At 40.4% G+C, this 144,179-nt stretch overlaps 2 protein-coding genes and 2 pseudogenes across 10 annotated transcripts; 3 read left to right on the top strand and 1 right to left on the bottom strand.

The window, feature by feature from the left end:
• Nucleotides 1-23,086: 23,086 nt before the first annotated feature.
• LOC104588015 (inactive glucose-1-phosphate adenylyltransferase small subunit 2, chloroplastic-like) lies at nt 23,087-25,194 on the bottom strand (annotated as a pseudogene).
• A 14,947-nt stretch (nt 25,195-40,141) lies between these two features.
• Nucleotides 40,142-44,657, top strand: LOC109114049 (auxin-responsive protein SAUR23 pseudogene; annotated as a pseudogene). Of its 8 annotated transcripts, none has more exons than XR_002022163.2 (5): nt 40,142-41,455; nt 41,693-41,777; nt 42,308-42,484; nt 42,568-43,142; nt 43,245-44,657. The product of XR_002022163.2 is annotated as an auxin-responsive protein SAUR23 pseudogene, transcript variant X2 (transcript). The 8 variants fall into 8 exon arrangements; XR_016077858.1 differs by having other exon boundaries at nt 41,205-41,455; nt 42,308-43,142; nt 43,245-44,148; nt 44,231-44,657; XR_016077859.1 differs by having other exon boundaries at nt 41,207-41,455; nt 42,308-43,142; nt 43,245-43,839; nt 44,009-44,657.
• A 6,397-nt stretch (nt 44,658-51,054) lies between these two features.
• On the top strand, nt 51,055-55,390 carry LOC148791057 (uncharacterized). The gene is made up of 8 exons (XM_088890382.1): nt 51,055-51,156; nt 52,202-52,309; nt 52,373-52,552; nt 53,170-53,206; nt 53,316-54,003; nt 54,478-55,025; nt 55,113-55,206; nt 55,336-55,390. Exons 1-8 carry the CDS (start codon nt 51,055-51,057, stop codon nt 55,388-55,390), a joined length of 1,812 nt encoding a protein of 603 aa, XP_088746508.1.
• Nucleotides 55,391-59,578: 4,188 nt separating this feature from the next.
• Nucleotides 59,579-60,178, top strand: LOC104587994 (auxin-responsive protein SAUR23-like). The gene has a single exon (XM_019196083.2). It carries the CDS (start codon nt 59,680-59,682, stop codon nt 59,992-59,994), a length of 315 nt encoding a protein of 104 aa, XP_019051628.1. The 5' UTR covers nt 59,579-59,679; the 3' UTR covers nt 59,995-60,178.
• Nucleotides 60,179-144,179: the final 84,001 nt, after the last annotated feature.

A 144,179-nucleotide genomic window follows, 5' to 3' on the forward strand; every position in this document is an offset into this window, starting at 1 on the left:
TAATTAGTAACCAGATCGATGGTCGATCTGGTGTGTCTTGTCTATTTACTTTCGTAATCCAACAACGATGGTCATCTATCTATTCAGATTCTTAACCGAACCAATGCGCATACCTTTTCTGTCTTCTACGTGTAGTTATCTCTCAAAACGCACTGATAAATGTCTGCAATTAAAAGGATCACAGATGGACTCTATAAATATAGTTTCTTGGAAAGTGATTCTGATAGAACAAAAAAGCATCGGAGGAAGAAGAGGTGAGTTTCTTTGCTATTTCCAAACTTTCTCAATTTTAATTTTCAATTTTCGATTCCAGTATAGTGTATATAGTGTGATGAAATTAGGAGTTCCTGAGTTATTTCATTGTAGGCTTCGACATTGTTTCTTCTATTAAAGATCATTTTATTGGTTGGTTCTGTCAAATTTTTTATGGATTTATCAGTTAAATCCCTAGCATATCTGCCTAATCCATTGAAGGTTGGAATTTTTTTCCCTTAAGGGATGGGTGTTTAATCCTTGTGTTTCTTTTCCTATTCCATCTGATATCTGTGGTTGATCCATGTGTTCCAATGGACAAAATCCTCCTGAATTGTGGTCCTACCTCGGAAACAACAGATAGTGATGGGTGAAAATGGATTGGCAATGTTGGGTCCAAGTTCACACCTTAGATGACCAACACATTAACCTCCATTGGTGCCACTGAAGGGCTTTCATAGCAAGGATATTCCGCTCTGTATTACTTACACTTCCCCTGTTCCATCCGACCCCAAATTAATTTTATGTTCCAATTTCATATAACTTTGTGTACTTTATATTTTTTCCTTATTATATCTAAAATAACAAAAACTACCTAAAAGATATATGTATTGAGTCAGTTTTAGTATATGCATGTTTTTTTTTGGTCTGATTTAATTTGATTGCAGAAATAATGGCTGCATCATACGAAGTCAGCATTTCCTTCAAGAACTTGTTGAATGAGTTGAGTAACCGATTGCGAATTCCACCTCCAAGAATGACCATCGAGGATGTTGGTAAAGACTTTAGAAGTGCAGTTATTCTTAGACTTGAAGAAGACAGCTGAGATTTTATGGAAAATTAACACCTACCAAGAAAGAATCAGAACAAGATGCCTGCTTTAAAGCAGTGAAAAAAATAGTTGATTTCTTTAACATAAAAATTTTTTATGTCAACTATGAACAATTAGAAAGCTACCGTTGAAAGTGTATATAATTTCAAAATCATATTGAAGGAATAAGGGCTGAGATTTCAAAGTTAAAAAGTAGGGTTGCTGAACTTGAAATGGAAGTGATTGATTTGGAAGACGATCCCGAGGAAGAAGAATGTTCGGTTGGTGGCAATTCGACCTAGAATTTTAGGAGTGTTGATACAAGTTATTTTCTTAGTGTCATGGTGTCTTATGGACTTAGTTTCAGTTTTCAAAGGAGTTATGTCTTTCTTTGTTTTTAATGGAAGTTGTGTTTCTGAGAGTGGTCTATCTTGTTTTGTAAGTAGTCAGTTTAGTGATTGGTGTGCTAACTTTATTTGTCTTAATGAAAAATCGAAATTTGCAGTGTTCTCATGGACTAGGTCATTTGTAAGACTCTATTTTCCTAAATAATCTTTTTTTTCCTACAAGAAAAAACCTAGAGATCCATTTAACATAAGTGATCTTGGTATCCTAACGAATGTAAAAGAGAACCCATACAAGCTCATATGTTACATCCATGGTACCCAGTCGATTTCTGTAATTGATCTTGATACCCCCCACAAATATGCTCTGTAATTGAATTTAGTAGAACAAAAAGATATGGAGGATAAAGGAGCATGCAATTGCTAATAAAAGGTCTGATAGCTGATTTACTGCTCTTTGTATCCCTTTTCAACTATACCTCTCATTTTTTGTAAAAAACTTTGTTTACTTTAAATATCTCTCAAGTTTTGTAACTACTTTGTATACTGGAACTCCCCCGACTTCTTTTTCCATGTTTCCTTTATAAATTCTTAGAACCATTGTTCTTGGGTCTGTATTGGTTGGAAGATGAAAATCTGAAAGATTTTCAAATTAAAGGACCATTGTTCTTTGACCCAAATTTCGACCATTTGGTGGTGGGTAAGCAAATCAACCAATTTCCATCAGGAATTGGTCAATGCCACTCAGGGCGCGCATGATACCACCCTGGTTTGCATTGGTTCACCCCAAAACAGGGATATCCATCAATGCCACTCTCCTCATCACCATTGCCAGTGCTTGCATTTCTTTCTTCTCCAGTTTGGATGTCTTGGAAAGCTTGTTATCTTTGAGCACACTCTTCATTTTCATGATGATGGAAGTTGCCCTACTTGTGAGGAGATACTATGTGAGAGGGATCAGACCTAGAACAAACCTCTTGAAGCTGGTCATATTTTTGCTGATCATTATTGCTTCCTCAATGGGTACTTCAGCTTGCTGGGGCTTGAGGCCCAATGGTTGGCTTGGTTACACAATCACAGTTCCTTTATGGATTCTTGGGGCATTGGGGATTTCAGTATTTTTACATTAGCAGCGGACTTCTAAAGTCTGGGATGATCCCCTTGTCCCATGGCTGCCATCCTTGTCAATTGCAACAAACCTGTTTCTCATGGGTTCCCTTGGTCCCCAGGATTTTGAGAGGTTTGGCATCTGCACCTTTGTTATGCTTGTTTATTACTTCTTCTTTGGGTTCCATGCAACCTATGACATGGCCCAAAGAAATGCAGAGATGGGATCACCACCAATGCAGAAGGGACTGCATAAATCTGAAATTAGTTGTTGTTGTTTGTCATTGAATGCCAAACTCCATTATAGTTGGCCTTGCTCTCCTCCCTGGAACATAGAGAAATGAACCTTATGATCTACTTCCAATAACTTGTTGTGAACCCCTAATGTTGTATATCCATCAATCCCAATACTTGTTCAGATTTAGAAACCAAGGCTTGCCATTCCTTCCTTCTCTAAAAGGTCCATTGTCTTGGGTCCATTACCATGTGAAGAACAAAATATTTTCCTTTACTATTTATTGCTTCCATTTGATATTACAAGCCTCAGAGCAAAGTTATTTCTCCTATCACAGAAAGTGTTTGAGAAACACGTGGAAAGCATGGGACTCCGGTTAGTACCTGATTAGACCTAAGTGCAAGTGGGAGCTGTTAGACAGTTTTGTATGCCCTTAGCTTCAATCAGAATGATGTACTTTATGAGTTTATTGTAAATGAATAAAGATACATATTTGATTCATGTTCCCTTGGTATGTTTCTGTGTAATACCCTTAAACTGGACACTTAATGAGACTCGTGTTAGTTTAGAATGTTCACAGCCAGTGGGTCGGTCTGGGGAGACCTATCCTGACAAGGCTGACACTATAGTGCCACCAAGTCGGTTGGGGTGGCTTGTCTCAGCTGCCAGGGTGAGACCCTAGGCACATACAGTGTAGGATTAATTGAATCTTTGAACTGGACCAGATTTCCAGTATTGCCCTGGACCTTGGAGATTGATGGGCAAAACTGGAAAGTTACACCCGACCCCTAGACTCGATTATGATACTACACTAGGTGTCGAATTGGGTTGTCTTTGATGTACCAATCAGTGAGATCCTTAGAGGGGGTCAAAACCTGGGTATGTTGGGACAGTCCGAGAATTCATCTGAGTGGGTGATCATAGTGACAGGATCAGCCCCTTTGTCGGACAAAGGTAATGATCGGGGATGCACTCTCACTGATGGAAACCAAGACTGCCGGCAGCCGATTTCAACTGTTGAGATTTGTTTTGCAAAATATATTTTATATAAGATATAAAAGTATATATGTATGGTTTCTAAATTGTTTGCAAGAAGGTTTTAATTCCCGGGATCCATATAAGTGGAGAGTGCAACACTGTTCCTTGCAGCCGAGGGAGAGGTCCTCTCTTGTCGGGCAGTGTATGATCATTATGGGCTGAGAGGTTAAGTGTAAGACCATTGAGGATAATACCTGATGGGCTAATCTTGCATCTGCCCACAGTCCCTGGGTGTTACAAGGTGGCTTGGCCCAGGGACCACTTAGTGTAAGTGTTGGGCCCATAGAGCCCATTTGATGGGTTTCAAGGGGTGCACTGTCATTAACAGTGTATTCGGCTAGGCCTTGTAACAAAGGCTGGGCCGAACCCATGTGGCTGATGTGTAGATCAATGCTTGGGTCCCACGCCATACAAGGAAGCCCAACTGGGCAGCAATTTGGAAGCCTTTTGAGTACATAACCTTAAATGGGCCTTAAGCCCATTTCGAACTGGGCTGATTTGATCAGTCATTTAAAGGGGGCGAATTCTGAAGTGGGTCAGCTAAAAGGATTGGGCTTAGACCCTATCCACTCAGAGAGTCCATGATCTAAATAAGATTTAGATCTGGAAACCTCCTAATTAGATTAGGAGACAGCTGATCTTATCTGCAGATAAGATAAGGGTTATCCCTTATCACTAAGGGACTTCTAACCCAAATATGATTTGGATTAGCAGCTCCTAATCTGATTAGGAGCTAATCCCTTTTGAGATTATAAAAGGGGAAGGGGGCGGCAGCCTACTACACAACAACATCCATAGCATTCTTCTCTTTGAAGAAAGAGAGATTGAGAGATTTCCTGCATACTGCGAATTCTCTCCTGCCGCCACCTTCCTGCTTTTGCCATTCCTTCAGTTCGATCTCCAGTTCTTGGGAGCAATCAAGATTGGATCTTGATTTCAATCTTTTGTGAAAAGATTGGTTGGAGCTGTACTCAAGTCGTCCAGTTGATCCTTACGAAGGATCAAGTTCTTTTGAAGAACGTTGCTGATTCTGCTCCACCCTGCACTGCGCCATCTTCAGTGGGAGCAGATTTTGGATTCTTCCTTGGGCGTGAACACCTCCATTGGGAGATAGTATTTCTCCGTATCAGGTATAATCCTCTCCCACTCCTTTTGGTTCAGATCTGGTTCAGTTTATGGTTCAAGATTGATCCTTGAAAATATGATTTTCTAAATAGGGAATACGATTCCCAGTTGAAGGGAGAGATAAAATTTTTGAAATTCGCCCCTTATTCCGCAATCATTGGGCGTCCATGGGATGGATCTCTCATCCCTTCAGTGGTATCAGAGCCATGGTTCAAATCTTGAATCAGTTTGTTTCAGATCTGAACCTGCGCAATTGGGCAGAAGGTGTTCTACCCAATTTGCGCAGATATGGGTTTTGGGAAATTTTGTTCCCAAAATTAATGGGCGAATAATCTGAAATTAATTTTATAAATCTGATTATTATTTAGAATTGTTCTTTATGATTTTCTTGATTTATGGGCTGTTCATACAAGAGGAGATCGAAATATTGGTTTGCGCAGGGAACCTGCAAGATTTGCAGTTTCTTGCTTTATTTATCACATTTGGTCTATAAATAATTTTTTTTATTTTCTAGACTCAATGTATAGGTATTCGATCTGTTGTAATTATTAATAGAAATAGGATTTCTATTTATTTTAATTATGGATCGAAGATGGCGGTGCAGAAAGGGAGATTTCGCAGAGAAGAAGATTTCGCAGATGGGAGAATCGCCATCTGCGATTTGCAGTTTGTGAAACTGCATTCTGTGATCTAACCTTTGTTTTGCAGGATGGATTGTGCGAACAGCCCTGATTTACTGATTGTTGTTTTTCTTTTATCAGTAATTAATTTCAGATTATTTTCTTGAATTAAAGATTTAATTAAAAATCAAACCCTAGACCCATTCGAACCAAGATTGGTTCAAACTATTTGGACCAAATCTAGGGTTTAATCAAGGCTGAAAGTCAGCCCTAATTTTCCCACTAATGGGCCTAAGGATTGATATTTAATTGAATGGTTAATTCGGCCCAACCTGTAAAGGCCCAGTTTTAAACAGTTAAAACTGCTAAAAGCCCACTTAACCCTTAAAGCTATATGGGTTGAACCGTTCGGCCCATATACCTAGATAATGTTAATGGTTAATATTACGGATTTAAAATGGGCTTCAAATGGGCTTTACAGATAATTAATTGATTGGATCAATTTATCCCTGCATGTGATGTATGGATGTGTGATGTGCTACGTACATGGGCCATAAGTACTTGGCCCATGCTCAATCGACAGTTGCTCTTTCGCACACCATGGCTGAATGCACATCATTGCCATGGTGTCCCTTTTGGTCATTGGATGACCTCCCTCAGTGGTGGGCCCCACACCTCATCATGAGGTCTCGTGCGGAACCCTAGCCGATTTAGGCCCACCAAAATCTGGCTTTATGAAAGTCAGTGGGAGCCACTTTGGTTTGACCTAAAGATAAAACTAGGGCGTAATTATCTGTTCCCTTCAGATAATATGAGTTTATGTGATAGGGAGATTCATATGATGAACTCTCTAAAGGCCTTCCATCATTAGCACGAGGATGGGTCCTTCAGTAATGAGGAAACGCACCAGAAAATGGGCTATCCATTTGCTGTTGGGCTTGTCTAAGTGTTTCATAAGATGATAGGGGCGTCATAGACCGATGTGGGAGGGGCTTCACCAGAAAATGGGAACTCTCTCACGGTACCTTGGCGTTCACGAATATGATGGGTAAGCACTCACTGGACAGAAAGGTTTACCTGAAAATGGCTCTGAACCTTGTCTGACAGAGGCCAAAGGGAAAACTCATATGATGAGTGGATATGATCCTTCACAGAAAGGTGGTGGGGTTATGCAGCTGAAACAGTTGGCTTCATGCACCCTATGTGATTTCCCACATTTCCAGAGACAACCCGTAGTCTCCGTCACTGAGAAAGGAGGGAAATCTCAGAGACGAATAAATGGAAATGGATCGTAGATTAAAATCCATATCTATGAAATGAACATGAATCAAATTAGGTCGTGGACTGATGTTTGCTCTTTTATCAGAAAATGGCAAACGGATCATTTGCAAAGCTACTTGATGATAACAAGTTGAAAGGCCCAAACTATGCTAACTGGTACAGGAACCTTATGTTGGTCTTGACCTCTGAGAGATTGGACAAGGTAGCCAAGAATCCTGCCCCGGATCGTCCGGGAGATAGGGCTCCTGAGGCCCGAAGAAGAGAATACCAAGAATGGGAGGAGAAAAACTCCCTTGCCCACTGCTATATCATTGCCTCCTTGGACAATCCAATTCAGAGGCAGTTCGATCAGATCAAACTTGCTAAAGACGTATTGGACAGTCTTAGGACAATGTACGAAGAGCAGAATCGTTCTACTCGGAAGAAGGTCTTGAAACAGTTCATGACCGCGCAGATGACCAAGGGCCAACAAGTTCACGACCATTGTCTCCGGATGATGGGGTATATCAACGAACTAGAGGCTCTTGGATCCGGGCTGAATCTGGTGACTCAGATCGATGCTATTCTCAACTCTCTGCCTCCATCCTTTAATCCATTCATCCTGAACTACAACATGAACAAGCTGAACGTCAGCTTGTAGGAACTCAGCAATATGTTGCAGAGGGCCGAAGAATTGATTAAAAAGGATGAGCCCATTGCCATGCTTGTTGAAACTGGCAAATCGGGCAAGAAAAGGAAGGCAAAGAGAAAGCCCCAGAAAAAGGCTGCCAAACCCAAGAAACAGAGGAAGGACAAGGCATCAGATGCCTGTCATTTTTGCAAGAAGACCGGCCACTGGAAAAGGAATTGTCCTGCCTACCTGGAATCCAAGAAAGGTAACTTCGAAACTTGTGTTATAGAAACCAATTTGTTGGTAGTTTCTGCGTCCTGGTGTATTGACTCCGGGGCTTCAACTCATGCGTGTAACTCACTGCAGGGGTTCAAGGTAAGCAGAAGGCTGAGTGAAGGAGAAGTCACACTCTACTTGGGGACTACTACAACTGTTGCAGCCGCGGCCATAGGAACCATGGAACTATTTTTTAGAGAAGGAATAATTGTACTGAAAGATTGTCTTTACGTACAAAATTTAAGAAGAAATTTGATTTCTGTCTCAAAACTGTGTGCAGATGGTTATTCTGTCTTCTTTAGTAATACGATTACTATTAAAAGAAATAACAGATTCATCGCATACGGGGAACTGGAGAACGGTCTCTATGTTCTACGTCCTTCTCTAGAAACTAACATAACCGAAACTACGTCGGTTGAAAACCCCAAGAAGAGAGCCCGTGATACAGTTAATCCCACGTGTCTGTGGCATTACCGACTTGGCCACATCGGTGTTGACCGAATCACAAGGTTGGTAAAGGATGGTCTTTTGGATTTTCTAGCTGTAGAAGATCTTCCCACCTGTGAGCCTTGCCTACAAGGCAAGATGACGAGACGGCCATTTAGTGGTAAGCCTGAAAGATGTACAGGCACACTTGACCTAATACATACTGATGTATGTGGTCCCCTGAGTGTTAGGACACGAAATCAACACGTGTATTTCATCACCTTCACAGATGATTTTTCACGATATGGTTACGTGTACCTAATGAGACACAAGTCTGAATCCTTTGAAAAGTTCAAAGAGTTTAGACAAGAGGTCGAGAAACAGTTAGGGAGAGAAATTAAAGCCCTTCGATCCGATCGAGGTGGCGAATATCTCTCTGACGAATTCAGGGACTACTTAAGGCAAAATGGGATAGTATCACAATTGGCTCCTGCTGCTACACCACAACTTAACGGTGTTTCAGAGAGGAGGAATAGGACCTTATTAGATATGGTCCGGTCGCTTCTCATACACTCAGAGTTACCCACATCCTTTTGGGGTTACACATTAGAGACTGCGATTTACGTGCTGAATCGGGTTCCAACCAAATCGGTTCCGAATACTCCATATGAACTTTGGACCGGAAAGAAACCAAGTGTCAGACACTTGAAGATTTGGGGTTGTCCAGCACACGTTAAAAGAACGAGTGCAGACAAGTTAGAATCTAAGACCAGCCGTTGCCTATTTATAGGCTACCCAAAAGGCTCTGTAGGTTACCTTTTCTATGACCCAAGTGAGCAGAAAGTGTTCTGCAGTCGAAATGCACAATTCTTGGAAACCGACTATATCCTGGACACCCATCGTCAGGAAGTTGTTCTTGATGAGGAGAGCTCAGGAGCAGTGGGAGATGTCCCACAAGTTCCAGGTAGTGACCAACTTAGAAGATCCACTCGGGCATCCAGGCCACCAGTCCGTTATGGTTATGATCAGGATAGTTACCTGGTGGAAACCTTGACTAGTGAGGAGGATCCCGTGACTTACGCGGAAGCTATGTTGGACATAGATTCCCAGAAGTGGGTGGAGGCCATGAGGGCAGAGATGGACTCAATGGAGACCAATGGAGTCTGGACTCTAGTAGATCCGCCCTCCGGGGTAAAGGCAATCGGTTGCAAATGGATTTACAAGAGGAAGAAGGGCCCCGATGGTAAAGTTGAGACCTTCAAGGCTCGTCTGGTGGCGAAAGGGTACACTCAGAAAGAGGGCATCGATTATGAGGAAACCTTTTCGCCTGTGGCCATGCTTAAATCCATTAGGATCCTTGTAGCTGTAGCAGCATACCATGATTATGAGATTTGGCAGATGGATGTCAAAACTGCATTCCTGAATGGAGATCTTACTGAAGATATCTATATGCAGCAGCCGCAAGGCTTCATTGCTGCAGGTCAGGAAAACATGGTATGTAAACTTAACAGATCCATTTATGGGCTTAAGCAAGCTTCTAGAAGTTGGAACATCCATTTTAACTCTGCTGTCAAATCGTTTGACTTCGAGCAGAATCCGGATGAACCCTGTGTCTACAGGAAGTACAGTGGGGATAAGATTACCTTCTTGGTTCTGTATGTAGATGACATTCTACTCATTGGGAATGATGTGGGAATGTTAACTATGGTGAAAGTATGGCTTTCGCAGCAATTCTCCATGAAAGATCTTGGAGAAGCCTCCTATATATTGGGTCTTCGACTCTATAGAGATAGATCGAAGCGGATAATAGGATTATCCCAATCTGCTTACATTGACAAAATAGTCAAAAAATACAGCATGGAAAACTCCAAGAAAGGAAATGTTCCTTTCAGGCACGGAGTCACTCTCTCCAAGAAGATGTCTCCCAAGACGTCTGAGGAGATTGATGGCATGAAAGACGTTCCTTATGCCTCAGCCGTAGGGAGCATCATGTATGCCATGCTGTGCACTCGTCCTGACATAGCTCAGGCAGTGAGTGTAGTAAGCAGATTTCAGGCCAACCCAGGGCAGGAGCATTGGACTGCTGTGAAAAACATACTTAAGTACCTTCGAAGGACAAAAGAGTTTTGTCTAGTATTCGACGGTAGCTCATTACAGATCCAAGGGTTTACAGATGCCGATTTCCAGTCAGACCCAGATGATAGAAAGTCTACATCTGGATATGTTTTCACGATAGGATCGTGTGCTGTTTGCTGGAAAAGCAGCAAACAGGGGTCCACTGCAGACTCCACGACCGAGGCCGAGTACATTGCCGCAAGTGAGGCTGCCAAAGAAGCCGTGTGGATGAAGAAGTTCGTTCACGAGTTGGGAGTAGTTCCGTCCAGCACATCACCCATCCCATTGTTGTGTGACAACAATGGAGCCATTGCTCAGGCTAAGGAGCCACGAGCCCACTCGAAGTCGAAGCACATCGAGAAGAAGTACCACGTACTGCGGGAGATTGTTGGTAGAGGGGACGTCCTGATTCAGAAGGAGCGTCAGCGGAAAATGTAGCAGACCCATTGACAAAGCCACTATCACAGAAAGTGTTTGAGAAACACGTGGAAAGCATGGGACTCCGGCTAGTACCTGATTGGACCGAAGTGCAAGTGGGAGCTGCTAGACAGTTTTGTATGCCCTTAGCTTCAATCAGAATGATGTACTTTATGAGTTTATTGTAAATGAATAAAGATACATATTTGATTCATGTTCCCTTGGTATGTTTCTGTGTAATACCCTTAAACTGGACACTTAATGAGACTCGTGTTAGTTTAGAATGTTCACAGCCAGTGGGTCGGTCTGGGGAGACCTATCCTGACAAGGCTGACACTGTAGTGCCACCAAGTCGGTTGGGGTGGCTTGTCTCAGCTACCAGGGTGAGACCCTAGGCACATACAGTGTAGGATTAATTGAATCGTTGAACTAGACCAGATTTCCAGTATTGCCCTGGACCTTGGAGATTGATGGGCAAAACTGGAAAGTTACACCCGACCCCACGACTCGATTATGATACTACACTAGGTGTCGAATTGGGTTGTCTTTGATGTACCAATCAGTGAGATCCTTAGAGGGGGTCAAAACCTGGGTATGTTGGGACAGTCCGAGAATTCATCTGAGTGGGTGATCATAGTGACAGGATCAGCCCCTTTGTCGGACAAAGGTAATGATCGGGGATGCACTCTCACTGATGGAAACCAAGACTGCCGGCAGCCGATTTCAACCGTTGAGATTTGTTTTGCAAAATATATTTTATATAAGATATAAAAGTATATATGTATGGTTTCTAAATTGTTTGCAAGAAGGTTTTAATTCCCGGGATCCATATAAGTGGAGAGTGCAACACTGTTCCTTGCAGCCGAGGGAGAGGTCCTCTCTTGTCAGGCAGTGTATGATCATTATGGGCTGAGAGGTTAAGTGTAAGACCATTGAGGATAATACCTGATGGGCTAATCTTGCATCTACCCACAGTCCCTGGGTGTTACAAGGTGGCTTGGCCCAGGGACCACTTAGTGTAAGTGTTGGGCCCATAGAGCCCATTTGATGGGTTTCAAGGGGTGCACTGTCATTAACAGTGTATTCGGCCAGGCCTTGTAACAAAGGCTGGGCCGAACCCATGTGGCTGATGTGTAGATCAATGCTTGGGTCCCACGCCATACAAGGAAGCCCAACTGGGCAGCAATTTGGAAGCCTTTTGAGTACATAACCTTAAATGGGCCTTAAGCCCATTTCGAACTGGGCTGATTTGATCAGTCATTTAAAGGGGGCGAATTCTGAAGTGGGTCAGCTAAAAGGATTGGGCTTAGACCCTATCCACTCAGAGAGTCCATGATCTAAATAAGATTTAGATCTGGAAACCTCCTAATTAGATTAGGAGACAGCTGATCTTATCTGCAGATAAGATAAGGGTTATCCCTTATCACTAAGGGACTTCTAACCCAAATATGATTTGGATTAGCAGCTCCTAATCTGATTAGGAGCTGATCCCTTTTGAGATTATAAAAGGGGAAGGGGGCGGCAGCCTACTACACAACAACATCCATAGCATTCTTCTCTTTGAAGAAAGAGAGATTGAGAGATTTCCTGCATACTGCGAATTCTCTCCTGCCGCCACCTTCCTGCTTTTGCCATTCCTTCAGTTCGATCTCCAGTTCTTGGGAGCAATCAAGATTGGATCTTGATTTCAATCTTTTGTGAAAAGATTGGTTGGAGCTGTACTCAAGTCGTCCAGTTGATCCTTACGAAGGATCAAGTTCTTTTGAAGAACGTTGCTGATTCTGCTCCACCCTGCACTGCGCCATCTTCAGTGGGAGCAGATTTTGGATTCTTCCTTGGGTGTGAACACCTCCATTGGGAGATAGTATTTCTCCGTATCAGGTATAATCCTCTCCCACTCCTTTTGGTTCAGATCTGGTTCAGTTTATGGTTCAAGATTGATCCTTGAAAATATGATTTTCTAAATAGGGAATACGATTCCCAGTTGAAGGGAGAGATAAAATTTTTGAAATTCGCCCCTTATTCCGCAATCATTGGACGTCCATGGGATGGATCTCTCATCCCTTCACCATTACCATGTGACGAACAAAATATTTTCCTTAACTATTTATTGCTTCCATTTGATATTACAAGCCTCAGAGCAAAGTTATTTCTCCTATACCCGGCAGTCACTATTTTTTGTTTATCAGTATATTAATTCCTTCTTACCAAAATATATTAGAAAAAAGTATATTAATACCTTCCTTCTCAATTGTCTCAGGACAGTGTCATATAATTGAATTTGGTGGGACAAAAAGATATGGGGGATAAAGGAGCATGCAATTGCTAATAAAATGTCTAATAGTTGATTTACTACTCTTTGTATCCCTTTTAACCTATATCTCTCAAGTTTTGTAAAAAACTTTGTATACTGTAAGTATCTCTCAAGTTTTGTAACAACTTTGTAGACTGGAACTCCCCTGACTTCTTTTTCCATGTTTCCTTTATAAATTCTTAGAACCATTGTTCTTGGGTCTGCATTAGTTGGAAGATGAAAATCTGAAAGATTTTCAGATTAAAGCACCATTGTTCTTTGACCCAAATTTCAACCATTTAGTGGTGAGTAAGCAATTCAACCAATTTCCATCAGGAATTGGTCAGTGCCACTCAAGGCGCACATGATACTTACTACCCTGGTTTGCATTGGTTCACCCCAAAACAGGGACACCCATCAACGCCACTCTCCTCATCACCATTGCTAGTGCCTACATTGCTTTCTTCTCCAGTTTGGATGTCTTGCCAAGCTTGTTATCTGTGAGCACACTCTTCATTTTCATGATGATGGCAGTTGCCCTACTTGTGAAGAGATACTATATGAGAGGGATCAGTCCCAGAACAAACCTCTTGAAGCTGGTCATATTTCTGCTGATAATTATTGCTTCCTCAATGGGTACTTCAGCTTGCTGGGGCTTGAGGCCCAATCTTTGGCTTGGTTACACAATCACTATTCCTTTATGGATTCTGGGGACATTGGGGATTTCAGTATTTTTACCTTAACAGCGGATTCCTAAAGTCTGGGGTGTTCCCCTTCTCCCATCCCAAAACAAACCTCTTGAAGCTGGTCATATTTCTGCTGATAATTATTGCTTCCTCAATGGGTACTTCAGCTTGCTGGGGCTTGAGGCCCAATCTTTGGCTTGGTTACACAATCACTATTCCTTTATGGATTCTGGGGACATTGGGGATTTCAGTATTTTTACCTTAACAGCGGATTCCTAAAGTCTGGGGTGTTCCCCTTCTCCCATGGCTGCCATCCTTTGCAACAAACCTGTTTCTCATGGCTTCCCTTGGTCCCCAGGCTTTTGACAGGTTTGGCATCTGCACCTTTGTTATACTTGTTTATTACTTCTTCTTTGGGGTCCATGGAACCTATGACATGGCCCAGAGAAATGCAAAGATGGGATCACCATCAATGCATAAGGAACAACATAAATCTGAAGTTAGTTGTTGTTGTTAGTCATTGAATGCCAAATTCCATAGTAGTTGGCCTTGCTCTCCTCCCTGGAACATAGAGAAATGAACCTTATGATCTACTTCCAATAGCTTGTTGTGAACCCCTAATGTTGTATATCCATCAATTCCACTACTTGTTCAGATTCAGAAACTAGGTCTTGCCATTCCTTCTCTAAAAGGTCCAATGTCTAAAGTTGAATGATGTAAGTAATGTTGGCATGTCTAAGGTTTAGAAAACATGGTAAAGCACACCTGATGGCACTGTCTCTATGTTGTCTTTTCAAATCTATTACTCAAGGATCACAATTGTACCATTGCAACTTACAGACTTCCATGCTTAAGAATCTTTAGATTAGGGAAATAAATATAAATGTTGCTATAATAAGGAGAACAAGAATTAAATATAATTTTGCCTTTGGCTTTATGTTGATTGGTGTTAATGCAAAATCTGCTTGGGATGGCTGGAAATTGGGTGGTTTGGTAACTTCAAATGGGTGAGATACGGATTGAAGAGCAACCCAAATCATTATGTTGACAAGTAATGAGAAAACTTATTAATTAATCAACAAAGGAAATAGAGTATACAATGAAGCTTCCCAATAAGGGCAACTAGTTGCAGCCATTACCCAAGGAGTAAAAACCAATGCAGAAAGGAGGAAGAGTGTGGTGAGGCTTGGGGTTTGAGAAATTCTCATATAAAAAGTCTTTGTAGGAGTCTTTTTGGATATAAAACATATATTAGATTGGAAGGCTTGAAATAACTATTTTTCTTTTGGAAATAACTATGTTGGAACAGTATAATTTAATCCAAAAGAGAGATAACATGTCTTGAAAATTTCCATCCTGGGTAGGTTTGTGAGAACAGAATGTTATGCCATGATTCAGGTTGGATTTGCTAGAAGGATTCAGTTAGGTGAAATCATTATTTTTTGTTCAACTAATGTTTATTGGAGCTTTATCCACGATGCATTGCTTTATATTAGAGGTGAAATCGTGGATGCAGGTACAAAGACTTATTTTTGGTGTTAACTGTAAACATGGTTTCCACATGGTTGAATTGGGAATTGAAGTCATAGATGGATGTCATGTACCAAGAAGCTTGTTGTTTTTTAAGTTCAGCTTGAACAGAAATTGAGGGAAAAGGATAGATGGTTTTATGTCAGTCAAGTTCAATGAGTGATAGCTATTCCAGAAGTATAATGGTGGGTTTGTGGTAACTTTGGCACAATACTTGTTTAATTGAGAAAAGGGTAAAGGAATGAAGTTCCACTTTTCATGGGTTTCTCTTGCCCACAAGCCTGTGTTTTCTAGTCCTTTTTTTTCTTTTTGGTGCTTTTGGAAAGCTTTTATTTTTTGAGTGTGAGATAGTTGAAGGAGATCAATTCATCAAAGTATTTTTTGGATGGTATAGAAAGAAACCAAAGGTCAATGCTTTTTTCTCTGACAAGGGTTTCTTTAGTGTCATGCAACCCTATGAAGGATTTCCTTTTCTTCTTTTCTTTTGTTGATAACAACATCAAGCAGAACTTACTTACATTGAAGAGTACAGTAGCATGGCCCTGAAGGTCTTCAATAAGGGTGTACCTTAGGACGAAACAGTTGTCCTCACTAATCTGTAGGTCTTCTTTACTTTCTCAACATCTATTAGCAATGAGTTCGACCAACTTGGTTCTCCTCTCTGTTTTGATGACTGGATCTAATTAGATTATTGATATTTCTTGCAATCTTCCTTCCCACCCATCTTCTATGATAGAGGCAATCCAACACTACCTGTTGCTGCACTAGATGGATGCACCGCATCAAATGATTTAAGTGTCAATGTGAACAAAAAAAAAAACTTTTGGTAACTCCTATCTCAAACACATTTTGCCACCATTAAACATAAGAAAATTGTTGCCCTGGATTTAAGTAGTAGTATGATTTCTGATATAGAGCTTGAATGAGGACAACCCGGCTTTGAATCCAAATCCTTTCAGCCGCTACTAGTATGGGCATTTCATTATTGACCTCTGAAACAACAGCAATCTCAATCTGGGGGATACAAAAGAAAACTGCAAAGATGGTCACAGGTTAATGTTTCAATCCTGCAATTTCATAGTGGTTGAATGTTAATGCCCAAAACTTGAGGTGATTTGTTATCATCCCACCTACTGACTTCTAGACTTTGATATCAGCTAGAGGGACAACAGGGGGTCTCTTAATCCTTTGGAATTCTTCAAAATGAAAACTGATTTCTTCTCATGTTGGGGAGTTTTCAGTCTCAGTCTGTTAGAGTATCTCAATAGTTATGATAAACTTGTAACTGGGATTGCTATCCTAGATAACTGGTCACCTTATCTCATTATCATGTAATTTCCTAGATATACTCTAACTCTGTAATTGTTATCTTCTGTACATAGTTATCCTCTTGTAAACTTCTCTATTTAAGTGATTCAAGAGACCAATCATTACTGACTAAGTCATTCCATTCTCATTGTTTTTAGTATTGCTTTTATATGGTATCAGAGCCATTTTGACAAACGTCATGGCTTCAGAAACAAGCACCACTGCTCATGCCGTCCAGAGACAAATGCAGCCTAGATCGACAGATGGTCGAACCATTATGGTGGTCTCTCTTTCCAGTTTTATGAATGTAGTCTCAGTAAAACTGATCGTACTAACTTCCTGCTTTGGAGTTCTCAAACTACACCAACTCTCAGAGGGCATCGTTTATATGGCTATGTGGACGGATCTTTTCCTTGTCCTCCACTCTTCTTGGAAGATGGCAGTAGCCGAGGATCCAGCCACAGTAACCCAGATCATGCAGCATGGATCGAACAATACCAGTTGATCATAAGCTGGTTATTATCTTCATTAACAGAGCCAATTCTGGCTCAAGTAATTGGCTGTAAGACATCCAGAGAGGTATAGGATTGACTTCATTTTCTCTTTTCTTCTACCAGTAAAACTCGAATCCATGATTTGAAATTAGAATTAGCCTATCTGAAAAAGGGTACTCTCACTGTCGCTGATTATGTTCAGAAAATTAAAAGTTTATCTAAAGCTTTAGCTGCTTCTGGACACTTTCTCATTGTTGCTGATCAAATTCATTATCTTCTTGGTGGTTTACCTGCTGAATATGATACCTTTGTGCTCTCTGTGACTACTAGACTAGATAGTCTTTCTTTTGTTGAAATTCAAAGTCTGTTACTTACCTTTGAAAAGCGCTTAGAGTGTCACTCTTCATAATCTGTATTGGATTCTCCTTCTGCTAATTTGGCCAATAAGAAGAAAACTTTCAATCGCAATCAATCCTCTTCTTATAAGCCTCAACAATTTAATAATGATGGTGGTTCTGACAACTCCAAGAATACTTCCTATAATAACATTAATCGTGGCAAATCCAATTCCAAGAGCGCCACTGTAGTTTGCCAACTCTGTGGGTATCCTAACCATACAGAAGCTACTTGCTGCCATTATCTGGAACTCACTGCCAATAAGCCTACCAAGCAAGCTCATACAGCCTCATCTTCACAATCTGCTCGTGATGAAAATTGGTATCCTGATTCTAGAGCAACCAATCATATGACTTCAGATCTTGGGAATCTCTCTCTTCACGATAAGTATCATTGAACAGATCATATCCTGGTCGGCAATGGTATGGGTCTAGACATTTCTCATATTGGCTCTTCTGTTTTGAATACTGATTTTGGGTCCATTGTCTTGAAAAATATTCCCAGAGTTCCTAATATATCTAAGAACTTGCTCTCTATCAGCCAGTTTTGTAAGGATAATAATGCAACTTTTATTTTTGACGCTACTGGCTTCTTTGTTAAGGACAAAGCGACTGGGAAAACACTCCTCAAGGGCCGATTAAGGGAGGGCTCTATCAACTAAAGACAAATTGCACATCTACAGCTCCATCGACGTTCATTGGTGAGAAAGCATCGTTTTCAGTATGGCATCAGTGGCTAGGACATCCTAGCAAGCGAGTAGCTGCCCACATCTTATCTTCATTTCAGCTTCCAGTTTCAAATAAGGACATCTCTTTTTGTCCATCCTGTCCACTAGGCAAGGACATCTTACCTTGTCGTTTTCTAGTAGTACTTTTGTTGCAAAGTATCCATTAGAACTTTTATTTTCGAATGTTTGGGGACCAGCCCCTGTCTCTACAAGACATGGTTTTCACTATTATTTGATTTTTGTTGATGCTTACAACAAGTATATATGGATTTTTCCTATGACCTCTAAAACTCAGGTTGTTTCTATTTTTGTTGTTTTTAAGAAGAATGTGGAGAATTTATTGAACACCTCTATCAAAACTCCGCAAACAGATGGAGGTATAGAATGCAAACCACTTCTCCCTATTCTCTCTGATTCAGGCATTACTCGTCGTCTCTCATGTCCTCATATTCATGAATAAAATGGGGCTGTAGAACGACGCCATCGCCATATTGTTGAAATGGGTCTCACCCTCCTGGCTACGGCTTCAATGCCCAAACATTATTGGTACGATGCCTTTGAGACTGCAGTTTTTTTAATTAACCGGCTCTCTTCTCCAATACTGAACATGACTTCTCCCTTAGAGTGTCTCTTTGGCACTAAACCTGATTACACTATGTTGCGCACTTTCGGATGTGCTTGCTATCCGCAACTCAGACCCTATAACCATTCTAAGCTGGACTATTGATCCAAGCGTTGTTTATTTCTGGGTTACAATTTACATCACAAAGGGTACAAATGCTTGGACTTAACATCTAGACGTCTATATATCCATGCACTTCTGGCAGCCCAACTCCACTTCCCAAATCGGCTACCGACACTGTGGTTGGCCCTCCTATCGTTACATATCCGGCTACTGACACTGTGGTTGGCCCTCTTATCGTTACATATCCGTGCCCTCCTATCGTTATATCTACTAGTGTTAGTTCTGCCGAATTGCTACCATCATCATCAACCACATCAGATACGCCCTCTTGCTCCACTCGACCCCACTTAATGCTCACCCCATGATGACGAGCAAGAGTGCCATTTGCAAGCCAAACCCTCGATATGCTTTGAAAGCCTCTGTTGACCCCGATGTTGAACCCTCTTGCTACACTATTGCCAAGAAAGATTCCCATTGGGTACTCGCCATGGAAGATGAGTACAAAGCATTGTTGCGCAATGATACTTGGGATCTTGTACCTCCACCTCCTCATAAGAACATTGTGGGCAATAGATGGGTTTATAAGATTAAGAGATGTCCGGATGGGTCCATTGAAAGATACAAGGCACGATTGGTGGCACAAGGATTTATTCAACAAGCCGGTATTGACTTTGCTGAGACTTTTAGTTCGGTGGTTAAACCAACCACTATTCGGTTAATAATATCTCTTGCAGTTCACTATGGCTGGAATCTTAGACAACTTGATGTGAGCAATGCCTTCCTTCATGGCTATCTCAGTGAAGAAGTATTTATGAAACAACCCATGGGTTTCGTTGATCCAATACGGCCACATTTTGTATGTCGTCTTAAACGTTCCCTTTATGGTTTGAAACAAGCCCCGTGGGCCTAGTTTACTTGATTAAGGGATCATTTGGTTCACCTTGGTTTTTTGGAATCCCAAGCAGATAGTTATTTATTCATGCGGCGGACTGGCACTGATGTCATTTTTCTTCTTGTATATGTGGATGACTTATTGATCACTGGATCTTCTACTTCTACACTTATTCAACTCATCTCTCATCTCTCTACCACTTTTTCTCTTCGAGATCTTGGGGAAGCTCATTACTTTCTGGGTTTGGAACTGCACCACAGTTCAGATGGGGTGAACGTAAATATATTCATGATCTTCTCGTCAGGACCAAGATGCATGAGGCTAAACCCGTTAATACACCGATGGCGGCATCTACCAGACTTGATGTGAGCAATGGTTCTCCTCTTCCAGATGCCACCGAATATCGCAGTGTGGTGGGGGCACTACAATATGTTACCCTTACTCAGCCAGACATCAGCTTCTCAGTTAACAAAGTTTGCCAGTTTATGAGAGAACCCACTGATGTTCATTGGAGTGCAGTCAAGCGGATCCTCCGTTATCTCAAGTCCACAATTGATCATGCCATTACTTTTCGTACTTCTCCAGAATTGGCTCTCGAAGCCTTTTTTGATGCTGGCTGGGCTAGTTGCCCTATTGATCGTCGCTCCCAAGGCGGTTTCTGTGTTTACCTGGGTCGTAATCTGATTTCATGGAGTTCTCATAAACAGTCCACGGTTTCTCGCCCCAGCACAGAATCAGAATACCATAGTCTTGCCTCTACTGCCGCTGAAATTCTTTGTCTCCAGATGTTACTCACGGAGCTTGGAGAAGCTCCCTCGCCCACCTGTCATCTGGTGCGACAATTTGAGTGCCAAGTATCTCTTCTCCAATCCTGTCCATCATTCTCGCACCAAGCACATAGAATTGGAGGTTCACTTTATACGGGAAAAAGTTACGGCCGGCCTTCTACTGATAAATCACATTCCCAGCCATGATCAGATTGCAGACATTCTTACTAAACCGCTGCCTTCAACATGGTTTCATGACCTTACAGACAAGCTTACCGTCTCCAAGAGACCGCTAAGCTTGCAGGGGAGATGTTAGAGTATCTCAATAGTTATGATAGACTTGTAACTGGGATAGCTATCCTAGATAACTGATCACCTTATCTCATTATCATGTAATTTCCTAGATACACTACTCTATAATTGTTATCTTCTGTACATAGTTATCCTCTTGTAAACAAGAGACCAGTCATTACTGACTGAGTCATTCCATTCTCATTGTTTTTAGTATTGCTCTTATACAGTCGTTCTGGAGTTTGAGGGGCCAGGGGGCTTCCAGGAGCAGCTCACAAATGTCTATGGTCCAACTGTAAATTCAGAGAGAGAGAGAGATTGTGGGAGGATCTGGCTGAAGCCAGAGGTGGTACCTCTTTACCTTGGGTGATGAAAAATAAATTTGACAAAAGGATTTACGGTCTTCTGCACAGCCTCATTGGTCACCCTTGGAGAAGCTTTTCTTGAAGCCTGAGCAGCAGCATTGTCGAAGAAGATTGTCTGAACATAAAGTGACAAAAAAGTGAGAAACCAAGGTAACCTGTACGTCAAAACATAAAGAACGCTGATAATATTTTCTTGAGTCTTTTATCAAGTTTGATCAACCAAGAAGACCCAATTTTTCTTTGATACACTCCAAAACCATTACATTGACCATTCCATATTATGTATTAAACTATATATGGCTATATCTCATTTGAAGAGACAGAGTAGCTCCAATAGGTCGCAGAATGAGGGTAAGTAGACTCAGATGGTTGGTCACATGCAGAATTCCATTATCATTATCATTGCATCATGTATCATTGGCATACATGAATGAGATCTTGTCTATTTAAGTAGAATGAGAAGAGCTGGTATCTTTGAATTGAACCACTGAAATGCTCTAATTGTGTGAGTGGATGAAAGTATAAGAATTTAAAATTAATTCGGGGTAGCCCACAACCTTCATTAGTCTCTCTTGAGCAGAATTTGATCATACAGAAACAAACAAAATATATTAGTTGCATTGTTATATATGAAGTAGAAAGTTTGATTATACCAGACTACAGAGTCTGTGTTATATGTTTGTTTTATGTGTAGTATGTTTAATTAATCCTGACTCTTTTGTAAAGAAAATACCAAGGGAACGAGTAGAGTAGAGTTGCCACTTGTTACTTTCTGGGTCAGCCTTTATTATTATATTCAACCATGTTAATTAAACATTTGTTTAATTTCTTCTTTTGGCCAGTCCGATTTCCTTGACAAAGTAAAATTTTATTAATGAAACAGAAAACGCATTTACAACTTGTACATTTCTTTTTTTATCAATAACTTCCAAATTTTATTAATCATCAAAGAATGTAAACATATATATAGATTTTCTTTGGTCGATGAAGCCTTTTATCTCCTACCAACTCACTTTATTTTCATTTACAACTGTGTCCAAAACATTGGATCTCTCCCCACTCCTTGTTTTGTTAGTGACTCACCCATGCTGTTAGCCTCCCTTTTTACCCAGTGAAATCTCACTTCCATGTCATTCTCCTTCAATGATCATTTTATTCACATTTATACCCTTTGCACACCCTCCATAATAGCCATTATTTCCGCCCTCAATGAATCTCAAATACCAATCGATCCCAAGAATAGCGCAATGATGTGACAAGATTCATTTCTGAAAATGCCTCCCACTCCTGTTTCCTCAAGGCCCAGGGTTTCCCCTACTACTTCCATTCAAACATAGAAAAAAGACTAACTGTGAAATTTGACTAATTCTTGATCAACAGTAATGAAAACAAGGCAAAGGTCAGGATCTTTAAGGCAAGAATTTGATAATGTTACCTTGAACTTCTTCAACCTCGACTTGTTCTGTGCACACCAATCGAGAGCAGGGCTTACCTCCTTGTTCTGAAGAGCATCAATAACCTTTCTCGCTTCATGGAACACATCAATGTCAACAAGATCCTGCCACACAAAAATTTATATGATTAACTTTCATAATTCTAGAACCAAAAAAATTATCGATCTCTTGGAACATAAAACAAACACTATCTTAAATGATTGATCGCTTCATACATACATAATGTTGCTTTTTTCATTTCATTAAAAAAGCAACCATACTGCTCAAAAAGAAAGCAGTAGCCAGTAGACCACCAAGTACATCTTAGCTCTTCAGTTACAGCCTTTCCCTGGGCACTCCCATTCTAAAACTTCTCTCTTCACTCCTCTAACTCACATCACACAGCTAGAATGATTAATAACCTTGATATTTCTACTTGAAACAGAAATTTCACATTTCTACAAACAGCCCCCCACACATGTATTTTTAATAGTATATATATGTAGTGTAATTATGTAATATGTATGGAATATATTATATATAATTATGTAAACCTTATAGATCATAAACCCTGATAGAATGATTTGATGTTACACATATCCTCCCAATATCCATCAAATAAATAAGACCGAACCTGATCCAATCCAAGAGAAGAATATGTCAATGAACTTATTTTAGAAAGTAAAGGCACCAAAGGAATACCTATATCTTAAGATACTCCCTATGAGCTAGGCTTATTAAACCCAGAAAGCTGACCTTCATTCCCATGGAAATTGCTCCTGGCATTATTTCAGTTGTGAAGTCATTAGCCTTTGGGAAGCACTATTTTAGTAGCTTTGTCATTACTTCCCTCTTAATCACATAGATGCCCATACTGCCCAAATCACAAGTAGAACCATCCTCAGATTTTCTTGAGCTATCCACCTGATGAATAAGTTTTAGCCATGTATATCTACGTTAGAGTTTTCTTTCTTTCTTGAAGCAATAGAAACAAAAGCGTACTGAAGCAAAGCAACACTTACTGCAATGAAATCCACTGGCTCCCTCTCTGGCCTCTCTTTGACTTCAACAACTTCATTTTCTGAGTTTATATTCAGAAAGACAAAACCTGGATCATGATTCCCAATACTAGTAGAAGAAACAGCATTTGTTATATCAGCATTTCTGCTCCTGTGGGCCTTTATTAGTCTCTGGTAATTCATGTTGTAGAGATGGTGACCAGGGAGGATCAGAAACTCATCTACTGGATATTCTTCCAACACCCACAAGCATCTTCTAACAGCATCAGCAGTTCCCTGAATTAGAAAAGAAGTTTCAAATCCATAAATCATACAAAAATAATGAAACAGTAGGCTGGAGAAGATAAGATGAAAACCCAATAAAATAGATCAAAAGTATGACTAAATTGAATGGAGAAAACTGTTTTCTCATTGTCATAGGTGCAAATTAACCTGAAAGCAGTCTTTTTCTTCGGGGCTCTGATATACGCAACTATAACTTCAACAAACCCATCTTTCCCCAGACCAACTCCAGAATAAGGTCTGGAGAGGTGAGAATTAAGTGAGGTGGAGTTGAATTGCGTGAGAGAATATATCTTGGTTATATTGCTGTTTATGCAGTTGCTCATAACCACTTCAATGAGCCTGTAATTTGCTGCTATGGGAATAGCCCCTTTGGATCTCCTCTTTGTCAATGGGTAGAACCTTGACTCTGATTCATTTCCAAACACAATGGCTGCAACACTCTGCGATATGAGTTAATACATTAACCAGTTGAGTTCAGAAATACCCAGAACCAAATTCCTCCAAAACCAAGAAAAAATTAAACTAAAATGCTTAAAATAAATAACATGTATTGCATTCGTTCTGTATGAATAATTCAATGTACCTGATTTAATGAAGTGTACTGTGTAGTGGGATATTCTGAGTCCTGTGAACTGGATACATACATACTTGAACGAGCAGTGCAAGGGAACTTCAATGGAGGCTTCTTGTGTCCATGAACCAACCCAAGAACAGGGAGTGCTGTTGTAAAACTTGCAGAATTAAGGATCCATTTGATTCATTTGCACATAACGCATCTCTATGGGACACTGAGCATGAGATATTTTAATTTGTAAACTGTGAAAAGCCCATGGTTTCTTTTAACTAAGTGTCTGTGTATATGTTTATATTTATTTGGTTTTCTCTTCTTTTGATTTGATTCTAAGTTTCCACGACAAAGCCAATGTTTTGTTTTAACTGTCCTACTTGTGTCTATATATTTATTTTGTTTCCTAGATCTTTGTTTGCTTTGATTCTAAGCTTCTGCAACTCTTTCTTCTTTACGTGACGCACATTCTCACTTTGTGTACCGATGGCACACTCAGTTTCCAGCCAGGACCTAACCATTATAATTCCTATTCCCAAAGGACCTGATCTTGTGCCTTCATCCATAGGATAATAGTTAGCAATCTACTTCCATTTCCACATTCCCCATTCCTTGCATCACCAACAGCTTTAATCCTTTAACTAAAGCCTGTAACTTAGCCATCAAAGAGTTACCCTGATCAAGCAGTTCTGAGTAGCTGAGAAATAAATTGCCGCAGTGATCCCATACCACTCCCCCCACACCCGGAGCCCCTGGATTAACCAAGGCAACATCCATCAAAGTTGAGTATAGCCATCCCATCTGCAGGAGAGATCCATTCTACCACTCTTTGAATATTGTCAGATTGGAATACAGCTACTATATTCCACCCCTTAAGTGGATCATTAAGGGTAACACCTCTGAATTCTTCACAATTTATAACCCAGTGGGATGCCCTTATCCTTATGAGTTCAAATAGCTCCCCCACCTGTTTATATTTCTCTTCAAAATCCCTGTATTTTTCGTATGCCACAAACCCCATAAAACTGCACCACACACATTGCCACAAAATCTTGTGCATCTGAGTGCAACCCCCTAAAAAATCATTTTTAAACAAATCAACCACTTCAGGTGGAGCCACCAAAGTTTTTCCCAAACAATGAAAAGAAAATCTCCCACAATACAGAAGCATAAGAGCAGTGCACAAGGAGATGGTTGGTAATTTAATTTCCCCACTCTTGAAGCAAAGGACAAACACATGAGGTGAGAGAACCCAGTCATTCCACTTCCTTTGGAGTCTTTCATAGGTGTAAATGATTTGGTTGACAGTCTCCCAACAAAAACTCTTGACTTCTGAAGGAGTAGGACTATAACATACCTCTTTGACCGGGAAAGGGCGACTCTTATTAGAGGGATAAAAAGGTATTGAAATAGGAAGCACAAGTAAAATTGCCCTTAACAAAGGGAGCCCAAACTCTATCATCATTCACCAATGGAGACAAGTTTACATCTTGAATATTCAACTTGTACTAACAAATATTTGGTTTAGCTAACATTTTCCAACATCTTGGCTCTCTAGGGAAGAGTTACAAGTTTCTAGCAGGTATCTGTCTGACAAGTGGAAGCGTGTTGAGAGGCCTGAATCCAATAATTGAAACTTATTTAGTGGAATTCGCAAGGTACTATTATTTCCTCGTTCATCTAAGGGTCCATTTGGTTTACAGTCGGAATTGGAATTGAAATCGGAATCAAAATTCTTTAGAATCGGAATTAAAAGGGTCTATTTCCATAGTCTATTTGGTTAGACAATAACGAGAATGAGAATTAAAGTCAGTAGGAACGAGATTTCCTAAGGGAAGGGGAATGAATGGCAAGTCCTCTCTCTTGAAATTGCTTCTTTTGCTCTTACCCTGCAGGGTGTTTTGGTATGTATCAGAAATTTGAGTGTGCCTGGGCGTGTGTATAAGATTGCCTCCAAAGAATATGTTTTTCGTTAATTAGTACAGATAGTTTAGGGGCTGACATGACATGTTGTTTATTGCCCTCTTTCCATTCACATTGAGAGAAAACAATATGATAGTTCAACATTAATTAGGCCATGTTTTCCTTAAAGAGATTTCAATTAGGCCATGATAGTTCAACATTATCTCTCCTTTTTTTTCGTTCAATGCTTAGCTTTAATCTGAATTTCTTGTTGAATTACTTATCTGAATATTCAACTTGTACTCACAAATATTTGGTTTAGCCAACGTTTTCTAACATCTTGGTTGTCCAGGGAAGAGTTACAAGTTTCTAGCAGGTATCTCACTAACAAGTGGAAGCGTGTTGAGAGGCCTGAATCCAATAAATGAAACCTAATTCGTGGAATTCACAAGGTACTATTATTTCCTCATTCATCTAAAAAATCAAAATTTACATTACTTAGGGTCCATTTGGTTCACATTCGGAATTGGAATTTTAATCGGAATCGAAATTCTTTAGAATTAGAATCAAAAGGGTGTATTTTCATAGTCTGTTTGATTCAGACAATAATGAATAACAAACAATGCTTTACATATAACTGCAATATAGATAAAATATGGTTAAAGATTTTTTAATTAGTGCAACAGTCAAATTTTGGCAAAAATGGACAGATAGATGATGGCACAATGGTTGCAAAAATGTACAAACTGCAGAGAGGGCCAAAGGGGGCATGTATAACTAACAGCACTAAAAGAGAGTTAACTTGCTCTGCATCTTTGGTAACCATTTAAAACTAATTCTTCACAGTACAGATAGAAATTCTGCACCTTGCACTGGCAAAGCACTATGGAGTACGGACTTTGTTCAAACCATTTTTTTGAAGATATTTTAGATTGAGTTGAGCACATCTAGATGGTTAGCAATGAAGGTTGTTTGCCTCAGCTTTGACAAAAAAGGTAGTGAAAAGTGACGAGTTTGTCGAAGCCCTCAAAATTAGTACTAGTCCCACAATAAAATATTTGTAGTAAAAGTGGTACTAGGTCGAATCCCACAGGGAGCAAATCAGTAATCTCTTAGCCGAATGGGTAAAGTAATTGTGTGGGAAAATTAAATAACTAAAATTAAAAGAATAACAAACTAAACAAACAAGAGAAAATCAGTCTTACCGAATTTTGGTTCAAGGGTTCGGGTTGAATCGATTGACCATCGATCCTAGGTACACATCAGCATTCTCACAATTCAAGCATTTAACCTTAGATTTATTAGGATAGCCATAATAAACCTTGTGTTTTCCTAATTCAGTTGACCAAACCCAGCATTCGATCAACACTTATCACCACTCAACTGGGTACGATAGCATTCCATGTTAAACAGTGATAGCATTAAGATTTGTGAAAACAGTTAAACCAAAATAACAATAATTGAGATAGCTGCAATTACTAAATCTTGTTCCATCGATTCCTTTAGATTGAATCATGTTAAAACATTGGTCAAAGGCTGTCACGAACAATTGACCCCAAAAGATATCAACCTAATTGCTACTTGCACCATTATTCGTGACAATTACGGATCACCGAAATCATGGATAGTAGTAGGAAAATCAACATTAATTCAGTTTGTCAAACTAATTAACATCAACATCCAATAAAAATATGCACAAGAATCAATGAATACTTGAATTAAAAAGCAAGAAAATAAATTAACTACAGAACCTCACAATGACACAATCGAACCTCCCCCCTTGAACCAGAAAAAGAAGCTTAGCTACTCATGATCTGCACAATCTCCATGCCTTTCTTCTCCATAGCCGAACTGCTTTCTTGAGCTTCTTGGCCTCTTGATGATCTCTTGGATCTTGGAATGAGTGATGCTAGAGCTGGTTCGCCCCCCTCTTTATATAGTCAAAGGAGATGACTATTTTCCAACTCCTTCTAGGATATCATCTTATCTTTAGGGAGTCTTGATCTTCTTTGAACTAATCCTATCCTATCTCTTATCTAATCCCCAACCTTCTTATCCTTATAGGATTACATTCAAAGTTTAGATCTAATAAGACTCTCTCCCTCTTGGGAGATTACATTTGAATTAGGACTCTAGACTCTTGCATCCGAGTTGGGCTTCTCTGCTACTTGGACTGCTTCTAGGTTCTCCTGCGAGTTGGGCTTCAGCTGTTAAATGGGCCTGGCTACGAATTTGCTCCGACTTCGGGCCCGGTTTCGTACTTGATGAGGACCGAACCAATCAATACCCAAAACATAAAAGTTGTGAGCCTTTCTTTCTTCTTTCTAATTCTTCTTGAATTGCCTAATTTGGAGTCCGGAATTGTGAGTTAGGCCCTAATCACTGACTATCGCCGAAACTGTGCAAAATCACCCGAATTGGCATGTTTCCTTCCAATTGCCTTCTTTATTGCCCTGAATCGAAATACAAGAGTAATGAGTGCATTTAAGTGTTAAAATAATGTAAAAAGATGAAGGTTGTTTGCCTCAGCTTTGACAAAAAAGGTAGTGGAAAGCTATATTAATGGCACAAATGCATGAATAATGATGACAAATTTTTCAGATGATCTTATCAGATGATAAGGCCTAGTTCTTTTTCACAATTTATGAAACACTATAATTAGACATCACACTCTTATTTGTCATTATTTTGTAGGGACAATTTTTTCAGGGTTTCACTAATAAGAACCAAGATAATCAGCATACAAGGTACTCTATACAAAAATAGTCCAAGTAAGTACTACAACTCTTTCTTTATAAATTTCCAAAAATTATACAATCACATTTACCATTATTTTTTAACTATGGTTTTAACTGAAGGTTATTTAAACCAGTCTTTACCCCTACTTATAATTTATACCTGTTACTACATACCAAAATAGAGTAACTCATTAAAAGTGATTTTCAGAAGAGAAGCATGCAAGAAAAAATGAATATGAAAGAAGAAGGTATGGAAGACCATCTCAGGAAAGAAGGAACCAACATATCCAGAATGTTATTAAAAATACTAGAAAGAGGAACATAAGAGATGTTGCCGAGTCTTCAAATGCCTCTAAAGGAAACATTAAGAGACATCAAAAGCAATTGCTTGCTGAAATAGTAGGGGACAACGAACAACAAGAATCAATTGATGGTCTTAACTTAATAAATGTATCGTTACATTATATTTACTTGTTGCTTTTATAAATACAATATAAATTAAACAAAATTATAAATGGTATGTAGGTGAACTTCCTCCTACCCAAAGTACTTTTAGCACTCATGAGCTAAAGAAGGTTTCACCATGTAAATTCTGTAGAGCAAAAAGGTTTGAATATAAGCCTCAAACTTTTTGTTGTTATAATGGACAAATTCTCTTACCTTCAACTCCAATTCTAGAGGAATTATACAAGTTGTATACCTCTGAAATTGAAGACACAATTGAATTTAGAGCAAATATCAGAGCTTACAATAGCATCTTCTCATTCACATCATTTGGAGTCAAACTAGATAATGACTTGGCCAACTCAAGTAAGGGTATTTACACATTTCGGCTCAATGACAGATATACTATGACCTTCCATCAATCTCACTTGGTGAGAATGGGCCATGCTTTCTGTAGTTGTATTTCTATGACACAGAGAATGAAATTCAAAATAAAATGAGCAAAGTTGGTGACAAGCAGTTGAATCCAAGAACTGTAGAGAATTTAATTCAAATCCTTTTAAATAATTCATACTCCTTTCGAAGTCTTAGATACTTGCAACTTTTGGAAAACTATGAGATATGCATTAGAAGTGATGTCAAATTGGACCAATGGGTTTATAATGGACCAACAGCAAATCAAATTGTAGCAATATGGATTAAGAGAAATAATCCAACTAGTTAACAAGAAAGAGATATTATTGTCCATACACATTCAGGAAGAATATATAGAGTCAAGCATTATTATGAATGACTGTTCCATAATCTTGTTAGCAAAAAGGTTGTTGCATCAATCTGTGGTAGATATGTATATAAAACTTGAAAACACACGGTTGGATTATTATCGTCAAAAGCAATCAAATATTCGTGCAGATTTGTATCAAGGAATAATGGATAGCGTGCTAGCAGATGAGACCAATGGATGTAGTATTGGCAAAAGAATTGTTTTACCTACATCATTTATTGGGGGTCCTCGTGACATGCATTGCAGATATCTTGATTCAATGGAATTAGTTAGGTAGTTTGGGAAACCAGATTTCTTTATTACAATGACATGTAATCCAGAATGGAAGGAGATTCAAGATGAATTGCTTATTGGACAGTTGCCACAAGATAGAGTAGATTTAACTACAAGAGTATTTAGGGATAAATTAAGGACTTAAAAAACCAACATTTTAAGAAACAAATTTTTGGTAAAGTCATTGCACATGTTCATGTTATAGAATTCCAAAAGAGATGACTTTCATATGCACATTTGCTAATTATTTTGAAATCAGGTTATAAAGTTACAAATCCAAATCAGAATGATAAGTTTGTTTGTGCAGAGATACCTGATGTAGAAAAATGCCCAAAACTTCATGAATTAGTGAAGAAACATATGATGCATGGACCTTGTGGAGAATATAACATGAAAAATTCTTGCATGGCTAACAATCAATGTGAATATCATTATCCTAGAAATTTTTGTAGTACTATCATGCAAGGAAAAGATTTGTACCTCATCTACAGAAGAAAAAATAATGGGCATAAGGTGTTTGTTAGAAATTAATATTTAGACAATCGAAGGGTCATTCCTTATAACCCTTATTTATTAGCAAGATATAATTGTCATATCAATGTCGAAATATGCTCTGGTATTAAAGCAGTGAAATATTTGTACAAGTACATATACAAAGGACATGATCGAGTTGCTATTTTCATTGCACATAATGATGGAGATAATGTGATAGATGAAATTCAACAATTTCAAGATGCAAGATAGGTTTCAGCTCAAGAAGCACTTTGGAGAATTTTTGAATTTGAGCTTAATGAAATTTACCCATCAGTCATAAATATGCACTTACACCTTCCAAATAAACATTTTGTATGTTATTAGGAGAGCCAAAACTTGAACTATGTTATCAATTCAAATGGGGCTTCCAAAACAATATTGACAAAGTATTTCACAACATGCTTAATTGATGAAAATGCAAGAAAATACTTATATAGAGAATTTCTAGAACATTATGTATGGAATAAACAAGCAAAAATGTGGATACCAAGGAAAAAAAGAGAAGTTATTCGGCATGTAGTAGGTGTAAACCCTTCTGAAGGAGAGAGGTATTATTTGAGGCTCTTACTCAACAACATACCAAGCCTAACATCTTTTGATGACTTATTATGTGTAGATGGAGTTAAGTATTCAACATTTAAGGAATTGGCTAAGAGGCAAAAATCACTTGAATCAGACCAAAGATTATCAATTGAAACATTAGATAAAACTCTTAAAGACATCATGAACAACCAATTACTTTTTGGAGGAAAAGTCATCATTTTTAGAGGAAATTTTTGACAGGTTCTTCCAATGGTAAGACGAGCAACTAGAGCAGAAATAGTTAATGCAAATCTGATACAATCTTATCTTTGGTCGAAATTAAAGTGCTTTAACTTGACCATCAATATAAAAGTCATTTCTAATATTTTCTTTAGTGACTTCATCATGAGAGTTGGAAATGGACTAGAACCAATTTTTTAAGGAGATATGATAACAATACCAGAAGACATGATCATCCAATATGAAAATGATAAAAAGTCACAAAAGATGCTCATTGATCAAATATTTGATTCATTGGACAACAATGAAACATTGGCAAATTATATTACAAAACGTGCAATCTTAGCTACAAAAAAATGTTGATATTGATAAATTAAATGAGAGGTTAATTATGAGACTTTTAAGAAAGCCATGGATATATTACAGTTATGATTTTGCCATTGATGATACACATAACTATTATCCAATAGAGTTTTTAAACTCTTTTACACCAAATGGCCTTCCACTACATAAGCTTACTTTGAAAGTGAATTTTCCTATCATCTTACTTTGAAATCTGGATCCATCAAACGGACTATGCAATGGAACAAGAGGGTTTTGACAATAACATCATCCATGCAAAAATCACTATAGGACAACATGCTGGAAAGCAAGTACTACTCCCAAAAATACCATTATCACCATCAAAAGATGAATGATTTCCATTTCATTTCAAGCGAAAGCAATTTCCTATTCATCTAAGCTTTGAAATGACAACAAATAAAGCCCATGGTCAAACTATTCCATATGTAGGCATATATCTACTTGAGTATGCCTTTTCACATGGTCAACTTTATTTGGCTTTATCTAGAGGATTCTCTACTTCAATAACAATATTACTCATTAAAGCAGAGCAATCAACTAGAAAGAAATGAACTTTTACTAAAAATATTGTTTATATGGAAGTACTATCACCAAATACCTTGTAACAATTTATGAAATTATAAATAACAAAACTTTTGTATACTCTTATGCTTTCTATTGTTTCTATACAATTACAGTCATAATAATATCTAACTTTTATTGTTATAACCTAACCTTATTATTTATGTTACTTTTATTATTTCTTTTACTCTTTACTACTTTTAATAATTAAAAAATAGTATATATCATGATTTTTAATAGCTATTTTTACTGTTTACCATGGAGGAATAACCATAATGCATATCAATAAATTCATTGACACTAGAAGAAACAAATTGGACCATTAAAACATTGGTCTTACACAAAGGGGTAATGAAGGTTTACACTAATCACAAAGGTAGTGGGAAAATGTTCAAGATGATATTATTGAATAATGAGGTATGCACCTACAACATCTATTTACTTCAATTACAAAGTTATATATAATAACTTATAACTAACTTTCAATGCAGGGAATACAAATACAGGCGATATTGTTCAATACAATAGCAGAGAAATTTCTAAATACATTATTTCCTTAGAAGACATATTACATCACTAATGGCCAATTGAAGAATATTAATCCATTATACAAAAATGTCCATAAAGACTATAAAATTTGCATTACTGATTTGACACCAATCATAGAAGCTGGAGAATGAGTTAGTTCTACCAAGATAAATTATAAATTTATTTAACTCTGTGACATCAAAAAATATACTACAAGTAAAAAATTGATTGGTAATTAAAAATCATTATAATGACAAATTTATTATCTATCTTCAATTTATAAAATAATAATATATTTAACAAAAAATAATTGAATTATTTGTAGATGTGGTTGCAATAGTGACTAAAATTGGTAAGACACATCAATTCAAATACAAAGATGGAATCTCAATGAAACGAAATATCACTATATCTGATTCGAAGTACTTATGCTAAACTATAAACTATTGAATTCTTTTTATTAGTGACATTGTACTCATTGCAATTTCTCTAATAATTAACATAAAATAATTGAATTATTTGTAGATGTGATTGCAATAGTGACTGAAATTGGTAAGACACATCAATTCAAGTACAAAGATGGAATCTCAATGAAATGAGATATCATTATATCTGATTCGAAGTACTTATGCTAAACTATAAACTATTGAATTCTTTTTGTCAGTGACATTGTACTCATTTTAATTTCTCTAATAATTGATATAGTTCAAAGTCTGTTTTATTAACACTATGGGGACAATATGCAAAAGAAGAAGGTGCATTATTATTAAAAATTTTACCACACAGCCAATAGTTGCATTCACATCTTTAATTGCTACAATATATGGAGGTAATAATCTTTTCTATTATAATTTAAATAAAAATGAAATACAAATATATACACTTAACTCTTTCTTCTATATTACAGGTGGTTTTTTTCTACAACATCTATGACAACAATGCAAGTTAATCAAAGCATTCCTAAAGTAGAAAGTATACGAGAACTGTAAGTATATAAACAAATTCTAGCACACTATTTTATGTAGCTCTAAAAAGATAAACATCTATATATGCAGGTGTAAAACAATATGTCTTCAAAAAAATAATATTTTATTGACTACAAAAATGTCTTTGCTCAAGCAATTAGAAGAAGTTAAAATAAAAGACTTCATAGAACGTCAGACATTTCAAGTAACTTGACAATTGTAGAAAAGCTTACTCATTTATACTTTTTATTTAAATAACACAGTATTAAATTAAGGGTAAAATACAAAAACCTCCCCTGAAGTTTCTAACAATCATAAAAATCTCCTTTATAGTATCATTTTAGCAAAAACCTCCCCTCTATTTTTGACAAAATTAACAAATACCTCCCTTCCGTCAATGACCAAGACAAAAAATGTTAAAGAGATGATTTTTTTCAAAATACCTATTTTACCCTTTCTCGAACACTATTCATCTTCTTCCCCATTTGAACCCAGAAGCAGAGGTATAGGCAGCACCCCTCTAAATCTGATCTCTTCGTCTTCTCTAATCTCTCATCTTCATCGGCTTCTTGTTCTTCCCCTTTTTCCCTTTCTCTATTCCATTTCCTCCGCTTCAACCAATTGCAGCGTTGGCCATGTTCTGTTGGCCACTTGTTCGAATGTAGTATATGCGTGGAAATGATGAAGGACCCTGTCGTCGCCTGTTGTGGCCACTTGTTCTGTTGACCATGTCTCTATCTGTGGCTGCATGTTTACTCCAATGAAAACGAATGCCCAGTCTACAAAGGAAAGGTCCATGATGTCAATGTTATATTGATTTATGGACATGGGTACAGTTCCGGCAGCGAGGACCAAACGATGAGGAAAGCATCAGAATCGGGAGTGAGGATCCCTCCTAGGCCCCATGGACATCATTTCGAATCAGCGAGGCAGAGGTCTGATAGGGAGATATCAATGTTTGAGATCCAGCAAATGTTCAAAGTAATTGGCCATGAATCTGCTCCATTGCGTTCTCCCTTTGGCCGCGACGGCCAAGACTCGGTAAGACCAAAACTGAATTGAAAGTCCCTTTCTTTTTTTCAACTGTGAATTTGATGAAGAGGAGAGGGGAAGCATGGGTCGTAGCTCTGACAAATTTGTAGCAACTAACATGATCAAAGTAGATAACTCAACAACAACATGGATAGAATACATCAACTCATTCAAGGACAAAAAATTGAAAATGATCAAGATTGAAAAAGAATGAAGAAGATTGGCAACCTTCAAAAGTTAAGCAGTATTGCAAATAAGTTGAGAAATGTTATCATAGAAGACATTGCACTTATTTTCTTTTTAGTTCTATGTAATTTGCATAGAAATATGAAATATAACCATTGAAACTTTATTTTTCTTCATATTATTATTTTTCTTAATTTTCAAAATTTATTTTAAATATGATACATTGAAAATTCAATAAATTAAGATCAAGAGGATCAAGAGCATTTCCTTACATGCAACGCACGTGCTTCATTACTAGTATATATATATATATATATATATATATATACACACACACTAGTAAAAGTGTATGTGTGTTGCACGTGACAATATCAAATGATGATGATGATGATAATAATCAACAACCAAAAGACCTTACCTATTGAACCATTAACCTATTTAACCAAGAAAATGGACTATGATTAAGACATTAATTCATTGTTATCTTTATATTTAAGCCATTTCTATCTTTACTAACAATAATTCTTATTTTTCAAACATATTTTTATTTAATATGAAGAATATGTAATGTTAATGCTTGTTCAAAATTTTCTATAAAATATATAAAAAATTCTATATATTTATTTTTAATTATTTAATTTATGAGATAATAAAAATTACTTATTACCAAGAGGAAATGCAATTCCAATATATTGTTTGAATATTGGTTTTAAATATTGTGGTCAAATTAATTATTTATATATAATATATGTTGTTTATTATTTATTTATAAATATGTTATTTATATTACATTTTTCTAAACTTCTTATATGATGAAAATAGTTCAAATAAATACTTATATTTTTTGTTTTTCTTTATTTCAACTATTATATTTTCTTTTCCTTTTAATAATTTATTATTTTTTTAAATTAAATTGGATCGTATCATATTTGGATATCCAACATCTTGATTAGATTCAGATTTGAATCAATATTTATGAAATCCAATTAGATCTTTGAATTGAACCGAATTCGAATATACCTTGATTGAACCATTTGACATGGTTAGTGGGGTCATGTGTTAGACATTAATGCTCTTTATTTTTATACAAATTTTTATCCCATTTCTATTATTAATGAAAATAATTCGCATTAAACACACTTTTTTTATATGATGAATAAATAATATTATAGAATGTACCCAAAATTATCTACCAACTCCATTTTCTAGAATTTTATGTATTTTATTATGTAATAATAACATCATGTGTCGATCCATTTGACATGGATAGTTGAACCACTAACCCACCACTTGGATGAAAAACCAAATTTTCCTTTTTTCGGTTGATTTTAAATCCTGTATCACATTTTCATCATCAATAAAAGTAATTCTTACTTTCACATTTATTTTTGCATGTGGCAGTATCAAATGATGATGATGATGATAATAATCAATAACCAAATGACCTTATTGGTTAAATTGTTAACCTATTTAACCAAGAAAATGGACTATGACTAAACATTAATTATTTTTTTTTTCTTTGTATTTTAGCCATTTCTATATTTATTAACAATAATTCTCATTTTTTTCAAACATAATTTTGTTTTAGTATGAAGAATATATAATATTCATGTATGTTCAATTTTTTTATAAAATTTATAAAAAATTCTATATTTTTATATTTTATTATTGAATTTATGAGATACTAAAAGTTACTTATTTACCAAGAGAAATGCAATTCCAATATATTGTTTGAACATTGGTTTTTAATATTGTGGTAAAATCAATTATTTATATATAATATTTATGCAAATATTATTTATATATAATATACATGTTATTTATTATTTATTTACAAATATGTTATTTATATTGCATTTTTGCAAACTTTTTAATATTGGAAATAGTTGAAAAAATACTTATATTTTTTGTTTTTTATTTCAACTATTATATTTTCTTTTTCTTTTAATAATTTATTTTTTTAAAATTAAATCGGATCGTATCAGATTCAAATATCTAACATCTTGATCAGATTTAGATGAATCAATATTTATGAGATCGGGTCAAATCTTTGGATCGAATTAGATTTGAATATACCTTGATTCAAATATGATCTGATCTGTTTGCATCCCTACAAAACCACTTGCCTACGATGACCTAGCTAATTAAATTATTGAACCATTTGACATGGTTAGTCGGGTCATGTGTTAGACATTAATGCTCTTTATTTTTTTATCCTAATTTTTATCTCATTTCTATCGTTAATGAGAATAGTTCTCATTAATCACACTTTTTTATATAATAAATATATAATATTATAGAATGTACCCAAAATTATCGATAATTTTTTACAATTTTAGAATTTTATGTATTTTATTATTTTAATAACATCATGTGTTGATCCATTTGACATGGATATTTTAACTACTAACCCACTACTTGGATGGAAAACCATTTTGTTTTTCCACTTGATTTTAAATCATGTATTTCATTTTCATCATTGATAAAAGTAATTCATATTTTCACATTTATTTTTGTTTAATATGGTGAATATATAACAATAGAACTATATCAAAATGCTTTATACAAAGCTTACATTTTTCTTTGAGTTTATATATATATATAATATTCGTTAATTAATACTTAGTTATGACATCATAGATTGGTCCATTTTCATCATCGATAAAAGTAATTCTTATTTTCATATTTATTTTTGTTTAATATGGTGAATATATAACAATAGAACTATATCAAAATGCTTTATACAAAGCTTATATTTTTTTTTGAGTTTTTATATATATATATATTTAATATTCGTTACTTAGTTATGATATCATTGATTGACCCATTTGACCTTGAATGTTAAACCATTGACCTACCTACCATCTAGCTATGGAATTGGTTTCATGTCCAAACTGGTTTTAATTTTTGCATTTCATTTATATCATTGATAAAATAATTATTGCTTATCATACTTGTTTTTTCTTATATTATTAGTCTATAATATTATAGATGTGCCCAAAATTGTTTCATTTTTTTTGTACTATTCTATTTTAAAATTATTTTTAATTCATGGGTTAACCTATTTGACCTGAAAGGTTGAACCATTAACCCACACCCTAGATAGGAAGATGGTTAAATTTCCCATCGGTTTTAAGTTATATATTTGATGTCCATCATTAATAAAATTATGTCTATTTTATCATACTTATTTTTTTAATATGACAAATATATAAAAATAGAAATATGTCCAATTTTTTTAAATTTTTTTTCTATAATTTTGTATTTTTATATTTCTAAATTTGTATTATTTATTTGACATCATGAAATTATCCATTTGACCTAGATGGAAAATATGAATTCATTTCTAGGTTTATTTTAAAAATATAAAATTTTATTCTGTTAATAATTGTGTATGGATTTATTAGTGGTTTTAATCTTTATCCCCCTCCTCAACGTCAAATGCAATGTCTTTCGTTTCACCAAAAGCTACAAAATTGGTGAGTTTGGATTTTAATGCTGGCCCATCCTCCATTAGCTTTGATTGAAGAATCTTTCTTTTGGATCCAAAGCTGCAGAGCCTTTTGAGCTTATGGGCTGGCTCGTCACTCGTGGACTTGTGGCATAGAATGACAACCGAAGGAGCTTCTATGCATTGATTCATTTTTCCATGGCTGACCTTCCTGAAGATGTTGCGTTACTCTTTCTAACAAGCCATTCAAAAGATGGATGAAAGTGTCTTCTTTACAAGGAATCGTTAGGCCACCCATTGGATGATCAAACCCAAACTCTTCCACGGCCTGACCTAACAATTCTTGAATTGAAGGATGATTCAAGTAGGATACTGGAATAATAAACCTCCTCTTTTCTGCTTCCCCTAGATAGACCGCCAAATGACCCTTGGGGACCACATATCCATATAAGACCTGATAGTCGTACATAGAAAGAATTTGCCTTGAAGTTCGACCCATAAATAGTTTTTGGGTGAATGATGGTTCAGCCTAGTGTTAGAATTCTTAGGCCCAACATACAGTTAGGATAGGTGTCAGCTTAGAATTGATGCCAATTTATAGTTTGGTCTTAATGTATAAGGTGGGGATATTTATCATTTTAAATTATCATAGGTCTGTAGTGGAATTCAGAATTTTGCATACAGCGTACTTTTCCTAAAGATATATACCACAGCACGACCTGTCCCACCAATCTTGATAATTGACTGGGGCGGTAAAGCCATGTGAAACCATGACCCATGTCCCCTCTCGCCCATGTAACCACACGCTTGTCATCAGTTATTAACAAATTTATTTCCCATATAGATATAGATCGATGTATACAGGCCACTGACTTGAGGTTATAGTGGGATTTGGGCAAGGAGCTTACCATGGGTGTAGGTTTCTGCCTATGCAGCTCTATCCACTAGTTTAAACCGACACCAACTTTGGCCAACAAATGGCTTGTCTTTGTCTAGTGATCACTGGTCATTCTTTAGTAGGTCTGTGACTCAAACAAAATGTCAGAGCTAGCTGTATCCTAAAACCAAAAGTTAAGTCTGCTTTGTACTACAATGTAGTAGGGGCCCCTACGTTACTTACTTACCTACCGATTCAAGAGAAAGTGGAACAACCATACCAGACCTAACTACACCCAAAATAATGGAGTTGGGAGCAGAACCATGTGAAACCCTTCTTAGTTATGTTCCTTATCATGGTCCATGCAACCGTGTCTTCACCACTCATTAAATAATATTTTGAGAGGATTCCACTTCTATCTGGTCCATCTATATATACACAGGCATACCACACTTCGATGCCATCTCACTTCAGGTCTTTAATTTGTAAATTATCTCTATTCTCAAAGTTATTATTCTTTTTCTTCTCCTTGTTGTTTTAGGGATAACTAAGCATAGAAGCCATGGGCATTCGCTTGCCTGGATTGGTTCATGCCAAGATGATTCTTCGACGTTCTTTTCTTACTGCAAATCAATCAACTTCACCGGCAGCAGCAATCACAGACGTCCCGAAAGGCCACCTGGCTATTTATATTGGAGAGACCCAGAAGAAGCGATTTGTGGTTCCCATATCCTATTTGAACCACCCTTCGTTCCAATCCTTGCTTAGTCGGGCTGAAGAAGAGTTCGGATTTGATCATCCAATGGGTGCTCTAACAATCCCGTGCCAAGAGGATGCCTTCATAAATCTCAGATCTCGGTTGAATGGCTTATGAGTATTAGCAACCATCTGGGGCCAAGAAATTGATTGGCCCCCGTTCAAAATTTTGTAAAGCCTAGGCGTAGCCATTTATATGTAAATAGCTTTCATGTGGAAGAGAGTTGAGAAAGAGGAGAAACAAGTCCCTTGTCGATCATCTCTAAAATTATACAATACAATTTTTTTTCCTTTTGACTTTATCCTTGGGCATTCTAAATTAATGGTTTTAATTCAAGCTATTTTCTTGTTTTGTAGTTGTTTAATTTATTCCAATTTTCGACATCTCCTATGAATTAAGCCTTGGCAATTCAGTACCAAAATGTTGCAGGAAAAAATATATATATACACGCACAAGGCCAGGTTAAGTTAAGGCTCAGTTTGGAAGGAGTATAAATACAAATTTATAGAGTATAAAATCTTACATTTTATATTATTTTGTATGTATTTGTTCTGTACATATCTGTATTTATAGTCCTTCCAAACTGAGCCTAAGACTGCATTTGGTTGGAGTGCAAATCTGAACCGTTGCAAATTTGCACTCCGGTTCAGATTTACATCCGTTCGGTAAGCATTCAAAAATGCATTGATTTTCGATGCAAAAATGTATATACACCCGAGTTTGAATTGAAAATGAGAGAGAATTTTGTTTTCAAAAAATCAAAGTAAAATTTGTTATATTTCTCGGTCGAAGTAAATGGAATATAGTTTTGCATCCATTCTCAGGTAAAAGAGAAAAACCCTCAAAGAGAGAAGAGAGAAACCCTCGAAGAGAGAGAGAGAGAATGGTTCTGAGCCTCGACAAAGGTAACGATCTCTACTTTCGATTTTTGAAAATGAGAGATGCAACTCTATTCTTCGATTTATGGATCTCTTAGAGATCTTACTTCGATCTATTCAATTTTTGTAACGATCTCTACTTTTGATTTTTTTTTTTTTCATTTCGAGGTCGTTTTCCTCGTTGAAATAGAGATCTAACATTACAATGATTTTTCATTTCTGTAACAATCTCTACTTCGATCTATATCGCTTTCGACGAAATAGAGATCTGCCTTCGATTTGTGAATAGCGAAGCCACTCAACCTTACTTTCGCTCCAACGTAGCTATCATCAGAACAACCGATTTCAAGTATGCATACTCTCTGCCTCCACTCTTTTCTGTTTCTGTAAAATCTCTTTAGACCGTAGATTCTATCTTTATTTTTGGGTTCAACTTATCAGAGATAATTTTAGATTCTTTCTTCTTCATCTCAGCCATACAATCAAGATGTTTATTTCTTGCAAATTTAATTAAATATCTTAATTCTTTTTTTTGTAGATTAATAATCAGTCCTTTTTTTGTAGGGATCTAAAATCCTTGTTGTTCTTTAGTTTCTTAGGTACAATCTACATTCCAAGGCTCATGTTTATTGGGTTTACTTATAGATTTAAGTTTTCACTCGGTAGGGTTAGGGTTTATTGACTCTTTGGTTTATTTAGGGTTTGATATGCTAATTGAACTAGGGTATTGGAGATTTGATTGCCTAGATGTGATTATGATTATTTTTTTTTTTTATTTTGATGATTTGGTTTGGAATGTGATTATAAAATTGAGTTTCATATCACTGAATATTTATTTGGACCAAAATAAGAATATTGTCCATTTCACTTGGATGTAAGGAAATGACTGATCGATTCGGAGTTGAACTGAAAACACTACACATTAAGAGTAGGATGAGAACCTTGAAGCCAATTTATGCAGAGGCTAAGAAGTTGTTAGGTACAAGTGGCTTTGTTTGGAATGAAGCAAAAAATCAAATTCAAGCTGACCTTGAAGTTTGGAAGGAGTATCTATAGGTAAACATATATTTATGTAAGTCTTCATTTATAAAAAAAATTGGTTAGTGAAGCATGTATTAATTATGAATTGTACAATGTAGACCAATCCACTTGCAGCTAATGTATATGTATGATGAAATGCAAGTAGTATTGGAAACTGACCAAGCAACAGGTGAAGATGCTAGAGAAGGTATTGAGTTGGCAAATGAAGCAGAGATTGAAGGAATTGGTTGTGATGAAACTGATGCAGATATTGATAATGATGCATTAACACCAGTGTTTATCAGTGATGGGACCCAATTAGTGCCTACACAGAGCAAGGCAACATCTTCAACAAGTATGAAGAAGATGGCAATAAGACAAAATCTGATGATGAGTTTTTGAATGCAATTGTTACGATGAACGAAACAATGAACAAGATTGCAAATGCTCTCACAGTTCAAAGTAAGCAAGAATTTCTCAAGGAGCTATGGAATGAGGTCATGGATTTGGACGGGTTTGATCACGAAGAATTAATGATGTGTTTGGCTACTTTGCTTGAAATGATAGGGAAAGCCAAAATATTTCTTGCCAGAGATAAGCCTCGTAGGGTCAAAATGGTCCAATCCATCATCTCTAAGTTGCTTTAGGAAATTGACTTGATAGAGAGATGAGATACTTTTCCTAATCTACACAGGTTTAAACCGCTCTTATCTCTTATTTTGTCCCTTTCATGCTTTGATATAATTGGGTTTATAAATGCTTGCTCTACTGAATCTTCTTCTTTTTGTGGTTGCAGTTAAGCAGTGGGAGAAATACATTTGATGGAGGATCTAAAGCAGTGCATAGTATTTTTTGGGGCTATCACATGCATAGATACCCTAGCATGTCTGAATTGTTGATTATGGTTCTTATCTGTCATGTTTTGGTTATGGTTCTTGATAGAACAGAACAACTTTGGGTTATGAAAAAACAAATATTATATGTTGAAATCTTGTTTTTCTTATGATTAGTAAACTTGATGACTCTGTATCAGTGTGGATGACTTTTGGTTTTGATAATTTTTTTGAGTATTGGATATAATTATATGTCTTCAATTTGGTTTCTACAAATATGTTTAACTCATTGAGCTCTAGCTCCAACATTTCAGTAAGACAAACCTTCCTTTCGGATATTATTCTTCTAGGACTTATTCTTATTTGACAGGTGAAGGAAAATATTCAATTTTTCATTTGCCCTCTACTGATTTTGCTATTGTCTGTTTAGAATTTAAAATCTTTTAACTTTCCATGCGGGACATCCACTGCTAATGTATCAATTGGACATTGGATTATTGGTACTCATGAGGGGTTGGTGCTCTAAGAGGACAAATTCTTCTGTGACAAGTGCTGCAGGTGCTCTTTGCTGCTTTGATCCTTATTTGTTGCAAATACGCTGCTTGGATACGCTGCTCTGTTCCACTTCATTTCAGAAGCATTCTGGAAAAAAAAGTGCAAATACGCTGCTCTGTTCCAACGCTTGCTTCCTGCTGTGAGTGGTGTGAGTTGGTTGTTTTGAATCCAGGTCCAGAAGCAACGTTTGCTTCAAAGCTGCTTGGAGCAAGACTGTTTTCCTTTACAATCATCTATGAAGAACTGAAGACAGGGTTAACTTGACTTGGATGGGGCTGAAGTCAAACAACTCATGGAAGCTGCAAGATATAAGTGCATTGAAAAAAGCTAGATTTCTTGATCTTTTATTTTACATGTCTGAAATTCTTGGGTTGATCATTTCTTTCTTTTTCAGGCTGATGTGGATGGAAATGGAACAATCGATTATATTGAATTTATTACTACATACATGTATAGGCACAAGCTAGAAAGAGATGAACATCTATATAAAGCCTTCCAGCATTTTGATAAAGATTAGAGCGGATACATTTGTGACAGGATGCTTGGAAGCTCTATAGTTCCTATTCAAAAAGAATAGTCGTCGTTGGCGTAAAGAGGAGAGAGAAAATGGCTTACTTGGTGGAAGATACCGTTGTATTTGCATTGATGGTGGGAGTAACTGGTTATTTTTATTTTGTTATTTTTTACCAAGATGCCCGTTGTATGTCCAGACAGCTTGTTATTTTTTATATTTGTTTAATGGTGTGAGTAGCTGATTGTTTTTATGTTGTTATTTTTTACCAAGATGGAAATGCCAAACATCCACAAAAATTATATTCTTATTTGCGTCTTTCAAAACAGATGAGCTGAGTGCAAAATGGGTGTGTAAATCTTGAACCACTTTGCACTCACATGAACCTAACATTTTTGTTTTGTACTCTACAAATTTGCATTAGCACTTCAACCAAACAAAGCCTAAGGTACACTCCATATGCAAAATTAAACCGATTTGCATGAAAAACAAAACTAAAGCTCTTCAAGGGATTTTCAATTTTGAACAAAATTGTGCAGATGTGCATTTCAGCCATATATATTCACAGGGAGGATATATAATATTGTCTTACCTCTTCTGCTCAATGTTGTAAAAGCTACCCTCTCCAATTATATAGGGTGTTTTAATAAAACCTAAAATCTAGGGTAGGTTTTTCTAAATCCATGGTGTTTCAATACATAATACATTTTTAAATTAATAAAAAGATAAATTATAAAAACCTCCCCTGTGTTAAGTGACTTACCTGTTTTTCAAAGTTACATGTTGAACCGGACCTAACCGACTTTTTGAATAAAGATCACATCTGCACCCCACAAACGTCCTACATGCACATCCCAATACACGGTTGGGATATGCTATGGGACACATGTATGAATTCTTTTAAATGCTGGTAACAATAGTACTCGGGCCGTCGGCTATCAAAGATATGAATCCATTCTACACACATGGATTGTAACAGTGCCAGAACCCGGAAATAAAACTTGAGTGCGATCATATGCAATTTTGGTTAAACTCTTAGGACTGAAATCAGTACTTAGTACTGCAATCGGTAGTAAAAGGAGTGTCAAAATACTAAGCTGAAATGAGCTGTATTCATTAGTTAAAAAAGAGGGCAGCCAAAACTCAAAAGTCATAGTAAGGGCAACCACATAGAAGGGGTATAGATGCCATCGTGTTCTTGGGAGTTTTTTGACCCGTACAAAATATAGGAGAGGCTTAAGCAACTGTCAGAAAACACAAGAGAGGTTTTAGCAATTTTCCTTTAGGCTGCGTTTGGAAACAATGCAAATAGAGTGTAAATCCTGGTTCAGGGTAAATTTGCACTCTGGTTCATTTTTGCATGTGTTTGACAATATTACATTTATGCATTCACAAATGACAGACCAATGCATAGTTACATTGAAAATAAAATGTAAAAGTACATCAATAAAAAAGAAGTAAATTTGTATTCAAGTGGGCTTTTGATAAAAAGAAAGCATATGCTTTATTGGAATTCATGTTTGCATCCATTACAGCTAAAAGTCTGTTTGGTAAGAAGGTAAATTTGTCAGTGCAAAACTAACCCAATTTTATAATTTATATGAACTATTTTACACTCCGTATATATATTTGCATTGTTTCCAAACGCAACCTTATGGTTTTAGCAATTTCTTAAACTACCCTTATGGTTTAGCAAATTGATTTAAGTGTACCCCTACAGTTTGAAAATTGTTTAAGGTACCCCTACTGTTTTCGACAATTGAATAATACTTCTCTTACCGTTAACAAATATATCATCACATGACTATTATAACTTTCTAAGGTACAATTTACCCTTTTATGTTCAAAAGTGCCCTTTTCGTTTGGAAGAGACTATTCTGCCTATGTACCCTTTTATGATTTCCTGTTATCAACTCAAGAGGGAGGGAGCGAGCTCAAGTTGGTTATTTCCGGCATCGACACCGGAATTTGCCTACCAGACACAGCAAAACTACGATGGCCATGGCGATCTCCGCCACACTCAATTCGGCACGCTCTGTTCGCTCTCCCTGAATCTCCCATCTTCGATCCAAAAAACCCAAATGATCAATTGCTACAAAACCCAGTAGATGATGATTATCGATCCAAGAAACCCAACTGCGTGCGTGCTTTTTATAGTTCACAATTTCTTCTCTTCTTCTCCCACTATTTTCTTTGGCCTCCAACCACCGAAGTAACAACACCACCAAACTTAGACTCTCTCTTCTCTCTCTACTCTCTCTCAAACTCTGTTTGGGTGAGTGAGAAGAACAATGAAACTACCAATCGAACGAGACAGCCATGGTGATCTCCGCCGTTTTCAATCCTTCTAGTTAAATCCCATCTACCAAGAGCAGATTATATATAGAGCTCTAACCTCACAAATGAAGTTACCATAGATGTACGTTTTCATCTTCCACCTCATTGCTATTATTGTGAATGTAGGATTGTACTCAACCAATGATTTATAAGAACATTTGTTATTGCTCATCTTTATTGTACAACGTCTGGAACCGTTTCAGCCAAACAGTCAACAACGAACACATTCAAAACAACAAACACTACTTTAGATAAGTCTCAGCTTTGTTGCTGAATTCAATAATAAATCGCCTCAAGTTCGCCTAAAACCCATTTTGACCGTTCTTCTAACTAAATTAAATTTTGATAGCTCTCCAAACTATTGAAACATTACATCTGATTCCAATCAAAGGTGGATTGCTCTCTTTCTAGTGCCAAATGCTGCAACTCTTAGAACAATCCTCTTTTTGGATGGTTTGGCATGCCGGTAATTAGTAAAAGGGAAAATTTCTTAAAGTACCCTTAGTGTTTAGCTAATTGATTAAGGTGGTGTTCGATTGCACTTTTCAGATGTCTGAATCTCAAAATGTTACTTCTTCAGACGCCACCTTTGTTTGGTGTTACATTTGAAATAGGGTCTGAAAACTTTTCTTAGATTTGAAATTTTTAGACTCAGGCACGTGTTCAGATGCATTTCAGATGTGGCCAAAAGTCAAAACTACCCTTCCCCATTCGACCTCTCTTTCTCGTCTTCATGCATCTCTCTCTCTCTCTCTCTCCCCCTTCCTTGTCTTCCCACCTCTAGCACTGCTGTTGCAACATGCAGTAATGGTGGTTCGGTGAGTAATAATAATATTTTTATTAATTATTAATTATTTTTATTAATTATTAATTATTAATTATTAATTATTTTTATTAACTAGTAAATTTTAATTATTTCATTAATTTTTAAAAATTATTTTAATTTTTATTTGTGTAAATTATTAATTAGTAATTATTAATCATAATTTTTCTTAGGCTTAAAGAAGGGAGAGAAAAAAAGCTGAAAAGGCATGAAGAACGGAGGCTTCAGCTGGGTTTGCATAGGCAACGTAAAAAGCAGACACGACATAGAGCAAGGATTTGAGATTTCGACCTCTGTGTCAACTTGATTTATAGGTGACATCAAAATTTTATTTGATTTTAGCATTTTAATCAGATCAGTAACTCTTGAGATCTCTATTTTTTAGCCTGAGCTTGAATCTACTAAGCTTTGCCACTCGAAGACAATATAAAGAGCAGGGTTTACGACTCTGTTATGGTTACAGTTTGACACTGTAATCATAAAATGGTATTTTAGGAGTTTAAAAAAAATTTCAATCACGTGATGTCACATGTGAACGAAGTGGGACAAAAAATTAACGGTAAGGGAAGTTTTACACAATTGTCAGAGAACTTAAGGGTACTTTAAGACAATGTAAAAATAGTAAGGGTAGAGTTAGTTGATTTCCTAAACCGGGGTACTTTAAGAAATTTGCCCTAAATAAAAAGAATCTTGCAACATTGCAGCAAGGAAATCTTTTGATAGCAACCTACTTCACCAAATTGAAGGCTCTAGGGATGAACTCCAAACGGTGTTTCCTGTACTTGAGTGCACTTGCGGAGCGGCCAGATGATGAGACTGAAAAGAACCTTATTTTTGTCCCCTAATTTTCATTTTTTTACATTACTTTAGCACTTAAATGGACTCATTACTCTTGTATTTCGATTCGGGGCAATAAAGAAGGCAATTGGAAGAAAACAGGGCAAATCGGGTGATTTTGCACAGTTTTGGCGACAATCAGTAATCTGGGCATAACTCTCAATTCCAGACTCCGAATTGGACGATTCAAGAAGCCTTAAAAAGATGAAAGGAAAACCCACAACTTTTATGTTTTGGGTTGTGACAGATTCAGCCCGCATCGAGTATGAAACGAGCCCTAAGTCAGAGTAAGTTCGCAGCTAGGCCCATTTCACAACTGAAACCCAACTCGCAGAAGTACCTTGAAATAACCCATGTTATCAAAGCAGCCCAACTCGAAATCAAGAATCAAGAGTCCCAATTTCGAATGTAATCTCCAAGGAGAGAGTCTTATCAGATCTAAAGTTTTGAATGTAATCTTAGAGAGATAAGAAGATTGAGATTAGATCATTAGATAAGAGATAGGATAGGATTAGTTCAAAGAAGATCAAGACTCCCTAAAGATAGGATGATCTCCTAGAAGGAGTTGGAAAACAACCCTCTCCTTTGGCAATATAAAGAGGGGGGCAGACCAGCTCTAGCATCACTCACTCCAAGATCCAAGAGATCATCAAGAAAATCAAGAAACTCAAGAAAGCAGTTCGGCCAGGGAGAAGCAGAGCATGGAGATTGCGCAGATCATGAGCAGCTAAGCTTCTTTTTCTGGTTCAAGGGGGGAGGTTCGATTGTGTCATTGTGAGGTTCTGTAGTTAATTTAAGTTCTTGTTTTCTAATTCAAGTATTCATTGATTCTTGTGCATATTTTCATTGGATGTTAATGTTAATTAGTCTGACAAAATGAATTAATGTTGATTTTCCTACTGCTATCCATGATTTCGGTGATCCGTAATTGTCACGAATAGTGGTACAAGTAGCAATTAGGTTAATATCTTTTTGGGTCAATTGTTCGTGACAGCCTTTGACCAATGTATTGACATGGTTTAACCTAAAAGGAATCGATGGAACAAGATTCAATAATTGCAACTATCTCAATTATTGTTGTTTTGGTTTAACTTTTTTCACAAATCTTAATGCTATCACTGGTTAATATGGAACGCTATCCTACCCAGTTGAGTAGTGATAAGTGTTGATCGAATGCTGGGTTTGATCAGCTGAATTAGGAAAACACAAGGTTTATTATGACTATCCTAATAAATCTAAGGTTAAATGCTTGAATTGCAAGAATGCTGAAATTTACCTAGGATCGATGGCCAATTGATTCAACCCGAACCCTTGAACTAGAATTCGGTAAGACTGATTTTCTTTTGTTTGTTTAGTTTGCTATTGCTTTCTTATTCTTTTAATTTTAGTTATTAAATTTTCCCACTCAATTATATTATCCATTCGACTAAGAGAATTTTGTTTAGCTCCCTGTGGGATTCGACCTAGTTCCACTTTTGCTACAAATATTTTATTGTGGGACTAGTATCAATTTTGAGGGATTCGATAACCCGTCAAAATTTTGGCGCTGTTGCTGGGGAGCAACTTTAATTTCTTAGCTATTACCTTCTTTTTGTTAACCTTCTTGTTTTATGACTCGTGCTTCTCAACGAGGTGAACTCGAGTACAACCCCAAAATTGAGAGGACCACCCGTCGTTTAAGGAAGGAGGCAAAGCAAAGGAAGGATCGTTCACCTAAAAGGGTGAACTCAGATTGCGATTTACCAGCTTGTGATCTACCCATCTTCGAAGAAGAAGAAAGAATGGCTGACAAAGAGAGGACATTAAGGGAGTTGGCTGCACCGATTATGAACCAACAACCCTTATGTATAACATATCCCACTCTTGAGGTAGCTTTTGAATTGAAATCTGGTTTGATACAACTATTGCCTATATTTCATGGTTTTCCAGGTGAGGACCCTCATAAGCATCTAAAGGAATTCCATGTCGTCTGTTCGAGCATGAAGCCCCAAGGTATGACCGAGGACCAGGTAAAACTCATAGCCTTTCCATTTACTTTACGAGATAAAGCAAAGGATTGGTTGTATATTCTTCCTCCCAATTCAATACGCACATGGGATGAGATGAATGGGATATTTTTGGATAAATATTTTCCTGCATCCCGGGCTGCAAACATAAGAAAAGAAATATGTGGAGTTCGGCAATTTGGTGGTGAGCCACTATATGAATATTGGGAAAGATTTAAACAACTTGTTGCTAGCTGTCCACACCACCAAATACCCGAACAACTATTAATCCAATACTTCTATGAAGGGCTCCAGCCCATGGATAGAAGTATGGTCGATGCAGCCAGGAGGAGCTTTAGTAAACAAGACACCCGAAGCGGCCAAGGAATTAATTTCCAACATGGCCGAAAATTCACAGCAGTTCGGTGCAAGGACAGATGGTACCATCAGACGAGTTAATGAGGTAAGCCATGTTAATTTAGAAAATCAGATTTCAGATTTAACTGCTTTGGTTAGGCAACTCGCTGCAGAACAATTACAAACAGCCAGGGTGTGTGGTATCTGTTCGATCCCTGGACGTCCTACGGACATGTGTCCATCACTACAAGATGGATCGATGCAGCAAGTAAGTGCCGTAGGAGGATTCCCGGGCCAGCCCCAATGAAAGTATGATCCCTACTCCAATTAGTACAATCCGGGGTGGAGAGATCATCCAAATCTAAGCTATGGGAACCAAGGAGGACAACAGAAATATCAGCCCCACTTTTTCAGTCGACAAACCCAGTTTTCAACACCCATCACAGCGCAAGGCCAACCCCCGAATTCAGGTATGTCATTAGATGATATAGTCAAGGCTCTAGCTACTAATACTCAGCAATTTCAGTAGAAAATAAGAGCCAGCATTCAGAATTTGGGCAACCAAATCAGTCAACTTGCCACTTCCATTAGCAAGTTGGAGGCGCAGAGCTCCGGGAAACTACCCTCACAAGCGGTAGTTAACCCAAAAGAGAATGCAAGTGCGGTGGTGTTGAGAAGTGGAAGAGAGTTGCAGCCCCAACCAAGCTCACCATCGAAGGCAGCCAAGGAAGAGGAAAGACAAGGGTCAAACGACAGCCCCATTGAGGTAAAATCCGACCCCCTCTCCCTAAAGATACTTATGCTGTTGTACCACCTTTTCCTAGCAGGTTAGAAAAGTCTAAGAAAGAGGAATATGAACAAGAAGTGCTAGAAACCTTCAGGAAGGTGGAGATCAACATTCATTTGTTAGATGCAATAAAACAAATCCCAAAATTTACAAAATTTTTGAAAGAATTATGCACTAACAAGAGAAGACTGCGAATTGATGAAAAGGTAAGAGTTGGAGAGAACGTTTCAGCCATGATCAAGAGGACCCTGCCAGAAAAATGTGCTGATCCAGGTATGTTTATCCTACCTTGTGTGATTGGCAATGAACGAATCGAGCGTGCCATGCTAGACTTAGGTGCATCTCTTAATGTCATGCCATACTCGATTTACTATGCATTGAGACTAGGTCCTTTGAAGGAGACTAGAGTTGTTATTCAATTAGCTAACCGTTCTAATGCCTACCCAGAAGGGATTGTTGAGGATGTATTGGTGCAGGTTAACGATTTAATCTTTCCAGCTGATTTTTACATCCTGAAGATGGAGGAGGACACAACCACAAGTTCAGCCCCACTTCTATTAGGCAGGTCATTCATGAAAACGACCAAAACCAAAATAGATGTGGATGAGGGTACCCTCTCCGTCAAATTCGATAGAGAGATTGTAAAATTTAATATTTTTGAAGCAATGAAATATCCTAGTGAATGTCATTTGATCTGCTCTATTGATACCATTGATTCGATTGTGCAGGAAGTCTTTGGAGAGGAGGACATGGATGATGAACTAGAATACAAGGCACAATCGAACAGGGAAGAGGAGTTCGGTGCATCCTGTGATACTCTAGAACCAGAACAAGAGGTAAGTACTTCTGATATTCCATCAAAAATTTCTCACACAAAATTGCTGCCTTCTATTTTGTAGGCTCCGGAGTTGGAACTGAAGACCCTACCTGATCATCTGAAATATGTATACTTGGGCGAAAAAGAGACACTGCCCGTGATCATTGCAAAAGGGTTGACTGAGGAGCAAGAGGAGAGGCTCATCAAAGTCCTAAAGGACCATAAGGCGGCGATTGGCTGGACCCTATCCGACATAAAGGGGGTCAGCCCCTCGATTTGCATGCATAGGATCCTTTTGGAAGATGGTGCCAAACCGGTTAGAGAGCCACAAAGAAAACTCAACCCGGTAATGAAAGAGGTAGTAATGAAAGAAGTGCTTAAACTGTTAGATGAAGGGATAATTTATCCAATTTCAGACAGTAAATGGGTAAGTCCTATTCATGTTGTACCTAAGAAAACTGGGATTACTGTAGTAAAAAATCAAAATAATGAACTAATTCCCATGAGGGTACAAGGTTGCTGGCGAATGGTAATAGATTTTCGAAAACTTAACCTGGCCACTCGAAAGGACCATTTTCCCCTACCCTTCATCGATCAGATACTAGAGCGATTAGCAGGTAAGGCTTTTTTCTGTTTTCTCGATGGGTTCTCAGGATATTATCAGATTGTTATTGGGTAGGAGGACCAAGAGAAAACAACATTCACTTGCCCATTCGGCACCTTTGCCTACAGACGAATAACCTTTGGTTTGTGTAACACTCCGAGCACTTTTCAAAGATGCATGATGAGTATATTTTTTGATTTTATTGAAAAATGCATTGAAGTGTTCATGGATGATTTTACTGTTTATGGTGATTTGTTTGATGACTGCCTAAATAGTCATTTTATGGTGAAGGAAGGCATTATGTTGGGACATGTAATTTCAGTTAGAGGAATAGAGGTCGACAAGGCCAAAATTGATTTAATTGTGAGCTTACCCTACCCTACAAATGTTAGGGAGGTTCGTTCCTTTCTTGGACATGCAGGTTTTTATTGCAGGTTCATTAGAGATTTTTCAAAAATTGCCCTGCCATTGTCCAATTTGTTGCAAAAGGATGTGCCTTTCGATTTTGGTGATGAGTGCAAGGAAGCATTTGACAAGCTTAAGAATTTACTAACAATTGCACCCATTATTCAACCACCCGATTGGAACTTGCCCTTTGAGATCATGACCGATGCAAGCAATTATGCGATAGGGGCTGTTCTAGGTCAACAAATAGATGGAAAGAGCCACACCATTTACTATGCTTCCAAAACGTTGAATGCTGCACAAAGCAACTACACAACTACTGAAAAGGAGCTACTAGCTATTGTGTTTTCTTTAGATAAATTTAGATCATATTTGCTTGGCTCTAAAGTACTTGTGTTTTCTGACCATGTAACTTTGAAATACCTACTAGCGAAGGAGTCAAAATCGAGGCTGATAAGGTGGATACTCTTGCTCCAAGAGTTTGATCTAGAGATCAAGGATCGAAGGGAAGCTGAAATCTCGGTGGCTGATCACCTAAGTAGGTTGGTGAAAGACGATGACTCCTCACCCATTTGTGAGTTGTTTCCTGATGAGCAGTTGTTTCACATGAGAGGCATGGTTCCATGGTATGCTGATATTGTGAACTACTTGGTCACCGGAGTTTTTCCTAATGACCTTAGCAAATCCATGAAGAACAAAATCAGGTATGAGGCAAAATATTATGTATGGGACGAACCCTATCTATGGAAATTCTGTTCTGATCAAATGATTAGGAGATGTGTCCTTGAAGAGGAGCAGATGTCGATTCTAATTTTTTGCTATAATTATGCTTGTGGTGGCCATTTTGGGCCAAAGAGGACTGCTCGAAAGGTTTTAGATAGTGGGCTGTATTGGGCAACCCTATTTAGAGATGCATACTTGTTTTGTAAAAATTGTGAAAGATGTAAGCAAACAGGTACACTGTCTCGCAGGAATGAGATGCCCCAAACACCCATTCTTATATGTAAAATATTTGATGTTTGGGGCATTGATTTCATGGGACCCTTTCCTCCCTCTTGTGGTTTTTCTTATATACTTTTGGCAGTCGATTATGTCTCAAAATGGGTGGAAGCCAAGGCCACCAAGACTGATGATTCTAAATGTGTTGTAGGGTTTATCAAATCTAACATCTTCAACAGGTTTGGCATTCCTCGAGCCATCATAAGCGATCAAGGGACACACTTTTGCAATAGAACAGTAGAAGCCTTGTTGAGAAGGTATGGGGTGCATCACCAAATCGCCACTACCTATCACCCCCAGACTAACGGGCAAGTTGAAATTTTCAATAGAGAGGTAAAGTCCATCATGGAAAAGATGGTGAATCCGGGAAGGAAGGATTGGAGCTTACATTTGGATGATGCTCTCTGGGCATATCGAATAGCTTACAAGACCCCAATAGGTATGTCCCCTTACAGGTTAATTTTTGGCAAATCTTGCCACTTGCCGGTCGAAATTGAACATAGGGCCTATTGGGCAATAAAGCGCTGCAACATGAATATGGAAGAAGTAGGGAAGGAAATGAAGCTCCAGTTGCAAGAGTTGGAAGAGTTGAGGTTAGAGGCATATGAAAATTCAAGAATCTACAAAGAAAAGACCAAATTGTTCCATGACAATGTACTCTTAAGAAAACAATTTAAAGTTGGACAAAAGGTCTTACTGTACAACTCTCGCCTCCAACTCATGCCAGGTAAGCTGCGTTCCAGATGGATGGGTCCTTTTAGTGTGACTAATGTATTTCCTTATGGTGCAGTAGAGATCAAAAGTCTCGACACAGGCAAGATCTTCAAGGTGAATGGGCATCGATTGAAGCTGTTCCACGAGGATGCAAATGTCTCCTCTATGATAGACATCTCATTGGACATTCCTCGGTATTCATTCGATTAAAGAAGAAAAAGAAGGACGTCGAGCATAACGACGTTAAACAATTGCGCTTGTGGGAGGCAACCCATTGTGATTTTGTTATTTTGTTTAAGTTTTGATTTTTTTGTGTTTAGCAGGAACCCAACAAGACAAACAGGGAAGTACCCCAAAATCCTTCTATTTTATGCATAATCACATACATTGGGGACAATGTACAACTTAAGTGTGGGGGGATTAGGGAAATCTGACGAAAAACCCTAGCATGCTTTGATCATCTCTTCTTAACCTTGCCTTTTGGAAACTCTATTCCCTGGAAGCTTATCCTTGAATGATTTCATCTTATCAAGAAGCATGTGCCTAGGCTGAATAGATAGGATAGGATGCAAGCATGACTAACTGAATTTTTTTTGGCTGCATATGGTACCTCATTGTTTTAATCGATCATTAGGTAAGTTAAATGAAGGTTTGATTGCTTTTCACATGAATAATTGTCAAACATGGTTTGATTATTCTAGAACTAGCTATGTTAGGCGTATTGAGACCACAATCAATGGATTCATGGATCAGGTGGCGAGACCCTATGATTCTTGTGCAAAAAAAAAAAGAAGTAATAAATCGTGACTAATGTGAGATGGAGCATAAAATGCACTCACATCTAGAAATGAAAGCAATGTGAGATAGAGCATAAAATGCACTCACATCTAGAAACGAAAGCAAGGGTGAGATGGAGCATAAAATGCACTCACCCTAGAACCCCAACCCCAACCCCAACCCCTACATAGCAGGTTTTGGAAATAAGCATACATTGTCTTGACCCAAGAAACAAGAAAGGTAATTGAATTTGGCTGAATTGGTTTGTTAAAGCAATGGGTATTTGTTCAGTCCGGGGAGTTTCAGCCAGGAAGGCTTGTTTCCTTGACTGTCGATTCAACTTAGGACCATGAAGAATGGTGATTTGCAATCACTCTTGGACAAGGAAAAGGGAAGAAAGAGATGAAAAGGGAAAGGTTACCAAGACTGGACTAAAGCATGCAATGGGCCAGGCCTCGTAGAGAGAAAAAGAAGAAAGATTCAATAGTTAGGTTCTCTTGTTTTTGCTTGAGTTTTGACTTGCCCATGGACGGGCAAAGTTTAAGTGTGGGGGGATTTGATGAGACTGAAAAGAACCCTATTTTTGTCCCCTAATTTTCATTTTTTTACATTACTTTAGCACTTAAATGGACTCATTACTCTTGTATTTCGATTCGGGGCAATAAAGAAGGCAATTGGAAGAAAACAGGGCAAATCTGGTGATTTTGCACAGTTTCGGCGACAGTCAGTAATCTGGGCATAACTCTCAATTCCAGACTCCGAATTGGACGATTTAAGAAGCCTTAGAAAGATGAAAGGAAAACCCACAACTTTTATGTTTTGGGTTGTGACAGATTCGGCCCGTATCGAGTATGAAACGAGTCCTAAGTCGGAGCAAGTTCGCAGCTAGGCCCATTTCACAACTGAAACCCAACTCGCAGAAGTACCTTGAAATAACCCATGTTATCAAAGCAGCCCAACTCGAAATCAAGAATCAAGAGTTCCAATTTTGAATGTAATCTCCAAGGAGAGAGTCTTATCAGATCTAAAGTTTTGAATGTAATCTTAGAGAGATAAGAAGATTGAGATTAGATCATTAGATAAGAGATAGGATAGGATTAGTTCAAAGAAGATCAAGACTCCCTAAAGATAGGATGATCTCCTAGAAGGAGTTGGAAAACAACCCTCTCCTTTGGCAATATAAAGAGGGGGGCAGACCAGCTCTAGCATCACTCACTCCAAGATCCAAGAGATCATCAAGAAAATCAAGAAACTCAAGAAAGCAGTTTGGCCAGGGAGAAGCAGAGCATGGAGATTGCGCAGATCATGAGCAGCTAAGCTTCTTTTTCTGGGGGGAGGTTCGATTGTGTCATTGTGAGGTTCTGTAGTTAATTTAGGTTCTTGTTTTCTAATTCAAGTATTCATTGATTCTTGTGCATATTTTCATTGGATGTTAATGTTAATTAGTCTAATAAAATGAATTAATGTTGATTTTCCTACTGCTATCTATGATTTCGGTGATCCGTAATTGTCACGAATAGTGGTACAAGTAGCAATTAGGTTAATATCTTTTTGGGTCAATTATTCGTGACAGCCTTTGACCAATGTATTGATATGGTTTAACCTAAAAGGAATCGATGGAACAAGATTCAATAATTGCAACTATCTCAATTATTGTTGTTTTGGTTTAGCTTTTTTCACAAATCTTAATGCTATCACTGGTTAATATGGAACGCTATCGTACCCAGTTGAGTAGTGATAAGTGTTGATCGAATGCTGGGTTTGATCAGCTGAGTTAGGAAAACACAAGGTTTATTATGACTATCCTAATAAATCTAAGGTTCAATGTTTGAATTGCAAGAATGCTGAAATTTACCTAGGATCGATAGCTAATCGATTCAACCCGAACCCTTGAACCAGAATTCGGTAAGACTGATTTTCTTTTGTTTGTTTAGTTTGCTATTGCTTTCTTATTCTTTTAATTTTAGTTATTAAATTTTCCCACTCAATTATATTATCCATTCGACTAAGAGATTTTTGTTTAGCTCCCTGTGGGATTCGACCCAGTACCACTTTTGCTACAAATATTTTATTGTGGGACTAGTATCAATTTTGAGGGCTTCGACAACCCGTCACCAGACAATTTGTAGCCATGAGAGAAGATGAGAAACTACATCAGATCCTCATGGGATTTGGTGATGTCTTCAGCAATTCAGATCCAACATTCTTGGATCGGATCCTTTGCCCAACGTCAGTAGGGCATACGATCTAGCTGTCCAGGAAGAGAAACATCTTGCCGTCATCAATACACTGACCAATGCAGATCTTGATACTGGAGCGGCGCTCTTTGCAAATTCTTCCAAGAACCGCTTGGATCCCAATACCCAGACAAATCCCAAAGTAAAACGTGAACATTGTAAGAAACCTAAGCTTACACGAGACCATTGTTTTGAACTTGTCGGGTATCCACTGAACTAGAACAAGGACAAAACACAAGCATATGGCAAAGGAACGAATCTGCCCTTGTATCAGTCTGTACACATAATGTTGAAGCCTCTCCTATTCAAGGATTGAGCATGGAAACTTTGCAAATAAGGTATTTTACGTCTAATGAAAATTTCAGAAGTTAGGACACCTATTCACACTTTTATAGATAGTATAGATAGATTTAAAGATTTATTTCATGGATTGTTCTGTTTCAATAATAAAATGTAGTAAAATTTATTTCATGTCCCATGTCCCACTGAACCCACTTGATCAGACATGAAGAGTGGACAACTGATGATTATGTATAGTCTTCACATGTGTTGCTCCACTCTCATCAAATACAAGGAGTTGACACACATATAGTCTTTGTGATAACCAAATTGCACCTCAAAACTAAAACTGAAAAAGGGGACCACATATCCATATAAGAGTTGATAGTCTTACAAAGAAAGAATTTGCCTGGAAGTTTGACCGATAAATAGATTTTGGGTGAATGATGGCTCAGCCCAGCATTAGAATTCTTTGGCCCAACATACAGTTAGAATAAGTGTGAGCTTGGAATTGATGCCAATTCATAGTTATGTGTATTAGTGTATAGGGAGGGGATATTTATCATTTTAAATTATTATAGGTCTGTAGTGGAATTCAGAATTCCACAGTGAGCTGCAGCGTACTTTTCCTAAGGATATATACCACAGCACCACTAGTCCCACCAATCTTGATAGTTGACCGGGGCGGCAAAGCCATGTGAAACCATAACGTCATGACCCATGTCCCCCCTCGTTGCCCATGTAACTACACGCTTGTCATCAGTTATTAACAAATTTATTTTCCCATAGAGATATAGATCGATGTATACAGGCCACTGACTTGAGGTTATAGTGGGATTTGGGCAATGAGTTTACCATGGGTGTAGGTTTGTGCTTATGCAGCTCTACCCACTAGTTTAAACCGACACCAACATTGGCCAACAAATGGCTTGTCTTTGTCTAGTGATCACTGGTCATTCTTTAGTAGGTCTGTGACTCAAATAAAATGTCAGAGCTAGCTGTATCCTAAAACCAAAGGTCAAATCTGCTTTGTACTACAATGCTGTAGGGGCCCCTATGTTACTTACCTACCGATTCATGTGAAAGTGGAACAACCATACCAGACCTAACTATAGCCATAATAATGGAGTTGGGAGCAGAACCATGTGAAACCCTTCTTAATTATGTCCCTTATCATGGTCCATGCAACTGTGTCTTCATCCCTAACTAAATAATATTTTGAGAGGATTCCAATTCTATCTGGTCCATCTATATATATACATGCATACCATTCGATGCCATCTCACGTCAGGTCATTACTTTTGCAAATTATCTCTATTCTCAAAGTTATTCTTCTTCTTCTCCTTGTTCTAGGGATATCTGAAAATAGAAGCCATGGGCATTCGCTTGCCTGGATTGGTTCATGCCAAGATGATTCTTCGACGTTCTTTTCTTACTGCAAATCAATCAACTTCATCAACAGCAGCAGCAGCCACAGATGTCCCAAAAGGCCATTTGGCTGTTTATGTGGGAGAGACCCAGAAGAAGCGGTTTGTGGTTCCCATATCCTATTTGAACCACCCTTCCTTCCAATCCTTGCTTAGTCGGGCTGAAGAAGAGTTCGGATTTGATCATCCAATGGGTGCTCTAACAATCCCGTGCCAAGAGGATGCCTTCATAAATCTCACATTTCGGTTGAATGGCTTATGAGTATTAGCAACCATCTGGGGCCAAGAAATTGATTGGCCCCCGTTCAAAATTTTGTAAAGCTTAGGAGTAGCCATTATATGTAAATAGCTTTCTTGTGGAAGAGAATTGAAGAAGAGGAAAAACAAGTCCCTTGTCGATCATCTCTAAAATTATATAATACAATTTTCTTTTCCTTTTGTCTTTATCCTTGGGCATTCAAGCTATTTTCTTGTTTTCTAGTTGTTTAATTTATTCTAATTTTCGACATCCCCTAAGAATTAAGCCTTGGCAATTCAGTACCAAAATATTGCAGGAAGAAATATATATATATACACACAAGGCCAGATTAAGCTAACGTACACTCTGAATGAACAAAATTGAACCTAGCTACTTGCATGAAAAACAAAACTAAATCCCATCAATGGATTTTGGATTTTGAACAAAATTGTGCAGATGTGCATTTCAGCAATATTCATACGGAGGATATATAATATTCTCTTACCTCTTCTGCTCAAAGTTGTAAAAGCTACCTCTCCAATTATGTAGGGTTTTCTAATAAAACCTAAAATTTAGGGTAGATTTTTCTAAATCCATAGTGTTTCAGTACATAATCCATTGTTAAATTAATAAAAAGGTAAATTACAAAAACCTCCCGTGTTAAGTGACTTACCATTTTTACAAAGTTGCAAGTTGAACTGGACCTAGCCAACTTTTTGAATAGAGATCACATTCGCATCCCACAAATACCCTACATGCACATCCCAGCGTGCATTGGGAACATCTCCCAATGTTGTCAGTGGGAAATGTTCCCAATACACGATTGGGATATGCTGTGGGGCATTTGTGGGACATAGATATGAATTCTTTTAAATGCTGGTAATAGTACTTGGTTCGTCAGATTTCAAAGAGCCTACCAAGGATGACGGGAAGGCCATCAATGGTCCAGTACACATGGATTGTAACAATGCCAGAACCCGGAAACCTGATCCTCTGCCACTAAAGGTCCAGCATGAATTGTCCCAGTCAAACAAATCTGATTCATCACGGCTGACTCTTCATCACTGTTGTACGACTTGATCCTCTTGGCCGTTGAGTCTGGTGTTCTACAGTCAAACCAAAAGAACCATCCTTGTGGGCAGCTAATGAAGAAGAATTTCTTCTTTTAGTTGTGTACGGAAATGGGTCGTTCACTACCCTACCCCATCGGTCTTGGAAGTACCACAAACTTGTCCCATCGGGATGCTTCCTTAGTGTGAACAAACCTCAAAAGACTTTTAGGGTCATAGGCACGTCTCGAAGGTAGGCCATCACCAACACGACCATTATCATCCTAATGGCATTTGGGGCAAGTTGGCTGAGGGAAATGTTGTAGTAATTGAGGATTTTTAGGATGAGGGGAGGTAAAAGAAAATGAAGGCTGAAGTGGAGGTAGTGCTCATGCACACACACCTCCCCCTCAGTGGGCCATCACGGCTGATCACCAACACAGGGGACTCTAACTGTATAGCCCCCTGGGATATGATACACCTCAGATAGAGCCCTCACTTGCTCTTTGCTAAGCTAACTATCAAAATCATAGCGGGGATGACGCACCAACGCTACATCTCGGCTAGCGGCCTCAGCCTGCTCCTCGGGAGTTGGTTCCTTAGCCTCCTCAAGATCTAGCACTTTGGGGAGCTTAGGACCATTCCCCATGGCATCAGCCCTCGGCTTCGTGAAGCTAGTACTTTCATTGAGAGAGCTTACCCCCGTTGGATGCGCTCAGCTATCACTCCCACTACTGGCCGAGGTGGAAGAAGAGTTACTGGGGTCAGTCCAGTTGGGAAGGGAATAACACTCAGATCCAGAGTCTGAAGCCGACATGTTGATGATGGGAGTCCTTTTCCTAGTGTTTGTTCAAAGAAGGAAGACTTAGGGAATCGGTTGTTAGTAGCTGAGGTCTCTACAATCACAGGTGAAGACTCAAGGTTCGATAAAATGGTGAAGACCTGTCCAACCAGCCTCCCTACTTAAAGGAAAACGTATGACTCAGATCTCTTTGATCCAACAGCCGCAGACTAGCCAATCTAATAGCCCAAATCGATGAGCTACACGTGTCATTGACCTCGGGGAGATGATACGACACCGAAGGAGGGAGCCGGTTTGATTGTTTGCTCCAGGTCAGGAATGACCGAAACCAGACACCCCTCTGCAACATTCCGCATACAGCCTCAACTAGTCCACACCAACACCCATCCCACGTATGGACCTTCACCAGATGTTGTCGACACTTGTATAGGGCACAATTGACATACACAGATGTCTTGCACCCGTGTCGGCCATGGTCTCGTGTTCTCGGCCCATAATGATCCTTCACTGAGATGGAGGACGAGTAGGGAAGCAGTCGCCAAGTAGCCGCCAAGAAGAACCCTCTACAGCCTAGGTCGACACCTCAACGCAACTCCATAGTACTCTCTTCAGCCAAAGCCAAGGCCTCCACACAACACGCCATCCGACCTCGACCACTACAACCTCGAGAGTGGGGGCCTCAGATCATGCCACGTGGTGTCGACCAAATCAAATCCCGGCCACACATCACCAAATTCTTCCAACCACTCCTAAGGCAAGGTTAGTTATTAATAGGGGCACTTACCTCAAGGTAAGCACATTCAAAATGCCAAGAGATTCATCCTTGGTCATTAAGGACTAAGCTCTAAGCCTTCGCCTCTTGCCTGGTCTGACCCCTCTTTGAGTATTTGAATAATTTGACCAAGTCTCCACCCCTGGGATAACACTTGGGGCCTCAGATGTGTGCTCTTCCCTTGTTTACAAATCAGATTAGTCGGCTGTGGACGCTAAGGATATTACTTTGTTGCCCTCGGCCCCATATTTGGCAACAATAATTGACAATTGAGTGAATGGAGAGACCTACAATTTTTGTTGGATTTTAATCTCATAAGAGATTAAATCCAATGGGTTTGATTGGTCAATTACATGAGAAATTGCACTTGCACACTTGTTTGGAAAATTAGCTTTTCTCTTACAAAACCCAATTTTGAACTTATCCCACATTGGAAAATTATAAGCTTTGTTTTTAGTATTTTAATAGGAGTTGATTTACACTCCTTTGAAATAGTAGAGAGTATGGAGGTTTAATACTGCGCAATGCACGCATTGTGCGACGCAATGAGGCACTTTAGAGGTGCACTTTGTTCGCACTTCGCACACACCCGTGTGTCTCACGAAGGGCGGCTTTGGTTTTGGTGCAATGCTGACCGTTGATCACCGTTGATGAGATCAACAGTCATGATTCGACCGAGTGTGATCAAGAGGCACAATTCAAAGTTAACAGTCATTAATTGTTAACTACTTTTTAAACAGTCACAATGTTTGAAATTGTGACTGTTCAAGGTGCCTTCTTTGAACCAGCACCTACCTTTTCTTCATACCTCTTCATAAACTAATGTAAGGAGCCTGAATCAAACTTTAAAAACATACATTTTCGAAATCCACTTTCTCTCTCTCTCTCTCTCAGTCCGGTCTGCTATAGTCTCATAGAAGGTTTTTTCAGAGATTCTTCAACCTTGTTGGTTGCAGAATCTTGCCCAAGGCTCTGTTGTATCCTGGGAACAGATTTTCCTGTAACCCAACAACAAACTCAATGAAACTAAGTGGAGGCAAATAACGTTCTAAAGACAGTGTATTCAGACGCACCTCAGAGCTTCTTCTCCAAAGTTACAGTGACCCCATTTCCCAACAAATTTAGAACGTTATTCTGCAATGGAGGCAGAAGCAAGCATGACTTCGATCAAGATGATGAACCAAGATCTTGTTCGACTGGACCAGTTCGATGGAGCAAAGTTCAGCCGATGGCAAGACAAGATGATCTTCTTTCTAACCAAACTAAAACTATACTATCTGTTGGACCCGAATCTTCAATCACTTCCTGAACCCACTGACAAAGACTCAGAAAAACTAAAGAAGGAAAGAGCAAAATGAGAAGATGACTCACTTTTGTGCTGAGGACACATACTGAATGCCTTATCAGACCGGCTCTACAACTTCTACAAAGAACTTACATCTCCAAAAGAAATCTAGAAGGCCCTAGAATTCAAATACAAGGTGCAAGAAGCAGGTACGAATAAGTATCTTATTGCAGAATACTTTGACTTCACCATGAACGACCATAAACCCATACTGGAGCAAGTTCATGAACTACAAGTGATAGTCAACAAAATTCAATCCCTTGACATCATCCTTCCTGAATCTTTCCAAGTGGGAGCAATCATTGCCAAACTTCCACCCTCTTTGAAGGATTACAAGAAGAAGCTTCTGCACAAGGCTGAAGAACTTACCTTGGAGCAAATTCAGCAACACCTTCGTATTGAAGAAGAGTCTCAGATTAGAAATAGTAGGGGTAAGACCCTGGCCGGTATGCTAAACTCTAAGGTCAATTTTGTGGAAAATGAATCGAAGAAGTCTAACCCTGCATTACAAGTAAAGAAGAAGGATGGGAACTTCAAGAAGAGCAACAATAAGAAAGGATCCCGCTATATGGAAGGAAGGGGCATTATGCCCAAATCTGCCAACATCGAAAAAGCGGAACCAAGTCTGCAAACATGGTAGAAGACAATCTAGTGGCCATGATTACTGAAGTCAATATGGCAGAATCGTCTTTTGGATGGTGGTTTGATTCAGGAGCCACAATCCATGTTTGCAAGGACAAGTCCTTATTCAAGACATAAGAAAAAGTGAATGATGGCCAGGAGGTACAGATGGGAAACCAAACATGTGACAAAGTTGCTGGAAGAGGCAGCGTAGAGTTGAACTTCACCTCTGGAAATACACTAACTCTCCTGAATGTTCTCTATGTTCCTGACATTAGAAAGAACTTGGTCTTAGTAAATCTTATCTATAAGAGGGGATTCAAAGTTGTTTTTGAATCCGACAAACTAATCTTATCCAAGAATTGGATGTTTGTTGGAAAAGGATATGGTTGTAATGGTATGTTCAAATTAAGTATTAATGAAGGAAAAGTTTCTACTGTTGATTCTTTCTCTTTATGGCATGATAGATTAACACACTTAAATTTTAAATCCATAAAGAACATGAGCAAACTTGGTGTAATTACTTACAGTAATGAATCAACTAAAAAAATGTGAGATGTGTGTAAAATATAAAATGGCTAAGAAACCTTTCCCTAGTGTTGAGAAAAATTCTCAACTTGTAGAACTATTTCATTCTGACATCTGTGAACTCAATGGTGTATTAACTAGAAGAGGTAAGAGATACTTCATAACATTTATAGATGACTTTTATAGGTATACCTATGTCTACCTTATGAGAACTAAGGATGATGCTTTTGACATGTTTAAACTGTACAAGACTAAAGTTAAAAATCAACTAGAAAAGAAAATTAAAATCCTTAGAAGTGATAGGGGTGCTGAATACTTTAAAAATGATTTTAATTCTTTATGTGAAGAATTTGGAATAATACATCAGTGTTCTGCTCCCTATACCCCTCAATAGAATGGCCTGGCCGAAAGGAAAAAAAGGAAAAATAGATCACTTACAGAAATGATAAACTGCATGTTGTTAAAAGCTAATGCACCCTCAAATCTGTGGGGGGAAACACTCCTAACAGTTTGCCATTTATATAACAGAATTGTTTCTAGAGTTAGTAACAAATGCCCATATGAATTATGGAGAGAAAGAAAGCCTAATTTAGCATATCTAAAAGTGTGGGGGTGCTTAGCATTTTATAGAGTTCCAGATCCTAAAAGAACCAAGTTAGGACTCAAGGCTAAGAGAAGTATGTTTGTTGGATATGCAAAACATAGCAAGGCCTATAGGCTTCTAGACTTAGAGTCCAACATAATAATTGAAACTAGAGATGTTAAATTCTTTGAGAATAAACTGTGTTCTGAATCTACAAAAAATGAATCCATAGAAAATGATAAAGAACCTAAAAGAGAAACTTAGATCTCAATACCTATTGATAATAATGAGATTGAAAGGAGAAATGACACAATTGTAACACCTACAATAGAACGTAGAAGAAGTCAAAGACAAAGAACAGAGAAACACTTAGGTTCAGATTTTATCTCTACTCAGTCAATTATATTTTTGGTTGAGGCTGATAGAGATAAGATTTTAAATAAGATACCCATTGTCCTGAACATTGAAAATGATCCAAAAACCTACAGTGAGGCCATGACCTCTAGAGATGCTACCTTTTGGAAGGAAACTATAAATGATGAAATGGATTCAATAATGTCAAATAACACATGGGTACTGTTAAACAGTGTATGCCCTTAGCTCCAATCAGAATGATGTACCTTATGACATTTAATGTAAATGAATAAAGTACATATTTGATTCGTGTTATTATGGTGTGTTTTTGTGTAATACTCTTAAACTGGACACATATGAGACTCATGTTAGTTTAGAATATTCACAGCTATTGGATAGATTTTAGGAGATTTATCCTGCTAAGGCTGACACTGATGTGCCGCCAAGTTGGTTGGGGTGGCTTGTCTCAGTTGCCAGGGTGAGACCTGAGGTACATGTAGTGTGGGTTTTCTTGAAACCCTGAACCGGACCAAAATTCCAGTATTGCCCTGGACCTTGGAGATTGATGGGAAAAACTGGAATGTTACACCTGACCCCTAGACTCGATTATGATATTGCACTAGGTGTCGGATTGGGCTGTCTTTGATATGCCAATCAGTGAGATCCTTAGAGGGGGTCAAAACCTGGGTACGTTGGAACAGTCCGAGAATTCATCTGAGTGGGTGATCATAGTGACAGGATCAGCCTCTTTGTCAGACAAAGTGAATGATCGGGGATGCACTCTCTCTGATGGAAACCAAAGCTGCCGGCAACTGATTTCAACCGTTGAAATTTGTTTTGCAAAATATATTTATATAGAGATATACATATATATATTATGGTTTCAAAATGTTTGCAAAAGGTTTTAATTCTCAAGATCCATGTGAGTAGAGAGTGCAACATTGTTCCTTGTAGCCGAGGGAGAGGTCCTCTCTTGTCGGGCAGTGTTTGATCATTATGGGTTGAGAGGTTAAGTGTAAGACCATTGAGGGTAATGCTTGATGGGCTAATTTTGCATCTGCCCACAGTCCCTAGGTTTTTATAAGGTGGCTTGATCCAAGGACCACTTAGTGTAAGTGTTGGGCCCATTAAGAGCCCATGGTGATGGGCTCAGGGGTTCACTGTCTTTTATAGTGAATTCGGCCAGGCCTTGTAATAGAGGCTGGGTTGAACCCATGTGGCTGATGTGTAGATCAATGTTTGGGTCCCACACCATACAAGGATATCCAACTAGGCAACAGTTTGGAGGCTGAATGAGCACATGGACTTAATGGGCCTAAAGCCCAATTCAAACTGGTTTAATTTGATTAATTAAAGAGGGGCAGTTCTGGGATTTAGATCAGCAGATAGGATAGAGAGTTATCCCTATCCACTCAGAGAGTCCAGATCCAAATAAAGATTTGGATTAGGAAACTTCTAATAAGATTAGGAGGGTTGATCTTTATCTACAGATAAGGGATTATCCTTATCTCTTAAATAGAGCACAGATCCAAATAAAGATTTGGATTAGGAAATTCGTAATAGGATTAGGAGGACCTCTCTTTAAGGCTATAAATAGAGGAGGAGGGCGAACCCTTCAACAAAAAATCTGATTATAGATTCAAGAGAGAAGATAGCTCCAGTAAGACTGGCGCCATCTTCTACTCTTGCCTCCTTCTATTGCTGCCGCCATTGCCAATTCGTTCTCCACCTGTAGGAGCGATCAAGAAGCGCTCTTGATATCAGTTTTTTGTGAAAAACTGATCTGAAGTCATGCTCACTCACCCTCCATCGAATTCTTGCTGAAGAGTTTGGTTCTTGCAGAAGAACCACCTGCTGATTCTGCTCCACCCTACGCTGTGTCATCTTCAGTGGGAGCAGTCTTTGGCATTTTCCTTGGGCGTGAACCCCTTCGTTGGGAGTTACTATTACTCCGTATCAAGTATATCCCTCTCCTACCTTTTGGTTTTAGATCTGGTCCGGTTTAGGTTCAATATTGATCATTGAAAATACAGAATTTCTAAAACAGGGAATGTGATTCCCACATGGGAGAGAGAGAAATTTTTGAAATTTCGCCCTACCTACCTGCAGGGTTCGGCTATCCATATGATGGATCTCTCATCCCTTCAGGTACTAGTAGACCTACCTCCAGGATCAAAACTAATCAACTGTAAATGGGTGTTTAGAAGAAAATACAATACTGATGGAACTGTACAAACTTTTAAGGCTAGATTGGTAGTCAAAGGATTTAATCAAAAAGAAGGGATTGATTACTTTGACACCTATGCACCAGTGGATAGAACAACTTCTATTAAAACACTCATAGCATTAGCATCCATTTATCACTTATCTGTTCATCAAATGGATGTTAAAACTACTTTCTTAAATGGTGATTTAAATGAAGAGGTTTATATGGAATAACCAGAAGGATTTGTTCTTCCTAGAAATGAGAAGAAAGTCTATAAACTGGTTAAATCACTATATTAAAACAAGCACCTAAGCAGTGGCATGAGAAATTTGATTCTTGCATTCTAGGTTTTGGTTTTAAACATAATAGTACTGATAGATGCATCTACTCAAAATTCATTGAAAATTATGGAGTAATTGTATGTCTTTATGTTGATGATATACTTATTGTGGGTACAAATATGGTTGGCATAAATGAAATTAAAAACTATTTATCCTTTGTCTTCGAGATGAAAAATTTAGGAGAAGTAGATACCATCTTGGGAATAAAAGTTAAAAAGCATAGTAGGGGTTATGCATTAAGCCAATCACATTATATTGACAAAGTACTTAAGAAATTTAAGCATTTAGGGTTTAAAGAATATAGAATGCCATATGATTCTAGTATAAATATAGTAGAAAATACTGGTAGAGAAATTGTACAAATTGACTATGCTAGTGCAGTAGGAAGCTTAATGTATGCTATGCTTTGTACTAAATTTGATATTGCATTTGCAGTAAGTAAACTGAGTCGGTTTACAAGTAATTTCGGTGCAGAGCACTAGAAGACAATTGGGATAGTTCTTGGGTATCTTAAGAGAACCTTGATGCAAGTTGGATTACCGGTAATGGAGATAACAAGTCCACATCTAGATGAATTTTTGTCCTTGGTGGGGGTGCGATCTCTTGGGCATCCAAGAGACAAACTTGTATATCTCACTCGACCAAGGAATCTGAATTCATAGCCTTGGCAGATACTGGAAAAGAGACTGAATGGATTAGGAATTTATTATTGGGTATAAAACCTTGGCTTAGTCCTATGCCTCCAATTTCCATTTACTGTGATAGTGAGACAACTTTGTCAAGAGCCTACAGTGGTACCTACAATGGTAAGTCTAGACATATAAGTCTGAGACATGAATTTGTTAGGCAACTAATTCAAGATGAAGTCATCACTATAACCTATGTGAGGTCAAGTAAAAGCTTGGTTGATCCTCTTACCAAGGGCTTGGCCAGAGAATTGGTAAGAATGACAACCAAAGAGATGGGATTAAAACCCTTTACTTAGTCACCTATAATGGTAACCCGACCTAAGCTGAAAAATCATCAGTATTGGGTTTAATGGGTAACAAGTTACAACAAGGTGACTGTTAGTACTGGCATTGAGAAATTTCCCATCACAACATAAATAGCGTTGTCCATGATGATGAGAGGTTGAGTTAAACTCTTAATGAAGTTCCGAAATGTGTCAAATAAAAGAATACATAGTGGAACTTCACCTATGTGAACATAGAAGTGGTGCCACTTCTCACGAGAGTTTGGGTTTGCTCTCGGGATTGTTCATGAAACCAGAAAAGAAGAACATGGCCATAACAGTGCTGAGCAAAACTTGAAACTCTTGTAGAGACTGGACATTTTTGTGTGTACGGGTGTCTTCGGTCTGTCTTGAGAGTAGTTGGTTTAAGGTTACCACCAATGACTTTGACAAGGCTCTGAGATATCTATACTAACAAAAGGTTTAAGTTGATAAACACATTTTGTATGCATAATTGTGTCATAGTAGTTTAGATTGAGAGAGAACTATGTAATTGATCAATTAATGTGGGGGATTGTTGGATTTTAATCTCATAAGAGATTAAATCCAATGGGTTTGATTGGTCAATTACATGAGAAATTGCACCTGCACACTTGTTTGGAAAATTAGTTTTTCTCTTACAAAACCCACTTTTGAACTTGTCCCACATTGGAAAATTATAAGCTTTGTTTTTAGTATTTTAATAGGAGCTGATTTACTCTCCTTAGAAATAGTAGAGGAGAGTATGGGGGTTTGATATTGCGCAACATGCGTGCACACGTGTGAGCACGTGTATGCGGTGGAATGAGGTGCTTTAGAGGCGCACTTTGGTCACACTTTGGTGGCTCGCGAAGGACGGCTTTGGTTTTGGTGCAATATTGACCGTTGCTCACCGTTGATGAAATCAATGGTCACCATTCAATTAGGTGTGATCAAGAGGCACAATTCAAAGTTAACAGTCATTAACAATGTTTGAAATTGTGACTGTTCAAGGTGCCTTCTCTGAACCACCACCTACCTTTTCTTCATACCTCTGAAGGAATGGAAAGATCCATCAAATGGATGCCCAGATAAAGCGGAATAGAATGGGTGAATTTCAAAAATTTCTTTCCTTCCTACAACTGGGAATCACATTCCCTATTTAAGAAAACTAATTTTCAAGGATCAATCTTGAATCAAGAACTGAACCAGATCTGAAACAAAACAGTAGGAGAGGTAAATACCTGATACGGAGAATTAGTATCCCCCAACGAAGGTGTTCACGCCCAGAAAAGTCACCAAAGACTGCTCCCACTGAAGATGGTGCAGTGTGGGATGGAGTAGAATCAGTAACGTTCTTCACAAGAACTGGATCCTTCGCAAGAACCCACTAGACGGTAGGTGAGCACAGCTTCTTTTTACTCCTTTCACAAAGAACTAAAACCAAAAATGCTTCTTGGTGACTCCTATGTGAGTGGAAACGAACTGCTAATGGCGACGACGACAGGAAGGAGGTGGCAGAGAGAAATTGTCACAGTCTCACTGTATGCTGATTTTTCTCTTCTATGTTGTATCTGTATCTCAAACGAGTGTTTTTAGAAGCTACCGCCCCCTCCTCCTTTTATAACCCTAAAGGGATCATCTCCTAATCTTATTAGGAGATGTTGATCACCTTAAGTGATAAGGTAGAGTCCTTATCTAATCTGCAGATCATGATCAGCCCTCCTAATTTGATTAGGAGTTTCCAGTTTTGAATCATATTCAAATCAGGACTCTTACTGAGTGGATATGGACTTTCCCTTATCCTTTAAGGCTGGTCCACATCTCAGATTCGCCCCATTCAAGCCAATTCTAATTAGCCCAGTTTGAATTGGGCTTTTGGCCCATTAAATGTATGTGTTCACTTAAGCCTTCCAAATTGCTGCCTAGTTGGGCTTTCTTTGTATGGCGTGGGACCCAAACGTTGATCTACACATCAGCCACAAGGGTTCGGCCCAGCCTCTGTCACAAGGCCTAGCCAAATTCACTTGAAAGCCCAGTGAACCCCTTGAGCCCATCATATGGACTCTATGGGCCCAACACTTACACTAAGTGGTCCTTGGGCAAAGCCACCTTGTAACACCCAAGGATTGTGGGCAGATGCAAGATTAACCCATCAGGTTTAACCCTCAATGGCCTTACACTTAACCTCTCAGCCTATAATGATCAAACACTGCCCGACAAGGGAGGACCTCTCCCCCAACTGCAAGGTACAATGCTGCACTCTCCTCTTACATGGACCCCGGGGATTAAAATCTTTTGCAAACTATTTTGAAAACCTATATATATATATATATCGTATAAATATATTTTGCAAAACAAAATTTCAACGATTGAAATCAACTACCGGTAGTTTTGGTTTCCATTAGAGAGAGTGCATTTCCCCAATCATTACCTTTGTCTGACAAAGGGGCAAATCCTGTTACTATGATCACCCACTTAGATGGGTTCATGAATCATCTCAACATACCCAGGTTTTGACCCTCTCTAAGGGTCTCACTAATTGGCATATCAAAGATGGCCCAATCCGCCACCTAGTGCGGTGCCATAATCGAGTCTAGGGGTTAGGTGTAACATTCCAGTTTTGCCCACTAATCGCCAAGGTCTAGGGCAATACTGGAATTTTGGTCCAGTTCAAGGTTTCAAGGTGATCCCACACTGCATGTACCTCGGGTTTCACCCTGGTGGCAGAGACAGGCCACCCCAACCGACTTGGCGGCACATCAGTGTCAGCCTTATCAGGATAGGTCTCCCCAGACCGACCCACTAGCTGTGAACGTTCTAAACCAACACAAGTCTCATAAGTGTCAGGTTTTAAGGGTATTACACATGAATCAAATATGCACTTCATTCATTTACAGTAAATGTCATAAGTACATCAAACTGGTTGGAGCTAAGGGCATACAAAACTGTCTAACAACCTCTTCATAAACTATTTAAGGAGCATGAATCAGACTTCAAAAACACACATTTTCGAAATCCACTTTCTCTCTCCCTCTCAATCCGGTCTGCTACAGTCTCACAGAAGATTTCTTCAGAGATTCTTCAACTTTGCTGGTTGCGGATTCTCGCCCAAGGCTCTATTGTATCCTAGGAATGGATTTGCTTGTAACCCAATAGCAAACTTAGTGAAACTGAGTGGGGGCAAATAACGTTCTAAGGATTGTGTCTTCAGATGCGTCTCAGAGCTTCTCCTCCAATGTTACACTGACCCCATTTTCCAACAATTTCATTACTCACAAAATGTGTTGGTTTATGCTCGTCGGTTCTGTTTGTGGACATTTCTCATCAACGATTAATGCAACAGCTTTACTTTTTTTTTTACCATTAACCGACACAATGTGATGGTTAGCAAATCCATGTGATGGCGTTTGTGTCTAACTAGATTCAGTCCCATAGCCATTGTGGATCAACAATATCAATTCTCTATAATCTATGAGATGATTAAGAAGTTGCAAATCCAAACATAGGTGAACAAAGACAATAATAAGAGATGGAAAAAGAAGATGTGCTATTGAATTGTATTTCCAATTTCCATTGGGAGAAATGATCTCCCCGGTGCTATACAGAATGAAAATTTACAATGTTGAAATGTCAACAATATAATTTGGAAAAATACAGAAATCGGTTTCAATCTCAATCCCCTCCTCAACTTCAATTGCAATGTCTTTTCATTTCACTTGAAGCTACAAAATTGGAGAGTTTGGATTTAATGTTGGCCCATCGTCCATTAGCGTTGAGTGAAGAACCTTTCTTTTGGATCCAAAACTGCAGCCCTTTGAGCTTATGAGCCTACGGAGCTTGTGGCAAAGATTGACAACCAAAGGAAATTCTATGCTTTGATTCGATTCTCCACCACTCGCTTTTCTGAAGATCTTGTGTTACTCCTCTAACAATCCATACCATTCAAAAGGTGGATGAAAGTGTCTTCTTTGCAAGGAATCGTTAGGCCACCCATTGGATGATCAAACCCAAACTCTTCCTCGGCCTGACCTAACAATTCTTGGAATGAGGAATGATTCAAGTAGGATACTGGAATAACAAACCTCCTCTTTTCTGCTTCTCCTACATAAACCGCCAAATGACCCTTAGGAACATTGGCTGTTGTTGACCAAAGCGATTGGTTCCTCCTTCCTGAAAGAGAGCGGCGAAGAATCTCCTTTGTGTGAAGCAAAGCAGGCAAGCGGAAACCCATGGTTTTCAAGGTTATTTGGCAAAAGAAGGATTCACAAGATATCGATCTCGGAAGTTGGTATTAGAAAACACAGAGAGTGTCAACACTCATAGATTGGAAGTAGCTAGAAAATGAAAGATGCACTTTCCCTCAGCATGTTTACATATATATATAGAGAGAGAGGTAGACGACCAAGGAAATGTTGTGGTCAGAAGGCCATTCGCAAAAGAGTGGCTAGCAAGAGAGCCCACATTTGCTCATATTAGGCCTTCTGAGGGACATGCTACATGTGAAATCACATGATTTTGCCTTTTAACCCATTTCCGAAAATTTGTTGAGAGTGAATACACCGTGCCCTTAACTTACCAATATTACATCGTTTCATGCCCCACTGAATCCTCTTGAGTAGACATGAAGAGTGGATAATTGATTGATTGTATATCGCTTATATATCCATTCCATTGACAACCCATGGCCTTGTAATCCCTTAATGTAAATACTTCATTCCTGGTTTCTGGTTAATTTCATGCGATTGTTTCATTATATAGTTTGAGAGCAAAACACCCACAGTTTTTGAGACCCAGTAGAAAGGCGGAAGCCATGGGCATAGAAGGGGGACAACATGACCCTCCTCGTGGCCCACACTTAACATCTCCTCATTCCACATCTACACAAATCACAATCTCAAATATTCTCAGAATTCTCTTCCTTCTCTATCAAACCTTGTTCGTTGATTTCTTATTCTTGCAAAATAAGTGTGCATAGAAGCCATGGGCATTCACTTGCCTGGATTGGTTCATCTTACTGCAAATCAATCAACTTCATCATCAGCTGCAGCATTAACAGATGTCCTAAAAAGCCATTTGGCTGTTTTATATTGGAGAGACCCACAAGAAGCGGTTCGTGGTTCCCATATCCTATTTGAACCATCCTTCATTCCAAGATTGTTCAGTCAGTCTGAAGAAGAATTTGGCTTCAATCATCCAATGGGTGCTCTCACCATACCATTCAATGAGGATGTCTTCATTAATCTCACATCTCGTTTGAATGGTTTATGAGTATTAGTGATGTAACCGTTTATGGTCACGTATCAATTTTTTGGCTAAGTACCTTGTCAGTTGGTCTACTCCCAAGTGGCCTGTGACTCAGGGGCTGAAGTGGAGCTCCCTAGCGTAGTGCAACCCGGCTGCTCCCTGGAGGAGATGATCTGCTCCTCTTTGTAGACGGCAGGAACTGAGGAACCCATCCTCCCTGCAGGAGATGATCAGCTCATCTTTGTAGGCAGCGGGAGCTGAGGGACCTGCGAGAACTAAATCAGAGAACTAGGGGTTGTTTACCCGGCGAGGTCACTCCCATGGCTAAGTCAGCACTTAGTAGTAGAGCTGAAAATGATATAAGAGAATGAGAGAGCTAGAGAGCAGGGATTACACCTTCTTTCGCCCTTGGGGGTGAGGCCTTTATATACTGAAGTCCTCGCGGGTTTGGTGGAGCAGTTCCTGGATTCCCGTTGTGACGGGACCTGCTTTCGTGTTAGGTGGGGATAAAGCCACCAACTGGTAAGGTTGCCAATTTCCGCTTGACTCGGGGAGTGGGTGAGCTAATATAGCCATTACAAGTCATAATCCCGTAAAATGTGGGGTACGGTGGTGAGCTCCTTGGGGTTGTCACACGGTGGTCGGTCTAACTAGGAGGCGAGCTGCCTGTAAGTGGCGAGCTGCCTATGGCGAGCTGCCTAGTGGCGAGCTGCCTAGTGGCGAGCTACCTGTGCAGTGCCGAGTTGTCTAAGTTGCCAGGCTATATGAGGGTGAGCTACCTGTGTTGAGCTGCCTATAAGTGGCGAGCTGCCTGTAAGTGGCGAGCTGCCTGTGGCGAGCTGCCTATAAGTGGTGAGCTCGAGCTGTCTAGTTGTCAAGAGGCTGCACTTAGTTGGCATGAGGTGCTAGGTGTCATAATGTCATTGGAGGGCCAAATCCGCCTTCATCATTTGCCCCCCACTCCTGAGCTGAAAGTAACTCGGCGAAGGGAGTAGATTTCTCCTTTTGGCCCGTAATTCGACGAGCTCGTAAGTGCTGATTCAGTTCCTTAGGCATTGGGAGCTGCTTGGAAGCGAGTTGCCCGTAGGGTGCCGCGGTCTCTGCCAGTTCAGTATTGTAGCCCTTAGGCTCTGGGGGCAACTTATAGTCCACTTTTTTGATTTTGTCCCTGCCGAAGAGGCGATTGTCTTAGGTGCCCATGCCAAGGAGGGGACTGGGACTAGCTCGCCCATGCCGAAGGGGCGACTAGGTCTTAAGTGTCCATGCCAAGGAGGCGACTGGGAGTTGCTTGCCCATGCGGAAGAGGTGACTGGGTCATAAGTGCCCATGCCAAGGAGGCGACTGGGACTTGCTTTCCCATGGCGAAGAGGCGGCTGGATCTTAAGTACCCATGCCGAGGAGGCGACTGGGACTAGCTCGCCCATGCCGAAGAGGCGACTGGATCTTAAGTGATGAGGAAGTCTTTTATTAGTTTGTTAGTTCGTGCCTGGGCTAGGCCGCCTGGTTGGCGCCTGTGCCAGGTCGCGCCAGGTCATGCGCAAGCCGCGCCAGGTCACACCAAGCCACGCTAGGCCACCGGGCCGCACGCAGGCCGCCAGGCTGCGCAGGCCGTGCCAGGCTGCCAGGTGGGTGCCTTAGAGCTATGAAGCGAGAGCTTCAGTTCCTAAAAGTGAGGACTTAGCTTTTTGTATGATGAGAACTTAGCTTTCTGTAGGATGAGAACTTAGCTTTTTGTAGCGTTCCCACAGACAACGCCAATTGATGTAACGATTTATGGTCACGTATCAAGTTTTTGGCTAAGTACCTTGTCAGTTGGTCTGCTCCCAAGTGGCCTGTGACTCAGGGGCTGAAGTGGAGCTCTCTAGTGTAGTGCAACTCGACTGCTCCCTGGAGGAGATGATCTGCTCCTCTTTGTAGACAATGGGAACTGAGGAACCCATCCTCCCTACAAGAGATGATCTGCTCATCTTTGTAGATGGTGGGAGCTGAGGGACCTATGAGAACTAAATCAGAGAACCCGGGGATGTTTACCCGGCGAGGTCACTTCGATGGCTAAGTCAGCACTTAGTAGTAGAGCTGAAAATGAAATAAGAGAATGAGAGAGCTAGAGAGCAGGGATTCCCTTTTCTTTCGCCCCTGGGGGGTGAGGCCTTTATATACTGGAGTCCTCGCGGGTTTGGTGGAGCGGTTCCTAGATTCCCGCTGTGACGGGACCTGCTTTCGTGTTAGGTGGGGATAAAGCCACCAACCGGTAAGGTTGCCCATTTCTGCCTGACTCGGGGAGTGAGTGAGCTAACTGCCTGTGGTGAGCTGCCTGTAAGTGGCGAACTGCCTGTGGGGTACAGTGGTGAGCTCCTCGGGGTTGTCACACGGTGGCCGGTCTGACTAGGAGGCGAGCTGCCTGTAAGTGGCGAACTGCTTGTGGTGAGCTGCTTAGTGGCGAGCTGCCTAGTGGCGAGCTGCCTGTGCAGTGCCGAGTTGTCTAAGTTGCCAGGCTATATGAGGGTGAACTGCCTGTGGCGAGCTGCCTGTAAGTGGCGAGCTCGAGCTGTGTAGTTTTCAAGAGGCTGCACTTAATTGGCATGAGGTGCTAGGTGTCATAATGTCATTGGAGGGCCAAATCCGCCCTCATCAATTAGCAACAAAGACTTTTCTGATCAAGAAATTGTTTGGCCCCAGCCCGTTCAAAATTTTGTAAAGGAATAATCATTTATTTGTAAATAACTCTCTTGTGGAAGAGAGTCGAGGAAGATGAAAAAGAAATCCCTTGTTATAAGTAAAACTCTACAATACAAATTTTTGCCTTTTATACTTAGCAATTAAGTACCGAATTTTTGACATCCTGTGAATTAAGTATCTATGTCAAACACAAGCCATGAACTTTTTCAAATGATGTTCTGCTTAATTCAACCGAAGATGCGTTCCTAAAAATAAAATAAATAACATAACTTTGCACAAGAAACAAACAACAATTAAATAACAAAAAATGTGACCACGAGGTATCCTTCTAGCTAAATCCCATCTACCAAGAGCAGATTATATATAGAGCTCTAATCTCACAAGTTGAAGTTACCATAGATGTACGTTTTCTTCTTCCACCTCATTGCTTTTATTGTGAACGTAGGATTGTATTCAACCAATGATTTATAGGAACATTTGTTATTGCTCATCTGTAAAAACAGTAGGTTTAATCATAAACAATTCTTTTGGAACCGTTTTAGCCAATCAGACAAGGACGAACACATTCAAAACAACATACACTAGTTTAGGTAAGTCTCTTCTTCGTTGCTGATTTCAACAGTAAATTTCCTCAAGTTCGCCTAAAACCCTTTTTGACCGTTCTTCTAACGATAGCTCTCCAAACTATTGAAACATTATGATGAGGGGTGATTTGGCCCGACCAACTAAATAGTGGACATGTGGATGTGACTTGATGACTGGACAGTGACTCAGCATTTCCTACTACCTTAGCAGGCCGGGTTACCTTGGCCAAGGCCAAGGCCCAAGTAAATCGGGATGGCCCAACCTATCGAGGTGACACGTAGCAGACTTCTAGAAGCATGCCAGGTGTCTCCAAGCTCTTTGGGATCACGCCACACGGCTGTAGGTCTTATCCTCATTCCGCTTGGATCAGATGGACCCGATAAGCCCTATCGGCTAGCACGAAGTCCACCTCCTGTTGCGGAATGAACTCCTAACAGCGCGGGCCAAGGATCTCGGAGGTGTTTCGTGAGACCCATGGCAGCTCAACTATATAAGGGCACCTACCCCCATAGCAATGGTACACACTATTATTTGCATTCTAGCTCTCTTGCTATCAAGTTTACAACTCGCACTCACTAAGTACTAACTTAAGCGTCGAAGTAAACACGTTGGGTGAGTCACCTCGGGTTCTTTGAGCATTCCTTCTTTGTAGTTCGACCAGCCAACTAAGCAACCAGATCGAGCACCATCAATTGGCGTCGTCTGTGGGAAATGCGACGAAAAGCTAAGTCCCTACTTTATTTACTTTTCCTGCAACATTTTATTAATGACTTCATCAAGCACTAGAAAGAGCATCGAGATGACCACCGTTACTGGGGGGCAGGATCATTTAACCTTGAGATCCCCTCAGTAACTATCACCCAGTTCACCATCCCCCTCACTATTTCGGGGGTACCAACAGTCTAGAGCCAGACTTTCAACACTCAGCCAATTAGTGCACCTCTACCTCATGTGAGCACCGCCATCCCAATCGTAGAGCCCTCTGTGGTTCCTCCTGGGGTCGGAGCACAGAAGTTCCATGAGCTAATGCAGAGCATATGGGTCATGCAAATCCAAATGTAGCAGATCCAGCAAATTCCAACACTACCAATACCAGCAGTACTATCAGCAACAGTTCTCTCCGCTCCACCAAAACAACTTGAATCAGAATCAGAACTAGCAGAATGTGCGTCGGTCTCCTCCTTGGGACCCGACCCCACCTCAAGACTTAGCAATAGGTCGGCGTATGCCACCACCTCGGCAGGTGGTGGACCAGAGAAATCGGCCGTAGTGTAGTCATCATAGCAAGACCGGTCAGCAACAACAATCACGACACTAGAACCGTGAAAATCATGTCAGTAATCAACTGCTTAGGGTAAGAGGTGAGGACCTGGTACGGGACCCCTTTAATCCTCGCAATAGATAGTACCATCATCATGAGAATGTTAGCAACAGAGACCAACTTCCTCCTCGTGGCAGTATCCAAGATCGGGAGAATACTAGGGCTGAGACTCAGGCCCAAACCGAAGTTCACAACACCAACCAAGAAGCAACAAAGAAGTGACGCCGTCGTAGAGCATGCCACACCTCGGGAAAGAACATTGTTCCCCCATCGACCACAGTAGAGAGACAACAGGAAGAAGTGTGCTCGGTAGCTGCACAACTGTCCCCTTTGGCACTGGAAATCATCTCGGCCCCGAGGCCGAAGAACTTCAAGACACCTGTCCTGGAGACGTACGATGGGAACACAGACCCCAATGACCACGTTGACAGCTTCCAATCATTGATGCTACTTTCCAGAGCAAACGATACAAGCCTATGCATGGCCTTCTGAACAACATTCAGAGACTCAGCCAGGACATGGTACAGGAACCTGCCTCCAGGATCGATCAAGAACTAGGCGCAATTCGTGTACTTGTTCACAACCCTCTTCGTCTAATTAAGAAGTGCCTGAAGTCTGTGACAAGTCTTCTGAATGTGGTCCAGTGGGAGAACGAGTCCCTCAGGAGCTACATTAAAATATTCAACTTAGAGAGATTGCCGATACCCGACCTCGACTGCGCCGTACAGCTCACTACGGCCTAGAAGGACATTTTCCATGCTGATTTTCATTGGCATCTTGAGTTGAACCCTCTGAAGACCATGGAGAAGTACCTCGCTGAGGCTGATAGATTCATCAAGGGGGAGGAGGCCCTCGGGTCAAGGTTAGAGCTGCACTAGGGCGAAAAGAGGAAGAGAGAAGATGAGGAGAACAACAACAGCAAGCACCGGTGATGAAAGAGCAAGTCTCCAAAGTGAAGTAAGCCCCCGCAAAGCAAGTCACCGATGAAGTCACCATCTCGAGGTTCTAGGTCAGGTCGACGATCTAGAACCCCTCCCATCAAAAGATCTAGCTACACCGCCCTGAATGGAAAGCGGGGTGAGATTCTATTGGCAATAAAAGACATCGACTATGTCAAGTGGCCGCCCAGGATGCGAGGAAACCAAGCAACCAAAAACCCCAACCTGTATTGTCACTTCCACCGCAATGTCGGGCATAGCACTGAAGGTTTTTGCAACCTGAAAGACGAAATTGAGGAGCTAATCTACCAAGGATACCTAAAGCACTTCATCAAGTATGAACAGGGAAGCGGCAAACCGACCTGCTGGCCAGTGGAGAGATGCGCCAGAATCAAGCAGGCGGAATGACTGTGACCAGCAACCACCTTCTTTGGAGGATAGGCTGATCTATGGGGTGATCAACATGATCACTGGTGGATCTATTGTAGCGGGATGCAGCATAGCAGCAGGGGAAGCATCAGTCCGAGAGCTCGCACACAAAGGAGAAAACCCGCCAAAGCACCCTCGAATGGAGACAGTGATCTACCTCACCGAGGACGATGCTCACGGGATCCAGTACCCGCAGAACTACACCCTTATGGTTAAAATGGTGATCAATGACTTCGAGGTGAAGTGGATACTAGTGGACTCAGGCAGCTCCACAGATATCCTATTTCTAGAAGTGTTCGACAAGTTACAGCTAGAGTGAAAAGACTTGATGTTGGACAGTTTTGTATGCCCTTAGCTTTAATCAGAATGATGTACTTTATGAGTTTATTGTAAATGAATAAAAGTATATATTTGATTCATGTTCCCTTGGTATGTTTCTGTGTAATACCCTTAAACTGGACACTTAATGAGACTCGTGTTAGTTTAGAATGTTCATAGCCAGTGGGTCGGTCTGGGGAGACCTATCCTGATAAGGCTGACACTATTGTGCCACCAAGTCGGTTGGGGTGGCCTGTCTCAACTGCCAGGGTGAGACCCTAGGCACATACAGTGTAGGATTAATTGAATCTTTGAACTAGACCAGATTTCTAGTATTGCCCTGGACCTTGGAGATTAATGGGCAAAACTGGAAAGTTACACCCGACCCCTAGACTCGATTATGATACTGCACTAGGTGTCGGATTGGGCTATCTTTGATGTACCAATCAGTGAGATCCTTAGCGGGGGTCAAAACCTGGGTATGTTGGGACAGTCTGAGAATTCATCTGAGTGGGTGATCATAGTGATAGGATTAACCCCTTTGTCGGACAAAGGTAATGATCGGGGATGAACTCTAACTGATGGTAACCAAGACTGCCGGCAGCCGATTTCAATCATTGAGATTTGTTTTGCAAAATATATTTTATATGAGATATAAAAGTATATATATTATGGTTTCTAAAATGTTTGCAGAAGGTTTTAATTCCTGGGATCCATATAAGTAGAGAGTGCAACACTGTTCCTTGCAGCCGAGAGTGAGGTCCTCTCTGGTCGGGCAGTGTTTGATCATTATGGACTGAGAGGTTGAGTGTAAGACAATTGAGGGTAATACCTAATGGGCTAATCTTGCATCTGCCCACAGTCCCTGGGTGTTACAAGGTGGCTTGGCCCAAGGACCACTTAGGGTAAGTGTTGGGCCCATAGAGCCAATTTGATGGATTTCAGTGGGTGCACTGTCCACAACTGTGTATTCGGCCAGGCCTTGTAACAAAGGCTGGGCCGAATCCATGTGGTTGATGTGTAGATCAATGTTTGGGTCCCACACCATACAAGGAATCCCAACTAGGCAGCAGTTAGGAAGGCTAAGTGAGCACATAAGTTTAATGGGCCTAAAGCCCATTTCGAACTAGACTAATTTAATAAGTTAAATATGGGCGAATTCTGAGATGGATCCGCAGATAGGATAGGGTCTTAGGAGAAGGCTAATCTAATTTGCAGATAAGATAAGGGTTTATCCATATCACCTAAAGGGATGTCTAATCCAAATATGATTTGGATCAGCAACTCCTAATTGGATTAGGAGCTGATCCTTTAGGGTTACAAAAGAAGGAGGGGGTGGCAGCCTTTAGAAGACACACATACTCACATCCTCTTCAGAGCTGAAATCACAGAAGGAAGAATTAAGCAACCCTGCAGAATTCTTTCTTGCCGCCTCGTTCTTCTTGCCGCCTGCCTTGCCAGTTTGATCTCCAGTTGTGGGAGAAGTCATGATTTTATCTTGATATCAGTTCTTTGTGAAAGGACTAATAGGAAGTTGTGCTCACGTGCCATCCTGCTGTTTCTTGCGAAGGACAAGGTTCTTGGAGAAGAACACTACTGATTCTGTTCCATCCTGCACTACACCATCTTCAGTGGGATCAGTCTTTTGATCCTTCCTTGGGCGTGAACACCTCCTACGAGAGATAATATTTCTCTGTATCAGGTATACCTCTCTTCTACTCCTTTTGGTTCAGATCTGGTTCAGTTTATGGTTCAAGATTGATCATTGAAAATATGATTTTCTAAATAGGGAATGCGATTCCCAGTTGAAGGGAGAGAAAAATTTTTGAAATTCGCCCCCTTTATTCCGCATAGTTTGGGCATCCATACGATGGATCTCTCATCCCTTCACTTGAAGCCAACAGACACACTCTTGGTCGGGCTTAGTGGAAACGTGGTGAAGCCCCTTGGCAGAATCACTGTTATGGTTGCACAAGGAGCGAGGCCTAACATAGTTCGGTTTGAGCACACATTCTTGGTGGTCGCAATGAAGTTTCCTACGAGCTACGTGCGGTACTACGTAGCCGCATTAAAGGGCAAGGCAAAATTGGCGGACGACGTCGAGCTAGAACCACCCCTCGGGCACACCGAGGAGCAAACTGCACCAATGGAGGAGACAGTCCAGGTCCTGGTCTTTGATGCTGACCTGGACTGTCTAGATTGGCGCTCACCTAAACGAACTGCTTCAGACACAACTGGTAACTTTTTTATTAAGTAATTTAGATGATTTTTTGCTTGGTCGGAGCAGAGATGCCCGACATTGACCCTAGTATAATAACTCACAAGCTTAATGTGGACTCTTTAGTCATGCCAGTTAGACAAAGGAAAAGAAACCTCACTCCAAAAGAGTGGAGGTAGTTGATGAGGAGGACGGGAAGCTCCTTGCAGCAGGCTTTGTTAAAGAGGTCCAGTACTTGAGTTGGGTAGCAAATCTAGTCCTCATGAATAGAGGGTCTAAATCGGGCCTGGCCGCACGATTTTGGATAGGCACGGTACAAAGGTCCATGGGCCATGCAAGGCCTAACACAGAGGTCTGTGTCATGTTGGGCCGGGGGTTTGAGGTCCATGGGCCGACACGGCATGGCCCGTGGGGCCCATAGCGGGCTACACTTAGCCCACTCGAAATATAGCCGTTTGGCCCCTTCCCCCCCTCCCCCAAAGGGGCCCAGTTTCAGTTTTTTGGGGGTTTTTTATAAGAATACCTCCCAATAGCTATAAATAGCCATATTAGGGGGGTATTTATGTAATTTGCTTATGGGGGTTGAAAAATGGCATAAATGCCCCTCCATAGCTATATAACAACTAGTTTAGGGGGGGTTTTGGGTAAAGTTATAAATAACTTTACAATGACCAAAATACCCCTCCCAATAACTAAATAACAACTAGTTTTTTGGGTATTTTGGGCAATTGAATTATGTTCAATTCCTATAAATAGCCCTATCCTCCACCATTCTCATTACACCAATTCAACAATTCTCTTAATCTCTTCTCTCTCTCTCTCTCATACTCATACATTCTCAATTCTCTGCAATTTGAGTAATTTTGATTAGTTGATTGTCTGATTCTACATTCTCCAATTCTCAAGTCACAACTTTATTGAAGTTTTGACTCTCAACAAGAAGAAGGCTTGCTCAACCAGCTCAAGTATCTCAATTTGGGTGGCTTGGACGTTGAAAGGCTTCAACTGTTGAAATCAAGTTGGGATTTTGAATTGGCAATTCGGGTAAGTCGAATTAGATTAATTTTTATCTTTTAAGAATTAAAAAAAAATGACCAGCTCTTCAGAAAACCGATTCCCCAACATGTTCACCATTGATGATATTCAATCGCATCATGATAGTGTTAGCACTGATGTGATTGATGTCAATGGAAGTGGAACTTTCACCCCCGGTATTGATACTAGGAGAAAAAGGAGGGCCTCTAAGCTGAGTAGCCCGGTTTAGAAAATTTTCAAAGTAAAGGATATTGAGGGGAAGGGGAAAAGGGTCATTTGCCAAAAATGTAGGTAGGACTTTAGTTATTATATCAAGGGAGGTATGGATCATTTGAGTAGACATCTAGCTCACACATGAGCGAGAAGAAGATGAAGGGAGAGAAACAACCCAAACATAGATTGGGAGGGGGAGTAGTTTTGGTACTTTCATATAAACAAAATGTAATTTCTTTGTTAGCAAATCTTAATTCTAAAGTTGCAATTACTTCGGATGTTTGGACATCCAAATTTAATATTAGTTATATTTGTGTTACCGGCCATATCATTGATGAAAATTGGCTTTTGAATAAAAGAATTTCAAGTTTTACTAGGCCTGAATGGCCACATAGTGGCTCAGCTATTGCTGCAAGTATTTTAATTACTTTGCATGTTTATGGAGTAGAAAATAAATTATTTTCTATTAGTTTTTATAATGCCAGCAATAATGATTCTGCAATAAATATTTTAAAATCTCAATTAAGACCATACTTAAATGGTAAATTATTTCATATAAGATGTGCATGTCACATCTTAAATTTATGTATTCAAGATGCCTTGAATATTATTTTTACTCATATTTCAAAAATTAGAAATTGTATTATATATATATACAAAAAGTTCAGGGGCAAGAAAACAAGAATTGAAATATTTATGTCAAAATTATGGTTTAAAATATAAACATTTTATATTAGTTGTAAAGACCTATGCTATGTTAGAAAGTTGCATATCTCATAAACAAATTCTTTCTGATTTTTATAATTTAAAATGCAACTAGTGAATTATCTGGAATTTATTATCCAACTAGTTGTAATTTATCTTATCAACTAATGGTAATTAGTGATTGTTTTGAAAAATATAGAAATAATCCACAATTATGTATTGTTGAAATTATGAAAAATAAATTCAAAAAATATTGCGATGACATTTCTCCCCTTTATTGTTTAGCTACAATATTAGACCCTAGGATTAGGAATGATGGCTTAGATATTTTACTTGAATCATATTGTGAAAATATGAATATTGATATAGGAAATAAAAAAGAAGAAATTAATAATTTATTATTTGAAATGTACAGTTTGTATGAATCTGAAGTTGTAGGAAATATTCTTACAACTTGTTTATCATCTTCTTCTACCTCTGACCTTGAGCCCAGTAGTAGAAGAGGAAAACTTTTTTATTTAATAAGTAGAAGGCAGAAATCTACTAGTTCTACAACAAATTCATTTACTGAACTTAATTTTTATTTACAAGCAAATTTTTCTAGTTTAGGTGAAGGTTCAAATAATTTTGATATATTAGCCTGATCGAGTGAACATTCGAAAAATTATCCGGTTCTCGCCGCCATGGCACATGATCTACTACCCCCTCCGTTGTCTATAGTTCCACCGGAGTCTTGTTTTAGTGCAGGTACCAGGGTGTTGGATGACAAAAAAAGCTGCATGAATGAAGAGAGCGCAGAGATGTGCATTTGCTTCAAGGATTGGCTATATGCAAAAGATATATTACAAGACAAGGGAGGGCATGATACTACACTGGATATTTCACTCGAAGCAGATGATGAAAGTCATGAATGATGATTCATGAATTTGACTGCTTGCATAGAACTTTTTATTTTTTCAAATTATTGTAAGTATTTTTAATTTTATTTAATTTTTTTGATATATATATTTTTTAATTTTTTAACAATGTAATTTTGTATTTTCCATTTGTAACCATATTGTATTTTTATATTTTATTAATTTATTCCATTTTCCTATTTCATTCATCCAAGTATGCAATGATCCAATCATTATATTTGTAATTTGTACCATTCAAATTTAAATGAAATAAAATTCCTATTTTTCTTCCAATTTTTTATTCCACCATTCTTATTTCAATTTGGTTAAGTACTTTTTTTTTCATTTATGTGTTAGATAACTTAGATTTCTCATTTCTTAATTTTTCAAATAGTTTCCAATTCCCAAAGTTCAAAGGAAAGATAAATATTTTAGTTTTACAATTTTACTTAGAAAAGAAATCAAAATTTTCAAAACAAACAAAAAAAGTAAAAAAAATAGTGCAGTCCGGTTTGGCCTAGGCCCAAGGCCCGCCCTGTGGCCCAGCCTGGCCTGGCCCAGGCCCGTAGCACGGTACGATAAGGCATAGGCCTGCCTGGGCCTGGGCCGTGGGCTGTGCCGAGCCGACCCCCAAAATTTCCACAGGAGAGGGTGACGCAGCCCGTGACGGCCCGCAGGCCAACGCGGCATGGCCCGCCTTTAGCACGGGCAGCCTAAGGGCCGTGCCATGCCGGCCCGACATGACCCACTTTATGCCTCTACTCATGAAGAAGGCCAATGGCAAGTGGCGCATGTCCGTCGATTACACTAACCTCAACATAGTCTGCCCAAAGGATAGCTTCCCCCTTCCAAGGATAGATCATCTAGTAGACGCAACCTCAGGGCACGAGTTGTTGAGTTTTATGGACGCCTACTCCTGCTACAACTAGATTAGGATGGACTTAGCTGACAAGGAGAAAACAATCATTGTAACCAAGCTAGGGCTATACTATTATAATGTGATGCCCTTCAGACTGAAAAACGCAGGAGCGACCTTCCAACGCCTTGTAAACAAAGTTTTTGAGCCTTTAATAGGAAATAAAATTGAGTGTTATGTTGACGACATGGTCGTGATGACCCAATTTTGTCCTTCTTTGGTTGATGATTTAGATTGTGTTTTCCAAATCTTAAGAAAGTATGGCATGAAGCTCAACCCGAACAAATGTGTCTTCGGGGTCACGTCGAGCAAATTTCTCGGTTACAAAGTGAATTGGCATGGCAAAATGGCCAACCTAGAAAAAATAAAGGCCATACTAGATATGAGACCACCTCGGTTTATGTCTAAATCGGTAGGTCAGTGCCTATCCTTTTTTAAGGCAATCAAAAAGAATGAGGACTTTGAATGGTCCGAAGAGTGCTAGCTCGCGTTCGACGAGCTGAAAAAATACCTAAGTACACCACCCGTTTTAACCCAACTTGAACCTAGAGATGAGCTTAGACTATACCTCTCTGCAACTGACGAGGTGGTCAGCTTGGTACTAATCCGAGAAGTAGACCGGGTCCAAAGGCCCGTCTACTATATAAGCAAAGTTTTGCAGGCAATTGAGACAAGGTACCCCGACATCAAGAAGTTGGCCTACGCCCTAGTGATCGTAGCTTGGAAGCTATGCCCCTACTTCCAAGTTCACACCATCGTCGTCCTCACCAATAGACCACTGAGGTACACTCTACGGAAGCCCGAGAACTCAAGCAGATTGACAAAGTGGGCCATCGAGCTGAGTGAATACGACATCTGGATCGAACCATGCCCAGCCATTAAAGCTCAAGTCTTGGCGGATTTCATAACGGAATGCATGTTTAGCACGCCAACCCCTAAAATAACTGAGCCGACCAGCACGTCATAGACATCAACCAATGCGGCACCGGTTTCGGTCAAGGAAGCCCCGACCTGGGACGGGAAGCCCTAGATTCTCCACGTCGACGGTTCGTCTAATCAGCGAGGAATCGGAGCTGGAGTCATACTGTATGGGTCAAACAAAGTGAAACTAGAGTATAATCTTTGGTTCAGATTCGAGGTACCGAACAACAAAGTGGAGTACGAAGTGCTGATAGCTGGGCTGAACTTGGCGAAGGAGGTCGGAGCAAAGCATGTTGTGTTGTGCAGCGATTCCTAGTTGGTTGTGAACCGGGTGAATGGAAAGTACGAGGCTCGAGAACCCGCCATTATGGCTTACTTGGCCAAGGTAAGAGAACTCCTGCCCAACTTCCACTCTTGGTTCATTTGGCAAGTATCGAGGTCGGAGAATGCCGAGGTCGACGCACTTTTAATGTTGGCAAGTACAAGCAATAACACCATGAGGACGATGTACATTGAAGACCTATCTCGACCCAACATCCTTGGGGGGGCAGAAGAGGTCGCTCCCATGTTGCAAGCAAAATTGAGCTGGATTGATCCACTTGTTAACTATCTGCTCCACGGGACACTACCGCTTGTTGACTATCTTCTCATCGACAGACGATTGTATAGAAGATCCTTCACGCTCCCCTACTTGCGGTGCTTACGACCTTCAAAAATAGGCTGAGTACTATACGATATCCACAAAGGTCTCTGTCGAGGACACTTGGGGGGCAGGGCGCTCACCCAAAAAGCGCTAAGGCAAGGATACTACTAGCCTATGATGAAAGTGGATGCACTCGAGCTTGTCCAAAAGTGCGATAACTACCAGAGGCACGACAACATCCTTCATCAGCCTGCCGCCAACCTGAAGTATTTGACCAGCCTGTGGCCTTTTGCCTAGTGGGAGATAAATATCTTCGGTCCATTAACACCGGCAACCAGACAAAGAAGATTTCTGGTCGAGCCACTAGTGACAATCACAGCCTGGGAACATGCAAAACTTCTTTTGGAATAACATAGTATGTCACTTTGGACTACCCAAGGTGCTGATCTCAGACAACGGGAAGCAGTTCGAAGACATCAAGTTCTAGAAGTAATGCGCCAAGATGGGGATCCAACAAAACTTCACGTCGGTAGCACACCCCCAAGCGAATGGACAAGCCAAGGTGACGAACAAGGAAATTCTCCACGTACTCAAATCTTGCCTGGCATGAGCTAAGGATTTGAGGGTGGACGAGCTACCCAGTGTCCTTTGGGCCTACAAAACTACTGCCAAGACTACAACGGGCGAGATGCCATTCATCCCAGCCGAGATTGAAGTACCGACCTTGTGACTAGAGGCATACAACGAGGAGGCCAACAACAATGAGCTGTGGACAAACCTCGACTTGATCGAAGAGGTGCGCGACCTGGCCTACATCCAAACTACAGCTTACCAACAGCGGGTGGCTCGGTACTACAACGACAGATTCAAGAGACACCAATTCCGAGTTGGCGACCATGTGCTCTAGAAAGTAATGGTGCCTGAGCCCGGCATGGGTAAGCTTGGACTGAACTGGGAGGGCCCATACAAAGTGAGAGGTATTCGGTGAAGGCACATACTAGCTCAAAATGTTGGAAGGGAAGCAGGTGCCCCGTGCTTGGAATGTCGACCACTTGAAGAAATACTAATAATTTTGGGAGCAAAGCATCTGCCCCGTGTATAGGCAGGTTGGGCACGTACCCTACAATGTCTGTCCACCTCAGCTCACATTAACTTCAGGTTATTCCTTACTATGCATAGTTCATCAGCTCGGCACCTCGAGGTAACCCATACTTAGAGAATTTTGCAAAATCAAATTGATGTACACGAAGTGACAAGAAAAAAGAGTTTTTCATTACTTCTCAAAAAAGGATGTTTTGTAGATTAAAAAAAAGGAGAAGAAAAGTTTACTGAACCGAACTCGAAGTCTCGGCCTACACTGTATATACAAGGGGGTCCAAAGAAAAGAGGCAGAAAGTTCAATCTTCATGGGGCTCATCATCCCCACTAGGAAAATCCCTGGCCAATTCGGTATACATGGCGTCTTCGACAACCTTTTCTGTCTCTATAGTCTCTCCAACGGTGGCACCCGGGCTGCACGGCTTCTCCACAGATCCTTTGTCGACGTTGTCATCACTCTCCTCCTTGGAGACAGGGTCCTTCTCAAATTGAAGAACCATTTCTGTGGTGACCCCAATAGTGGTGACAACTCCAAGGTCGAGCTGGGCGAAAGCACGCCAAGCCAACCAGCGGCAGAGCTTGAAGCCCGTCCGGAACGCTGATGTAGCGAGGTCTTGCTGAAATTTATCGAACTCCGGGGAGTCTTTATAGTTCTTAACGGTGAGAACCTCAGTGTCCTTGATGCCCTGAGTCAGAGCCTCCTCCCGATGAGCAAATTCTTTCTGGGTCTCCTCGAGCTGCTTCTTCGCCTCCTCGGTCTCCCTCGCTAGCACCTCAGCACGCTCCTTTTCCACCTTTACTGCGTCCTCAAGTGCCCTGATGTGGCCAACTGCCTTCACCAGCTTATTCAGATACTCCGCAGCAGAAGCCTCGGTGACCTGTGCCTTGGTGTCAAAAGTGCTGGTCTTAGTCTTAGCATCCTGCATTCTAGTGACTTGTAGCTCGAACTGTTTGAGGAAGGAATGGATCATCGAGTTCGTCTTCAATAAAGGAAAGCAATGTATCAAGCCAAGGAAGGAAAGAAAGTACAAGTATGAACACAACACCAATGTCGGAAGGAACATACCACCTTGAGATGACCTAAGGCTTTCATAGCGAGCTGATGAGGTGATAGTTCGGCATGCTTAAGGACTTTGTCAAGGAAGATGACCTCCTTGCTCCTGGCAACGACCACCCAAGGATTGAAGACACATTGGCTCTCCTCGGTGTCTGGGGGGAAGCACCGACCTCAGGATGACTAGGCCGAGGCTCGGGTGTCTTGACTGCCTCTAGCTTGTGAGGGATGGACTTTGTTCCCTGGTCTTCTTCGACTAGGTCAAAAATAGGGACCTTTTCCCTGGCTAGAGCAGTACGTGTAGCTAGAACCGCAGACTCGACCATCACCTCTTGAGGGACATCACCAGCTATCTTCCTCTTCTTTCTCTTCTTTATGTCGGTGAATAATCTGGTAATTGGAACGCCCATCATGATCCCTATGGAAGACGAGCAGAAAGTTAGGTGAAGTGATCAAATAAACAAACAAGACAAAAAGCTAAGTGTGTGCGTGCTGAGGTGGCAACCTACCCGGAGGACTCAACCCAGCCTTAACAAGTTTCTCCTTGGTAAAAAAAATCCTCCAACTTTAGACCGAGATCCACCAAGAAGCGGATATCCTTCTTCAGCTTCCTATTGAGCCTGTCCCTAGGGTCACTAATACTTGTCCTCTAGTACGTTGAAAAAGGCCACCCCCAGTAGTAGTAATAGTGAAATATCTATTCTTCCAGGCTGTGATCTTGTTAGGATACTTGTGTAGGATCTTGTACCCAGGTTGGTAAGAAATATAGTAACTGTGTTTATCTACTCCCGGGAGGCCGATAGGGTTTTTCTTGATGGCAGAGATCAAACTAAAGACGGCATGTCGAAGTCATGGAATACGGAAATGGTCTCAACTATAGTGCGAAATGAGTTCGGATGAAGCTGGTCTATGGTGATGTTAAAAAAATTGACGACCTCGATGACGAAGGGGTAAAGCGGGAAGCGTAGCCCAACGACTAGCTGCTCTTTGAAGACCGTGGTCTCATTGTGATCATGTTCCCAAGGAAACCCTTCCAAGGTTATGGAATATCTGAGGTTATCGGGAAACTTGTACTTAGTGGCCAGGGCAAAGATTCCCTCAGGTGACAAGATGGAAGGACCAAACCTGTCTGGACCTCGGGATTTACGACGGAAGGTCGATGCCTTTTTTCCAGAAGCTTTCTACTCCTAAACCGATGTATCCTCCCTTGGCCAAGCTGGACTCTATGTCATGGACCGAGGTGCCCACCTCGGCCCCACCGGACTCGCTACTCATGTCGAGTAGGCTACCTGTGCTACTACTAGACATACTGAAGTGAAGGTAACAAACAAACAAGGAACGAAGGCAGAGGGAGGCGACTTTCCTAAAGATGAAGAGAGCGACCTTGGAAACATGGATAGAGACCATCGACCTGGGAGCTAGTGCACGATCTCTGGGATTCAGATGCACGAAAATTAGACAAAGTGAATGGGAGCCCAAGGTCCCAATTTATAGCCACTATAGTCAATCTTGGACGGTCCAGATCAACGCGATCTGACAACTCTCATAAAAACCGGTCACATGCCTCCTGAGGACGAAATCAGTTGAGCGCATGTTTTGACGTTTGTGGAGTTTTTAACATGCGTGACATCCGCACGTCCCCGATATGCGATTTGGTTTTGCTATCGAGCCGGGTAGGTCATTGTGGTCTGACCGTTGGATCGGACCTAAACTTGGAAGAAGACTGAGCAAAACCCACCTGAGCTCATCATGAACTCCCCGCATTGGGTCAAGACCCCTGGCACGGGGAGTGGGGGGACCAATTGATGAGGGGTGATTTGGACCGACCTACTAAATAGCAGGCACGTGGACGTAACCTGATGGTTGGACAGTGACTCAGCATTTCCTGCTACCTCAGCAGGTCGGGTCATCGTGGGTCCCTCGATCACCTCGGCTAGGGCCGAGGTTCGAGCAGCTCAGGATCTTCCAACCTACCGAGGTGACACGTAGCAGACTTCTAGAAGCATGCCAGTTGTCTCCAAGCTCTTCGGGATCACGCCACACGACTGTAGGTCTTATCCTCATCCTGCCTGAATCGGACGGACCCGATAAGCCTTATCGGCTAGCACGAAGTCCACCTTCTAGTGCAAAACGGACTCTTAACATCATGTGCCGAGGATCTCGGAGGTGTTTTGTGTGACCCACGACAGCTCAACTATATAAGGGCACCTACTCCCATAGCAAAGGTATGCGCAATTATTTGCATTCTAGCTTTCTTGCTATCAATTTTACAACTCGCACTCACTAAATACTAACTTAAGCATCGGCGTGACCACATCGGGTGAGTCACCCCAGGTTCTCTAAGCATTCTTTCTTTGCAGTGTGACCAACCAGTTAAGCAATCGATGTCCGAGCTGCCATCTAGCTAGGAGCAACCAGATCGCGCACCATCACATTACATATGAATCCAATCAAAGGTGGGTTTCTCTCTTTCTACTGCTTAATGCTACAACTCTTAGAACAATCCTCTTTTTGGATGGTTTGGCATGCCAATAATTACTAAACGGGAAAATTTCTTAAACTACCCTTACTGTTTAGCTAATTGACTAACTCTACCCTTATATATTGTATGTCTTAGAGTTCCCCTAAGTTTTCTGACAATTGACTAGCTCTACCCCTGCTGCTAACATCTATTAATATTCCATCAAATCCATACACATGTGACACCACGTGATGTATACAATTCTTTTAAAATCCAATATTACCCTCCGTCCCACTTTTGTAAATCAGGTAAAAATCCTTGCCTATGAACAAGACTGTTATGGTCTCTACTGATTCTTTGTCGGTGATCCCACACAATGAGGTATCCATGTAATGGTGCAGCTCCAATTCCTGCAATGTTGGGCACTCGTTGGCGATACTCGCCAACCCAGTCTCAGTGGCACAGATTAGAACAAGCTTCTAAAGATTAGTGCATCCACAGGAAATAACCCGTAGTCCTTGATCAATTGAAGTCTGAGGGAAGAGAAGTGAACGAGGAGAAGAAAAGAGGAAGAGAATAAGACAAAGAGGAGTAGCATAGACAGAGAGTAGAAGTGGTTGGATAAAAAGAACAGGAGGAGGAAGAAGAATGATTGCAGAGAGAGAGAAAGAGAGGCAAAGAGATCACATCTTGCTTCTTGTCGATCCTCATAGAGATCACATCTTGGTTGTTGTTGCTTCATAGCAACCAAGAGATGGAGTTGTTTCAGGGGCCAAAAATGACATCAAGAGCTGTGAAGCCAACCCGGAACACCGGAATGGAGATTAGCCCCGAAAGAAAGTGGCTCAAACAAAAGAAGGCACTAAGAAGGAGAGCTTCATACCTCATAGATCATCAAGGAAGAAAATCTAGACTCTCACTTCAATCCTAACTGCTCAAAGCAAGGTTGTTTGTGGTATTGTTGATGTATTACCTTATCTAGAAGGTTTGGACAACAGCTTTACAGGCAAAGCCATTGCTGAACTTAACAAATGCGAGCCATGGGAGCTTCATGGTATTATATATATCTTCTACTACCCATCAAGTTCTATTACTCGTATAAATAAAAGGGAAATTTTTTAAGTACTCCTAAGGTTTAGGAAATTGACAAACTCTACCATTACTTTTTACATATTATCTTAAATTACCCCAAGTTTTCTGACATTTGACACCACTCCAAGTTTGCTTTTTCTTAGGCGTAAAGAAGGGAGAGAAAAAAAATTCTGAAAGGGCATGGAGAACAGAGGCTTCAACTGGGTTTGCATAGGCAACATAAAAAACATACACGACATAGAGCAAGGATTGTGAGATTTTGACCTCTATAACTTGATTTATAGGTGACGTCAAAAGTTTATTTGATTTTATCATTTTAATCAGATCAGCTAAACTCTTGAGATCTCCGTTTTTTAGCCTGAGCTTGAATCTGCTAAGCTTCGCCGCTCGAAGACTAAATAAAGAGCAGTGTTCACGACTCTGTTATGGTTACATTTTGACACTGTAATCATAAAAGGTTATTTTAGGAATTTAAAAAAAAACAATCACTGAACGGAGTGAAACGGAGAATTAATTAGACAATTATCGAAAAACTTAAGGATACTTTAAGACAATATTTAAACAATAAAAGTTGAATTAATCGATTTCTTAAAAAAAATTTAAAGTGAAAGAGAAGATGGAAGATAAAGAGTGGTACTTCTTCAGCCTCTAGGACTGAAACTATCCGACTGGGCTTCAAACAAATAGAGCTACGGAAGCTAGGTATTGGAAGGCCACTAGTAAGGATTAGGAGATTTAGAATTCAAAGATGGGTGCGGCATGAAGAAGGCTCTAGTATTCTATTGAGGACAGGAAGATTTTCAGAGATAGAGGATTGTTTATTTTCTAGCGTTTCGTATAGATATTGTATTTGGTTAGATTTAGTAAAGTAATTCAATTATTCATGCGACACCCCATGAACGTATAGGATGAGTAGTTGATCTCGCGGATGTTCCAGGAGACGGGTGGTGTTGGTGGGATCAATGATAATGAAGGGAAGGAGAACCATATTTCTTCTGGAGCTAACCTCTATCCTGACGTTGGATCTCTATCATCGACGTTGCTTCCTCCTTTGTTGGATTCATCTCCCTACAATGCCAACACCGGGGCCACCGCTGCAAACTTCAATCACCAAGCACAGTACCAGTTGGCATCACCGACATCTGTCATGAAGGGCATCTATCATGAAAGCTGCAAACTATGCAGCCCGATTTGGAAGGAATAGAGAACTGTCGGCATTTCCGAGCTTGTCGCTGTAGGAGAATCTTCAGTTGCCCTTCTTCTCATCTATGCCACCGATGTTATGTTTGTCACAAGCCCAAGGAGCCCAGTTTTGGCATTGATTCTGTAGATCTCAACCGGTAGCCGACAGCTAACGAGTTACCTATATCTGTAGTGGAAACATGTGTCCAAATGTTTCAATTGACGAATAAAGGGCTGTACAGCAATAAGGACGTTATACTTGATCGTATGAGAGGGCTGAAGGCAGAAGGCCCAAGGGAAAACTCATATGATGAGTGGATATGATCCTTCACAGAAAGGTGGTGGGGTTATGCAACTAAAACAGTTGGCTCCATGCACCCTATGTGATTTCCCACATTTCCAGAGACAACCCGTAGTCTCCATCATTGAGAAAGGAGGGAAATCTCAGAGATGAATAAATGGAAATGGAACGTAGATTAAAATCCATATCTTTGAAATGAACATGAATCAAATTAGGTTGTGGACTGATCTTTGCTCTTTTATCAGAAAATGGCAAATGGATCATTTGCAAAATTGCTTGATGACAACAAGTTGAAGGGCCCAAACTATGCCGACAGGAACAAGAACCTTATGCTGGTCCAAGCTTCTGAAAAGCTAGACAAAGTGGCAAAGAATCCTGCCCCGGAGCGTCCGGGAGATAGGGCTTCTGAGGCCCGAAGGAAAGACTATCAGGAATAGGAGGAGAAATACTCCCTTGCCCAATGTTACATCATTACCACCTTGGACAACCCAATACAGAGGCAGTTCGATCAGATCGAACTTGGCAAGGACATATTGGACAGTTACAAGACGATGTATGAAGAGTAGAATCGTTCTACTCGACAAAAGGTCTTGAAATAGTTCATGACCGCACAAATGACCAAGGGCCAACAAGTTCACGATCATTGTCTTCGGATGATGGGATATATCAACGAACTGGAGGCTCTTCGATCCGGGTTGGACCTTGCGACCCAGATAGATGCTATCCTTAATTCTTTGCCTCCTTACTTCAATCCATTCATCATGAACTTTAACATGAACAAGCTGAATGTCAGCTTGCAAGAGCTCAGCAATATGTTACAAAGAGCTGAAGAACTGATTAGAAAGGATGAGCCCGTAGCTATGCTTGTTGAAGCTGGCAAGACAGGCAAGAGAAAGATGTAAGACAGTTTTGTATGCCCTTAGCTTCAATCAGAATGATGTACTTTATGAGTTTATTGAAAATGAATAAAAGTGCATATTTGATTCATGTTCCCTTGGTATGTTTCTTTGTAATACCTTTAAACTGGACACTTAATGAGACTCGTGTTAGTTTAGAATGTTCACAGCCAGTGGGTCGGTCTGGGGTGACCTATCCTGACAAGGATGACACTGTGGTGCCACCAAGTCTGTTGGGGTGGCCTGTCTCAGCTGCCAGGGTGAGACCCTAGGCACATACTGTGTAGGATTAATTGAATCTTTGAACTGGACCAGATTTCCAGTATTGCCCTGGACCTTGGAGATTGATGGGCAAAACTAGAAAGTTACACCCGACCCCTAGACTCGATTATGATACTGCACTAGGTGTCGGATCGGGCTATCTTTGATGTACCAATCAGAGAGATCCTTAGCGGGGGTCAAAACCTGGGTATGTTGGGATAGTACGAGAATTCATCTGAGTGGGTGATCATAGTGACAGGATTAGCCCCTTTGTCGGACAAAGGTAATGATCGGGGATGCACTCTCACTGATGGAAACCAAGACTGCCGGTAGCCGATTTCAACCGTTGAGATTTGTTTTGCAAAGTATATTTTATATGAGATATAAAAGTATATATTATGGTTTCTAAAATTTTTGCAAAAAGGTTTTAATTCCCGGGATCCATATAAGTAGAGAGTGCAACACTGTTCCTTGCAGCCGAGGGAGAGGTCCTCTCTTGTCGGGCAGTGTATGATCATTATGGGCTAAGAGGTTAAGTGTAAGACTATTGAGGATAATACCTGATGGGCTAATCTTGCATTTGCCCACAGTCCCTGGGTGTTACAAGGTGGCTTGGCACAGGGACCACTTAGGGTAAGTGTTGGGCCCATAGAGCCCATTCGATGGGTTTCAGAGGGTGCACTGTCTTTAACAGTGTATTCGGCTAGGCCTTGTAACAAAGGCTCGCCCGAACCCATGTGGCTGATGTGTAGATCAATGATTGGGTCCCACACCATACAAGAAAGCCCAATTAGGCAGCAGTTAGGAAGGTTAAGTGAGCACATAAGCTTAATGGGCCTAAAGCCCATTTCGAACTGGGCTATTCATTTAGTTAATTAAAGGGGCGAATTCTGAGATGGATTAGCAGATAGGATGAGGTCTTAATCCTATCCACTCAGAGAGTCCAGATCTGAATATGATTCAGATCTAGAATCCTCCGAATGAGATTAGGAGAAGTCTTATCCAAATAAGATAAGATAAGGGTTTATTACTATCACCTAAAGAGAAGTCTTATCCAAATAAGATTTGGATAAGCTGCTCCTAATTGGATTAGGAGCTGATCTTTTAGGTTCACAAAAGAAGGGGGCGGCAGCCTAAGAAAAACACACATCAGATTTCCTTCAGTGCTGAAAACAAGAAGAGAGAATTCTGCACCCTGCGAATACCCTCTTGCCACCTCCCTGTTCTTGCTGCCCTGATTGCCAGTTCGATCTCCAGTTGTGGGAGAAGTCAAGATTGGATCTTGACATCAGTTCCTTGAGAAAGGATTGAAAGGAAGCTGTGCTCACGTACCATCCTGCTGATTCTTGCGAAGGACAGAGTTCTTGGAGAAGAACACTGCTGATTCTGCTCCATCCTGCACTGCGCCATCTTCAGTGGGAGCAGTCTTTGGATCCTTCCTTGGGCGTGAACACCTTCGTTGGGAGATACTATTTCTCTGTATCAGGAACAATCCTCTCCTACTCCTTTTGGTTCAGATCTGGTTCAGTTTATGGTTCAAGAATGACCCTTGAAAATATGATTTTCTAAATAGGGAATGCGATTCCCAGTTGAAGGGAGAGAAAAATTTTTGAAATTCGCCCCTTATTCCGCAATCTTTGGGCGTCCATACGATGGACCTCTCAACCCTTCAGTGGTATTAGAGCCATGGTTCAAATCTTGAACCATTTTGTTTCAGATCGGAACCTGCACAAATGGGCAGAAGGTGTTCTACCCGATTTGCGCAGATATGGGTTTTGGGAAATCTGTTCCCAAAATTAATGGGCGAATAATTTGAAATTAGTTTTACATAAATCTGATTATTATTTAGAATTGTTCTTTATGATTTTCTTGATTTATCGGTTGTTTGTACAAGAGGAGATCGAATTCTTGGTTTGCGCAGGGAACTTGCGATTTTGCAGTTCTTGAATTATTTTGGTCTGTAAATAATTTTTTTTTATTTTCTAGACTCATTGTATAGGTATTCGATCTGATGTAATTGTTAATAGAAATAGGATTTCTATTTATTTTATTTTGGATCGAAGATGGCGGCGTAGAAAAGGAGATTTCACAGAGAAGGAGATTTCGCAAATGAGAGAATTGCTATCTGCGATTTGTAGTTTGTGAAACTACATTCTGTGATCTAACCTCTGTTTTGCAGGATGAATTGTGCGAACAGCCCTGATTGACTGATTTTTGTTTTTTCTTTCATCAGTATTTAATTTCAAATTATTTTCTTGAATTAAAGATTTAATTTAAGATCGAACCCTAGTCCCATTCGAACCAAGATTGGTTCAAATAGTTTGAACCGAATCTAGGGTTTAATCAAGGCTGAAAGTCAGCCCTAATTTTCCCACTAATGGGCCTAAGGATTGGTGTTTAATTAAATGGTTAATTCGGCCCAACCTGTAAATGCCCAGTCTTAAAAGGTTAAAACTGCTGAAAGCCCACTTAACATTTAAAGCTATATGGGCTGAACCATTCGGCCCATGTAACTAGATAATATTAATGGTTAATATTATGGATTTGAAATGGGCTTCAAATGGGCTTTACAGATGGTTAATTGATTGGATCAATTTATCCTTGCATGTGATGTATGGATGTGTGATGTGCTACGTACATGAGCCATAAGTACTTGGCCCATGCTCAATCGACAGTGGCTCTTGCACACACCATGGCTGAATGCACATCATTTCCATGGTGTCCCTTTTGGTCATCGGATGACCTCCCTTAGTGGTGGGCCCCACACCTCATCAAGAGGTTACGTGCGGAACTCTAGCCATTTTAGGCCCACCGAAATCTGGCTTATAAAAGTCAGTGGGAGCCACATTGGTTTGACCTAAAATAAGAACTAGGGCGTAATTAACTGTTCCCTCCAGCTAATATCAGTAACTGAGATAGGGAGATTCATATGTTGAACTCTCTAAAGGCCTTCCATCATTAGCATGAGGATGAGTCCTTCAGTAATGAGGAAACGCACCAGAAAATGGGCTATCCATTTGCTGTTGGGCTTGATTGAGTGTTTCATAAGATGATAGGGATGTCATAGACCAATGTGGGAGAGGCTTCACCAGAAAATGGGAACTCTCTCATGGTACCTTGGCATTCATGAACATGATGGCTAAGCGCTCACTGGATAGAAAGGTTAACCTAAAAATGGCTCTGAACCTTGTCTGACAGAGGTCAAAGGGAAAGCTCATGTGATGAGTGGATATGATCCTTCACAGAAAGGTGGTGGGGTTATGCAGCTGAAACTGTTGGCTCCATGCACCCTATGTGATTTACCACATTTCTAGAGACAAGCCATAGTTTCCGTCACTGAGAAAGGAGGGAAATCTCAGAGATGAATAAATGGAAATGGAACATAGATTAAAATCCATATCTATGAAAAGAACATGAATCAAATTAGGTTGTGGACTGATGTTTGCTCTTTTATCAGAAAAAGGCAAACGGATCATTTGCAAAACTGCTTGATGACAACAAGATGAAGGGCCCAAACTATGCTAACTGGTACAGGAACCTTATGCTGGTCCTAGCTTCTGAAAAGCTGGACAAAGTGGCAAAGAATCCAGCCCCGGAGCGTCCAGGTGATAGGGCTTTTGAGGCCCGAAGGAGAGACTATCAAGAATGGTAGGTGAAAAACTCCCTTGCCCGGTGTTACATCATTAACTCCTTGGACAACTTGATACAGAGGCAGTTTTGATCAGATCGAACTTGCTAAAGACAAATTGGACAGTCTCAGGACAATGTATGAAGAGCAGAATCGTTCTACTCGACAAAAGGTCTTGAAACAGTTCATGACCGCACAAATGTCCAAGGGTCAACAGGTTCATGACCATTGTCTTCGGATGATGGGTTACATCAACGAACTGGAGGCTCTTGGATCCGGGCTGGACCTTGCAACTCAGATAGATGCTATCCTTAATTCTTTGCCTCCTTCCTTTAATTCGTTCATCATGAACTATAACATGAACAAGCTGAATGTCAGCTTGCAAGAGCTCAGCAATATGTTGCAAAGAGCTGAATAACTGATTAGAAAGGATGAGCCTGTAGCCATGCTTGTTGAAGCTGGCAAGATAGGCAAGAGAAAGAGGAAGGCAAAGAAGCCTCAGAAGAAAGCTACTAAGGGCAAGAAGCAGAAGAAAGACAAAGCATCAGATGCCTGTCACTTCTGCAAGAAGATCGGCCACTAGAAAAGGAATTGTCCTGCCTACCTGGAATCCAAGAAAGGTAACTTCGAAACTTGTGTTATAGAAACCAATTTATTGGTAGCTTCTACGTCCTGGTGTATTGACTCCGGGGCTTCAACTCATGCGTGTAACTCACTGCAGGGGTTCAAAGTAAGCAAAAGGCTGAGTGAAGGAGAAGTCACACTCTAATTAGGGACTAATGCAACTATTGCAGCCACGGCCATAGGAACCGTGGAGTTACTTTTTAGAAAAGGAACAATTGTACTGAAAGATTGTCTTTATGTGCAAAATTTAAGGAGAAATTGGATTTCTGTCTCAAAACTGTGTGCAGATGGTTATTCTGTCTTGTTTAGTAATACGATTACTATTAAAAGAAATAACAGATTCATCGCATACGGGGAACTGGAGAGCGGTCTCTATGTTCTACATCCTTCTCTAGAAACTAACATAACCGAAACTATGTCGGCTGAAATCCCCAAGAAGAGAGCTCGTGATACAGTTAATCGCACGTGTCTGTGGCATTACCGACTTGGCCACATTAGTGTTGACCGAATCACAAGGTTGGTAAAGGATGGTCCTTTGGATTTTCTAACTGTAGAAGATCTTCCCACCTGTGAGCCTTGCCTACAAGGCAAGATGACGAAGTGGCCATTTAACGGTAAGCCTGAAAGATGTACAGGCACACTTGACCTAATACATACTGATGTATGTGGTCCCCTGAGTGTTAGGACACGGAATCAACACGTGTATTTCATCACCTTCACAGATAATTTTTCACAATATGGTTACGTGTACCTAATGAGATACAAGTCTGGATCCTTTGAAAAGTTCAAAGGGTTTAGACAAGAGGTCGAGAAATAGTTAGGGAGAGAAATTGAAGCCCTTCAATCAGATCGAGGTGGTGAATATCTCTCTAACGAATTCAGGGACTACTTAAGGGACAATGGAATAGTATCACAGTTACCTCCTCCTGATACACTCAGAGTAACCCAAATCAGTTCTCATACACTCAGAGTTACCCAAATCGGTTCCGAATACTCCATATGAATTTTGGACCGGAAAGAAACCAAGTGTCAGACACTTGAAGATTTGGGGTTGTCCAGCACATGTTAAAAGAACGAGTGCAGACAAGTTGGAATCCAAGACCAGCTATTGTCTATTTGTAGGCTACCCAAAAGACTCTATTGGTTACCTATTCTATGACCCAAGTGAGCAGAAAGTGTTCTACAGTCGAAATGCGTAATTCTTGGAAATTGATTACATCCTGGACACCCATCGTCAAGAAATTGTTCATGGTGAGGAGAGCTTAGAAGCAGTGGGAGCTTAGAAGCAGAAAGTGTTCTCTCTGATGAATTCCTATCCACTCAGAGAATCCAGATCTGAATGTGATTCCGATCTAGAAACCTCCTAATGAGATTAAGAGAAAGCTAATCTAATCTGCAGATAAGATAAGGGTTTATCCTTATCACCTGAAGAGAAGGCTGATCCAAATATGATTTGGATAAACTGCTCCTAATGAGATTAGGAGCTGATCTTTCTAGGTTAACAAAGGAAGAAGGGGGCGGCAACCTTTAGGAGACACATCAGATTTTCTTCAGTGCTGAAATCAACAAGAGAGAATTCTGCACCCTGCGAATACTCTGTTGCCGCCTCCTTGTTCTTGCCGCCTTGTTTGCCAGTTCGATCTCCAGTTGTGGGATTGAAAGGATTGAAAGGAAGCTGTGCTCATGTACCATCCTGCTGATTCTTGTGAAAGACAGAGTTCTTGGAGAAGAAAACTGCTGATTCTGCGCCATCCGGCACTGTGCCATCTTCAGTGGGAGCAGTCTTTGGATCCTTCCTTAGGCGTGATCACCTTCGTTGGGAGATACTATTTCTTCGTATCAGGTACAATCCCCTCCTACTCCTTTTGGTTCAGATCTGGTTCAGTTTATGGTTCAAGAATGACCCTTGAAAATATGATTTTCTAAATAGGGAATGTGATTCCCAGTTGAAGGGAGAGAAAAATTTTTGGAATTCGCCCCCTTATTCCACAATATTTGGGCGTCCATGGGATGGATCTCTCATCCCTTCAGTGGTATCAGAGCCATGGTTCATATCTTGAACCAGTTTGTTTCAGATTTGAACCTGCGCAAATGGGCAGAAGGTGTTCTACCCGATTTGTGCAGATATGGGTTTTGGGAAATTTGTTCCCAAAATTAATGGGCGAATAATCTGAAATTAATTTTACATAAATCTGATTATTATTTAGAATTGTTCTTTATGATTTCCTTGATTTATGGGCTGTTCGTACAAGAGGAAATCGAATTCTTGGTTGGCGCAGGGAACCTGCGATTTTGTAGTTCTTGAATTATTTTTGGTCTGTAAATAATTTTTTTTTTATTTTCTAGACTCAATGTATAGGTATTCGATCTGATGTAATTATTAATTGAAATTGGATTTCTATTTATTTTATTTTGGATCAAAGATGGCGGCGCAAAAAAGAAGATTTCGCAGAGAAGGAGATTTCGTAGATGGGAGAATCGCTATCTACGATTTGCAGTTTGTGAAATTGCATTCTATGATCTAACCTCTGTTTTGCAGGATGGATTGTGCGAACAGCCCTGATTGACTGATTCTTGTTTTTCTTTTATCAGTATTTAATTTCAGATTATTTTCTTGAATTAAAGATTCAATTAAAGATCAAAGCCTAGACCCACTCGAACCAAGATTGGTTCAAATAGTTTGAACCGAACCTAGGGTTTAATCAAGGCTGAAAGTCTGCCCTAATTTTTCCACTAATGGGCCTAAGGAATAGCGTTTAATTAAATGGTTAATTCGGCCCAACCTGTAAAGGTCCAGTTTTAAAAGGTTAAAACTGCTAAAATCCCACTTAACATTTAAAGCTATATGGGTTGAACCATTCGGCCTATATACCTAGATAATATTAATGGTTAATATTATGGATTTAAAATGGGCTTCAAATGGGCTTTATAGATGGTTAATTGATTAGATCAATTTATCCCTGCATGTGATGTATGGATGTGTGATGTGCTACGTACATGGGCCATAAGTACTTGGCCCATGCTCAATCGACAGTGGCTCTTGGTCATTGGATGACCTCTCTCAGTGGTGGGCCCCACACCTCATCAAGAGGTTACGTGCGGAACCCTAGCCGTTTTAGGCTTACCAAAATCTGGCTTTATGAAAGTCAGTGGGAATCACTTTGGTTTGACCTAAAATAAGAACTAGGGCGTAATTAATTGTTCCCTCCAGCTAATATAAGTGCATGTGATAGGGAGATTCATATGATGAACTCTCTAAAGGCCTTCCATCATTAGCATGAGGATGGGTCCTTCAGTAATGAGGAAACGCACCAGAAAATGGGCTATCCATTTGTTGTTGGGCTTGTTTGAGTGTTTCATAAGATGATAGGGGCGTCATTGACCGATGTAGGAAAGGCTTCACCAGAAAAAGGGAACTCTCTCACGGTACCTTGGCGTTCACGAATATGATGGGTAAGCACTCACTGGACAGAAAGGTTTACCAGAAAATGGCTCTGAACCTTCTTTGACAGAGGCCAAAGGGAAAACTCAAATGATGAGTGGATATGATCCTTCAGAGAAAGGTGGTGGGGTTATGCAGCTGAAACAGTTGGCTCCAAACACCCTATGTGATTTCCCACATTTCCAGAGACAACCCGTAGTCTCCGTCACTGAGAAAGGAGGGAAATCTCAGAGATGAATAAATGGAAATGGAACGTAGATTAAAATCCATATCTATGAAATGAACATGAATGAAATAAGGTTGTGGACTGATGTTTGCTCTTTTATCAGTAAATGGCAAATGGATCATTTGCAAAATTGCTTGATGACAACAAGCTGAAGGGCCCAAACTATGCCGATTGGTACAAGAACCTTATGCTGGTCCTAGCTTCTGAAAAGCTAGACAAAGTGGCAAAGAATCCTGCCCTGGAGCGTCCGGGAGAGAGGGCTTCTGAGGCCCGAAGGAGAGAATATCAGGAATAGGAGGAGAAAAACTCCCTTGCCCGATGTTACATCATTGCCTCCTTGGACAACCCAATACAGAGGCAGTTCGATCAGATCGAACTTGCCAAGGACATATTGGACAGTCACCGGACGATGTATGAAGAGCAGAATCGTTCTACTCGACAAAAGGTCTTGAAACAGTTCATGACAGCACAAATGACCAAGGGCCAACAAGTTCACGATCATTGTCTTCGGATGATGGGATATATCAACAAACTGGAGGCTCTAGGATCCGGGTTGGACTTTGCGATCCAGATAGATGCTATCCTTAATTCTTCGCCTCCTTCCTTCAATCAATTCTTCATGAACTATAACATGAACAAGCTGAATGTCAATTTGCAAGAGCTCAGCAATATGTTGCAAAGAGCTAAAGAACTGATTAGAAAGGATGAGCCCATAGCTATGCTTGTTGAAGCTGGCAAAACAGGCAAGAGAAAGAGGAAGGCAAAGAAGCCTTAGAAGAAAGCCACTAAGGGCAAGAAGCAGAAGAAAGACAAAGCATCGGATGCCTGTCACTTCTGCAAGAAGACCGGCCACTGGAAAAGAAACTGTCCTGCCTACCTGGAATCCAAGAAAGGTAATTTTGAAACTTGTGTTATAGAAACCATTTTATTGGTAGCTTCTGCGTCCTGGTGTATTGACTCCGGAGCTTCAACTCATGCGTGTAACTCACTGCAGGGGTTCAAGGAAAGCAGAAGGCTGAGTGAAGGAGAAGTCACACTCTACTTGGGGACTACTGCAACTGTTGCAGCCGCGGCCATAGGAACCGTGGAGTTACTTTTTAGAAAAGGAATAATTGTACTGAAAGATTGTCTTTATGTACAAAATTTAAGGAGAAATTTGATTTCTGTTTCAAAACTGTGTGCAGATGGTTATTCAGTCTTTTTTAGTAATACGATTACTATTAAAAGAAACAACAAATTAATTGCATACGGGGAATTGGAGAACGATCTCTATGTTCTACATCCTTCTCTAGAAACTAACATAACCGAAACTACGTCGGCTGAAATCCCCAAGAATAGAGCCCATGATATAGTTAATCCCACGTGTCTGTGGCATTACCGACTTGGCCACATCGGTGTTGACCGAATCACAAGGTTGGTAAAGGATGGTCCTTTGGATTTTCTAACTGTAGAAGATCTTCCCACTTGTGAGCCTTGCATACAAGGCAAGATGACGAAACGGCCATTTAACGGTAAGCCTGAAAGTTGTACAGGCACACTTGACCTAATATATACTGATGTATGTGGTCCTCTCAGTGTTAGGACATGAAATCAACACGTGTATTTCATCACCTTCACAGATGATTTTTCACGATATGGTTACGTGTACCTAATGAGACACAAGTCTGAATCCTTTGAAAAGTTCAAAGAGTTTAGACAAGAGGTCGAGAAACAGTTAGGGAGAGAAATTAAAGCCCTTCGATCAGATCGAGGTGGTGAGTATCTCTCTGACGAATTCAGGGACTACTTGAAAGACAATGGGATAGTATCACAGTTAGCTCCTCCTGCTACATCACAACTTAACGGTGTTTCAGAGAGGAGGAGTAGGACCTTATTGGATATGGTCCAGTCACTTCTCATACACTCAGAGTTACCCACAGCCTTTTGGGGTTACGCATTAGAGACTACGATCTACGTGCTGAATCGAGTTCCAACCAAATCAGTTCCGAATACTCCTTATGAACTTTGGACCGGAAAGAAACCAAGTGTCAGGCATTTGAAGATTTGGGGTTGTCCAGCACACGTTAAAAGAACGAGTGCAGACAAGTTGGAATCCAAGACCAGCCGTTGCCTATTTGTAGGCTACCCAAAAGGCTCTGTAGGTTATCTATTCTATGACCCAAGTGAGCAGAAAGTGTTCTGCAGTCGTAATGCGCAATTTTTGGAAACCGATTACATCCTGGACACCCATCGTCGGGAAATTGTTCTTGATGAGGAGAGCTCAGGAGCAGTGGGAGATGTCCCACAAGTTCCAGGTAGTGACCAACCTAGAAGATCCACTCGGGTATCCAGGCCACCAGTCCGTTATGGTTATGAACAGGATAGTTACCTGGAGGAAACCTTGACAAGTGAGGAGGATCCCGTGACTTAAGCGGAAGATATGTTGGACATAGATTCCTAGAAGTGGGTGGAAGCCATGAGGGCAGAGATGGACTCAATGGAGACCAATGGAGTCTAGACTCTAGTAGATCCCCCCTCCGGGGTAAAAGCAATCGGTTGCAAATGGAATTACAAGAGGAAGAAGGGCCCCGATGGTAGACTTTCAAAGCTCGTCTGGTGGCGAAAGGGTACACTCAGAAAGAGGGCATCGATTATGAGGAAACCTTTTCTCCAGTGGACATGCTTAAATCCATTAGGAAACTGCATTCTTGAATGGAGATCTTACTGAAGATATCTATATGCAGCAGCCGCAAGCCTTCATTGCTGCAGGTCAGGAAAACATGGTATGTAAACTTAGTAGATCCATTTATGGACTTAAGCAAGCTTGTAGAAGTTGGAACATCCATTTTGACTCTACTGTCAAATCGTTTGACTTTGAGCAGAATCCGGATGAACCCTGTGTCGATAGGAAGTACAGTGGAGATAAGGTTACCTTCTTGGTTCTGTATGTAGATGACATTCTACTCATTGGGAATGATGTAGGAATTTTAACTAGGGTGAAAGTATGGCTATCACAGCAATTCTCCATGAAAGATCTTGGAGAAGCCTCCTATATACTGGGTCTTCGACTCTATAGAGATAGATCGATGCGGATAATAGGATTATCCCAATCTGCTTACATTGACAAAATAGTCAAAAGATACAGCATGAAAAACATCAAGAAAGGAAATGTTCCTTTCAGGCACAGAGTCACTCTCTCCAAGAAGATGTCTCCCAAGACCTCTGAGGAGATTGAAGGCATGAAAGACGTTCCCTATGCCTTTGCCGTAGGGAGCATCATGTATGCCATGCTGTGCACTCGTCCTGACATAGCTCAGGCAGTGAGTGTAGTAAGCAGATTTCAGGCCAACCCAGGGTAGGAGCATTGGACTGCTGTGAAAAACATACTTAAGTACTTTCGAAGGACAAAAGAGTTTTGTCTAGTATTCGACGGTAGCTCACTATAGATCCAAGGGTATACAGATGCCGATTTCCAGTCAGATCCAGATGATAGAGAGTCAACATCTAGGTATGTTTTCATGATAGGATCGTGTGTTGTTTCCTTAATGTCAACAAACAGGGGTCCTAAGTAGCAAACTAATAGTCCACAACCCAAGCCGAACACATTGCCGTAAGTGATGTTGCCTTATGAATGAAGGTGTTCATTCCTGAATTTTGAATTCAGCACATCACCCATTCCACTAATGTGTGAAAACACTGGACCTATGGAAGTTGATGTTAAGAGGTAGCATCATCGGAGAATGTGGCAGACCCATTGACTAAGCCATTGACACAGAAAGTGTTTGAGAAACACGTGGAAAGCATGGGACTCTGGCTGGTACCTGATTGGACCTAAGTGCAAGTGGGAGCTGTTAGACATTTTTGTATGCCCTTAGCTTCAATCAGAATGATGTACTTTATGAGTTTATCGTAATTGAATAAAAGTGCATATTTGATTCATGTTCCCTTGGTATGTTTCTGTGTAATACCCTTAAACTAAACACTTAATGAGACTCGTGTTAGTTTAGAATGTTCACATCTAGTGGGTCGGTCTGGAGAGACCTATCCTGACAAGGCTGACACTGTGGTGCCACCAAGTCGGTTGGGGTGGCCTGTCTCAGCTGCCTGGGTGAGACCCTAGGCACATATAGTGTAGGATTAATTGAATCTTTGAACTGGACCAGATTTCCAGTATTGCCCTGGACCTTGGAGATTAATGGGCAAAACTGGAAAGTTACAACTGACCCCTAGACTCGATTATGATACTGCACTAGGTTTCAGATTGGGCTGTCTTTGATGTACCAATCAGTGAGATCCTTAGTAGGGGTCAAAACCTGGGTATGTTGGGACAATTTGAGAATTCATCTGAGTGGGTGATCATAGTGACAGGATCAGCCCCTTTGTCGGACAAAGGTAATGATCGGGGATGCACTCTCACTGATGGAAACCAAGACTACTGGCAGCCAATTTCAACCGTTGAAATTTGTTTTGCAAAGTATATTTTATATGAGATATAAAAGTATATATATTACGGTTTCTCAAATGTTTGCAAAAAGGTTTTAATTCCCGGGATCCATATAAGTAGAGAGTGCAACACTGTTCCTTGCAGCCGAGGAGAGGTCCTCTCTTGTCGGGCAGTGTATGATTTTTATTATGTGAGAGGTTAAGTGTAAGACCATTGAGGATAATACCTGATGGGCTAATCTTGCATCTGCCCACAGTCCCTGGGTGTTACAAGGTGGCTTGGCCTAGGAACCACTTAGGGTAAGTGTTGGGCCCATAGAGCCCATTGGATGGGTTTCAGGGGGTGCCCATTTGATGAGATTAGGAGCTGATCTTTCTTGGTTTACAAAAGAAGAAGGGGGTGGCAGCCTTTAGGAGACACACATCAGATTTTCTTCAGTGCTGAAATCAAGAAGAGAGAATTCTGCACCCTACGAATACTCTGTTGGCGCCTCCCTGTTCTTGCCGCCCTGTTTGCCAGTTCGATCTCCAGTTGTGGGAGAAGTCAAGATTGGATCTTGACATCAGTTCATTGAGAAAGGATTAAAAGGAAGCTGTGCTCACGTACCATCCTGTTGATTCTTGCGAAGGACAGAGTTCTTGGAGAAAAACACTGCTGATTCTGCTCCATCCTGCATTGCGCCATCTTCAGTGGGAGCAGTCTTTGGATCCTTCCTTGGGTGTGAACACCTTCGTTGGGAGATACTATTTCTCTGTATCAGGTATAATCCTCTCCTACTCCTTTTGGTTCAGATCTGGTTCAGTTTATGGTTCAAGAATGATCCTTGAAAATATGATTTTCTAAATAGGGAATGCGATTCCCAGTTGAAGGGAGAGAAAAATTTTTGAAATTCGCCCCCTTATTCCGCAATCTTTGGGTGTCCATGGCATGGATCTCTCATCCCTACATTGTGTCTAAAGGCTTCCATCCCCTCCTCCTTTTATAACCTTAAAGTGATCATCTCCAAATCCCATTAGGAGTTGCTGATCTAAATCATATTTGGATCAGACTTCCCTTTATGTGATAAGGGTAAACCCTTATCCTATCTGCAGATTGGATCAGCCTTCTCCTAATATCATTAGGAGGTTTCCAGATCTGAATCAAATTTAGATCTGGTCTCTCTGAGTGTATAGGGTTAAGACCCAATCCCATCTGCCGGCAGTTGAATTCAATTGTTGGAATTTTGTTTTTGCAAAATTTATATATAATATATATATGTACGGTTTCAAAACATTTGCAAATGGTTTTAATTCCCGGGATCCATGTGAGTAGAGAGTGTAGCACTGTTCCTTGCAGCCGAGGGAGAGGTCCTCTCTTGTCGGGCAGTGCTTGATCATTATGGGCTGAGAGGTTAAGTGTAAGGCTATTTTTGATGATACCTAATGGGATAATCTTGCACCTGCCCAAAGACCCTAGGTTTTTATAAGATGGCTTGGCCCAGGGACCACTTAGTTTAATTGTTGGGCCCATAGGGTCCATGTGATGGGCTCAAGGGTTCACTGGGACTCTAGTGAATTCAGCCAAGCCTTGTAATAAAGGCTAGGCCGAACCCATGTGGTTGGTGTGTAGATCAATGCTTGGGTCCCATGCCATACAAAGAAGCCCAACTGGGCAGCAGATTGGAAAATAATTAAGCACTGAACACTTAATTGGCCAAAAGACCATTTCGAACTGGGCTGATATGATCACCCACTTATGGGACGGATCTGGGATTAAAGTTAGCAGAAGGATTGGGCCTTTAACCTAATCCACTCTAGGAGACCAAATTCAAATCAGATTTGAATCTGGTAACCTCCTGATAAGATCATGAGTAAGCTAACCTAATCCGCATATAGCATTAAGATCATCCCATATCCAGATACTGATTTGGATTGGGATAACTCCTAATTGGATTAGGGGGTTTCTTAATCAAGAAGAAAAGTGGAGAAACCCTAAGAGAGAGATACATCATCAGATTTCAAACCTAGGGTTTTGTGCAAGAAAGCATCCTGTCAATTGTGATAGGATCTCATACACACTCCAGAGAGAAGAGAAGCAAATTCAGCCATCTTCATCTCAGGAGTTCTCCTCCAGCCGCCGCCATTTTTTCTGACAAGATTCGACCTTTGGAGAAAAGAAATCAAGAAATCATTTCTTGATATCAGTTTTGCATAAAGAACTGAAAAGATTCGGTGCATAGTGTTTCTAGAGGATTCTTGGGAAGGATTCAGTGTGTAGGACGCACTCTGCTAGTTCCGTTCCATTCATTGTTGTGTCATCTTCAGTAGGAGCGGTTCTTGGTGTCCTCTTTGGGCATGAACACCAACTTTGGGAGATACTACTTCTCTGGATCAGAATTATTAATTTCAGATCATTCATGATTGTCTAAAATCATGATTTATGATTGTCTAAAATCAAAATTATTAATTTCAGATCATTCATGAATTAATTCTTGAATTGAAAATCAGTTTTGGACAATTTCGGACTAGATTAGGACCAAAACCGTTTGGACCGAATCTAGGGTTCGAAGGGGATTGTTTTTCAGTCCATTTTTCTCCCACTTGCAGTTCCAAACCTGATTTTCAATTGCAGGGATTAATTCAGCTCACCTGTAAAGCCCAATTTTAAAGGTTAAAACTGCAAAAGCCCACTCTTGTGAGAAAAGCTATATGGGTAACTACTAACTGCGATTCAGCCCATATACCTAGTCGACATTAATTGTTAATGTTATGGATTTCAAATGGGATGTTCAATGGGCTTTACAGCAGTTAAGTGATTGGATCAATTCTTCCTTTACATGTGATGTTTGGATGTTTGATGTGTTGCGACCATGGGCCATAAGCACTTGGCCCATGATGCCTCGTTAGTGGCTCTTGCGCACACCATGGCTGAATGCACATCATTGCCATGGTGTCCCATAAGGTCATTGGATGACCCCCTCCATACTTGGTGGGCCCCAAAACCCTGAAAAGGGACGCGTGCGGAAACCCTAAACGATTAAGGCCCACTAGAAATCTGACTTTATGAAAGTCAGTGGGAGCCACTCTGGTTTGACCTTGTTAGACAGTTTTGTATGCCCTTAGCTTCAATCAGAATGATGTACTTTATGAGTTTAATGTAAATGAATAAAAGTGCATATTTGATTCATGTTCCCTTGGTATGTTTCTGTCTAATACCCTTAAACTGGACACTTAATGAGACTCGTGTTAGTTTAAAATGTTCATAGCCAGTGGGTCGGTCTGGGGAAACCTATCCTGACAAGGCTGACACTGTGGTGCCACCAAGTCGGTTGGGGTGGCCTGTCTCAGCTGCCAGGGTGAGACCCTAGGCACATACAGTGTAGGATTAATTGAATCTATGAACTGGACCAGATTTCCAGTATTGCCCTGGACCTTGGAGATTGATGGGCAAAACTGGAAAGTTACACCCGACCCCTAGACTCGATTATGATACTGCACTAGGTGTTGGATTGGGCTGTCTTTGATGTACCAATTAGTGAGATCCTTAGCGGGGGCCAAAACCAGGGTATGTTGGGACAGTTCGAGAATTCATCTGAGTGGGTGATCATAGTGACAAGATCAACCCCTTTGTCGGACAAAGGTAATGATGGGGATGCACTCTCACTGATGGAAGCCAAGACTGCCGGCAGCCGATTTCAACCGTTGAGATTTGTTTTGCAAAGTATAATTTATATGAGAGTGCAACACTGTTCCATGTAGCCGAGGGAGAGGTCCTCTCTTGTCGGGCAGTGTATGATCATTATGGGCTGAGAGGTTAAGTGTAAGACCATTGAGGATAATACCTGATGGACTAATCTTGCATCTGCCCACAGTCCCTAGGTGTTATAAGGTAGCTTGGCCCAGGGACCACTTATGGTAAGTGTTGGGCCCATAGAGCCCATTTGATGGGTTTCAGGGGGTGCCCTGTCCATAACAGTGTATTCGGCCAGGCCTTGTAATAAAGGCTGTGGCTGATGTGTAGATCAATGCTTGGGTCCCACGCCATACAAGGAAGCCCAACTGGGCAGCAGTTAGGAAGGTTAAGTGAGTACATAAGCTTAATGGGCCTAAAGCCCATTTCGAACTGGGCTATTTATTTAGTTAATAATGGGACGAATTCTGAGATGGATTAGCAAATAGGATAGGGTCTTGACCCTATCCACTCAGAGAGTCCAGATCTGAATGTGATTTAGATATAGAAACCACCTAATGAGATTAGGAGAAAGCTAATCTAATCTGTAGATAAGATGACGGTTTATCCTTATCACCTGAAGAGAAGGGTGATCCAAATATGATTTGGATAAGCAGCTCCTAATGAGATTAGGAGCTGATCTTTTTAGGTTAACAAAAAAAAAGGGGGCGGCAGCCTTTAGGAGACACACATCAGATTTTCTTTAGTGCTGAAATCAAGAAGAGAGAATTCTGCAAACTGTGAACACTCTGTTGGCGCCTCCCTGTTCTTGCCGCCCTGTTTGCCAGTTCGATCTCCAGTTGTGGGAGAAGTCAAGATTGGATCTTGACATCAGTTCTTTGAGAAAGGATTGAAAGGAAGTTGTGCTCACGTACCATCCTACTGATTCTTGCGAAGGATAGAGTTCTTGGAGAAGAACACTACTGATTCTGCTCCATCCTACACTACGCCATCTTCAGTGGGAGCAGTCTTTGGATCCTTCCCTGGGCGTGAACACCTTCGTTGGGAGATACTATTTCTCCGGATTTGGTACAATCCTCTCCTACTCCTTTTGGTTCAGATCTGTTTCTGTTTATGGTTCAAGAATGATCCTTGAAAATATGATTTTCTAAATAGGGAATGCGATTCCCAGTTGAAGGGAGAGAAATTTTTTGAAATTCGCCCCCTTATTCCACAATCTTTGGGCGTCCATGGGATGGATCTCTCATCCTTTCAATGGTATCAGAGCCATGGTTCAAATCTTGAACCAGTTTCTTTCAGATCTGAACCTGCGCAAATGGGCAGAAGGTGTTCTACTCGATTTGCGCAGATATGGGTTTTGGGAAATTTATTCCCAAAATTAATGGGGGAATAATCTGAAATTAATTTTACATAAATCTGATTATTATTTAGAATTGTTCTTTATGATTTTCTTGATTTATGGGTTGTTCATACAAGAGGAGATCGAATTCTTGGTTTGTGTAGGGAACCTGCGATTTTGTAGTTATTGAATTATTTTTTGTCTGTAAATAATTTTTTTTATTTTCTAGACTCAATGTATAGGTATTCGATCTGATGTAATTATTAATAGAAATAGGATTTCTATTTATTTTATTTTGGATCGAAGATGGCGGCGCAGAAAAGGAGATTTCGCAGAGAAGAAGATTTCGTAGATGGGAGAATCGCTATCTGCGATTTGTAGTTTGTGAAACTGCATTTTGTGATCTAACCTCTGTTTTGCAGGATGGATTGTGCGAACAGCCCTAATTGACTGATTCTTGTTTTTCTTTTATCAGTATTTAATTTTAGATTATTTTCTTGAATTAAAGATCAAATCTTAGACCCATTCGAACCAAGATTGGTTCAAATAGTTTGAACCGAACCTAGAGTTTAATCAAGGCTGAAAGTCAGCCCTAATTTTCCCACTAATGGGCCTAAAGATTAGTGTTTAATTAAATGGTTAATTCGGCCCAACCTGTAAAGGCCCAGTTTTAAAAGGTTAAAACTGCTAAAAGCTCACTTGACATTTAAAGCTATATGGGTTGAACCATTCGGCCCATATACCTGGATAATATTAGTGGTTAATATTATGGATTTAAAATGGGCTTCAAATGGGCTTTACATATGGTAAATTGATTGGATCAATTTATCCCAGCATGTGATGTATGGATGTGTGATGTGCTACGTACATGGGCCATAAGTACTTGGCCCATGCTCAATCGATAGTGGCTCTTGCGCACACCATGGCTGAATGCACATCATTGCCATGGTGTCCCTTTTGGTCATTGGATGACCTCTCTCAGTGATGGGCCCCACATCACATCAAGAGGTTACGTGCGGAACCCTAGCCGTTTAAGGCCCACCGATATCTGGCATTATGAAAGTCAATGGGAGCCACTTTGGTTTGACCTAAAATAAGAACTAGGGCGTAGTTAACTGTTCCCTCTAGCTAATATGAGTGCATGTGATAAGGAGATTCATATGATGAACTCTCTAAAGGCCTTCCGTCATTAGCATGAGGATGGGTCCTTCAGTAATGAGGAAATGCACCAGAAAATGGGCTATCCATTTACTGTTGGGCTTGTTTGAGTGTTTCATAAGATGATAGGGGCGTCATAGACCGATGTGGGAGAGGCTTCACCAGAAAATGGGAACTCTCTCACGGTACCTTAGCGTTCACGAATATGATGGGTAAGCGCTCACTAGACAAAAATGTTTACTTGAAAATGGCTCTGAACCTTGTCTGACAGAGGCCAAAGGGAAAACTCATATGATGAGTGAATATGATCCTTCATAGAAAGGTGGTGGGGTTATGCAGCTGAAACAGTTGGCTCCATGCACCCTATGTGATTTCCCACAATTCCAGAGACAACCCGTAGTCTCCGTCATTGAGAAAGCAGGGAAATCTTAGAGATGAATAAATGGAAATGGAATGTAGATTAAAATCCATATCTATGAATTGAACATGAATCAAATTAGGTTGTGGACTGATGTTTGCTCTTTTATCAGAAAATGGCAAACAGATCATTTGCAAAACTGCTTCATGACAACAAGTTGAAGGGCCCAAACTATGCTGACTAGTACAGGAACCTTATGCTGGTCCTAGCTTCTGAAAAGCTAGACACAGTGGCAAAGAATCCTGCCCAGAGCGTCCGGGGGATAGGGCTTCTGAGGCCCGAAGGAGAGACTATCAGGAATGGGAGGAGAAAAACTCCCTTGCCCGGTGTTACATCATTGCCTCCTTGGACAACCCAATACAGAGGCAATTCGATCAGATTGAACTTGCCCAGGACATATTGTACAATCTCAGGATGATGTATGAAGAGCAGAATCGTTCTACTCGACAAAAGGTCTTGAAACAGTTCATGACCGCACAAATGACCAAGGGCCAACAAGTTCACGATCATTGTCTTTGGATGATGAGATATATCAACGAACTGGAGGCTCTTGGATCCGAGCAGGACATTGCGACCCAGATAGATGCTATCCTTAATTCTTTGCCTCCTTCCTTCAATCCGTTCATCTAGAACTATAACAAGAACAAGCTGAATGTCAGCTTGCAAGAGCTCAGCAATATGTTGCAAAGAGCTGAAGAACTGATTAGAAAGGATGAGCCCGTAGCTATGCTTGTTGAAGCTGGCAAGACAGGCAAGAGAAAGAGGAAGGCAAAGAAGCCTTAGAAGAAAGCCACTAAGGGCAAGAAGCAGAAGAAAGACAAAGCATCGGATGCCTGTCACTTCTGCAAGAAGACCGGCCATTGGAAAAGGAACTATCCAGCCTACTTAGAATCCAAGAAAGGTAATTTCGAAATTTGTGTTATAGAAACCAATTTATTTGTAGCTTCTGCATCCTGGTGTATTGACTCCGGGGCTTCAACTCATGCGTGTAACTCACTGCAGGGGTTCAAGGTAAGGAGAAGGCTAAGTGAAGGAGAAGTCACACTCTACTTGGGGACTGATGCAACTGTTGTAGCCGCGGCCATAAGAACCGTGGAGTTATTTTTTAGAGAAGGAACAATTGTACTAAAAGATTGTCTTTATGTACGAAATTTAAGGAGAAATTTGATTTATGTTTCAAAACTGTGTGCAGATGGTTATTTTGTCTTCTTTAGTAATAAGATTACTTTTAAAAGAAACAACAGATTCATCGCATACGGGGAACTAGAGAACGGTCTCTATGTTCTACATCCTTCTCTAGAAACTAACATAACCGAAACTACGTCGGCTGAAATCCCCAAGAAGAGAGCCCGTGAAATAGTTAATCCCACGTGTCTATGGCATTACCGACTTGGCCACATCGGTGTTGACCGAATCACAAGGTTGGTAAAGGATGGTCCTTTGGATTTTCTAACTGTAGAAGATCTTTCCACTTGTGAGCCTTGCCTACAAGGCAAGATGACAAAACGGTCATTTAACGATAAGCCTGAAAGATGTACAAGCACACTTGACCTTATACATACTGATGTATGTGGTCCCCTTAGTGTTAGGACACGAAATCAACACGTGTATTTTATCACCTTCACAGATGATTTTTCACGATATGGTTATGTGTACCTAATGAGACACAAGTCTGAATCCTTTGAAAAGTTCAAGGAGTTTAGACAAGAGGTCGAGAAACAGTTAGGGAGAGAAATTAAAGCCCTTCGATCAGATCGAGGTGGCGAGTATCTCTTTGATGAATTCAGGGACTACTTGAAGGACAATGGGATAGTATCACAGTTAGCTCCTCCTGCTACACCACAACTTAACGGTGTTTCAGTGAGGAGGAATAGGACCTTATTGGATATGGTCCGGTCACTTCTCATACACTCAAAGTTACACACATCCTTTTGGAGTTACACATTAGAGACTGCGATCTACGTGATGAATCGAGTTCTAACCAATTCAGTTCCGAATACTCCATATGAACTTTGGACCGGAAAGAAACCAAGAGTCAAACACTTGAAGGTTTGAGGTTGTCCAGTACACGTTAAATGAATGAGTGCAGACAAGTTGGAATCCAAGACCTGTCGTTGCCTATTTGTAGGCTACCCAAAAGGCTCTATAGGTTACCTATTCTATGACCCAAGTGAGCAGAATTTGTTCTGCAGTCAAAATGCATAATTCTTGGAAAGTGATTACATCTTGAACACCCATCGTCAAGAAGTTTTTCTTGATGAGGAGAGCTCAAGAGCAGTGGGAGATGTCCCACAAGTTCCAGGTAGTGACCATCCTAGAAGATCCACTCGGGTATCCAGGCCACCAGTCCGTTATGGTTATGACCAGAATAGTTACCTGGAGGAAACCTTGACTAGTGAGGAGGAACCCGTGACTTACGCGGCAGCTATGTTGGACATAGATTCCCAGAAGTGGGTGGAGGCCATGACAGCAGAGATGGACTCATTGGAATCTGGACTCTAGTAAATCCGCCCTCCGGGGTAAAAGCAATCGGTTGCAAATGGATTTACAAGAGGAAGAAGGGCCCCGATGGTAGGGTTGAGACCTTCAAAGCTCGACTGGTGGCGAAAGGGTACACTTAGAAAGAGGGCATCGATTCTGAGGAAACCTTTTCGCCTGTGGCCATGCTTAAATCCATTAGGATCCTGCTAACTGTAGCAGCATACCATGATTATGAGATTTGGCAGATGGATGTCAAAACTGCATTCCTGAATGGAGATCTTACTGAAGATATCTATATGCAGCAGCCGCAAGGCTTCATTGCTATAGGTCAGGAAAACATGGTATGTAAACTTAACAGATCCATTTATGGACTTAAGCATGCTTCTAGAGGTTGGAACATCCGTTTTGACTCTGCTATCAAATCATTTGACTTCGAGCAGAATCCAGATGAACCCTGTGTCTACAGGAAGTACAGTGGGTAAGGTTACCTTCTTGGTTCAGTATGTAGATGACATTCTACTCATTGGGAATGATGTAGGAATCTTAACTAGGTTGAAAGTATGGCTATCATAGCAATTCTCCATGAAAGATCTTGGAGAAGCCTCCTATATACTGGGTCTTCGACTCTACAGAGATAGATCAAAGCGGATAATAGGATTATCCCAATCTGCTTACATTGACAAAATAGTCAAAAGATACCACATGGAAAACTCCAAGAAAGGAAATGTTCCTTTCAGGCATGGAGTCACTCTCTCCAAGAAGATGTCTCCCAAGACCTCTGAGGAAATTGAAGGCATGAAAGACGTTCCCTATGCCTCTGCCGTAGGGAGCATCATGTATGCCATGCTGTGCACTCGTCCTGACATAGCTCAGGGAGTGAGTGTAGTAAGCAGATTTCAGGCCAATCCAGGGCAGGAGCATTGGACTGCTGTGCAAAACATACTTAAGTACCTTCGAAGGACAAAAGAGTTTTGTCTACTATTCGACGGTAGCTCACTACAGATCCAAGGGTATACAGATGCCAATTTCCAGTCGGATCTAGATGATAGAAACTCTACATCTGGATATGTTTTCACGTAGGATCGTGTGCTATTTACTGGAAAAGCAGCAAACAGGGGTCCACTACAGACTCCACAATCGTGGTCGAGTACATTGCCACAAGTGAGGCTGCCAAAGAAGCCGTGTGGATGAATAAGTTCGTTCACGAGTTGGGAGTAGTTTCGTCCAGCCCATCACCCATCCCATTGTTGTGTGACAACAATGGAGCTATTGCTCAGGCTAAGGAGCCATGAGCCCACTCGAAGTCAAAGCACATCGAGAGGAAGTACCACGTACTGTGGGAGATTTTTGGTTGAGGGGACATCCTGATTCAGAAAGTAGCGTCAGCGGAAAATGTAGCAGACCCATTGACAAAGCCACTATCACAGAAAGTGTTTGAGAAACATGTGGAAAGCATGGGACTCCGGCTTGTACCTGATTGGACCTAAGTGCAAGTGGAAGTTGTTAGACAGTTTTGTATGCCCTTAGCTTCAATCAGAATGATGCACTTTATGAATTTATTGTAAATGAATAAAAGTGCATATTTGATTCATGTTCCCTTGATATGCTTCTGTGTAATACCCTTAAACTGGACATTTAATGAGACTCGTCTTAGTTCAGAATGTTCACAGCCAGTGGGTTGGTTTGGGGAGACCTATCCTGATAAGGTTGACACTGTGGTGCCACCAAGTCGGTTGGGGTGGCCTGTCTCAGCTGCCAGGGTGAGACCCTAGGCACATACAGTGTAGGATTAATTGAATCTTTGAACATGACCAGATTTCCAGTACTGCCCTGGACCTTGGAGATTGATGGGCAAAACTAGAAAGTTACACCTGACCCCTAGACTCGACTATGATACTTCACTACGTGTCGGATCGAGCTATCTTTGATATGCCAATCAGTGAGATCCTTAGCGGGGGTCAAAACCAGGGCATGTTGGGGCAGTCTTAGAATTCATCTGAGTGGGTGATCATAGTGACAGGATCAGCCCCTTTGTCGGACAAATGTAATGATCGGGAATGCACTCTCTCTGATGGAAACCAAACTGCCGGCAGTTGATTTCAATCATTGGAATTTTGTTTTTGCAAAATTTATATATAATAAGTATATATATATATATATATATATATATATGTAAAGTTTCAAAATGTTTGCAAATGGTTTTAATTCCCGGGATCCATGTAAGTAGAGAGTGCAACACTGTTCCTTGCAGCCGAGGGAGAGGTCCTCTCTTGTCGGGCAGTGCTTGATCATTATGGGTTGAGAGGTTAAGTGTAAGGCCATTTAGGATGATACTTGATGGGCTAATCTTACACCTGCCCACAGTCCCTGGGTTTTTTTAAGATGGCTTGGCCCAGGGACTACTTAGTGTAAGTGTTGGGCCCATAGGGTCCATGTGATGGGCTCAGGGGTTCACTGGGACTTCTAGTGAATTCGGCCAGGCCTTGTAATAAAGGCTGGGCCGAACCCATGTGGCTGGTGTGTAGATCAATGCTTGGGTCTCATCCCATACAAAGGAGCCCAACTGGGTAGCAGATTGGAAACTAATTAAGCACTGAACACTTAATGGACCAAAAGCCCATTTTGAACTGGGCTGATATGATCACCCACTTATGGGGCGGACCTGGGATTAAAGTTAGCCGAAGGATTGTGCCTTTAACCTAATCCACTCTGGGAGACCAAATTTAAATCAGATTTGAATCTGGTAACCTCCTGCTAGGATCAGGAGTAAGCTAACCTAATCTGCAGATAGGATTAAGATCATCCCCTATCCAGATACTGATTTGGATTGGGATAACTCCTAATTGGATTAGAGGGTTTCTTAATCAAGAAGAAAAGAGGAGAAACCCTAAGAGAGAGATACATCATCAGATTTTGAACCTAGGGTTTTGTGCAAGAAAGCATCCTGTGAATTGAGATTGGATCTCATACACACTCCAGAGAGAAGAGAAGCAAATTCAGTCATGTTCATCTAAGGAGTTTTCCTCCAGCTGCCGCCATTTTTTCTGACAAGATTCGATCTTTGAAGAAAAGAAATAAAAAAATCAGTTCTTGATATCAGTTTTGCAGAAAGAACTGAAAAGATTCGGTGCTCAGTTTTTCCAGAGGATTCATGCGAAGGATTTAGTGTGTAGGACGCACTCTACTGGTTCCGTTCCATTCATTGCTATGTCATCTTCAGCAAGAACGGTTCTTGGTGTCCTCTTTGGGCGTGAACACCGACTTTGGGAGATACTGCTCCTCTGGATCAGGTATAATTCTTCCCTAATCTTTTGGTTAAGATCTGGTTCGATTATGGTTCAAGTAGGATCCATGAATATTATATTCTAAATTTAGGGAATATGATTCCCAGTTGGAAGAAGGTAGGAAATTTTTGAAATTCGCCCACCCATTCCGCAACCTTTTTGGCGTCCATACTGTTGGACAGTTTTGTATGCCCTTAGCTTCAATCAGAATGATGTATATTATGAGTTTATTGTAAATGAATAAAAGTCCCAGAGAAGAGAATACCAAGAATGGGAGGAGAAAAACTCCCTTGCTCGTTGCTATATCATTGCCTCTTTGAACAACCCAATTCATAGGCAGTTCGATCAGATCGAACTTGCCAAGGACGTATTGGACAGTCTCAAGACAATGTACAAAGAGCAGAATCGTTCTACTCGGCAGAAGGTCATGAAACAATTCATGACCGCGCAAATGTCCAAGGGCCAACAAGTTCACGACCATTGTCTCCGGATGATGGGTTATATCAACGAACTGGAGGCTTTTGGATCCGAGTTGGATCTGGTAACACACATCGACGCTATTCTCAACTCTCTGCCTCCATTCTTTAATCCATTCATCATGAATTACAACATGAACAAGCTGAACGTCAGCTTGTAGGAACTCAGCAATATGTTGCAGAGGGCCGAATAGTTGATTAAAAAGGATGGGCCCAATGCCATGCTTGTTGAAACTGGCAAATCAGGCAAGAAAATGAAGGCAATGAGAAAGCCCCAGAAGAAGGCTGCCAAACCCAAGAAGCAGAGGAAGGACACAGCATCAGATGTCTGTCACTTCTGCAAGAAGACTGGCCACTGGAAAAGGAATTGTCCTACCTACTTGGAATCCAATAAAGGTAATTTTGAAACTTGTGTTATAGAAACCAATTTATTGGTAGCTTCTGCGTCTTGGTGTATTGACTCCGGGGCTTCAACTCATGCGTGTAACTCACTGCAGGGGTTCAAGGTAAGCAAAAGGCTGAGTGAAGGAGAAGTCACACTCTACTTAGGGACTAATGCAACTGTTGCAGCCGCGGCCATAGGAACCGTGGAGTTATTTTTTAGAGAATGAACAATTGTACTGAAAGTTTGTCTTTATGTATGAAATTTAAGGAGAAATTTGATTTATGTTTCAAAACTGTGTGCAGATGGTTATTCTGTCTTCTTTAGTAATACGATTACTGTTAAAAGAAATAACAGATTCATCGCATATGGGGAACTGGAGAACGGTCTCTATGTTCTACATCCTTATCTAGAAATTAACATAACCAAAACTACGTCGGCTGAAATCCCCAAGAAGAGAGTCCGTGATACAGTTAATCCCACGTGCCTGTGGCATTACCGACTTGGCCACATCAGTGTTGACCAAATCACAAGGTTGGTGATGAGACTGAAAAGAACCCTATTTTTGCCCCCTAATTTTCATCTTTTTACATTATTTTTTCACTTAAATGAACTCATTACTCTTGTATTTCGATTCGGGGCAATAAAGAAGACAATTGGAAGAAAACAGGGCAAATCGGGTGATTCGGCACGCATCAAGTACGAAAATGAGCCCAAAGTTGGAGCAAGTTCGCAGCCAAGCCCATTTCACAACTTAAGCCCAACTCGCAGAAGTACCTTGAAGCAGCCCAAGTTTTAAAGCAGTCCAACTCGAATTCAAGAGTCAAGAGTCCAAATCTCGAATGTAATCTCCAAAGAGAGAGTCTTATCAGATCTAAAGTCTTGAATGTAATCCTAGAGAGATAAGAAGATTGAGATTAGATCATTAGATAAGAGATAGGATTGGATTAGTTCAGAGAAGATCAGGACTCCCTGAAGATAAGATGATCTCCTAGAAGGAGTTGGAAAACAGCCCTCTCCTTTGGCTATATAAAGAGGGGGGCGGCCAGCTCTAGGCATCACTCACTCCAAGATCCAAGAGATCATCAAGAAGACCAAGAAGGCCCAAGAAAGCAGTTCGGCCATGGAGAAGCAAAGCATGGAGATTGCGCAGATCATGAGCTGCTAAGCTTCTTTTTCTGGTTCAAGGGGGGAGGTTCGATTGTGTCATTGTGAGGTTCTGTAGTTAATTTATTTTCTTGCTTTTTAATTCAAGTATTCATTGATTCTTGAGAATATTTTTAGTGGATGTTAATGTTAATTAGTTTGACAAACTGAATTAATGTTTATTTTCCTATTGCTATCCATGATTTCGGTGATCCGTAATTGTCACGAATAATGGTATAAGTTGCAATTAGGTTGAAATATTTTTGGGTCAATTGTTTATGATAGCCTTTGACCAATGTTATAACATGGTTCAACCTAAAAGGAATCGATGGAACAAGATTCAGTAATTGCAGCTATCTCAATTATTGTTATTTTGGTTTAACTATTTTCACAAATCTTAATGCTATCCCTGTTTAACATGGAACGCTATCGTACCTAGTTAAGTGGTGATAAGTGTTAATTGAATGCTGGGTTTGGTCAACTGAATTAGGAAAACACAAGGTTTATTATGGCTATCCTAATAAATCTAAGATTAAATGCTTGTATGGCAAGAATGCTGAAATTTACCTAGGATCGATGGCCGATCGACTCAACCCGAACCCTTGAACCAGAATTCGGTAAGATTGATTTTCTCTTGTTAATTTATTTTGTTATTGCTTCCTTATTCTATAAATTTTAGTTATTTTCTCACACAATTACTTTGTCCATTCGGTTAAGAGATTATAGATTTTCTCCCTGTGGGATTCGACCTAGTACCACATTTTACTACAATTATTTGATTGTGGGACTAGTACTAATTTTGAGGGCTTCAACAACCCATCAGATGGTCCTTTGGATTTTCTAACTCTAGAAGATATTCCCACTTGTGAGCCTTGCCTGCAAGGAAAGATGATGAAACGGCCATTTAACGGTAAGCTTGAAAGATGTATAGGCACACTTGACCTTATACTTACTGATGTATGTGGTCCCCTGAGTGTTAGGACACGGAATCAACACGTGTATTTCATCACCTTCACAAATGATTTTTCATGATATGGTTATGTGTACCAAATGAGACATAAGTCTGAATCCTTTGAAAAGTTCAAAGAGTTCAAACAAGAGGTCGAAAAACTGTTAGGGAGAGAAATTAAAGCTCTTCGATCAGATCGAGGTGGCGAGTATCTCTTTGACGAATTCAGGGACTATTGGACAGTTTTGTATGCCCTTAGCTTCAATTAGAATGATGTACTTTACGAGTTTATCGTAAATGAATAAAAGTGCATATTTGATTCATGTTCCCCTGGTATGTTTCTGTTTTATACCCTTAAACCGAACACCTAATGAGACTCGTGTTAGTTTAGAATGTTCACAGCCAGTGGGTCGGTCTGGGAGACCTATCCTGATAAGGCTGACACTGTTGTGCCACCAAGTCGGTTGGGGTGGCCTGTCTTAGCTGCCAAGGTGAGACCCTAGGCACATACAGTGTAGGATTAATTGAATCTTTGAACTGGACCAAATTTCCAGTATTGCCCTGGACCTTGGAGATTAATGGGCAAAACTGGAAAGTTGCACCCGACCCCTAGACTCGATTATGATACTGCACTAGGTGTCGGATTGGGCTGTCTTTGATGTACCAATCAGTGAGATCCTTAGCGGGGTCAAAACCTGGGTATGTTAGGACAGTCTGAGAATTCATCTGAGTGGGTGATCATAGTGATAGGATCAACTCCTTTGTCGGACAAAAGTAATGATCAGAGATAAACTCTCACTGATGGAAACCAAGATTGCCGGCAGCCGATATCAACCGCTGAGATTTGTTTGTGCAAAATATATTTCATATGAGATATAAAAGTATATATTATGGTTTCTAAAATGTTTGCAAAAAGGTTTTAATTCCCGGGATCCATATAAGCAGAGAGTGCAACACTGTTCCTTGTAGCCGAGGGAGAGGTCCTCTCTTGTTGGGAAGTGTTTGATCATTGTGGGCTGAGAGGTTAAGTGTAAGACCATTGAGGGTAATACCTGATGGGCTATTCTTGCATTTGCCCACAGTCCCTGGGTGTTACAAGGTGGCTTGGCCCAAAGACCACTTAGGGTAAGTGTTGGGCCCATAGAGCCCATTTGATGGGTTTCAGGGGGTGCACTGTCCATAGCAGTGTATTCGGCCAGGCCTTGTAAAAAAGGCTGCGCCAAACCCATGTGGCTGATGTGTAGATCAATGTTTAGGTCTCATGCCATACAAGGAAACCCAACTGGGCAACAATTAAGAAGGCTAAGTGAGCACATAAGCTTAATGGGCCTAAAGCCCATTTCGAACTAGACTAATTTAATAAGTTAAATATGGGCGAATTCTGAGATGGATCAGCAGATAGGATAGGGTCTTAACCCTATCCACTCAGAGAGTCCAGATCTGAATATGATTCAGATCTAGAAACCTCCTAATGAGATTAGGAGATGTCTGATCCAAATCATATTTGGATCAGCAACTCTTAATAGGATTAGGAGCTGATCCTTTAGGATTACAAAAGGAGGGGGCGGCAGCCTTTAGAAGACACATACTCACATCCTCTTCAGATCTGAAATCACAGAAGTCAGAATTAAGCAACCCTGCAGAATTCTTTCTTGCAGCCTTCTTGTTCTTGCCGCCCAAGTTTGCCAGTTCGATCTCCAGTTGTGGGAGAAGTCTAGATTCGATCTTGATATCAGTTCTTTGTGAAAGGATTGATAGGAAGTTGTGCTCACGTGCCATCCTGCTGTTTCTTGCGAAGGACAGAGTTGTTGGAGAAAAACACTGCTGACTCAGCTCCATCTTCAGTGGGAGCAGTCTTTAGATCCTTCCTTGGGCGTGAACACCTTCATTGAGAGATAATATTTCTTTGTATCAGGTATACCTCTCTCCTACTCCTTTTGGTTCAGATCTGGTTCAGTTTATGGTTCAAGATTGATCCTTGAAAATATGATTTTCTAAATAGGGAATGCGATTCCCAATTGAAGGGAGAGAAAAAATTTTGAAATTCACCCCTTTATTCCGCATAGTTTGGGCGTCCATATGATGGATCTCTTATCCCTTCAGTGGTATCAGACCCATGGTTCAAATCTTGAACCAATTTGTTTCAGATCTAAACCTGCGCAAATGGGTAGCAGGCGTTCTACCTGATTTGCGCAGATATGGGTTTTGGGAAATTCGTTCCCAAAATTATGGGTGAATAATCTGAAATTATTTTTTATATAAATCTGATTATTGTTTAGAATTGTTCTTTATGATTTTCTTGATTTATGGGCTGTTCATACAAGAGGAGATCGAAATCTTGATTTGCGTAGGGAACCTACGATTTTGTAGATTATGGATTATTTTATTACGTTTGGTCTGTAAAATAATTTTTTTTTATTTTTTTTAGACTTAATGTATAGGTATTCGATCTGATGTAATTATTAATAGAAATTAGGATTTCTATTTATTTTATTTTGGATCAAAGATGGCGGCACAAGGAAGGAGATTTCACAGATGGGAGAATCGCAATCTGCGATTTGCAGTTTATAAAACTGCAAACTGTGATCTAACCTCTGTTTTGCAGGATGGATTGTGCGAACAGCCCTGTTTGACTGATTCTTGATTTTCTTTTATCAGTATTTAATTTCAGATTATTTTCTTGAATTAAAAATTTAATTAAAGATCAAACCCTAGACCCATTCGAACCACGATTGGTTCAAATTGTTTGAACCGAATCTAGGGTTCGATCAAGGATGAAAGTCAGCCCTAATTTTCCCACTAATGGGCCTGAGGATTATTATTTAATTAAATGGTTAATTCGGCCCAACCTGTAAAAGCCCAGTTTTAAATGGTTAAAACTGCTAAAAGCCCACTCTACAGATAAAGCTATATGGGCCGAACCCATCAACCCTAATTCAGCCCATATACCTAGATAATATTAATGGTTAATATTATGGTTTTAAATTGTGCTTCAAATGGGCTTTACAGATAATTAATTAATTGGATCAATTTATCCTTGCATGTGATGTATGGATGTGTGATGTGCTACGTACATGGGCCATAAGTACTTGGCCCTTGCTTGATCAACAGTGGCTCTTGCGCATACCATGGTTGAATGCACATCATTGCCATGGTGTCCTTTTCGGTCATTGGATGACCTCCCTCAGTGGTGGGCCCCACACCTCATGGAGAGGTTACGTGCGGAACCCTAGCCAATTTAGGCCCACCTAAATCTGGCTTTATGAAAGTCAGCGAGAGCCACTTTGGTTTGACCTAGATCAAACTAGGGCGTAATTAACTGTTCCCTCCAGCTAATATGAGTTAATGAGATAGGGAGATTCATATGATGAACACTCTAAAGGCCTTCCATCATTAACATGAGGATGGGTCCTTCAGTGATGAGGAAACGCACTAGAAAATGGGCTATCCATTTGCTGTTGGGCTTGTCTGAGTGTTTCATAAGATGATAGGGGCGTCATAGACCGATGTGGGAGGGGCTTCACCAAAAAATGGGAACACTCTCACGGTACCTTGGTGTTCACGAATATGATGGGTAAGCACTCATTGGACAGAAAGGTTTACCTGAAAACAGCTCTGAACCTTGTTTGATAGAGGCCAAAGGGAAAACTCATATGATGAGTGGATATGATCCTTCATAGAAAGGTGGTGGGGTTATGCAGCTGAAACAGTTGGCTCCATGCACCCTATGTTATTCCCCACATTTCTAGAGACAACCTGCAGTCTCCGTCACTGGGAATGGAACGTAAATTAAAATCCATATCTATGTAATGAACATGAATCTAATTAGGTTGTGGACTGATGTTTGCTTTTTTATCAGAAAATGGAAAACGGACAATTTGCAAAGTTGCTTGATGACAACAAGTTGAAGGGCCCAAACTATGCCGACTGGTACAGGAACCTTATGCTGGTCCTAACTTCTGAAAAGTTAGACAAAGTGGCAAAGAATCATGCCCCGGAGCGTCCGGGTGATAGGACTTCTGAGGCCCGAAGGAGAGACTATCAGGAATGGGAGGAGAAAAATCGTTCTACTCAACAGAAGGTCTTGAAACAGTTCATGACCACAGAAATCTCCAAGGGCCAACAAGTTCTCGACCATTGTCTTCGGATGGTGGGTTACATCAATAAACTGGAGGCTCTTGGATCTGGGTTAGACCTTGCGACCCAGATAGATGAAAAAATGGTAGGATCCATCTAATGGACGCTAAGAAGGTTGCAGAATGGGTGTGCGAATATCAAAGATTTTTCTACCTATTTCCAACTGGGAATCATATTCCCTAAATTTAGAATACAATATTCAATGATCCTACTTGAACCATTATCGAACCAGATCTGAACCAAAAAGAAAAGGGAGGAATATACCTGATCTGGAGAAGTGGTATCTCCCAAAGTTGGTTTTCACGCCCAAAGAAGACACCAAGATCCGCTCCTGCTGAAGATGACACAGCTGTGGGTGGAACGGAACCAGCAGAGTGCGTCCTACACACTGGATCCTTCGCAAGAATCCTCTGGAAACTCTGAACACCAAATCTTTTCCAGTCTTTTCTGCAAGACTGATGTCAAGAACTGATTTCTTGACTTCTTTCGTCTTCAAAGATTGAATCTTGCAAGAAGGAATGGCGGCGGCTGGAGGAGAACTCCTAGGATGAAAATGGCTGAATTGCCTCTCTTCTCTCTGGAGTGTGAATGAGATATGATCTCAATTCGTAGGAAGCTTTCTTGCTTTTTCAAAACCCCTTGTTCGAAATCTAATATTTTTTTCTTAGGGTTTTTCCTCCTTTTCTTCTTGATTAAGAAACCTCCTAATTAGGAGTTATCCCAATCCAAATCAGTATTTGGACAGGGGATTATCTTAATCCTTTCTGTAGATTAAGTTAGTTTACTCCTGTTCTTATCAGGAGGTTACCTGATTCAAATCTGATTTGAATTTGGTCTCCCAGAGTGGATAAGGTTAAAAGGCCCTATCCTTTTGCTAACATTAATCTTAGATCCGCCCCATGGATGGGTGATCATATCAGACCAACTCGAAATGGGCTTTTGGCCCATTAAGTGTTCAGTGCTTAACTAATTTCCAATCTGCTGCCCAGTTGGGCTTCTTTGTATGGCGTGGGACCCAAGCATTGATCTACACACCAGCTACATGGGTTCGGCCCAGCCTTTATTACAAGGCCCAGCTGAATTCACTGAAAAGCTTAGTGAACCCCTGAGCCCATCACATGGACCCTATGGGCCCAACACTTACATTAAGTGGTCCCTGGGCCAAGCGATCTTATAAAAATTCCAGGGATTGTGGGCAGGTGCAAGATTAGCCCATCAGGTACTATCCTAAATGGTCTTTCACTTAATCTCTCAGCCCTTAATGATCAAGCACTGCCCGACAAGAGAGGACCTATCCCTCGGCTGCAAGAAACAGTGTTGCACTCTCCACTCACATGGATCTCGGGAATTAAAACCATTTGCAAACATTTCGAAACCGTACATATACATATATATATATATATATATTTTAATTTTGCAAAACAAAATTCCAACGATTGAAATCAACTGCCGGCAGTTTGGTTTCCATCATAAAGAGTGCATTCCAGATCATTACCTTTGTCCGACAAAGGGGCTGATCCTGTCACTATGATCACACACTCAGATGAATTCTCAGACTATCCCAACATACCCAGGTTTTGATCCTCATCTAAGGATCTCACTGGTTGGCATATCAAAGACAGCCCGATCCGACACCTAGTGAAGTGTCATAATCGAGTCTAGGGGTCAGGTGTAACTTTCCAGTTTTGCCCATCTGTCTCCAAGGTCCAGGGCAATACTGGAAATCTGGTCCGGTTCAAGGGTTCGAGTAATCCCATACTGCATGTGCCTTGGGTCTTACCCTGGTGGTCGAGACAGGCCATCCCAACACTTGGTGGCACACCAGTATCAGCCTTGGTAGGATAAATCTCCCCAGACTTATCTAATGGCTATGAGCATTTAAAACTAACACGAGTCTCTATAAGTGTATAGTTTTAGGGTCTTACACACAATTATACCAAACAACATGAATCAAACATGCACTTTATTTATTTACACTAAATGTCAAAAGTACATCAAATCGGATTGAAGCTAAGGGCATACAAAACTGTCTAACAATAGATGCTTCCTTAATTCTTTGCCTCCTTCCTTTAATCCATTCATCATGAACTACAACATGAACAAGCTGAATGTTGGCTTACAAGAGCTCAGCAATATGTTGCAAAGAGCTGAAGAACTGCTTAAAAAGGATGAGCCTGTAGCTATGCTTGTTGAAGCTAGCCAGACAGGCAAGAGAAAGAGGAAGGCAAAAAAGCCTCAGAAGAAAGCCACTAAGGGCAAGAAGCAGAAGAAAGACAAAGCATCGGATGTCTATCACTTCTACAAGAAGATCGGCCACTGGAAAAAGAACTGTCCTGCCTACCTGGAATCCAAGAAATGTAATTTCGAAACTTGTGTTATAGAAACCAATCTATTGGTAGCTTCTGCGTCCTGGTGTATTGATTTCGGGGCTTCAACTCATGCATGTAACTCACTGCAGGGGTTCAAGGTAAGCAAAAGGCTGAGTGAAGGAGAAGTCACGCTCTACTTGGGGACTACTGCAACTGTTGCAGCCGCGGCCATAGAAACCGTGGAATTACTTTTTAGAGAAGGAACTATTGTACTGAAATATTGTCTTTATGTACAAAATTTAAGAAGAAATTTGATTTCTGTCTCAAAACTGTGTGCAAATGGTTATTCTGTCTTCTTTAGTAATACGATTACTATTAAAAGAAATAACAGATTTATCACATACGGGGAACTAGAGAACGGTCTCTATGTTCTACATCCTTCTCTAGAAACTAACATAACTGAAACTGTCGGCTGAAATCCCCAAGAAGAGAGTCCGTGATACAGTTAATCCCACGTGCCTGTGGCATTACCGACTTGGCCACATCGGTGTTGACCGAATCACAAGGTTGGTAAAGGATGGTCCTTTGGATTTTCTAACTGTAGAAGATCTTCCCACTTGTGAGCCTTGCCTGCAAAAAGTGTAGAAGATTTTCTAACTGTTGCCTATAGGATACCTCTTTTATGACCCAAGAGAGCAAAAAGTGTTTTGTAGTCGAAATGCCTACTTCTTGGAAGAAGATTACATCTTGAATGATCATCATTAGGAAATTGTTCTTGATGAGGAGAGCTCAAGACTAGTGGCAGATATCCCATAGGTTTTAGATAATACCCAACTTAGAAGATCTACCCGGCTGTCTAGGCCTCCAGTTCATTACGGATGTGATTAAGAAATTTACTTGATGGAAGACATGATCAGTGAGAAAGATCCCGTGACTTATGCAGAAGCTATGTTGGACATAGATTCCTTGAAGTGGGTAGATGCCATGAAAGCCAAGATGGATTCAATGAAAACCAATAGATTTTGAACTCTCATATACCCACTCCTTGAGGTGAAAGCAATTGGTTGCAAATGGATCTACAAGAGGAAGAAGGGCCTTGATGAAAAGTTTGAGACCTATAAAGCTTGTCTTGTGGAAGAATGGTACAGTCAGAAAGAGGGAGTCGATTATGAAGAAGCCTTTTCGCCCATGGTCATGCTTAAATACATATAGATCCTGCTAGCTGTAGTAGCACACCATGATTATGAGATTTGGCATATGGATGTCAAAACCACATTCTTGAATGGAGATCTTATTGAAGATATCTATATGCACCCGCCGTAAGGCTTTATTGCATCTAGTCAAGAACATATGTTGTGCAAACTAAACAGATCCATTTATGGACAAAAATAAGCTTCCAGAAGTTGGAACATTTGATTTGACTCTACGATCAAACAATTAGACTTTGAGCAGAATCCAAATGAACCCTATATTTACAGGAAACTAGTAGGAAATAAGGTTATGTTCCTTGTTATGTATGTAGACGACATTCTGTTCATTAGGAATGATGTAGGAATGTTCACTTTGGTGAAGGTATGGCTTTCGTTGTAATTCTCCATGAAAGATCTTGGAGAATCCTCCTACATCTTGGGACTTTGACTTTGTTGAGATAGATCGAAGAGGATAATAGGATTATTCCAATCTATTTACATTGACAATATTATCAACAAATACAACATGGAGAACTCTAAGAAGGAATTTGTCCCTTTCAGACATGGAGCCACTCTCTCCAAGGGTATATTTCCCAAGACTCTTGAGGAGATTGAGAGCATGAGAGAGGTTCCCTATGCCTTTATCATAAGGAGCATCATGTATGCCATATTGTGCACTCGACCAAATATTGCTCAGGCTATGAATGTAGTAAGTAGATACCAGTCAAACACAGGACAGGAGCACTAGACTCAATTCCTCCTTTACATGTGATGTTTGGATGTTTGATGTGCTGCGACCATGGGCCATAAGTACTTGGCCCGTGATGACTCGTTAGTGGCTCTTGCGCACACCATGGCTGAATGCACATCATTGCCATGGTGTCCCTGAAGGTCATTGGATGACCCCCTCTTTGCCTGGTGGGCCCCACAACCCTGAAAAGGGATGCGTACGGAACCCCTAGCCGATTAAGGCCCACCAGAAATCTGACTTTATGAAAGTCAGTGGGAGCCACTTTGGTTTGACCTAAATTAGAACTAGGGCGTAATTTTGTTCCCTCCAGCAAATATGAATCCAAGTGATAGGGAAATCCATATGATGGACTCTCTAAAGGCCTTCCGTCATTAGCACAATGATGGGTCCATCAGTAATGAGGAAACGCACCATAAAATTGGGCTATCCATTTGCTGTTGGATCTGTTAGAGTGTTTCATAAGATGATAGGGGCGTCATAGACCGATGTGGGAGGGGCTTCACCAGAAAATGGGAACTCTCTCACGGTACCTTGGCGTAACCTGAATATGATGGGTGTGCACTCACTGGACAGAAGGGTTTACCTGAAAACGGCTCTGAACCTTTTCTGACAGAGGCCAAAGGGAAACTCATTTGATGAGTGGATATGATCCGTCACAGAAAGGTGGTGGGGTTATGCAGCTGAAACAGTTGGCTTCACGCACCCCATGTGATTTCCCACATTTCCAGAGACATTTCGTCGTCTCCGTCACTGAGATAGGAGGGAAATCTCAGAGATGAACAAATGGGAATGGAACATAGATTAAAAGCCATATCTATGTAGGTAAACATGAATCAAACTACGGTTGTGGACTAATGATTTTGCTGTTTTATCAGAAAATGGCAAACGGTCAATTTGCAAAGCTTCTAGACGATAACAAGCTTAAGGGCCCGAACTATGCCGACTGGTACAGAAATCTTATGCTGGTCCTAACTTCTGAAAAGTTAGACAAGGTAGTGAAAAATCCTGCCCCGGAACGTCCGGGTGATAGGGCTTCTGAGGCCCGTAGGAGGGACTACCAAGATTGAGAGGATAAGAACTCTCTAGCCCGCTGCTTTGTCATTGCCTCATTAGACAACTCAATACAGAGGCAGTTCGATCAGATCGAACTTGCCAAGGACATAATGGACAGTCTAAGGACAATGTATGAGGAGCAGAACCGTTCTACTCGACAGAAGGTCCTGAAATTGTTCATGACCGCGCAGATGACCAAAGGGCAGAAAGTTCATGACCATTGTCTTCGGATGATGGGATACATCAACGAACTTGAAGCTCTTGGATCCGGGCTAGATCTTGGCACGCAAGTGGATGCCATCCTAAATTCTTTGCCCTCTTCCTTCAATGCGTTCACTATGAACTACAATATGAATAAGCTGAATGTCAGCGTCCAGGAACTCAGCAATATGTTGCAGAGGGCCGAGGATTTACTCAAGAAGGATGAGCCTGTGGTTACGCTTGCTGAAGCTAACAAATCGGGCAAGAGAAAGAGAAAGGCAAAGAAGCCCTAGAAGAAGACTACCAAACCCAAGAAGCAGAAGAAGAACAAGGCATCTGATGTCTGTCACTTCTGCAAGCAGACCAGCCACTGGAAGAGGAACTGTCCTACCTACCTGGAATCTAAGAAAGGTAATATCGAAACTTGTGTCATAGAAACTAATATGTTAGTTACTTCTGTGTCCTGGTGTGTTGACTCCGGGGCTTCAACTCATGCGTGTAACTCACTACAGGGGTTCAAAGTTAGCAGAAGGTTGAGTGAAGGTGAAGTGACACTGTTCTTGGGAACAACTGCAAGTGTTGCAGCTGCGGCAATAGGAACCGTAGAATTAGTTTTTAAAGAAGGAGTCCTTGTACTTAAAGATTGTCTTTATGTACAGAACTTGAGAAGGAATTTAATTTCTGTTTCAAAATTGTGTGCTGATGGATATACTGTTTACTTTAGTAATATGATTACTGTTAAACGGAATAATAAATTCATCGCATGCGGGGAACTAGAGAACGGTCTCTATGTTCTGCATCCTTCTTTGGAAACTAACTTAACCGAAACTACGCCGGTCGAAAATCCCAAGAAAAGGACTCGTGATACAGTAAATCCCACGTGCCTCTGGCATTACCGACTTGGCCACATCGGTGTCGACCGAATCACAAGACTGGTAAAGGATGGTCCTTTGGATTTTCTAACCGTAGAAAATCTTCCCACTTGTGAACCTTGCCTCCAAGGTAAGATGACTAAGCGACCATTTGACGGTAAGCCTGAAAGATGTGCAGGCACACTTGACCTAATACATACTGATGTATGTGGTCTCCTGAGTGTTAGGACACGACATCAACACGTGTACTTCATCACCTTTACAGATGATTTTTCACGATATGGTTACGTGTACCTAATGAGACATAAGTCTGAATCATTTGGCGTCCATTAGATGGATCCTACCGTTCTTTCACATACCATGGAACCATACCTTTTATGTGAAACAATTGCTCATCAGGAAACAACTCAGAGATGGGTGAGGAGTCCTCATCCTTCACCAACCTACTTAGATGATCCGCCACTGAGTTTTCAGCTCCCTTTCGATCCTTAATTTCTAAATCAAACTCTTGGAGCAAGAGTATCCACCTTATCAGCCTCGGTTTTGACTCCTTCTTCACTAGTAGGTATTTCAAAGCTGCATGGTCAGAAAATACAACTACTTTAGAGCCAAGCAAATATGATCAAAATTTGTCTAAAGCAAACACAACAGCTAGTAGCTCCTTTTCAGTAGTTGTGTAATTGCTCTGTATAGCATTCAATTTTTTGGAAGCATAGTAGATGACGTGGCTCTTCCCATCAATTTGTTGACCTAGAACAGCCCCTACCGCATAGTTGCTTGCATCGCTCATGATCTCAAAGGGCAAGTTCCAATCAGGTGGTTGAATAATGGGTGCAATTGTTAACAACCTCTTGAGTTTGTCAAATACTTCCTTGAACTCATAACCAAAATCGAAAGGCACATCCTTTTGCAGCAAATTGGACAATGGCAGGGCAATTTTTGAAAAATCTCTGATGAACCTGTGATAAAAACTTGCATGTCCAATAAAGGAATGAACCTCCCTAACATTTGTAGGGTAGGAAAAGCTCACAATTAAATCAATCTTGGCCTTGTCGACCTCCTTTCCTCTAGCTGAAATAACATGTCCCAACACAATGCCTTCTTTCACCATAAAGTGGCATTTTTCATAGTTTAAGACAAGATTTGTTTCCACACCAATTCAGTAAAATCATCCATGAACACTTCAATGCATTTCTCAATAAAATCAGAAATTATGCTCATCATGCATCTTTGAAAAGTGCCTGGGGTGTTACACAAACCAAAGGGCATTTGTCTGTAAGCAAAGGTGTCGAATGGGCAAGTGAAGGTTGCTTTCTCTTGGTCCTCCTGGGCAATAACAATCTGATAATATCCTGAGAACCCATCGAGAAAACAAAAGAAGGCCTTACCTACTAATCTCTCTAACATCTGATCGATGAAGGGTAGGGGAAAGTGGTCCTTTTGAGTGGCCAGGTTAAGTTTTCGAAAATCTATTACTATTCGCCAGCCACTTTGTACCCTCATGGGAATTAGTTCATTATTTTGATTTTTTACTACAGTAATCCCAGTTTTCTTAGGTACAACATGAATAGGACTTACCCATTTACTGTCCGAAATTGGATAAATTATCCCTTCATCTAATAGTTTAAGTACTTCTTTCATTACTACCTCTTTCATTACCGGGTTGAGTTTTCTTTGTGGTTCTCTAACAGGTTTGTTGCCATCTTCCAAAAGGATCCTATGCATGCAAATCGAGGGGCTGACCCCCTTTATGTCGGCGAAGGTCCAACCAATCGCCGCCTTATGTTCCTTTAGGACATTGGCGAGCCTCTCCTCCTGCTCCCCAGTCAACCCTTTCACAATGATCACAGGTAGTGTCTCTTTTTCACAAAACAGAAGGCAACAATTTTTTGTGAGAAAATGTCGATGGTGTTAGATAGTCTTTGTATGCCCTTAGCTCCAATCAGAATGATGTACTTTTGACATTAATGGTAAATAGTAAAGTACATATTTGATTCATGTTCTTATGGTTTGTTTCTGTGTTATACACTTAAACAGGACACTTAATGAGACTCGTGTTAGTTTAAAATGTTCACAGCCAGTGGGTCGGTCTGGGGAGACCTATCCTGATAAGGCTGACACTGATGTGCCACCAAGTCGGTTGGGGTGGCCTGTCTCAGCCACCAGGGTGAGACCTAAGGCACATGCAGTGTAGGATTAATTGAATCTTTGAACCGGACGAGATTTCTAGTATTGCCCTGGACCTTGGAGATTAATGGGCAAAACTGGAAAGTTACACCTGACCCCTAGACTCGATTATAATACTACACTAGGTGTCGGATTGGGTTATCTTTGATGTACTAATCAGTGAGATCCTTAGCGGGGGTCAAAACCTGGGTATGTTGGGACAGTCTGAGAATTCATCTGAGTGGGTGATCATAGTGATAGGATCAGCCCTTTGTCGAACAAAGGTAATGATCGGGGATGCACTCTCTCTTATGGAAACCAAGACTACCAGCAGCCAATTTCAATCATTGAGATTTGTTTTGCAAAATATATTTTATAGGAAATATAAAAGTATATATATTACGGTTTCTAAAATGTTTGCAAAAGGTTTTAATTCCTGGGATCTATATAAGCAGAGAGTGCAACACTGTTTGTAGCCGAGGGAGAGGTCCTCTCTTGTCGGGTAGTGTTTGATCATTATGGGCTGAGAGGTTAAGTGTAAGGCCACTGAGGGTAATGCCTGATGGGCTAATCTTGCATCTGCCCACAGTCCCTAGGTTTTTATAAGGTGGCTTGGCCCAGGGACCACTTAATGTAAGTGTTGGGCCCAACAGAGGCCCATGTGATGGGTTTCAAGGGGTGCACTATCCACAACAATGTATTCGGCCAGGCCTTGTAATAAAGTCTGGGCCGAACCCATGTGCCTAATGTGTAGATCAATGCTTGGGTCCCATGCCATACAAAGAAGCCCAACTGGGCAGCAGTTTGGAATCCGTTTTGAGCACATAGACTTATTGGGCCTGAAGCCCATTTCGAACTGGTCTAATTTGATTAGTTAAATAGATGGGGCAGATCTGGGATTAAATCAGCAGATAGGATAGAGTCCTACCCTATCCATTCAGAGAGACCAGATCCGAATTCAGATCTGGAAACCTCCTGGTAAGATCAGGAGAAAGCTGATCTAATCTATAGATAAAATAAGGGTCTTATCCTTATCACTAAAAGAGAGTCCAAATTCAGATAATGATCTGAATTAGGAAACTCTTGATAGGATCAGGAGCTGAACTCTTTAAGCCTATAAAAGCAGGAGGGGGCAAACCATCCAAGCCATCCCAAAAATTCCAGAGATATCAGATCTCGAATTACAGAGAGAAGAATACACTATGTGATTGTGCCTTCTCCCTATAATCCCTTCCTGCCGCTGCCATACTGCCAGTTCATTCTCCAACCTTGTAGGAGTGGTGAAGATTGAATCTTGACATTAGTCTTTGCTGAAAGGCTGATAGGAAGTTGTGCTTACCGCCTCCATTGGATTCTTGCTGAAGAATTCGGTTTGTGGGACGGACCTTGCTGATTCTGCACCTCCATCCACCGTGTCATCTTCAATGGAAGCAGTCTTTGGTGATCTTCTTTAGGCGTGAACACCTCCATTGAGAGATATTATTTCTCTATATCAGGTATATCCTCTCCTACTATTTTGTTTCAAATCAGGTTCGGCTTATGGTTCAAGATTGATCCTTGAAAAATATGATTTTTCTAAAATAGGGAATGCGATTCCCAGTTGAAGGGAGAGAAATTTTTGAAATTCGCCCACCCTATTCCGCAAGTTTTGGGCGTTCATGTGATCTGAAACCTCCGCAAATATGTAGAAGGTGTTCTTCCCGATTTGCGCAGTTTAAAGTTTTTCTGGGAAATTTGTTCCCAGTTAATGGGGCGAATGATCTGAAATTAATTTTTATAAATCTGGAATTTATTTAGAATTGTTCTTTATTATTTTCTTGATTTATGGGCTATTCGTACAACTGGAGATTGAAATCTTGATTGGCGCAGTAAACCTGCGATTTGCAGTTTCTGTTCATTCATTCTAGTCTATAAATAATTTTTTTTTATTTTCTAGACTAAATGTATAGGATTTGATCTGATGTAATATTAATAGAAAATTAGAATTTTTATTTATTTATTTTGGATCGAAGCTGAAGGCACAGGAAGGAGATTTCGCAGATGGAAAATTCGCAATCTGCGATTTGCAGTTTGAAAAACTGCAAACTAGGATCTAACCTCTGTTTTGCAGGATGGAATGTGCGAATAGCCCTATCTAACTGATTCTTGTTTGATCTTTTATCAGTAATTAATTTCAGATTAATTCTTGAATTAAATCTTTAATTGAAGATCAAACCCTAGACCCATTCGAACCAAATTGGTCCAAACTGGTTGGATCGAATCTAGGGTTCGATCAAGGCTGAATGTCAGCCCTATTTTCCCACTAAATGGCCGGAGGATTGATAATTAATTAAATGTGTAATTTGTCCCAACTTGTAAAGGCCAAAGTTTAAGTTGTTAAAACTGCTAAAAGCCCACTTCGCGGATAAAGCTATATGGGCCGAACTGATCAACCCTAATTCAGCCCATATACCTAGATAATATTAATGGTTAATATTAAGGATTAAAAGTGGGCTTCAAATGGTCTTTACAGATATTTAATTGATTGGATCAATTTATCCTTGCAAGTGATGTATGGATGTGTGATGTGCTTCGAGCATGGACCATAAGAATTTGGTCCATGCAGTTTCAATAGTGGCTCTTGCGCACACCATGGGTGAATGAAAATCATTGCCATGGTATCCCTTTTGGTCATTGGATGACCTCCCTCAGTGTTGGTCCCCACACCTCCTGGAGAGGATACGTACGGAATCCTAGCCGATTTGGGCCCACCGAAATTTGGCTTTATGAAAGTCAGTGGGAGCCACTTTGGTTTGACCTAGATCAAACTAGGGCATAATTACTCTTCCCTCCAGCTAATATGAGTGCATGTGATAGGGAGATTCATATGATGAACTCTCTAAAGGCCTTCCATCATTAGCATGAGGATGGGTCCTTTAGTAATGAGGAAACACACCAGAAAATGGGCTATCCATTTGTTGTTGGGCCTGTCTGAGTGTTTCATAAGATGATAGGGGCGTCATAGACTGATGCGAGAGGGGCTTCACCAGAAAATGGGAACTCTTTCACGGTACCTTGGCGTTCACGAAATTGATGGGTAAGCACTCATTGGACAGAAAGGTTTACCTGAAAACGGCTTTGAACCTTGTCTGACAGAGGCCAAACGACTTTGAACCTTGTCTGACAGAGGCCAAAGGGAAAGCTCATATGATGAGTGGATATGATCCTTCACAGAAAGGTGGTGGGGTTATGCAGCTGAAACAGTTGGCTCCATGCACCCTATGTGATTTCCCACATTTCCAGAGACAACTCGTAGTCTCCATCATTGAGATGGGAGCGAAATCTCAGAGATGAATAAATGGGAATGGAATGTAGATTAAAAGTCATATCTATGTAATGAACATGAAACAAATTAGGTTATGGACTGATGTTTGCTCTTTTATCAGAAAATGGCAAACGGAGAATTTGCAAAGCTTCATGATGACAACAAGTTGAAGGGCCCGAACTATGCCGACTGGTATAGGAACCTTATACTGGTCTTAACCTTTGAAAAACTGGATAAGGTAGCCAAGAATCCAGCCCCAGATCGTCCGGGAGCTAGGGCTTCTAAGGCCCGAAGGAGAGAATACCAAGAATGGGAGGAGAAAAACTCCCTTGCCCGCTGCTATGTCATTGCCTCCTTGGATAATCCAATACAGAGGCAGTTCAATCAAATCGAACTTGCCAAGGACATATTGGACAATCTAAAGACAATGTACGAATAGCAGAATCTTTCTACTCGGTAGAAGGTCTTGAAACAGTTAATGACCGCACAGATGTCCAAGGGCCAACAAGTTCATGACCATTGTCTTCGGATGATGGGTTACATCAATGAACTGGAGGCTCTTGGATCCGGGCTGGATCTGGTAACTCAGATCGATGCTATTCTCAACTCTTTGTCTCCATCCTTCAATCCATTCATCATGAATTACAATATAAACAAGTTGAAAGTCAGCTTGCAGGAACTCAGCAATATGTTGCAGAGGGCCGAATAATTGATTAAGAAGGATGAGCCCATTGCCATGCTTGTTGAAACTGGAAAATCGAGCAAGAAAAGGAGGGCAAAGAGAAAGCCCCAGAAGAAGGCTACCAATCCCAAGAAACAGAGGAAGGACAAGGGATTAGATGCCTGTCACTTCTGCATGAAGACCGGCCACTGGAAAAGGAACTGTCCTATCTACCTAGAATCCAAGAAAGGTAATTTCGAATCTTGTGTTATAAAACCAGTTTATTGGTTGTTTCTGCATCCTGGTGTATTATCCGAATCTTTAACTCGTACGTGTAACTCACTGTAGGGGTTCAAGGTAAGCAGAAGGCTAAGTGAAGGAGAAGTTACACTCTACTTGGGGACATCTACAAGTGTTGCAGCCACGGCCATAGGAACCGTGGAGTTAATTTTTAGAGAAGGAACAATTGTACTCAACAATTGCCTTTATGTACAAAATTAAAGAAGAAATTTGATTTTTGTCTCAAAACAGTGTGCGGATGGTTATTCTGTCTTCTTTAGTAATACGATTACTATAAAAAGAAGCAATAGATTCATCGCATATGGGGAACTAGAGAATGGTCTCTATGTTCTACATCCTTCTCTATAAACTAACATAACTAAAACTATGTTGGCTGAAATCCACATGAAAAGAGTCCGTCATAAAGTTAATCCCACGTGCCTGTGGCATTACCGACTTGGCCAAATCGGTGTTGACCAAATCACAAGGTTGGTAAAGGATGGTCCTTTGGATTTTCTAACTGTAGAAGATTTTCCCACTTGTGAGCCTTGCCTACAAAGTAAGATGACAAAACGGCCATTTAACGGTAAGTTTGAAAGATGTACAGGCACACTTGACCTTATACATACTAATGTATGTGGTCCCCTGAGTGTTAGGACACGAAATCAACACGTGTATTTCATCACCTATACAAATGATTTCTCACGATATGGTTACGGGTACCTAATGAGACATAAGTTTGAATTCTTTTAAAAGTTCAAAGAGTTCAGACAAGAGGTTGAGAAACAATAAGGGAGAGAAATTAAAGCCCTTTGATCAGATCGAGGTGGCGAGTATCTCTCTGACGAATTCAGGGAGTACTTAAAGGACAATGGGATAGTATCACAATTGGCTCCTCCTGCTACACCACAACTTAACGGTGTTTCAGAGAGGAGGAATAGGACTTTATTAGATATGGTCTGGTCACTTCTTATACACTCAGAGTTACCCACATCCTTTTGGGGTTACGCATTAGAGACTGCGATTTACGTGCTGAATTGGGTTCTAACCAAATCGGTTCCAAACACTCCACATGAACTTTGGACTGGAAAGAAAACAAGTGTCAGACACTTGAAGATTTGGGGTTGTCCAACACACGTTAATAGTTAATATTACGGATTTAAAATGGGCTTCAAATGGGCCTTACAGATGATTAATTGATTAGATCAATTTATCCCTGCAAGTGATGTATGGACGTGTGATGCGCTATGTACATGGGTCATAAGTACTTGGCCCATGCTCCATGGACAGTGGCTCTTGCATACACCATGGCTGAATGCACATCATTGCCATGGTGTCCCTTTTGGTCATTGGATGACCTCCCTCAGTGGTGAGCCCCACACCTCATCGAGAGGTTACGTGCAGAACGCTAGCCGATTTAGGCCCACCAAAATCTGACTTTACAAAAGTCAGTGGGAGCCACTTTTGTTTGACCTAAAATGAGAACTAGGGCATAATTAACTGTTCCCTCCAGCTAATATGAGTGCATGTGATAGGGAGATTCATATGATAAACTCTCTAAAGGCCTTCCATCATTAACATGAGGACGGGTCCTTCCATAATGAGGAAACACACCAAAAAATGGGCTATCCATTTGTTGTTGGGCCTTTCTGAGTGTTTCATAAGATGATAGGGGCGTCGTAGACTGATGTGGGAGGGGCTTCACCAAAAAATGGGAACTCTCTCACGGTACCTTGGCATTCACGAATATGATGGGAAAGCACTCATTGAACAGAAAGGTTTACCTGAAAACGGCACTGAACCTTGTCTGACAGAGGCCAAACGACTCTGAACCTTGTCTGACAGAGGCTAAATGACTCTGATCCTTGTCTGACAGAGGCCAAACGTCTTTGAACCTTGTCTGACAGAGGCCAAAGGGAAAGCTCATATGATGAGTGGATATGATCCTTCACAGAATGGTGGTGGGGTTATGCAGTTGAAACAGTTGGCTCCATGCACCCTATGTGATTTGCCACATTTCTAGAGACAACTCGTAGTCTCCATCATTGAGATGGGAGTGAAATCTCAGAGATGAATAAATGGGAATGGAATGTAGATTAAATGTCATATCTATGTAATGAACATGAATCAAATTAGGTTATGGACAGATGTTTGCTCTTTTATCAAAAAATGGCAAACGGACAATTTGCAAAGCTTCTTAATGACAACAAGCTGAAGGGCCCGAACTATGCCGACTGGTATAGGAACCTTATATTGGTCTTAACCTCTGAAAAACTGGATAAGGTAGCCAAGAATCCAGCCCCAGATCGTCCGGGAGATAGGGCTTCTAAGGCCCGAAGGAGAGAATACTAAGAATGGGAGGGGAAAAACTCCCTTGCCTGCTACTATGTCATTGCCTCCTTGGATAATCCAAAACAGAGGCAGTTCGATCAGATCGAACTTGCCAAGGACATATTGGACAATCTAAAGACAATGTACGAATAGCAGAATCGTTCTACTCGGTAGAAGGTCTTGAAACAGTTAATGACCGCGCAGATGTCCAAGGGCCAACAAGTTCATGACCATTGTCTTCGGATGATGGGTTACATCAACGAACTGGAGGCTCTTGGATCCGAGCTGGATCTGGTAACACAGATCGATGCTATTCTCAACTCTTTGCCT

Source organism: Nelumbo nucifera, chromosome 6 (genome assembly GCF_055504915.1).
Source record: "Nelumbo nucifera cultivar China Antique chromosome 6, China Antique-T2T, whole genome shotgun sequence".
NCBI classification, from domain to species: Eukaryota; Viridiplantae; Streptophyta; class Magnoliopsida; order Proteales; family Nelumbonaceae; genus Nelumbo; species Nelumbo nucifera.

Coding starts and splice junctions, on each gene's coding strand:
- LOC148791057 (XM_088890382.1), top strand. CDS start 51,055: ATGGGAACCAAGGAGGACAACAGAAATATCAGCCCCACTTTTTCAGTC. Junction 54,004..54,477: donor TCCATGAAGAACAAAATCAG/GTATGAGGCAAA, acceptor CATCTTCAACAG/GTTTGGCATTCCTCGAGCCA. Junction 55,026..55,112: donor TCGCCTCCAACTCATGCCAG/GTAAGCTGCGTT, acceptor GTCTCGACACAG/GCAAGATCTTCAAGGTGAAT.
- LOC104587994 (XM_019196083.2), top strand. CDS start 59,680: ATGGGCATTCGCTTGCCTGGATTGGTTCATGCCAAGATGATTCTTCGA.